General features: G+C 45.4%; 1 long non-coding RNA gene across 2 annotated transcripts; it reads right to left on the bottom strand.

Moving 5' to 3' along the window:
- Positions 1-53853: 53853 nt before the first annotated feature.
- LOC140456954 (uncharacterized) lies at positions 53854-128581 on the bottom strand. Of its 2 annotated transcripts, XR_011953279.1 has the most exons (7): positions 128414-128581; positions 127345-127448; positions 110693-110827; positions 94513-94712; positions 76530-77855; positions 74791-74902; positions 53854-54114 (listed from the first exon to the last, which is right to left on the bottom strand). It is a non-coding gene; the product is annotated as an uncharacterized lncRNA (long non-coding RNA). The 2 variants fall into 2 exon arrangements; XR_011953280.1 differs by lacking the exons at positions 74791-74902; positions 76530-77855.
- Positions 128582-144179: the final 15598 nt, after the last annotated feature.

The following is a 144179-nucleotide window of genomic DNA, read 5'->3' as shown; positions in this document are numbered from 1 at the left end:
ACCAGCAGTTTTCATCATTTGTGCGCCTTTGTTTTCATTGGGTACTCACCCTGACTATATTTGCTAATCATACAAAGTTTACCATCTCATCAATTCCTTTTTGATGTTTGCAACAATTGACCTTCCTAAATCAATTATCCCCAACTTTATTCGCTTTATGTCTTTCAGCTTGTGGGCTCTAAAAATATTGTCCCAAACCTCTGGTCTAGCAGCAGTTTTCATCATTTGTGCGCCTTTGTTTTCATTGGGTACTCACCCTAACAATATTTGCTAATCATACAAAGTATACCATCTCATCAATTCCTTTTTGATGTTTTTTAAATTTTTTCACGGAATTAGGGAATCATTGGCTAGGTCAGCATTAGTTGCCGATCCCTAATTGCACAGAGAGCAGTTATGAGTCAACCATATTGCAATGGGACTGGAGTCACATGTAGGCCAGACCAGATAAGGATGGCAGATTCCTTCGCTAAAGGGCTTTAGTGATCCAGAGAGGTTTGCTAAAAATTGACAATGGATTAATGGTCATCATGAGATTCTAAATTCTAGATTGTTTTTATTGAAATTAACTATCACCATCTGCCGTGTCAGGATTTGAACTCGGATCCCAGAACGTTATCAGGGTCTATGGATTAATGATCTAGCGATAACACTACAAGGCCATCGTCTCCCCATCATGTTTGATCATTGTGAAATGTTAATTAAATATCTGCCAACGTTATCAACTGAAATTCCTTTCAGTCTATTTTCCAGCTCATTGTTAGCAACAAGTGCTCACGCTATTGACTATAACATAAGAACTAGGAGCAGGAGTAGGCCGTCCAGCCCTTTGACCCTGCTCCATCATTCAATAAGATTATAGCTGATCTTTTTGTAGACTCAGCTCCACTTACTCAACCTCTCAATGTATCCGTTATTTTTTTTCCATTTTTAGAAAAACATATACCTTACTTTAAAACACTTTCCTGAATAGCGTCAATTACTTCACTGGGCAAAGAATTCCACAGATTAACAACCCTCTGGATGAAGACATTCTATCTCAATTCAGGCCTAAATCTGCTTCCTCTTGCAGCTGTGCCCTCTTATCCTAGCTTCACATGTCTGTGAAAACATGCTGTCTATTTCTATCTGATCCATTCCCTTCATTATTTTATATGTTTCTATAAGATCCACCCATTATTCTGAATTCTAACTAATATAATCCCAATCTACTCAGTCACTCCTCATAAATCAACCCTCCTCAACGCTGGAAACAACCTCCTCTGCACCTCCTCCAGTGTCTGTACATCCTTTCTTAAGTACGGAGACAAAAACTGCATTTAGTACTGCAGATGTGATCTCACCAGCACCTTGTACAGCTGCAGCATTACCTTTCTGCTTTTAAACTCAACCTCTTTAGCCATGAAGGAGTAAATTACATTTGCCTTCCTAACCACTTCTTGTACCTGCAGACCAAAAGTCTGTAAATCATGCCTGATTCTTCTCAAACCTCCAAGGGGTTTTCCTATGTGGATTCAATTATGATCAGCTGACAATGAATAACATTGAGATTCAATGGATTGACAAAGAATAATTGTGAAAGTAATGAGTCAAAGTTGAAGACATCCCTGTCTGACAGGGAGCTTCACGTGTGACGCATTGGGAAGTGAATGAAAATACAAGCAATGACACAGTACCATCAACTGTACAGGGGCTCAAATCATGGTCAAGGAGGGAAACAGAGAGAAACACATTCATTTCAAGCACAATTCTGGAAGGGAAAACAAATTTGAGGGATCTATGAGAAATGACTTGAGGAATGGTACTAATTGGAGACGTGATGCCAGAGAGAGACACTGATAAGAATGAGAACTTTAAAATGAGATATTATCATACCAGAAGCCACTGTAGGTCAACGATTATAGGGGTGATAAGTGAATTAGACTCCGTGTGAGTTGATGGACAAGCAGCAGAGTTGAGGATAAACTGAGGTTCATGGAGAGTATGAAGTGAGACGCCAATGAGACGATTATTAGAATAGTTGAGACTGGAGCAGACCGAGACATGGATGAAGTTTTCAGAAGCAAAGTGTCTAAGGCAGGGATGCATATCGAGGCTTCAATAGAGCTGGGAAATGGGGAAAATTTCGGTGACAGATAGGAAAATTAGGAAGAAACTCAATCCACTTTAAAATAGAATGCTGAGATTGTACACAAACTTGTTCAGGCTCAGGTAAAAGCTGGGAGAGGAATAAAGTCAGTACATGTGGGAGATCACAGCAGAGTTTGATGATATGGGCTCCTGTGTTATAACAGAACAGTCAGTATAGATTAATGCAGGAATGATCTATGGAGCAGAAAGCAAAAATAGAAATGAATTTATAAAAAATAGAGCATGTCACTAATTCTATCATTGATATGATACTTAGAATAAGTAGTTCGCAAATTAAACAATGTTACAGCCTCCAAAAGATTGATCACCAAAACAAAAGCATGGCCTGTGTAAGATGCAGAGCACAGCTCCCTCATTGTATGTGTGCAGAGATGGGGGTGGGGGTGAGTGGTATTGAACATTTCAGTAAGGATGCTGGACTACAGTTATGCAGAAATTCGTGAGTTTACATCTTGAATCCTATCTGCAGATTTGGTCAGTCGTTTTTGTAAGTATGCAAATATCTTGTATGCTGCCAGAGTTAGTTTACTCAGTTGAAACTTCAGATATTCAGGCTATCTTTTGTGAAAAGGTGATAAGCTGGCCTTGTTTACATGAGTGTGCTCAGGAGAGAGGAATGAATTTATAAAGTACTGTATAATATTCACAATGTGCATATGAAAATGAGGATGTAAATTATTGGTGGTTCCTCCTACAGTTTTAACATTCCTATTTATCTTTTGATATCATAGATGAGTTGTCTACAATTTTTTAAACACTATGTCAAAGAATGTGCAAACGGAGGCAGCCGAACTGGGAGCAAGCCATTCAGCTCCTTGTGCTTACCCTGATTGAATAAGGTCACGCTGAGCTGATTATAGCATTGAAACTGCATTCCCAACTAATCTGCAAATCTGTTCAACCCTTTCCTAACCTAGAACCTATCTACTTCTGCCTTAAAAGGTGTTTAGGGTCTCTGCTTCCACTAAATTTTCAGCTAGAGTAATCCAAAATACAACCACCTGCAGAAAGGAAAGTTAATTGCTGATTTGAATGGGTGATCCCTCATGTTTAACAAATGAACTATAAGTTTGCATGTTATACGCAAGTCGAAGTGTTCTATCCACAGCTAATCTGTCAGGATCCAACAGGATGTTTATCAGACCTTAAGCTAACATAGTCTATTCAACAAATCAAGTCTGCTCCACAATTCATTACCATCATGGCTGACTGATGATCCTCAAATCCGCCTTCTTGCCTTATCCCCATAGCTCTTGATTCCCTCGCTGCTTAGAAATCTGTCCACTACCTGCTTCGATTAGACTTAGCGACAGGGTTTCAACAGGCCTATCATTCAGTAACCCTCTGACAGAGAAGGCACTCCTCACCTCCCTCATAAATATATGCTCTCTTTGACTGAGGCTATACCCTTTGGTCCTGGACTCTCCCACAAATGGAGCCAACCTTGTTGGCAATGAGCCTTTCAAGCCTACTGACAATCTGTTTTTGTTTTCATTGAGATCTCCTCTCATTCTTCCAAACTCCAATGAGTTTTTGACGAAGCTACTCAAGCTCACTCCATAAGAAAATACCTCAATTCTCAGGATTAATTCTATGGAGCTTCTCCCATTTGCTACCAATATGTCTGTTATCTCCTCTACATATTTCCTTTGAAAATTAGACCAGAACCGTTCACATTTTTGTACGTTCAGTCTGCATAGAAACGTGTACATGTTTAGACTGATAATTATACACCACCACATTTGAAATAACTGCTATTAGTGCGTTCGAATTTCCTATAATTGCTGAATTGCATGCCAACTTTTTAACTGTCAAGCCGAGGGCCTGAAATTCCTGAATCTTTTCTCTTGTAAATTCTTCTATTTTACCTGACAAAGTTAACCAGTACAAGCTTTCCAACGCTATATGTCAGATGCCAACTTTTGGTGCAGTCACCTTATTTTTTTCTATCTCCTGATAAACTCCTTGCATCATCCTCACCATTTTCCTTCCCACTTCTGTTTGTGTTACTCATAAATATGGAGGTAGTACTTTCATATCTATCACCCAACTCATTGTGCGGTTAATAATTCCGGCCCCAGCTCTGATCCTTGTGGCACTGCACTGGTTAAAGCTCATTATCCCAAAAATAGTTCCTAGATGCTTCTCTTTCAGCTACTCTGCAGACATGTTATACTCAATTAAACTATCAAGTGAGAGCAGGAATTAAACCCATGCTATTAGTATCATTCTGTTTGATAGACTAGCTATCTCGGCAACTGAACTTGCCAACACCCAGTGCCTGATAAAGCTGAAACATTAACATCTACATTTATCTTCAATATTGCACACAATAACTGATACAATTCTGTGACGTTGCCTGCATAAAATGTTTTACAAATAAAGCAGAAGTGCACGCAGCAGATTGCATTGCTTTATATAACTCTGTCATCGCTAATTTTATTTTCTTTCTTCTATTGGGCGATTTTGCAATTCCTCATCTCAGACGTTTGCTTCATCTTGTTCATCTGACCTCCTCATTACGTTTGGCAAACCATAAAAATGTAATGGAGATGGATTATTTGCATAAATTTATGTGTGGGGGCATGTATTCATATTCCCGTTAATAAGGGGATCAAGCATTTTCGAGGGTAGAGGAGAATGTTGGATACAAATTGGAAAGGAGTCAGTCATGATCTTGTTGAATGTCAGAACGCGAGGGGCCAAATAGCCCACATCAGCTTCTAGTTTCTATGCATATTCCTGTACAATTACTTTCCAGATGACCTCCTTTTCATCAATATTACCTAGAACATGACACTACAGTATAGGCCCTTCGGCCTTCGATGATGTGTCGACCCACAGAGCCAACTTCAAAAAACCATCTAACCTATACAGATTAAAAATGAGATGTAAACAATACTCAGCCCAAACCTCATACTGTGATTTGTTTTTCTCCATGTGACAATACCAAGGCAGCAGGAAACTCTTACTAGTGCCAAAAAGGCATCAAACACCTGAATTCCTTTGTCTAAAGGGGGTGATGATCTCGACAGTGAAAACGTGACTCTGGCCAGATCTATGTAATGAAGGGAATTCTTATACCACACGGTAAGAATGCAGTTACTTTTAGCAGAGTGAAATGTAGACTGAGTATACTTTTTGAAATTTGGATCACAGTGTGAATTCAGAGCAAAGGGGGAGAGGTGTTTTCAATAAGGTTTACTCCAAGAAGGAAACTTTCCAGAGTGAGATGTGAGTGGAAGTTGTAAAACAGCGTGAATGGAGAGGCCGAGCCACACTGAGACCAGAGGAAAAGTGGCAGCACAAAATGCAGCTTGATGCTAGTGCAGGGAAGGTAGACTGGATCAAAGAGCTGAAGGTGATGTGGGTAGGGACAATAATGTGAGAGAATATGCTTTGTAATTGGAGAGGGAGAACCCGGAATCAGGAAGGGGAGACGAACAGGGAAGTAGATGGAACAGCAATGGCAGGGGTTTCTGGGATAATTCAGGAAGCACAGCTGAAATTCATGCCTAGCATCTGCCAATTGTCCCTGAAATAAACATCCTAAATCTGGCCCGATATCAATGCTCATCAATTTGTGATTGAATATTATCTTTGAGAGCTTTAGTCAACCATGGGTGGTTCATCTCCTTATCAAGTCCTTCTTTTTGAGCAGAAACAAATAATTGCTGAGCATAATGGGATATCTGCTTGAACGTCTGTCCATGTATACCTACTGAACTTCCTCTGGGTTTCTATTCACATCACGCTTCTGACCAGATGTGAGTCAGAACTCCTCCATTTAATGTCTGGTTCTTTTCAATCATTCAGAGGGAACTTCTGCATGTGGCTGAACATATGATCAGCGGAGGGTGACTTCTTTCTCCCAGTTTCTCCATCTCTTATGATTCTGATTGATGACGCCATATTCCAGTGAGATGCCTCTGACGTGAGCACTTTTCCTTCAAACCAGAAATCTCCTAACTATGATGGACAGGGCCTTATGCTGTGACTGACCTATCTCCCACATTGCCGCCCCCACTGCACTCTCATTCACTTGTACTGTTTCAAATCAGTCTCCACACAGTTGGAGGCCGGCACGGTGGCTCAGTGGTTAGCACTGCTGCCTCAGAGCACCAGGTACCCGGGTTCATTTAGAGTCTCGGGCAACTGTGTGGAGTTTGCACGTTCTCCCTGTGTCTGCGTGGGTTTCCTCCGGGTGCTCCATTTTCCTCCCACAGTCCAAAGATGTGCACGACAGGTGAATTGGCCGTGCTAAATTGCCCATAGTGTTCGATCCATTAGAGCGAAATGGGTCTGGGTGGGTAACTCTTCAGAGGGTCGGTATGGACTTGTTGGGCTGAATCTAATCTAATCTAAAAAATCCTGCCATTGCTGCTCACAATGCAGTATCCTTCACACCGGGGAGACAAAACAGAAACGGTTTTGAGGAACACTCCCACTCTGTCTGTAAGAATAACCCTGACCACCTCATTGCTTCCCATTTCAATAACCTACCTTGCTCTCATGCTAACGTTTCGGTCCTGAGCTGCTGCAATGTTCCAGTGAAGCACAACCCAAGCTCGAATAATACCTCACTTTACACTTTGGTACGTTACAGCCTGTAGAGGTTAATGTTCAATTCGATAACTTCACAGCCTGACCCCATTATGACTGTTCTCCATTTTCATACATTCTCTCTCCTAGTCTGGCTATGACGTTGTGTGTTTGTATCTTCTTTACCTTGCACTCAATAGAGAGAACCCCTTTCCCTCAATTCGCATCTTTCACACCATCCTCTCGTTCACCACTGTTAAAAGCCTATTTATCTTTTGCCACACTCTCCTTTACACATCACCCACTCCCCCACCTCTGTCAAGGGATTAAAAATCCCATTTTACAATAAATTTCAGTTCTGAAGAAGTGTCACACTGGACTTGAAACGCTAACTCGGTTTCTCTGTCTCTGCAGATTCTGCCAGACCTGCTGAGTTTCTCCAGGGTTGAATAGGCACAGCACAAATTTTCAAATAAACAAATAATTATGGATACTGAAAATAAAAACACAAATATTTCTGGAGAAACTGGACCTGAAAGATGAACTCTGCTTTCATTCCACAAGATGCTGCCAGACCTACTTAGTTTCTTCAGCTATGTCTGTTTTTGAACTCGTTCCACAGATGTCTGTCAAAGTTGCTCAAAAACCTTGTCCAATACTGAGCACTGGGTACCAGGGAAGTGAACAATAACACCAGGTGCACAGATTCATTGGCTCTGAACGTGCATAAGGCTGCATCACGGGCACTGCAGAGCTCTTAATAATGGTCAGGGAGAGAAACAGAGCGGAACACATTCACTTTAAATATAGAAGATGTCATTGCGGGAATGGAAAAGATTCACATGAATATGTTAAAGAATTTAAGTAATGTGACAAATTGGAAGCGTGACACCATGGAGAGATCCTAACAGAATGAAAATATGAAAATGGAAATGCCACCACATTAGAAACCAGGTTAGATCACTGAGTACAGTGCTGATGGGTGAATGGGTCGTGGTGTGAATTGGGGGACAGTCAGTAGAATTGAATTACAGATATTGCAGGTCAAACTGGGCTTTCAGGTGATGATGTGGATCACAGCAGCAGCAGCAGAATTGTGTTTAATCACAATCTGTAACTTTTTTCCCTGGGATAATCTGTCAATCTACCATTAACATCAAACTGATCCATGGTTCAGTAAGGCGCGTGGGTGAACATACCAGAATCAGAACCTAACCCTGATGACAAACCATTAAAGCTATGGTACTTGACCAGTTACGTTCCAAATAACAGGATTAACATCTGATAGAGAGGACAAAATTATCTAAAGACCAACAGATCAGATCTAAGTTTTGCAGTCCTGCAACATCCAATTATAAATGTCAATGGACTACGAAACAACTTACTGGAGGAGAGTACTCCACAAGTATCTCCATCCTAAATAATGGAACTGCTCTATACATCAGTGTAAAAGACAAGGATATAGTGTCTAAACCATCCTCAGCCAGGAGTTTTGAGTGGATGATCCAATGGCAATGGCCCCTGACACCATTCCTGCAATAGGACTGAAGACTTGGGCTGCACAACAAGCCGTGTCCCTGGGGAAGCTGTTTCATTGCAGCTCCAACTCTGACATCTCCCTGGCAATGTGAATAATTACTCTACTATATCCAGTCCGCTAAGAGGGAATAACTACAATCTGTCCAATTACCACCCCTTCAGTTCGATCATGATCGTCACATTAGTGGGAGTACTTTTTGAAAGAGTTGTCAAGCAGCACAGGAATAACCACCTCAGTGTGGTTTCTGATAGGTCCCCATGTGGCGATGGTGCTGTTGTGGAAATGTCACTGGATTACTAATCCAGATCAGGCTAATGCTCTGGCAGCTGGTGGAAGTTAAAAACAATTAATAAAATATCGAGCTCTAAAATCTGGTGTAAGGAATAGTGACTTTGAAGCCAATGTCAATTATGATTACCATTTTCCTTCCCAAGTGTAGTTTCAGGAAGTGAATCTCCCGTGCTTTCCTGGTCTGGCCGAAAAGTGACTCCAGAGACACAGACATGTGATAAACTCTTCAATGGTCTCTGAAACTTCCAAACAAGACACTCAATTGTATCAAACTGCTCATCATTCTTAAAGGATAAACCAGGTCAGAACACCCGGTCTCAGCCTTGTTATTGGAAATGGGAATGGGAAACACAGTCCTGACGTCCCCGCAGAGTCCTCCTTTCGAACGCCTGAGAGCTTGTGACATGACTTGCAGAGCTATCCCACAGACTGCACAGAAACATCGGGAAGGGAGGAGGTCATTCAACCCATTGAGCATCCCCCATTCTAGATAGTGGAGAAAATCTCCTTAGTGAGATTTGCCCCGTACAGTGTTCATATCATTTAACATGTTTAAACATCGGGATATATAAAATGGGAACTGCAGCAGTTGCTTTGGTCCATCAATTTATATCCTCCCTTCAATATACAGGCAGTACTCCGATAGCGCATGTTTATTGAACACAACTTGTCTGCATCACAATTCGTGAATTGTGCATTCTCTTTATAAAGAGATCTCCCATTCACTGTAACGCAATTCCATCCCCGGCACCAGCTGAATAGCAAAACCCAGCCTCAGGATCCTCTGTCTGTAAAATGCACACTCAGTGTGTTCACTAAAGCAGGAATGTAATCCTCTGCAAGCCTTGAAACTGAGACTGAAACTAGGAATTGTCGTCTACATTTGGATGGACGTTTATTTCAAACCAGAATTCCATGTCAGCATCATGTGGTCAGTCGGCTCACGCGCTTTCTGGCGAAGAGCTTGGTGAAAGGTACAGTGCTGTCGTCAGTGACATTAGGGTGAAAGTGCAACATTTACAGCATTGTTTCATTACAATATATGATTTAAAGATTTTCTTAGACTATGCTCGTGTGTGTTAGATTAACTTAAATTTTTGGTTTTTCCTGATTTATTTTTTGGGGGGAGTGTTTTGCCCCTTCCCCACTTTTTCCCATAGACCACATTATTAATACTGCATGATTTTCTACAACACGGTGTTCCACAGGAATACAACTACTGTGTTATTGGAGAAAAACATGGAATGATATCTGATTCTCTATCTTCACACGATACTCCTGCTCTCTGTCTATAACTTTAATTTCATGAAATCCTCATATATATTCAGTGTCTTGGCTTCCACAGCCTTATGTGTCAGAAAATTGACCAAGTTCAGCAGTCTCTGAGTGAAGATATTTATTCTCATCTCAATGCAGAGTGGCCTGTCTGTACTTAATGTTGTGGCTCCTTGTTCTTTGACGTCCCAGTCAGGGGAATTATTATCCCTGCTTCCAATCTGTCTCACCCTGTCAGAGTTTTGTGTATTTCACTGAGATCACCACTCATTTTCCTAAACCCCATGGAATACTGGCCCAGTCGCCTCAAACTCTGATCGCACACCAAGCCTGTCTTCCCAGAGATCAGTCCGGTCATCCTTCACTGCTCTCCCTCAATGTCAGATTTGTAAGGAGAGCAAAACCACACAAAATACTGCACAATGTTCGAGATGGGGTCTCACCAAGGGCCTGTACAGCTGCAGTAAGACACCATTGCTCCTATACTCAAATACTCCTGAAATGAAGGTCAATGGGCTATTTATCTTACAAACTGCTTTCTGTTCCTGCAATATTGCTTTCAGTGACTGGTGATCAAGAAGATCCAAATCCTTTTCAATGTTACAGCTACCCACTTGGTGGGACTGTGTACACTGGTCAGTGTGTCAGTGCCATTCCCAGTATTGACTTCTGATTTCAGAACTCACAGCCCTGCATGGCCTTCACAGGTCGGCGCAGAAGGAAACAAAAATGCAGCTTTAGTTCCTTTATAGATCAACATTTTTCAAACAATCCATTTTCAATTGATCGGCTGGCATTCTATTGTTCCCAACAAAGTGCACAACGTCACATCTCCCCCCATTGCTCTCCGTCTGCCACGTAGTTGCCCAGTCACTCCAGTTGTCTCAATCACGTTGGAGCTTTTTGACATCCTGCTCACCCACTCACAATCCAACATCGTTTAATGCCATCAGCAGACTTGGGAATATTGCATTTGAGCCCCTCAATCAAAGATATGATGTGTATTGGGAATATCTGGTCCCAAATCCCGATCCTTGCTATATCCTCCAAGCCTTCCACTCTAAAAAAAAGTTTTATTCCTCCTCACTGTCCCCGGCCAGCTCTCCCATTCTAAAACCATGACCATATATTAGCCCCAGTCCCATAGGATTCAAATTTGCACAACAGGCTTGGGGCTTTATTAAAAATCTTTCTGAAAATCCAATCGTAATGCATTGATAGCTTCTCCATAATTTTGCTAAAACTTCACTTTCTCAAATATGATTCCCTTTTCATAAATCTATGTTGACTTTGTCTATGCCCATTATGTTCTGTTAGAATACTTTCTCTTGAACTGTTTAGTTGCTAATTTCATTCTATTCTCTTTTTCTCACCAGACTAAAGTTTCATGGTATTGCTGGGAAGCTTGTTTTTTGCTGTGGTATCTTCTGCGAAGACAGAATGAAGTAGTTGCTTCATAGTTCTGCCATTTCCCTGTTCTCCATTCTCCATTCTCTGGTTCAGACTGTACTGAGCTGCAATTGCTTTATCTTACCTTTCACACTGGCATATCTTTCGAAGCTATTACAGTTCACTCGTATAACTCTCATTGATATTCTCTTTGGAAAAGCATCAATTTCTGTCTTAAACAGTTTAATGATGAGCATTCCATAATCATACAATCACAGAAACACAGTCCCACTTTCTGACAAGAGGCCCAGAACCAGGCATGTTATGCCACTGCAAAAACTCGTCCAAGTACTTTATATTTGTTGTGGAGTTACCCGTAACAACCATTCTGTCTCTTCTGGACCCCAACATCTTCTGGTTGACAAAATATCTTTAAATTCTCTCTAAACCTCAAGCACTTCACTTGTTCCTTTGTTCTTGACTAAAAGGAACAGTTGCTGTCTATCCATCTGTCCATGCCCCTCGTTACCTTATCCTTCTGAATCACGTCCCTCCAACCTCCTCTTCTCCAAAGGAAACAACACGAGCTTATCCAGCCTCTCTCCATAGCTGATACGCTCCAACCCAGGGAACATTCTGGTGAATCCCCACCAAACCCCACCCCCTCAGTGTAATGACATCCTTTCATGATGTGATATCCAGAACTTCACACTGCATACCATCTTGCCCGAAACAAGCCACTGTATAACTCTTATAATCTATGTCTACGACTCCTAAGCCTTTTTAGCTGGACTATTAACCTGTCCACTTACATTCAGGGATGTGAGGAAAAGCACCCTCTGAGATTCCTAGTGTGCTGCCATTCATTGAGTCCTCCCCTGTCTGGTTCCTGCTTCCAAAGTGCATCAACTCATATTTATCAGCGTTACATTCCATCTGCCATCGATCTGCACTTCTGACCATTTCGTCTGCATCTTCCTGCAACAAAAGGCCTTCCTCCTCACTGCCAACCACCCGGCCAACTCTTTCCTCCACACTCTCATCTCCACCATCTATGGTAACCATAAATGATAACGTTAAAAATCACACAAAACCAGCTTACAGTCCAAAAGGTTTATTCGCTAGTATTAGGTTTCGAAGTGCTGCTTCTTCATCAGGTGGTTGTGCACTTTGAAAGCTTGTGCTTCCAATTAAACCTGTTGGACTATAACCTTGAGTTGTGTGATTTTTAACTTTGTTGACCCCAATCCAACACCAGCTCCTCGGAATCACAAATATTTACTTGGATCCCTTCCATTCATCTAATGTGCTTGGAACATATTTAATACTTACATTGGTGCCTTATTTCTGACATTTTGATGCAAAGTAAGTCTGTTTTGTCAGACATTGCAATGCTCAATTTAGTTACATTGTCAAGTACTACCCTGTCACTGATATAAATTGACTTTATGTCTTTAGTTCCATAAGCTCCATCTGATCACTTGGTTTTCTGGGTGATTTTATGGATCTTCCTCCAAGAAGACAGATGCAAAGTTACTGGTTATTTTCTTGGCCATTTCCTTGTTCTCCACAATAAACTCTCCTCTCCCGATTACAAATTTCCACATTTGACATTGCTTTTATTTTGTTTCCTTTGAAATATAGATAGTAGATTGATGCAGTCTTTGTGTTCCTGTTTGTTAGCATGTATGTTTGCTTTTAGATTTCCTTATCAGTTTCATGGCCCTCCTTTTCTGGATCATCAATTTCTGAGAATTCTCAGGTTTCCACAATTTCTGGAATTCTTCTGAAGTCACTTCCTATGATTAATATAATCTTTCATTTGTTATTTTAACCATCATTAAGTCACTTGCTCACTCTGCGGTGTTTTTAAGTTCAAGAAAGAGACACATTTTCCGACTTTGCAGTACTTCTATAAATCTCCTCATCCTGTCCAGATATATTCAGGAACTCTGCAGGAGGACAGAGAAGAAATTACGGGAGCCCTGGTTGGTACTTTTCCAACTTTGCTGGCCAACTGGTGAGGTACCGGTGGACTGGAGGATAGCGAATGCTGTGCCCCTATTCAAGGAGGACGACAAAGTTAAACCTGGGAACTATAGACTGGTAGAATTAACATCTGTAGTAGGTAATGACTTGAGAAGATACTGAGATAAGATATACAAAGTAACCTCGATTGTCCAATTGAGATGGACGGAGCACTATTTCATTCAGATAATTGATTATTTGGTGAATTGATCTACTCTGGGACTTGAAGTTTACTGTGAAGTCTGCTCCCCATTCAGAAGACAAGGCAAAAGCAATCGGCGCGTGAGACCCCACGCCACGTCAGCTCCCACCCCGCTCCCACCTTGCCCCATATGTGCCCCGCCCACCCCAAACCCTTCCACGCCCACCCCACGTCCCTGTCTGCCGCCACGCACCCCCAAACCGCCTGATCTTACACCCCCACTTGCCCGCCAACATCCTAATCTGCTCCCACTCCGTGCCACCACCTGTCCACGCCCGCCCCAACCCTGACTGCTCCCACACCAATCCTGCCCCCCAACAGCCCAGAACCCTGTCCAACGCCACACCCGTCTGCCCATGCCCGTTCCTAACCCTGCAACACTAACATCGGTCCCCTAACCCCGCACAACCAAACATCCCCACCCATCGTCCAAACCCCATCCACACCCCCGCACACCTGTAACCCTGTGCCCCCAACCCCGCACTCCCAAACCCCACATCCCCAACCATCCTCACTCACCTTCGGACTCCCGTCCGCAACCCCAACCGCCTCCAATTGGGCAGGCGACTGTACACCAACAGAACTGCTGTTGCTGCTGTCTTTGTGGGGTAAGTCTTCAAATAGCACACACACACACACACACACACACACACACACATGCGCACGCGCGTTTTGGCAAGTTCCACCTTTGCTGTGTACAGGACAATGTTGGCGCAGTTATATGGAGAAGGGGGATTTAGGGTGAACCTCTGTGTAGAACTTCAGGGAAAGTGTGGGGTGAGAGAGAGAGAGAAGGTGGGAGATCAGTCTTTTGGAGACGGTGCCTGGACTGTTCTTGGCAGTATTTTAGTAAGACAATTTAAAAAAAAATCATTGTACCTACAAACAAAAGGGTTGAAAGACATAATGTTTCTATCGAGACCTTGAGGTCCTCTTTGGATAATCCAAATTTCGGATAATTGATATTTGGACAATCGTGGTTCCTCTGTACATGCACTTGAGAGACAGGGTTTGATTAGTAGCTGTCAGCAAGGCTTTTGTGCATGAGAGATCATGGCTCTCAAACTTGTTACAGTGCTTTGATGAAGTGACAAGGAACAGTGATGAGGGCAGAATGGTATACATAGCCTACATAGATTTCAGTAAAGCCTTTGACAAGGTTACAGAAGATCAGCTCCTCTGGAATGTTTGATCACCTGGAATCCAGGGGGAGCTGGTAGATTAGATACACAGTTGACTTGGTGGTAGGAAGCAGAGGGTAATATAGGAAAGATGCTTGTTGGACTGGAGGCCTGTGAATAGTGGAATACCTCAGGGGTTGGTGCTGGGGACATTGTTTGTTTCTATATATATGTGTGTATATTATATTTATATTCTCTCATCTAGATCATAGATGTATGTAATATGTTTTATATCTATATATATATAATTTACCTATGACATAGATCTATGATCTAGATGAGAATGCACAGGCATGATTTGCAAGTTTAATGATGACACTAAAATAGGCAGCATCATGGAGAGTGGGGAAGGTTATTCGGAATTTCAGAAATTTCAGCAGTACCTTGAACAGCTGGAGAAGTGGACTGAGAAATGGAAAATGCAGTTTAATACAGATCGGTGTAAGTACTTGCATTTTACAAAGTCGAGTCAAGGTTGGAGTTTCATGGTGAATGGTTGGGCCTTCAGGAGTGTAGTGAAGGAGAGGGACCTTGGTGTTCAGGTGCACGGTGCTCTGAAAGTTGATTCACAGGTAGACAGGGCAGTGAAGAAGGCTTTAATACACTGGCCTTCATCAGTCAGAGCACTGAGTATTGAGGTTGAGGAGTTACATTGCAGTTAAACAGGACGCTGGTAAGGCATTATTTGAAGCGTCATGATCAGTTTTGTTCACTTTGCTATAGGAAGGATGTTATTATACTGGAAAGAGTGCAGAAGAAATTACAAGAATGTTGCCAAGGTCTTAATGGTCTGCGTTATGGGGAGAGGTTGGACAAGCTAGAACTTTTTACTTTAGAGTATATGAGACTGAGCGGTATCTTATAGACGCTTAAAAGATCACAGGAGGCATGGATGGAGTGAATGCACCCAGTCTTTTCTACCCAGGACAGCAATCACGGACTCGAGGGCATCAGTCTAAGGTCAGAAGGTAAGAATAAAAGGGAAACTGACGAGCAATGATCTTAACACACATATGGAATGAGCTGCCAGGGGAAGTGGTTGAGGTGGATACATTAACAACACGTAAAAAGCATTTGTACAAATACATGGAGAGGAAAGGATTAGAAGGATAAAGGGCAACGGCAGGGAAATGGGTTGGCGTGAGAGGACATTTTGTTCAGAATGGTCCACTTTGAGCTGAAGGACCTGTGTCCGTGCTCGTGTGCTCTATGACTCGAACAACCATTGCTTGTCTCCCACTGAATGTTATATTGTACTTTCCCAATTTACTGGAGTGAGCTTGACCCTCTACCCTCCAGGCCTCCATGATATTTGACCAGAATGTTCACACATTTGATATTGTCTGCGGACGCCATATAAAATGCACCTCATTAACGTCACTATTCCTCAAAAGCTGCTTCAGACTAAGGTTAGTAATTAGTATTTCTTACCACACAACACCAACTCCGAAATAACCTGCTATCTAGTTTGGTTCACAACATACACTTCAACCCATCTGATATACACTTATGGTATTTATTTTTCACAGCATTAGCAATCATTTAGTTAACGCAGTTTAGATACAACTTGAGACCATCCAATAAGACTGCAGTATTCACAATACTTGCATGTGTAATTTCCAGAGCACATGATGTTCAGATTTTCTGCTACCGTTTTGGTTTAGATACATAAAACATCAGTGTTTGCTTCTCCTTGCTATTTGTACGCTCTACCTAAACTGATTCCGTGAAAGTTGAGGGACTTGGTCTGTGTCGTTATTGATAGACATGGACAAGACATTCGACGAGGCTCATCTAGACGCTGGGATGATCTGAATATCCAACAATAAAGCATAAGCATTAATAACCTACCCCGCTCTGCCAGGATAAGTGTCACTGTATTCTGTCTGCTCCCTCATACTCACTGTATACCTGTTATAGCACCTACCCCCGAACAAGGCTCTAGCTCTATCTCCAAATAAGCTCAGGCACTAACACTCTCGCTATTGAATTCAGCAACTTCCTTCACTCACTTTCTCCGTCACTTATGCAATAGCCTCCACACTAATAACACAACGTGGATATAACACTGTAAACTGACTCACTCACGACTTCTCACCATGGCACCCACCTGTACAAGCTCTAACAGCAGGGCCACCCTCACACCCTCCCTCCCCTTCTCCCAATCCAGGAGAATCAGCCTGGAATAGGACAGAAAAAGGCCATCCCAGGTGGTGGGGTGCCTGACATCTGTTCCCTCTCCCCTCCCCACGCCTTGTGGGGAAGATCTTGGTAGGAGCCAAAGAGGACCGGGATGACTTATGTGGAGATTCCGAAATATCTACGTCCCACCAACCGAGTAAGGAGCAAAGATCAGCGAACGGCAATTCTCACTTTAAACCCACTGGCAGTTCCAGTGTCAGCTCTCTCTCAAAGAAAAAGAGATACCTCACTGCACAGAGATGCAGGCATAGAATTACATGGAAATATTGATAAATACCCCAATATACTAACATGTACAATGTGTACAAGGAGAAAAGCATACACACCCATACAAGCACACAAAAACATATACAGTCACACACAATAGAAACAAACACGGAGTGAAATACACAGGCGGATACACAGACAGACGTAGGCAAACAAATACTCATCTAACAAGCAGATGGACACACACACAGACACTTGTCTCATTAAGACACAAATAGATCGTTTTTTTATTTATAAGGGGATCAACAATTCTCGGCAAAAGACAGAAGAATGATGTTGAGGAACAAATAAGAAATTAATGAACGGAATATCAGACATGATGGGTCTAATGGCCTAGTTCTGCTCCTTTTCTAATTCTCATGTGGTGTGATGCTATTAGGTATTCTCTTTCTGAGACAGCAGCAGAGGCTGGATTTGATAAGTATTTGATCGGAAAGAGACAGTGGGAATGTGGGACAGGTTGGGAGTGTGGAATGGCGTCTGTCTATTCCTAATTACTGTACCTTTTTAGCTGTAAAGTGGTGGTGATTTGATGTTGGGTTAACACAGTTTAAAATAACGGGTCTCGCAATGTAATTGTATTGTGCTCTCTGTGGTGTCCTCAGCCTCAGGGAGCAGTAACGACTTGGTTATTGAAGATATTCAAGGTTGAGCTGAACTGATCTTTGCCGGATCGGAGAGTCAATGATTACTGGGAAGAGACAGGAGATGGATGGTCAGACACAATCAGATCAGCCATGAGCATTCTGAATGGTGCAGCCGAATGACCATCTGCTGCCCCTACCCCATGTATTGTTCCCTCAATCCACCTCTCGAGGCTGTTACAGAGATATACCGCTGCCCCTATCCCATCTGTTGTTTTCTCAATCCACCCCTCGATGCTGTTACAGAGATATACCGCTGCCCCTAACCCATCTGTTGTTCTCTCAATCCACCCTCGGGTCTGTTACAGAGATTTACCGCTGTCCCTACCCCATCTGTTGTTCTCTCAATCCACCCTCGATGCTGTTACAGAGATATACTGCTGCCTCTACCCCATATGTTGTTCTCTCTATCCACCTTCAAGGCTGTTACAGAGATTTACAAGGATGTTGCCAGGGTTGGAGGATCTGAGCTGCAGAGTGAGGCTGAATAGGCTGGGGCAGTTTTCCCTGGGGAGTCGGAGGCTGAGAGGAGATCTTATAGAGGTTTACAAAATTATGAGAGGCATGGATAGGATAAATAGACAAAGACTTTTCCCTGGGGTTGGGGGGTCCAGAACTAGAGGGCATAGGTTTAGGGTGAGAGGGGAAAGATATAAAAGAGACCTAAGGGGCAACCTTTTCACGCAGAGGGTGGTACGTGTATGGAATGAGCTGCCAGAGGAAGTGGTGGAGGCTGGTATAATTGCAACATTTAAGAGGCATTTGGATGGGTATATGTATAGAAAGTGTATGGACGGGTATGGGCCGACTGCTGGCATTTGGGACTGGATTGGGTTGAAATATCTGGTCGGCATGGACGGGTTGGATCAAAGTGTTTGTGTCCATGCTGTACATCTCTATGACTCTATGACTCTATGAAATTGGCCTCTTTCCTCATCTCTGGTGTTCGGTATCGATATCTATTTGAGGTACTTCAGAGCGTGCCTGCACGATTTCTTTCCATAATATTGCAGACTACAGATAATCACCATTTAAGCTGAAAATCATAGCCAAGCAATTCAAGATGTTCATAGTTTATCTCGATAGCAGAGAGCATGAAATATCATCCTGTAGTTGAGTCTAATACCTTTTATTTGTTTAACAATGAGAACTGTTGCCTGTATCTTTCAGTCAAGTTAATCAGAACTTTAAAAATGCATGCAGAGCTGAAAGCTGACACTTAAAATATGATCCAAATTCTGGGCATGGTTTAAGTCTTGTGTGGTGGGAAATGCCCCTGGCCTTATGCCAGAGTTCTGGATTTGATTTCAGACCATGAACCTGTTTTAATGTCACAATCTCTGGATCAGATGATCTAGATTCATGTCCTACCTGTTGTGAAGGTGTGTCACAGCATGTCAGAACAGGCTGATGAACAAGCACGCAGGACAATCATGTTGCAGCTTTCGAGGCTATTGTTGAGTAGTGGTAGTGCCCCTACCTCTGAGGCTCTAGGTTCAAATCCGACAGAGATCTTTCATTATATGTCTGAACAAGTTGGATTAAAATGATTTTTGTATTGTGACTTGATGGATAAAGAAGAGGTGTCATTATTGAATTTCAGAATTTAGGCCCACGATGACTGAAAACACAATCATTCATGTTGATTGGAGTCGCATTTATACCTTCTAGAGGTTTATACAATCATGGGAAGGGTAAATAGTCTCGGTCTATCTGCCAGAGATAGGAAGACCAAAACTAATGGGCATAGCTTTAAGGTGGGAAGAGAAAGATTGAAGAGAGACCTAGAGTGAACTTTTTCACGCAAGTGTAGTGTATGTACGGAATGAGTTGCCAGAGGAAGTTGTGGAGGATGGTGCAATTACCACATTTAAAAGGCATGGGTATATGAATAGGAATGGTTCAGAGGGATGTGGGACAAATGTTGGAAAATGGGACAAGATTAATCCAGAATATCTGGCCGACTTGGATGAGTCAGAAGGACTGTTTCCCTGCTGTACAGGTCTACGATTCATATATTCAATTGATCAAGGTATCGTTATAATCACTGACTGTAAATCGTTAAGTCAACATTGTCCACGATACAACCAATCTTGATGTCAGCTGTAAATTTGCTAATCATGTCTTCTACAATTCTCATCCAAGTTATTGATATAAATGTCAAACAAAAGAGGATCCAACACTTTTTCTTGTGAATCACATCTGGTCCAAAGTTTCCAGTTTGAAAACAACCCTCCACCTCCACCATGTCTCCTGCCATAAGGCAGACATACACCGAAACACACACACACACAACCCTCCACCACTACCCTGTCTCCTACCATAAAGCAGACATACACCAAAACACACACACACACACAACCCTCCACCTCCACCATGTCTCCTACCATAAAGCAGACATACACCGAAACACACACACACACACAACCCTCCACCACTACCCTGTCTCCTGCCATAAAGCAGACATACACCGAAACACACACACACACAACCCTCCACCTCCACCATGTCTCCTACCATAAAGCAGACATACACCGAAACACACACACACACAACCCTCCACCTCCACCATGTCTCCTGCCATAAAGCAGACATACACCGAAACACACACACACACACAACCCTCCACCACTACCCTGTCTCCTACCATAAAGCAGACATACACCGAAACACACACACACACAACCCTCCACCTCCACCATGTCTCCTACCATAAAGCAGACATACACCGAAACACACACACACACACAACCCTCCACCTCCACCATGTCTCCTACCATAAAGCAGACATACACCGAAACACACACACACACACACAACCCTCCACCTCCACCATGTCTCCTGCCATAAAGCAGACATACACCGAAACACACACACACACAACACTCCACCACTACCCTGTCTCCTGCCATAAAGCAGACATACACCGAAACACACACACACACAACCCTCCACCACTACCCTGTCTCCTGCCATAAAGCAGACATACACCGAAACACACACACACACACAACCCTCCACCACTACCCTGTCTCCTGCCATTAAACTGATTTGCACAATAAAACACACACAAACCCTCCACCATAAACCTGTCACCAACAGTTATACACAGGAACACACACACACATAATCCTCCACCACCACCCCGTGTCCTGCATTAAACAGATATACACAAAACACGCACACATAACCCTCCTCCACCACCCTTTATCCCTCTATTAAACAGATATACACAGAAACAGACGCACACACAAACACACATCTATATTGAGACACAGGTACAGTCATGTCTTTAATACAGAGATATATAATTTTTGATGAAAACATGGGTCCAGAGTTACATTGACAATGCAGGGGAATTGTGTTGAGAAACATGTCAGGCAGGTCCGAACAGCAAAGTCGAGCTGATGGGCCAAATGATCTTATTTCAATTTCCTATGCTGTGTGGCCTTCAGATGAAAGGAATATTTTTTGGAGTGTGCAATGGAGGCTGAGCTTGATAAATACTTTACTGAACAGTCAAAGCGATTATGGAATATGTTTGAGGAGCTGATTGGTCTACGTCTGTTCACATTTGTTGTGCTGTTATTTCTCAGAATGGGGGCGACTTTCTGTGAGGTTAACACACTTTAAAATTAAAGAGTCTCCCATTAACTTTTGAGATAACGTTGTTCTGTTCTCCTTCAGACTGTGCAATCTGTGGCGCTGTCATACTCAGGGAACAGTGAAGACTGGGTCATTGAAAATACTCAAGGCTGATCTTGACTGATCTTTGAAGGGACGCAGAATCAATGTTTATTGAGAACAGACAGGAAAGGGGTGTTCAGCTACAGTCAGTCCAGCCATGACGTTTCTAAACTGAGCAGCAGGCTGGAGGGGTCGATTGGTCAAGTGCTGCTCTTATCCCACATGTGGTCCTCCCATTCTCCCCTCGAAGCTGTTACAGAGAGAGAGAGAGGTAGGCCCCTTTCAGCCAGTCAAATGCATTATAATCACAGAGGAGGAGACCATTCTGCCTCTCAATGGAGTTACACAGGAATAGAATATATTCATTCAACCCATTGACTAAGTTACATTGCACAGGAAGAGGCTATACAACCTTTCTGGGCAGCTACACAGGAACAGGGAAGCCCTGGCTAACTAGCTAGAAATACAGAGTAGAGATAAGTTTCAGCTTGGAAAGCTGTAACTAGTGGAATTCCTCAGGGATCAGTGTGAGTTTATCAACAGTTTATAATCTAGGTTTATGCCTTGGATGAAGAGGCTGAATGAACTGGAGCTCAGTTTGTTCATACACCAGGACAAACAGTCAATAAGGAGTCAAGTGGAAGCAGAGCTTCTGCAATGGGATACAGACAGGGGAGGGCAGTGAGTAAACCTGCAGCAAAAACAAAGCAGTACAATGTGGGTGACTGGAACTTTGTGTTTTGGGGAATTAACAAAACAGCATAAATAATTTAAATGGAGAGAGAATGCAGAACTTGGTGGTATACAGGGATTTGTGTGTCTTAGTAGGTGAATCACATCAAGTTACTGTGAAGATGCGTCAATTGATTTGGAAGGGAAACGGAATGATGCTGTTTCGTGCAATGGGTATCGGGTTTGAACTTAGCAATATTTCCCTGCATCTGTAAAAGGCATTGCGGAGACCACATCTGACGTAAAGTTTGAAGTTATGATCCCCAAAACTGAAAAATAAGCGAAGTTGTTTTCAAACATTACAAAGATACTTTTCTTTACTCCGCCTTGGGATGAAGGCATTATGTTATGAAGGATTACCAGTTTAGGCCTGAGAACGAGAGATGTTCTTATTGATCATATACAATCATGAGGTGCGTGCAGCTAGTGAATACCTGATAGATATTTCCTCTTGTGTGGGAGAATAAAAGTGGGAATGTAATTTAAGAATAAGACAGATTCTGAGGCAGGGTCACTGGACCAGAAAGGATAACTCTCATTTCGCTTCAGACATGCTGCCTGACGTGCTGAGCATTTCCAGCAATCTCTGTATTTCTTTAAGAATAAAACATATTCATTTTAATGCAGATATTGTGAAGATATTAAACATTTTATTTTTATATTACGCAGGCACATATAAACACATCTTCAGATCAAGTCGGGTAATTATTTGTTAATGAAATGATTCTGTGTATGACAGCACCATAGATGTACCTGCATGGAGCAGGGAATGTGATGGCGTCATATCATTCAAACAATGTTCAAGGAGAGCTCATATGGTCCAGTTTGCGTACTGACAACATCTCTGAATCAATTTAGAGCTGGAAAAATGCAACCCATCTGAGAAGAAACAGCTTGTTCCTCCCTTTCTCTTTCCCTGTCCCTCATCACAGCAATGTGTGCGAGCAAAAACAAAAACATAGTCGGTTTTATCACTCACAGAGGACTCCGGTTGAGGATTCATTGAAAACTCCCCACTGCTTGAAGGAAAGGGAATTCAGCCAATTTCATCTGCTCCGGGAAGGAATCACATTTTCAGAAGCTTGTGTGAGCAGAATAACTTCAGAAATAATTATTAAGATTCGATAGTTTGGTGGTGGTGGTGGTGGGGTTGGGGGATGGTGTCAGACAGACAGGAGATTATGTGGCTGCAAATGGGAACCCAGGATTGTGGGATTGTGTGTAACCTCACAAATGCCAGGGTCCAGGATGTCTCAGAGCAGCTGCAAATCGTTCTCAAGGGGGAGGGGCAGCAGCCAGAGGTCATTGTGCACGTTGGTACAAATGATAGAGGTAGAAATAGGGATGAGGTCCTGCAGAGTGATTGTGGAGAACTAGGAAAAATAGATAAAAACCATGCCCATGGCATTGGTAATATCCGGTTTACTTCCAGTGCTACATGCTAGTGACGGTAAGAACAGGAGGACATAGCAGATGAATGTGTGGCTAAAGAATTGGTGCAGCAGGCAGAAATTCAGATTTTTAGATCATTGGTGGGGCAGAGGTAACCTGTTCAAGAGGGACTGGTTATACCTGAACTAGAGGGTGTCCAATATGTTGCCAGGCAAGTTTGCTGGTGCTACAAGGGAGGGTTTAAACTTGATTGACTGGGGCTGGGGATGCTATTGAGAGTGGGATCCTCAACAGTAGGGAGAAAAGTGCGAGGATGGAAGGAGATACAGTAATCAGAAACAGTAAAGTGAAGAGACAGGTCAGGCTGGAACACGACAGAGGGCAAGAAATCTGTTGGATTAAGTTGCATCTGTTTCAATGCAAGATGGCTGACAGCTAAGGCTGATAAACTCAGGGCGGGGATAGGTACGTGGGACTGGGATATCGTAGCCATTACACAAACAGGGCAAAGGGAGTGACAGGACTGGCAGCTTAATGTACCAGGGTACAGCTACTTTAGGCAGGAGAGTGGTGATGTAAGGAGCAGAGGGAGAGTTGCATTTTTGATTAAGGTGAGTATCACAGCAGTGACCAGATATAAAATAACTGAAGGATCTTCCAGTGAAGCTTTGCGGGTGGAACTAAGAATTGAGAATGGAATGGTGACATTATTGGGGTTGTACTATAGGCCCCCAAATAGTCAATGGGAATTCGAGGAAGAAAAATATGTGGAGTGACTGGGGAGACTTGCAAGGTCAGTAGGATTGTCATTGCAGGAGATTTTAACTTTCCTAACATAGACTGGGACTTACATAGAATTAAGGTCTTCGATTGGGTGGACGTATGAAGTGTGTTCAGGGAAATTTCCCCCAGCAGTATGTAGAGGAGCCTACTTGGGGAGGGGCAAAACTCGACCTACTCTTGGGAAATAGAGCAGGACAGGTGACTGAGGTGACAGTGGGGGAGCACTTTGAGACCAGTTACCATTGTTCTATTAATTTTATAATAGTTATGGAGAGGGACAAACTGGTCCACAGCTGCAAGATCTAACTTGAGGCCAGGTGAATTTTGATAGAATTAGACAGAAACTTGCAGGGGCTAATTGGAGTAGTTTGTTTGCAGGCAAACAGACCTCCAGCAACTGGGGGGGGGGGGGCATTTAAAAATGAGATAACAAGAGTTCAAGGTCTATATGCTCCCGTGAGGGTGACGGGCAAAGTTGGCATGAAGAGGAAACACTGGATGACAAGAGATATTGAGGCTTTAACCAAAAGAAGGAGGCGTGGGTGAGGTGCAGGCAGATGGGATCAAAGGAATCCCTGGACATATACAGGGAATACAGGAGTTTACTGAAGAAGGAAATCAGGAGGGTGAGAAGGGGGCACGAGATAACCTTGGCTGAGAAGATCAGGATGAATCCAAAGAGGTTGTTTACATACATTAAAGAAAAGAGAATAACTACGGTGAGAATACGACCCCTCAAGGACCAAAGTGGATATGTATATGCAGAACTGCAGGAAATTCTGAAGGTTCTTAATTAATATTTCTCCTCTGTATTTATCATAGATAAATACATCAAGACTTGATGTGGGAGCTTATGGAAGTTAGTGGTGATATCTTTGGGGACAGTCATCATAGTAGTGGAGGTGTTGGATGTACAGGTATTAGAATGTAGAAAGGTGGAGAAATCTCCTGGTTCTGATCATATGCATCAAAGAACACAGCAGGAGGCTAAAGAAGAAACTACAGGGACTCTGGCTAATATTTTTGCATCATCGCTAGCTACAGGTGGGGTCCCAGAAGACTGGAGGGTAGCGAATGTTGTTCCCTTATTCAAGAAGGGAAGGAAAGGAATAACTGGGCACTATAGACCAGTAAATCTAACAGAATTTGCTGATGAAAGTGAGGGAAGTTTTCAGAAATTGTAGCAGGACCTTGATTAGCTGGGGAAGTGGGCCGAAAAATGGGAAAATGTAGTTTAATACAGACAAATGTGTGTTTTGCATTTTGTGAAGTCAAATCAAGGCAGGAATTTCGTGGTGAATTGCAGGGAGTTAAATGGTGTAGTGGAACAGAGGGACAGAGTACAGGTGCATGGTTCTCTGAAAGTAAAGTCACAGGCAGACAGTTGAGTGAAATTGTTTTTTGCACACTGGCATTCATCAGTCAGTGCATTGAGTGTGAAAGTTGGGAAGTTCTGTTGCAAGTTTCAGGATGTTGCTGAGGCTGCACTTGCATTGTTGTGTTCAGTTTTGGTCACATTGCTATCAGAAGGATGTTATTAAACTGGAAAGATTGCAGACGAAATTTACAAGGATGTTCACATAACCCAACAGTCTGATTTACAGGGAGAGGTTGGAGAAGCAATGACATTTTTCTTTAGAGCATAGGAGACTGAGGGGGACTGATGGTGCGGAAAGGTACAAGATAATGGGAGGAACGGATATGGTGAATGATCACAGTCTTTTTTCCCGGAGTTTTGGAATCGAGAACTAGAGTGCATCAGCTAAAGGTTAGAGGGGAAATAATAAAAGAGACCAAGAAGGGGATATGTTTCACAGAGGGTGATATGCATATGGAATGAGCTGTCAGTGGTTAAGACATTTACATTAACAATATTTAAAAGGCAATTGAACAAGAACATGGAGAGGAAAGGTTCAGAAACATATGGGCCAAGTGCAGGGGAATGGGTTTAGCGTGGATGGACATTAAGGTCAACATAGACTAATTTGGGGCAAAGCGCCTGTCTTCATGTTGTAGGACTCTCTGACGCTACAAGTAGAATAACATTTGGGCCAAACTCTCATTTTTCCTTTTGTCATGAGTTCCAATAATATTTGGACAACGTTCTTTCAAGTTAACATCGCAGAGATTTTGATTTCCAGGTTGTTTCTCCATCAAGTGTGTGTGTGTGTGTGTGTGTGTATGTGTGTGTGTGTGTGTGTGTGTGTGTGTATGTGTGTGTGTGTGTGTGTGTGTGTGTGTGTGTGTTCCTCAGTATTTTTCAAAGGGAAAACTAAATGTACATGTTTTCAATACCCACTCATCATTCTTCTTTCGATCATAGTTTGAGTAACATTGTTTTAGTCGTAAACATGTTGTTTTAGCAGATGAAAGAAATCTGCCTGACTTGTTCCTAACACTGACCCTGACACACTCTGAGATCTGTATCATTGGCCATTTCATTAACCTAGTAATAATTGAAAATTTTGGGACCAGTAGAAGAGTGGGACTAGAAAAGGAAACAGTGATCTAAAAACACAGTTAACTATCAACTCAGTGAGCCTAACGTCAGCATAGTGTAGGTTGTTGGAGGAGGTTTTGAGGGATATGTTTTACATGCATTTAGAAAGACAATGACTGGTTTGGGGTAGTCAACATGGCTTTGTGCCATGTAAATCAAGTATCATTAATGTGATTGAGTATTTTGAAGACGTGACAAAGAAGGTTGAAGAAGGTAGTCTGATGTACATTGTTTACACTGGCTACAGCTAGGCATTTAATGAGGTTCCTCATTCTAACAGATTACTAAGGTTAGGTCACATGGAATTCAGGGAACGTTAACCAATTAAATACAAAATTGTCTTGAAGGTAAAGGATTGTTTTCCAGACTGGAGGAATGTGGCCAGGGGTGTCCTGAAAGAATCACTGCTGAGCTCACTGCTTTTCAACATGCAGATAAATAATTTGGATGTGAATATCAGAGGCATTGTTAATAAGTTTGCAGATAACATCAACAGAGTGGTGTAGCGGACAGTGAAGAAGATTATCTTACAGTACAGCGGCATCCTTGACCATCAAAGGGCCAAGGACTGGCAGATAAGTTTAATTTAGATATTTGTGAGGTTTTACATTTTGGTAAATTAAAGCAGGGTCGTGCCCTCGGGAATGTTACTGAACAAAGAGACCTACAGGTGCAGGTTGACAGTTCCTTGAAAGTGGTGTCACAGGATGGTGAAGAACACGTTTGACATGCTTGCCCCAGACCTCACCTAGTGATTTCTCACAGAGTCCTCTGGTGTCCTTAACTGCAATATTCAACAACAGACGTACCAGGAAAATCACACCCACTAACTTTTCAATAACAGAATGGGAGAACATCAGAAACAGGAACAAATCGTTCAAACCCCAATCCTGCCTTGCTCTTCACTAAGGTCATTGTTGATCTGCTCTAGTTCTCAAATCCTCTTTAATGCCCGATTCCTCATAGCCCTCACGTCTCTGAGGGGTCAAACTCCATCTACCCCCCTTGAAATAGAAGATACAACATAGAACAGTACAGCACAGTACAGGCCCATCGGCCCTCGATGTTCCACCGATCTTTTATCCTACTCTCCGATCAGACTAGACTACATACACTACATTGTACTATCCTCCCATGTGCCTATGTAAGAGTCACTTACATGTCCCTAATATACCTGACTAAATCCCACTGCTGGCAGTGCATTTCATGCACCCACCACTCTCTGTGTAAGGATCTGACCTCTGAGATCTCCTCGAAACCTCACTTCAAATGATGCCCCATCGTGATAGCCATTTCTGGCTTGGAAAAAGCCTCTGGCTATCCAATATATATATATGCCTCTCACCATCTTGTTTATCTCTATCAAGTCACCTCTCATCCTTCTTCACACCAATGTTAAAAGCCCTAACTGTCAAACTTTCTTCATAAGACCTACCCTCCAGTCCAGGCAGCATTCTGGTAAATTTCCTCTACACCCTTTCTAAATTTTCCGTATCTTTCCTTTAATTGGATGACCAAAATTGGACCCAATATGTCAAGTGTGGTCTAACCAGGGCTCTATAGAGCTGCAGCATAACCTCACAGCTCTTAAAATCAATCACCCTGTTAATGAACGCGAACACCATTCGCCTTGTTAACAACCCGGTCAATTTAGGCCGCAACTTTGAAGGATGTAAGGATATGAACACCAAGATCCCTCTATTACTCCACACTGGAAAGAATTCTGCCTATAACCCTGCATTCAAATTCAAATTCAAACTTACAAAAATAATCACTTCACACTTTTCCAATTTGAACTTCATCTGCCGCTTCTTAGCCCAGCTCGGCATTATGTCAATATCCCGTTGCAATTTACAACAGCCCCCCACGCTATGTATCAATCTACAAACCTTCGTGTTATCAGCAAACTTACTAACCCACCCTTCCACTTCCTCATCTAAGTCATTTATAAAGGTTACAACGAGCAGAGGTCCCAGAATTGATCCCTGAAGAACACCATTGGTCCCTTTCAGTGATCTCGCTCCCTTAACTCTCTGTGCAAGAGAATTCCTGATATTCACTACCCTCTGTTTGAAGAAAACATTCTCTGCTTCTACACCATGACCTATTGATGTGAACAAAAGAGTAAACACGGGGGCTCAGGTAAGAGAGACTGGCCCTGAACTCAAGGCAGTATTAGACTGAGGATGACATCAAGGAGTCTGAGCAAAATCGCACTTAATGAGAATCGATTGTGACCTCTCCACTGTTTGGAATCAGTCACATGCACAACGGAAGATGGCTATCACCAGCGGACATCAATCATCTCAGCCATGGGACACATTTGTAGGAGATCCTCGGTGTAGCTCCCTCAGCCCAGGCATCTCCAGTTGGTCATTATAGAATCCCAACAGTGTCGGAGGAGGCCATTGAGTCCAAACTGAGAAAGAATGGGGATATTCACAGAAGTTTACATCATGTTCAAAACAAGTTGTCACTACTCAGCTCTTGAAGTAGAGAGTGTCCATGTGCAACTAGAACTGGACACCATTCAAGATTATGCTGTTAAAGCCTGGGTAACATTCATGTAACAGCAATGGCAGACACTGCACATTTCCACAGTAAACGGAGGTGCTCATTCTGCACCACAATCTGGGTTCACAAGAATATGGGGAAGTTACTTAGCCAATCAAACTACTGGACAGGACGTGTGGTAGCTCATTCAATCCCTCCTGCCTATTACACAGGAAAAGAAGGGATCTGCTAACTCCCACATGTCACTTACATGGGATCAGAAAGAGACCATTTCACGCCCGGAGTCACGTACATAAGGAACAGGAAGACGTCATTCAGCTTCACAAGTCACTAATACAGGAACGGGAAGGTGCCAGAGATGCTGCAAAATCACAAACAAATGGAGCAGTGACTGAACAGGTGGACTGTTCCAAACAGGTCCACACGGCGAATTACTCATACTGCCTATGTGCTACTTTCACATGGTTTTCTGGTAGTAGGAATGAAGCCAACTTTATTAACCATTTTCCAAGATGTCTTCCATCTTCAAGAAAGCAGACCCATGGTCTCTATGGAGGTCAGAAGCTTGTGCAGAATTGTTAACTCTTTCAAAACGAAGGTATTGTGACTGCTGACAGGCTTGTGTACAAAGTGACATTTAGTACAGTGTCACACAGTAACTGTGCATTCAAGTGCCCAGAGTTCATTCAGAGCCTGTACCTTTCTGTCAATCGACATGGAGGCTCTGCAGAGACATGCAAACTTTTGGGAATCAAACATCCAATGAATAGTGTGCAATTTTGACCCTATTCAGCTGTTTAGGATGTAATGAGTGTCTGTCCGTAACCATCAAGTATCAACTTCTTATTCTCTCACAGAGCTACAGGTTAAACTCATATTTCCTGCACTCTCTCCTTCTGATAACATCATGCCAGGGTTTAGTCTGGTAAAACTCCTTTGGACTCTCTCAGTAACAAAGAGATCATTATTTATAAAACAGACCAAATCTATACGCAATGCACCAAATACTCTCTCAAAAAAACACTACCATTAGGAAAGATATACCAACTCTGGGACTTCAATCATTTTGCATGAAAAGCCACATATTACTTACTTCCTGCAACGCAATAATTCTGTTACTGACTTATGACCAAGGTCATCCAGGTCCTTTTAAACAACAACACTTCCCAATTTCTCACCATTGAAAAAAAACATAAATGTGACTGAAGATGTTTGTTCACATCTGATTCAGTTTTTAAAACTCGTGAACAGCTATTGGGCAAACACTGATTATTCTGATACCCAACAAGCCTTCAGTCCAGAGAAAAATCCCACTCCCTTCATTGTCTCCAACATCCAATTTTTATACCATGTAGTATATATTTCACATCTACATACCCATGGAATTTAAATTTCCCCACTCAACTGTTTTCAACAATGTCAAATATCAGCTGAAAAAATAAATACTCCATTCCTATTGGTTCTCAATTTTCAATGTCACAGCGGACAATCTCCATAATTTCCAGCAAGTTAATCAAAGATAATTTCCCTTTCCAGAATCTAAGCGACTCTACCAAATCAGATCACTATTCTCCAAGTGTCTAGTTCTCAAATCCATTACAAAAGGTTACAATGTCTTTTTCTCACAGCTGATACAGAGCTACTTAGTTTTCTGTTTTCCCTCTCCGTTCTGTTGTAAATATTTACGTTTACAATAGCTGCTTTCCAGTCTGCAGGATCCTTTCCAGAATATAACAAGCTTTGAAGAATAATTAGTAGTTCTTTCACGAGCTTTTACAATATATTTTAATGATATAGAAGATGGTATTAGTAATAACATTACCAAATTTGCTGATGATATTAAACAGGGTGGCAGGGTGAACGGTGAGGAAGATGTGAGGAGATTACAGGGTGACCTGGACAGGTTAGGTGAGTGGTCAGATGCATGGCAGATGCAGTTTAATGTGGATAAATGCATGGTTATCCACTTTGGTGGCAAGAGCAGGAAGGCAGATTACTACCTAATTGGAATCAATTTAGGTAAAGGGGCAGTACAAAGAGATCTGGGTGTTCTTGTACACCAATCAACGAAGGTAAGCATGCAGGTACAGCAGGTAGTGAAGAAGGTTAATAGAATGCTGGTATTCATAACAAGAGGGATTGAGTATAGAAGAAAAGAGGTTCCTCTGCAGCTGTACATGGCACTGGTGAGACCACACCTGGAGTATTGTGTGCAGTTCTGGTCTCCAAATTTGAGGAAAGACATTCTGGCTATTGAGGGAGTGCAGAATGGCCTACTCCTGCACCTATTGTCTATTGTCTATTGAGCTCTAATACCACCTCCTGAATACTCTGGGATGCAGCTCTGCAGATTCAGCAACTTATGAAACTTCAATTCAATTAGATTTTCAAAAAACATAGTTTTCATTAATTCTAATTTCCAGCAGTTTCTTATTTTTACCAGTCCCCCTCTTCCCTATTTCTGGAAGTTAGTTTCTGCACCTTCCCCTGTGGAGATGGAACCAATGTATTCTTCTCAACAGGCAGATGGTTTCTGACAGCTCTTGGTACATCGGAGGACTGCACTTCAGAGATGGTGGATACATTATGCACTCCTGCCTGGAAAGTTCCAGAATTGTAACAGTTCACTTCATGGTGAGAGTCAGCACCCTGGTGCGAAGCGGCAGGTTATACTGAATGAGGGGACACAGCTCAGTGACCACCTCATTTTTGAAACAAACTGGTTTTGCACTTGACACTTGTCATGGGTCCATTTTAGACAAATGTTCCTGGAAATCCAAGGGAGGAATGTGCAGTGCCCAGCCCCACCCTGTTTACAGAGCTTCCCTTCTGTGGAGTCTCAGCTCCATTTGTTTCCCATGCACCCAGACACTCTGTAAATTCACTGTCCAGAGTGGGTTCACCAGAGCATCGGGTCTTCCTGAATGAACGCAGCAGCTGACGATACAAACCCGAGAATCCAATCCAAAAAAACTCCACTGAATTTCTAATGACAGCAGCAAGTCAATTCCCCCAACCCATTCAGGGTTGTAAATGCCTCCCTCTCCTCAGTTTCTCTTCCTAGCGAAGAAAGCTATTACGTCTCCACACAGTCTCCCGATACCAGTTCATCTGTCTACAGAAGCAGTTGACAATGTAACATTAGGTTTCTCTGTATCTGAGCAACTTGACGTGCAGCACCAGTATTGCTGATGGAGTTGATCACCCCACTCAGAGAAGAGAGATAGAAGGAAAATAACTAACTTTAAACAGGGACATACCGAAATGACATGATATTCAGGAATATCGGAAGGCGAAATGTTAGAATAACTTCCCATTCTATTTTCCTTCCAGTTCATCATCAGCAATCCTTCTGTTTGTTTTGCCTTTCTCTTGCTCTGTCTCTCTTTTTCTGAACGTTTATCAATTCATTCAACACAAACCTCCCACTCACCCTTCTAACCATCCCTGATATAAATAATATTATTTCCCAGTTACATTACGTTTTGATAGGATCACTGCATTCGAAACATTATCTGTGCTTCGCCCGACAGAGAGACATGACTACTGAGATTCTCCAACACTTCTAGATGCTGCAGAATTTTATGTCAAATCTTCAATATCCATTTGTTTATTTCATTTTTAATGTTGTTGTTTCCCAGGATGCCAGCATTACTGGTAAGGGCAGCATTTGTTATCCATCACTAATTGCTATTGACTGTGAGGCCATTTGTCAAGAAAATATGGAGCCAACCACAATGTTGTGGGTCTGAATTCACACTTAGTCCAGACTGGGCAAAAGTCTTAAGGTTCTTTACCAAAGGTTATCAGCAAAATGAGGAAAAATAAATCTGGTGGTTTACGGTTGCCATGAGTGAATTTAGGTTTCATTCCAATTTTTATCATTCGAATTTCTGTTCTGTCACCAGCTTTTAGAGTCATAGCCTGTGCCTCTGAAGTACACAGTCAGTGATATTCTTACTCTGATACAGTGTCCCTGGTGTAAAGTAACTGTAGAGACAAGAAAAAGTCTGTGGTCAAAATATTTGTAATGGGGAAGGAAGGTCAGAAGAGAAGTGAAGCCATAAAGTTTGAAGTTAACAAAGGGGTAGATGACAAGCTCATTCAGAAGTGGAGACTGGGGATATTATAGAGGTTGAATTTGACCGTTTTAATGACAGAGAGAATCCAGAATGGTAAAACAGTTTAGAGTAAAACGGGGACTCAAAGTTCTAATCAGTCTAGTTCCTTCTTATATATTCATAAAGATTTTGAAATGCATGAAAAGGAAGTGGAGTTTATGACTGAAAGTTTATATTTGCTAAATATCAATAACCGAAGTAACAATAACGTTCACCATCATTTATAGAATTGACAGAGGTAGGCTTACCAGGAACACCAACGATAGCGAGGATGGGGTAGTAATCTGCCTGAATAATCATCAGTACGGCTTCTATCTGCAACTATAACCATGCCCAATCCAGAGAAAACCAGTAAAGACCAAAGGATAAACTCCTGTCCATTGTTGGAACATTCCAGTCTAACGTTCTCAGATTCTGATCCATTGTTGGAACATTCCAGTCTAATGTTCTCAGATTCTGATCCATTGTTTGAACATTCCTGTCTAATGTTCTCAGATTCTGATCCATTGTTTGAACATTCCAGTCTAATGTTCTCAGATTCTGATCCATTGTTGGAACATTCCAGTCTAATGTTCTCAGATTCTGATCCATTGTTGGAACATTCCAGTCTAATGTTCTCAGATTCTGATCCATTGTTTGAACATTCCAGTCTAATGTTCTCAGATTCTGATCCATTGTTGGAATATTCCAGTCTATTGTTCTCAGATTCTGATCCATTGTTTGAACATTCCAGTCTAATGTTCTCAGATTCTGATCCATTGTTGGAACATTACAGTCTAATGCTCTCAGATTCTGATCTCTCCCTCTCTCTGCATCCGCTGATCCCAATCTTGTTGAGGTTGACTCTGCCCCAAATACTATAGCATAACAAGTAGAAAGAAGGCCATAATTATGGAAGAGGGAAAGCCTCCAGTGACCCAGTTAGATCCAGGAAGACTGATATTAATAACAGTCACTGAACAATCAGCTTCAGTTAACTCATTTCATGACAACCCTGACATACCCCAACAATACTTGAACTGGATGGAATATTGACATCGCTGACTGTTGGGTGAATGGTACATCTCTAATTTTGAGATGAGGGAGGGAGATGATGATTTCTCTCAAAAGCTCAATAATTGTACTTTGTTTTGGCCGGGTAGGAATTTCTGGGCACCTAACGACGTCTGTGTCTGATCATCAGGCCTGGGCATCCTTTCGGTTTATTTATTTATGTTTAACTTTGACATTTATTTGACCATCATTTAACGGCTTAAGTGGAGTTAGGCATTTTGAGAGGCTCCTACAGTGCCATATATTGTGTAGATACAGTCCATTCCTTGTGGTCCTTGCAGCCGTGGCCTGGTCCTGTGGAGTGATGGTCATTTTCTCCCAGAACCAGGATTATTAGTTTTCCCACTCGCCAGTTATTCTGGGGTTCTCAGCAGGGTTGGAAGGCAGGAAATCTCTCCAGGCTGCTACACACTCTCTCTCTGAGATTTCTCTTTTGATTGTTTCTTGATGTTCTTTCCGCCTGGGTTTGAGAACTGTATGTGAGACAATCTATTTCCTGGATTTGTTTTTAGACAAATTTGTGTTTCTGGGATGTTACCATATTGGTTGGTGAAAAATGTGTTGCTGGAAAAGAATTGACGTTTCAGGCAAGGGCTTATGCCCGAAACGTCGATTCTCCTGCTCCTTGGATGCTGCCTGACCTGCTGCGCTTTTCCAGCAACACGTTTTTCAGCTCTGATCTCCAGCATCTGCAGTCCTCACTTTTTCCCCCGTTACCATATTGGATCAGTTACTGTTAGTTAAATAACCTATTATTCTGTTTAAATTTCCAAAAGAATTAAGTTATTCCAAGATTCACTTATTAGATTAGATTAGATTACTTACAGTGTGGAAACAGGCCCTTCGGCCCAACAAGTCCACACCGCCCCGCCGAAGCGTAACCCACCCATACCCCTACATCTACATCTACCCCTTACCTAACACTACTGGCAATTTAGCATGGCCAATTCACCTGACCTGCACATCTTTGGACTGTGGGAGGAAACCGGAGCACCCGGAGGAAACCCACGCAGACACGGGGAGAATGTGCAAACTCCACACAGTCAGTCGCCTGAGGCGGGAATTGAACCCGGGTCTCTGGCGCTGTGAGGCAGCAGTGCTAACCACTGTGCCACCGTGCCACCCATTTGTTCGTTATATTTTGTGTACTGTGCTTGAATAGATTGTGTTTTGCTTAATGTTATATATTTTGACCAATTAAATTGTAGCTGAAACACAGCACCTGACATTTACCTTTACAATAAGAAAACATTCGGGCCGAGACTACCGTCTCCATGTACTTTGAGGGGTTCTGCTCTGCTCCATAACAGAGGGATAGATGTTCGCGTTTTGCTTGGGCAATTGCTTAATGGACAACATATTGCAGAAATATGGGGTTTGACAGCAGAATTGACCCAGCTAGAGGAGTGATAGTTATGTCAGGATTTATATCGGATACTCATTCCTTGTCACAGATCCAGCCCGGACACATATAAGGCAAGATGAGATATCTGTTGATCATGAAATACTGCGTAGACCAATATACTGCTAGGTTACAGCTCCACAATCCATCCAGGATTGAACAATGTTCAGAGCTTACCAAGTGAGCACTGGTGCCATTTTTAAAAGGCCAATGGGCACAGGTTTGACCTTTCTCAGTTCAGAGCTGCTTTGCACAATTTCCCCTGAGCATGGCATTTAAGGGGCAATTAAACCACGGTTTGTTGACAGGGACACGGAGATCCTAGTGGAGAAGAGGTACAGAAGATGACCATTCTATTCCCAGAGCAGGCCACACCACCAGACAAACCGAGCATGGTCTGAGCTCCCCACCAGCTCAGTGCAGTATCTGTTGTCTGAAGAAATTTCCAGCAATACAGGACAAACATCAATAACATAAGGATAAGGGTCACCATATTCTCTCTGCTCCCTCACACTCACTGTATATCTGTTATAGCACCTACTGCCGAACAAGGCTCACACTCCACCACTCTCACTACTGCATGCAGCACCTCCTCACCCTCTCACCTATGCAATACCCCTACATGGTGATAAATTCTTCTGGAAAATACTGTAACTAGAATTCTCTGGATAATGTAGTTTTTTACAATATTCCAGATAGTTTCCCAAATAATTCCCAGGTTCAGGCAAATGTTTGTCCCCCAGTTTGTAACACATCAGTAGAAGGAGATATTTTTAATCCCGCAGGATGAAAGTATATCATGAGACCATTCATCCTCTCAAAAATACTGCATCATTCAGACAAACATAGTATCTAAACACTTGAAGACTCACTCCATTCTTGAAGACAGGCGCCACATTGGAGGTTCGCCAGTTTCACTGGAACATTCCTGTAATCCAGAGAATTATGGAATATTTCGCACAGTGCCCCCAGTCACTTTGCAACCACTTTTAAAAGTCCAGCTATGAATTACTGACGACCTATCTACCCTTATTCTTACCTGTGTGTTAGAAAAATCCTTTTGTTAAAGACAGTTCAAGAACTTTCATCTGACTACGGTTTTGTTTATATTATTGAATTACTTTGTGGCTCCGTATGTGGCTGAACACATGATCAGCTGAGAGTGATGCCATTCTCCCAGTTTCTCTGGCTCTGTCATTTCTGTATGGGGATGTCACATTCCAGTGGGAAGCTTCCGACATGACCACCTTTTCTCTCAAATAAGAAATCCTCTCTGATGGACTGACCCTTGAGCTGTGACTGCCCCATCCCCCTCACTTCTGCCCTCATACCTTCCCCTCTTTCCCAGAACAATGATAGATCTCCCCTTGCCCTCAATTCCTACTGCACTAGAATCTACTTTCACAGAATCATCCTCCGCTACTTCCACCACCTCCAGTCGAACAGCACCTTCAACACATCTTCTCCTCCCATCCACTGCCAGCATTTCACAGTAACGATCCCCTTTCTGACACCTTCCATCACCTCGAACCCTTCCCCCACTTCCTCGTGGCACCTTCCCATGCAATTGCAGAAGCTGCAAAGCTTGCCCATTCACCTCTTCCCTCCTCACTGTCTAAGGCCCCAAACACACCTCCCAGGTGAAGCAACATTTCACTTGTACACTTTCAATCCAGTCTCCTGTCATTGCTGCTCAAAATGCAGTCTACCTTACACTTGGGAGACCAGAGACTGCTTTGAGGAACACTTCCACTTTACGAATAACCCTGATGTTGTGATTGCTCCCCATTTCAATAAATACCTTTCCCTCAAGTTAATGAGAATCCTTTGAAGAGGTAACAAGCAGTTTAGATCAAGGAGACACAATGGAGTTAGCAATGTAGACAATCAGTTTGCCTCTAATACGGTACCGCACAGGAGGCTGCAGAGTAAGATAAAGACCCATGGTGTTCGCGGCCAAGTACGAACATGGATAAGTATGGCTATCTGGCGGGAGGCACAGTGGGGATAAAATGGTCCTTCTCAGGATGGCAGCTGGTGACTAGTAGTGTTCCACAAGGGTCAGTGTTTGGAGCACAACATTTCACTTTGTAGGTTAATGAATTGTACGGCAGAACTGAGGGCATTCTGGCTACCTTTGCAGATGATGCAAAGATAGGTGGATGGGCAGGTAGTATTGAGGAGGCAGGGAGCCTGCAGGAAGACTTAGACAGTTTAGGAGAATGGGAAAAGGAGTATTAGATGGAGAGTGTGGGGTCATGCATTATGGTATGAAGAATACAGGCATGGACTATTTGCTAAATGGGAAGAAAATTCAGAAATCTGAATTCAAAGAGACTTGGGATTCCAAGTCCAGGATTCGCTGAAGATAAACTTGTAGATTGAGTCATTAGTTCAGAAGGCAAATACGATGTTATTATTCATCTCGAGAGGACTACAATGTAAAGGTGGGGATTTTGAGGCTTTCTCAGGTTCTGGACAGACCACATTTCCAGGATTTACACTTCCTGATGAAGAGCTCGAAACCGCGATTTTCGTGCACTTCAGATGCTGCCTGACCAGCTGTGCTTTTCCATTAACACACACCCATGTCTGTGAGTATCTAAATGTGGGTGCAGTTCTGACAGTCTCTGTGGTGCTTAAAATGACACAATCTCTCCCGCAGCTGGCCTCTGCATGCAACTGCAGTGACAGTCGCAGAGTGTGATAACATACAATGATTCGGTCTGGGTGGGAGAGAGGGCAGCAGCTCACAGCACCATCAACACACACACACACACACACACACAGACACAATGCTGGTAGATGGAGGGTTGCAAATATACTTGGGACTGTCAGAATGGAAATGCTCACCTCTGAGTGAACCATTTTGTACGGAAATAAGAATTTATTTCTCATTCTGTGTCTTGCAATGCTTAAAAAATGTGAGAAAATATTGAAAAATCCTGACAAAGGCCTAGCAGTAATATCGCTCAATATTGATGAAACTGTTCTGTGTGTTCAAAGATATCATTCGAAAAACTGAACAGCAATGCAGTTTCAGAGATCGACAGTAAAGGATTTGTTATCTTATCAGAGAGTTAAGATAACAAATGATGCAGTGGTGCAGGAAGGCCAGCAGAGGGTAGAATTGTATGAATCTAATCATAAAGCTCATTGGTTCTCACTGCTGCATCACAGCACCAGGTACCCAGGTTCAATTTCACCCTCGGGAACTGACTGTGTGGAGTTTGCCCATTATCCCTGTGTCTGCATGGGTTTTCTCTGGGTGCTCCAGTTTCCTCCCAAAGTCCAAAGATGTGAAGGTTAGGTGAATTGGCGAAGGGAAATTGCCCATAGTGTCCGGGGGTGTGTAGATTAGGGACATTAGTCATGCATAAAAGTAGGATAGTAGGGGGATGGGTCTGGGTGTGTTACTCTTCGAAGGATCAGTGTCGATGTGTTGGGCCGAAGGGCCTGCTTCCACACTGTAGGGATTCCATGAGCTCTATGAACAACAGGGTCAGACAGAGAGAGAGGAGGAAGGAGACTGATTCCAATTTCAATGTATTTTCGTCAAAAACATTGCATGAAGATGCAGACAGAGGTGCACACAAACGTAGATACTGACACTAACACACATAACACATGCACACAGAGATACGCACATGGATATAGACATTTACACACAAACACCACGAACACAACCCCACGTGCAGGCACACACAATGTCTTTAATACATATATATATTATTAATAAGCAATCAATGGTCAGTTGAAGACACAATAATGGGGTTGATAAACATTTCAGCCGTGATCAAATACCATGGCAGAGTAGTTGGGCTGAATGGCCTTATTATGCTCCAGTGTCTCATGCTGATATGATCTTGTGGTGCCTGGGATTGTCTTCCCACAAGTTCAGTGGAGACCCAAATTGGTAAGTATGTGATTTAGGAGAGTTAATGGGAATATGAGTAGGTTTGGGGATTGAATGGTCAATATTTGTTCCTAATTATAATCTCCCTGCATCTCAAAAGAGTGGTGATTGGTTTGAGGATAGCACATTTTGAGAATAAGCACCTTCCCATTTCAGACTGAGACAGGGATGCTCCTTTCTCTTTAGGGTTGTGTGATCTGTGGTGTTCTCATGCAAAAGTAGCAATGAAGACTGGGTTACTGAAAACACTCAAGGTTGATTTCCATAGGTCTTTGATGAACAACAGAATCCAAGTTTAGTGGAACAGACTGGAGAGGGAGATTTAGTTACAATCACATCAGCAATGCACATTCTGAACGGTGCAGCAGGCTCGAGGGGCTGAATGACCAGCTGCTGCTCCTAACCCATGTGTTGTTCTCTGAAGCACTCAGTAATATTACAGAGATAAAGGAAGTTCCCACTCAGCCAGTCAGCATCGTTGTAATGAGACCATTCTGCCCTCTAAGGATTTATGCAGGAATAGATTGATGTCATTCAGCCTGCTAAGTACATCTTACAATGACCTAAACCCGGACTTCAAACCCACCACAGCAGACGGTGGAACTTGAATTCAATAAAACATTTGGAATTAGCAATCTAATGAAATATTGTTGGTGGTCAAAACTAAAAAGCCCTGGCTCACTAGTGTCCTTCACAGAAGGAAATTTGCTATCTTCACTGGTCTGACTTACATGCGATTCCAGGCCGTCAGCAATGATAGACTCTCAAATGCCCATTTGCAATGCCCATGCCAGCTATTAAGGCATAATACTACAAGTTCTCAAAGAAGTGAAACCAGACAGACCTGAGTACTTGTAGCCGATAGTATGTCTAAGTGCATGGGTTTAGAAAGGCAGTTCCCCAACACCTTCTCAAGAGCAACTCGGAAAGGGAAATAAATGCTGGCCCATTAATGAATGGAAGATGTCCACACTCAGGAAAGAGAGGTGGAGAGGAGAGAACTCACGTGAAACATGGACTTGGAAACATACCTACATGTGCATGATACACAGGAATATGCGAAAAGGTGAAAATTCGTGAAAATACTCTCACATTTTAATTCCATCGCAGCTGATTATCAATAATCCATTTTTAATCCTTCTATTTCTCCATATACTCCAATCATTCCACCAACACACATTCCACAATTTCCCAGGTGCTTTCAGATCTGATACATGTTTAGTGGATTCAAATGCTAACTCTATTTTTCTCTCGACAGAGGCTGCCAAAACTACTGTTTCCCTAGCACTCTGTTTCTTTTTGTTTCTGATCACCAGTAACTTATTTTGTTTGATTTAACTTTTTTTTTATTTTGTGGGACATTGGCCCATTGAATCCACACTGACTGTCTGCACAGCATTTCACCCAGAACCACCTCATATCCTACTTCTGCACTTGCATTTGTTCACCCGTTTTCTAGCTTATACAAGCATTTTCCATAGCTAACACACCTAGCTGCACATGGTGGGTAATTTATCATGACCAATACACTGAATCAGTTTGGACTGTAGAAGGAACCATGAGGAAACACTAGCAGACCCGTGGAGAATGTCAAAACTCAATACAGTGTAAACTGTGTTCCTGGGACTGTGAGACAGCTGTCTTCATCACTGAGATACCGTGCTGCCCTCCCTCTCCCGCTCTCCCCCCCCCCCAAACTGGGTCCCTGGTACTGTGAGACAGCCGTGCTAACCACTGAGACACCATGCCCCCTCCCCCTCCTCCCCACAAACCGGGCCATTGGTACTGTGAAACAGCCGTTCTAAACACTGAGACACCATGGTGGCCTCCCCCTCTCCCCCAAACCGGATCCCTGGTACTGTGAAACAACCATGCTAACCACTGACACACCATACCCCCCCCCCCTCCCTCAAAACGGAGTCACTGTGCTTGGGAATACTGGGGAAAATGTAAATTTGAAATACAAAGAGTAAACAGTGACAAAACACCACAGATGAGTCAGGATCTGGAGGTAGAAACAGAGGCAGCATATTGAGTCTGATATGATCATCTTCTGAAAAAACTCATATTGGACTCAAGAAGTTAATTACGTATTCTCTCTTCTCAGAACCTGCACATGTTTTCCTGCACTTTCAACTTAGTTACTCTTTTGGACTGTGGATATTTGCCATTTCTGTTGACGCTCAAGTTACGGTTTTTGAATGAATAATTAAAAACTCTGTGCCTGACAACTCCCTAAATACCGATAGTTTATTGCCATTGTCATAATGCATCATGAAAATGTTGAACTCTGTGGTCATGACATCACATGAGCAATCCTCTGAATATAACTGATTGAAGTACTGATCCCAATTGTTATCAAATTCTTATCATGTTCCTGTTGTCACTGGCATCGTACTCATCCAGCAAGGTCTTACCTTTCTGATAGTTTGCATATAACTATGAAAACATAAAATATCTTTGTATTTTTAACAAGACATATTCTTCCGGGATTTGGAAGGCACCAGCAAGGGCAGACTTAATTTGTCATCCCCAATGGCTCTGGAATAAGCGACACAGAGTTGCCCTATTTTACCTCTTCAATCCGAACTGAAGCAGATTCAGATAGAGCTGTTTGTAGGGGCATTCCAAGATTTTTTAACAAATACTTGTGAAGGAACAGCAAATTAGTCCCTTGTCAGGATGACATGCAACTTGGAAGATACCTTTCAGAGACTGATTTTTCTCTTGTTCCCATTCCCACTGCAGAATGTTCTCCAATTCCCATTAATCATAGTTTTGCTCAGGGTCCTTGATTCCACCCTCAGTCAAGTCCTGCTTCGATTGAAAGCGAAGTCACTCTGATCTCACCTCGAATTACAGGGAAATATAAGTTGAAAGAATAAGGAGCAAAAGACAAGAACACTGTTTGTTTGAACAATGTCCTCGCAATATTCAAAAGAAAATTATTGCGTGGTCTTCTTTAATGCATTATATCTACATGACATCACTTTTCAAACAATATTCAGAATGTTGGGTATTTGTTCTTTGTATTTGCTTCCCATTCAACGTAGAAATGAGAACGTGAATTAACTTCTATAGTGTGTTTATAATCCAGAATTTAATTCAATCTTTATCATCATTGCTCTAGCTCTTTCAAACAAAATTAATGAATAAGCCTGTGTCCATCCTGCAGATGAAAGGGTTCTTTCAGCTCCGACTATTACAACGAATATTGTAAAGAATAAATTACAGGACCACGTAAAATGGAAATGCTGCAGGACAAGGTGCCAAAAGTTAGTCCAAGGTTAATGATGTCCAAGCATTATGAATAATACATGCAGAGGGGCAGAGTATAAAAGCAGAATTCAACTCCATGTCCAAAATACTGTTTGAGGCTCTCTCACAAAAGACCATAACTGATTCACGCTGTAAATTCACCAAAATTGGAAAAAACAAGAGACTGGAATTCCCAATTCTGAAACCACGTTGGTAGAACAGGAAGAAAATCAAGTTTTTTTTCTGAAATTCATAAATGGTGATGATAAGAATGTGGGAGATGGTGGGGGGTGGGTGATATTGGAGGATGATAAACAATGTTGTAGATGACACAATGATTAGCCAGTGGGTCATAATGAGGTAAAACTGAGATATGTGAGGTGTTGCATTTTGGAAGATGTAACAAGACAAGAGAGAACTCAAACCATGAAGATAGGTTACATTTGCTTTTGGAGCAGAGAAGGGTGAGGGGTGAACCTGACAGAGGTGTACTATAGCATGAGAGGTATGGGACGAGTGAACAGACAACAGCTATTCCCCTTAGTCAATGGGGAAATACGTTTGAAGTGAAAGAGAGGATACTAAGAGAGAGTTTGTGAAATCTGTTTTGAACCCAGAGCATAATATGTGTCAAAAATGCATTGTCTGGGAGGGTGGTTCAGGAAGGTAACCTCACAAACTTTATATAGCACTTTTATCAGCACTGAGTGATGGAGACACGATGGGCGTTGTCTTTATTAAATGATTCCATGTGTTGGCATCCATGAAAGCTCTGATATATACTGAAGCAGCAGACAGTTGGACTTGTTGGCTTGTTCCATCGAACTGTGCTTAGTAAGTGACGAGATTACTAACAAGCATCATCCCATGGAGTATCAGCACTTACTCAACTTCGGACAGCCCAGCCATCTCTGAAATCATCCAGGATAATTCACATGCACAGTGCAAGAATTGCCCAACGACAGCATCAGCATTACTTCAGCTGTTTAACACAGTTATTTTAAGTTCACCAATAACACAGAAACAGACTTCGTTTCATTATTATATAGACTTCTCGTGTAAGGTTGTTATTTCTCTGAAGACAAATGAATTCCTTCCCATATATTTGTATTGACAAAGAGTCTGTTATCTTGCGAGCTGTTCATCACAACGTGGCAGTTTGTTTAACACTCCATCCACCACCAGTAATATTTACTCCCAGTTAAACCGTCACATGAGATGCACTGCTGGTACTCCCTCTCAACAGCCACTTGGATGGACCAACATCAACTGGACTGGAAATTCTCAAGGGCAATTAATGCTGGTCTAGCGACGTTAAAATCTCAAATGAACTAAAAAGACAACCCGATTTTCTAATAATTATTAAACAATGAGGACATTTTATTGATCTGATGGGTTTGACGCTGTCATTGAAATTGTGTGATCTATTTCTGTGAAATCATTTCGTGCATATATTGAAAGAACAAAACAGCTCAGTACACAGATACACGGTAATGCAGCGTTTAAACGCAAAATGAAAGGGAATAGTAGGCTATAGGTCTTCAGGTAACTGGGAATAACATAGATTGGTGTTTTCTGGCTGATGTATTTGTTTTGGGCTGGAGGGTCGGTTTGTATGCTGTATGACTGTCACTTTAATTATTGGAAACAGAGAATGTGGTCTCACTATTTCCATAGCTTGTGAGCATCAAATAGTGAGGAATACAATCTCCAAGGACACACAGGATTTGAAGCTATATCATTCTCCCTTCACTATCAAATTGTTAAGAACCCTATTTCTCCCGTTGTAACATTCATAGAACATAGAACATAGAACATAGAACAATACAGCACAGAACAGGCCCTTCGGCCCACGATGTTGTGCCGAACTTCTATCCTAGATTAAGCACCCATCCATGTACCTATCCAAATGCCGCTTAAAGGTCGCCAATGAATCTGACTCTACCACTCCCTCGGGCAGCGCATTCCATGCCCCCACCACTCTCTGGGTAAAGAACCCACCCCTGACATCTCCCCTATACCTTCCACCCTTCACCTTAAATTTATGTCCCCTTGTAACACTCTGTTGTACCCGGGGAAAAAGTTTCTGACTGTCTACTCTATCTATTCCTCTGATCATCTTATAAACCTCTATCAAGTCACCCCTCATCCTTCGCCGTTCCAGCGAGAAAAGGCCGAGAACTCTCAACCTATCCTCGTACGACCTACTCTCCATTCCAGGCAACATCCTCGTAAATCTTCTCTGCACCCTCTCCAAAGCTTCCACATCTTTCCTAAAGTGAGGCGACCAGAACTGCACACAGTACTCCAAATGTGGCCTAACCAAAGTCCTGTACAGCTGCAACATCACCTCACGACTCTTGAATTCAATCCCTCTGCTAATGAACGATAATACTCCATAGGCCTTCTTACAAACTCTATCCACCTGAGTCGCAACCTTCAAAGATTTATGTACATAGACCCCAAGATCCCTCTGTTCCTCCACCTGTTAGTGTTCCTGTGCCACAAGAACCCCTGGGGTTGATCACCATATTCTGATCAGAAATTAAACACAGGCAACAGAATGCTGGCCTTGCTAATGAAACGCACCTCATAACAACAACTGAAAGGAATCTGCATTGTTAAAGTTATCCATTCGACCCAATCTGATTCCTAAAGCAGTTTCAAGCGAGGCTTTCCCTTTGTCCTATGCTCCTGATGTCTCTACAACATCATGAATCTTTCCTGAGTGCTTTTGAGTGCCGTTTAAAAGTCACATATGGAAAGCTGTGCCCAATAATCTGAAAAGAAAAATCTTCATGTTCATGAGAAACGTGTCATTTTTTTTCAGTATCTGAAGACAACAAAAATGTAGAAACTAGCGTCAGGAATAAGGAATCTAAACAGCTCCGTCATGTGATAAGGTCGTGGATGATCTGATTGTGACCTCAATCACACATCACTCCTTTGCCCTGACAACGTTAGTGCGTCATTCTTAGTCAACAATCTGTTTTAGGATTATTCAATGCCTTATCCCTCAGTGCTATCTGGGAAGAGAGTTCCACAAAGACACAACACTTTGAGAGGATTACATCAAATCACCATCTTCTTTACTGAGATATTCTTCCGTCCACTCGTGGTAATCGCTCACACAAGCTGAAATATTGTTTCAGAATTCAATTTGTAACAACTACTTGGAATATTCTGGAGTTAAACAAGATCACATGTTGTTTGCCTAAACCCCAGCAGATCCAGGGCCAGTCAGTTCAAGATTTCCTCCTGAAATAAACGATCCTCACAAGAGTCAGCTGAATGAATCTTCTCTGTACAGCATTTCATATCATTGTGGTCATAGCACTTTCGATGTGGTTAAACCATTACCTTGTAGATCTGTAGAAAATATTCCCTATTTTTAAATGTATTCTATTTCAGAAACTTTCAACATTTAACTTACCTCCCTAAAAAATGATGTGCACCGAAAGGTTTTATTTTGTAATTCAGGTTCCCAGTTCCTCGGTTCCTCTGTGCCTCAAGCCAATCTCTCCATTGAAATAATACCCTGCGTTTCCATTCAACCTTCAGACAACTTTGAGCATAGACATATTTTCCAACTGTGCTCTATACACCAATATTTGGCTGTTCACTTGACCCATCTTAATCTCTTTATAGACTCATGTCGTCGTCATATCTTCATTCTCTCACATTTTCAAAAGTTTGTATTCTTCCATAATACAGACAGAATATTTGGCCAAAGATATACACTCTGGCGACATTTCAAAGTAATTGACAATTAAATATTTTTTACTCAATGACTTAGCTCGAAATTTGTGGTAATGCTGGAGTATTTTGCAGTCCCATCACTCAGTTCCCATTACTCGAAGTAGAGTCAGATGGTATGGAATATGTGTGGGCAGAATTGAGGAACCACAAAGGTGCAAAACCATAGGTGGATTTATGTACAGGCCTAAGAATCGTAGGCAGGAGCTGGGACACAAGACAGAACAGGAGATGGCAAGAAAAAAAGCATGTGTAGGAAAGGCAAAGGTACACTGATTTGGGGGATTTCAATATGCAGGTAGACTGGGAAAATCACTGGCAGTCGTTTGCAAGAAAAGGAATTTGTGGAATGTCTACGAGATGGATATTTGGAGCACCTTATGTGCAGGCAACAAGGGAATGGGCAATACTGGAGTTAGTGTTGTGCAATGGGGCAGACTTGAGAAGGAAGCTTAAGGTGAAGGAACCCCTTGAAGGCAGTGATCATAACATGATTGAACCTACTCTTCAGTTTGAGAGGGAGAAGGTAGAACCAGAGTTAATATTACAGCTGAATAAAGGCACCTACCAAGACATGAGGGAGGAGCTAGGTAGAATTGACTGGGAGAGGAGCCGAGCAGGACAGACAGTGGAACAGTTATGGCAGAAGTTTCTCGGAGCAATTTAGGAGTCACAGCAGAGATTCATCCCGAGGTAATAGATGCATTGTACAGGGAGGATGAGGTATCCATGGATGACTGGGGAATGCATGGCTAGGGTAAAAGAAAAAGAGAAAGCAGATAACATGGCAAATGGCAGTGAGAAACCAGAGGATTGGGAAGCTTACAAAGATGAACAGAAGGCAACAAAATAATAAATAAGGACGGAGAAGATTAAATACGAAGTTAAGCTATCCAGTGATAGAAAGGACGATTGTAAGAGTCTCTTTAGATATATTAAGGGCAAAAAAGAGAAGCAGAAATGGATACTGGGGCAATGAAAAATGACGCTGGAGAGATAGTAGTGTGGAACAAATAATAGATGAGAAACTGAATAATTATTTCACGTCAGATTTCACGGCAGATGACATGAAACATATCCCAAATATTCAAGAGAGTGAGGAGGCAGAGCTGATTAGGAGAAATTGCTCGAATAACTAAATGGATAAATAAACTGGATGGAGACATTAATAGTGATCTTTCAGGAATCTCTAGAATCAGGGAGGGTCTCAGAAGACGAGAAAATTGCGAACGTGACACCCTGTCTTTTTAGTAGATATTTTTATTGAAAACAGAAGATTTTTGAAATATTTTACAAAATTACAAAAATAGTACAAACTCGTTTTTTCTGCTTTACAATATAATAACAACCCCAATATAGAATGTGTAAAAAACTACTAATCTATTCTACAAACTATCAAAACATGAAGTAGGATATCCTGCATTACTAACAATAGACAAAAGGAGTAAAGAAAATAAATAAGTAAATAAATAACTAGATACATATTCAAAGTAAATCTATATTAAGTCATAACAGAACCTATATTCGTACAGGATTCCTCCTCTCAGGGGCCCCCGAACCAGCCAGAACCGTCCCCACGGCTAAACAAAGGCTCTGAACAATGTGGCTGATATATCTGTGCAAATGTAGTTCAAAAATGCTCCCATATTCCATAAAATAATTAAATTTTTGGTGCACCATATTCATAAGTAAGTCAGGGGGATATATTCCATGACTATCCTGTGCCAATTTGAAACTCCTGCGGGACCTTCGGATACCAAATTCGATAAAATATTTTTCCTCAATCAAAAGGGAAGGATAGTGAATTATTTCCTCCCGTGTACTTCCAAAAAGGGGAAATTTGGGGAGCCCCAAAGTAGAGACATTGGGTCCAACCCAATCTCTGTATCCAAACTCTTTGCCAGGGCATTCGCTACTCTGCCCCACTACCTGCAGATCTTATGGCAGGTCCACAGACTATGCGTGAGATTACCAACGACTATTTTGCATATGGGACACATTGGAGATGCTCCTGCCTTGAACTTTGCAATCACTCAGGTGCCATCTGAGCCCGACGAAGTATCTTTAATTGGATAGCCTGAGTTCTGTTACAGATAGAGATCTTCCTGGCGTTTTCCCAGATACCGTCCCACACGTCGAAGGAGATTTCTATCCCCAATTCTTGTCTTTAGGTTTTATATAACCGTTCCATGTCCTTCGATACCTTATTAAATAGTTAGTGGTAGAGAGTACTGGGCACGGGCGGACGCATCAGCCGAAGCACTATACTTTCCCTCTCCGATTTATAAGGATTAATTATCAATTTGCAAAAAGTCGCCTATTTGAAAATATCGAAAAAGATCTTTGCTATGCAGCCCAAAATTCTGATGCAGTTGTTCGAAGGACGTCATGACCTCCCCATCGAACAGATCTCCCAAACAGAAGATACTTTTGCACTCCCAGGTTCTGAATACCGCATCACTCAGCCCTGGCTGGAATCACAACGTTCCCACTATAGGAGTATAAGGGAGGTTTTTTGTAGTTTACCCGCATCCTGTTGCATTATCTTCCAGGCTTTGATTGTATTTAATACAATAGATTTTTTACAATGATCAGTAATAACTCTCATCTTGTCCAAAAATTGTAGATTGATGAGGCGATACTTTCCGAGGGAGGCTTCAATATGTAACCAGATTGACTGTGGTTCACAAGAGACCCAATCAGTTATGAAGGATAATAGAGAGCTCAATTGGTACCTCCTGAAAACCAGAAAATCCAGCCAACCCCTTACTTGTGGAAGCTGCAGCTTTTCTAATTTAATAAGCGGCTGTCTATGAATCCAAATAAAGGAGTCGAGCCAACCATAAAGCTAACGCAGCGCCTGTCTCGGCAGCAGCAAGGGGAGCATTCTCATAGCGTATAAAAAGCGAGGTAGGATGGTCATGTTGACCAAAGCTATTCCAACTAGCCAGGATATCAGGAGATCTTCCCAGCGTTGAAGGTCCTATCTTATTTTCTCCATCAAATGTGTATAATTGGTTTTATATAGCTGAACAAATGCCGGAGTATTCAAAATACCAAAATTAAGAAAACCTCCCAGTGACCACGGAAAGGGGAAACGGGATTCATCCGGAAAATTGGATATACTGGCAAGACGTCCCAGCACCCTCTCCAGTCTTAATGCCAACATTTTTGTGAGAACTTTAAAATCCACATTAAACAAGGTATAGGTCTATACGAAGTACAGTCATCTGGGGCCTTTACCTTTTTTAATAATGAGAGAAATATTTGCTTCTCTCAGAGAAGACGAGAGGCAGCCCTGACTATGTGAATAATTATACATATTTATAAGTGGCCTGGCCAACTCCCCAATAAATTCTTGATAGAACTCAACCTGGAATCCATCTGGTCTGGGCGCTTTGCCACCCTGGAGCTGCCTTATCGCCTCCTGTATTTCCTGGGTTGCCGGGGGGCATTCAGGAACAAACCTGTTCCAAGGTTAGGCCTGGGAGGGCCATATTATTTTTTTAAAAAGATTATATTCGTCGTTCTATCCTCACAGCTCTTTGAACTGTACAATTTGAAACAGAACTTTCTAAAGGCTGCATTGCTCATTTCACGATCACAAGTCAGGGTACCAGCACTCTTTCGAATAGACGTAATGGCTTGGGGAGCCTTTTTCTTTCATGCAAGGTATGCTCGATACCTGCCAGGCTTGTCACCGTATTCAAATAATCTCTGCTTCGCAAATAATATATCCCTCTTTGCTGTCTGAGTCAGTGTGGCATTCAAAGTTGCCCTAAGGGCTGTGATCAGCTGTAGTCTAGTAATGGAGGGTCTACCCACATATGCTGTCTCACCTGCCTTCAGCCGAGTCTCGATCAGATGCTTTTGTTCTCCCTTGTGTCTTTTCCGGGTCACAGAATATGACATGACCAAGCCTCGCACATTTGCCTTACCAGTCTCTCACATCACCGAAGGGTTACCGGCCGTGTTTGAGCTGATATTCCAGAAGGTTTTAAATTCCTGAGAGAAATATGTTATGAACTTACTATCCTTCAATAGGAAAGGGTCTATACACCAATGTCGGGAAGCTATCTCGTCATCACTAGTCTTAGCCTCCATATGTAATGCATCATGTTCTAAAATAGTTATATTACCTAGTTTACAAAACAATATTGAGTTCAAAAGGGTCGAGGGGGCAGGCGAATATCAATTCTGGTATGGCACTTGCGTGGGTTAGAATAAAAAGTAAAGTCTCTACCCTGAAGGCGAAGACACGTCCACATGCTTACCAGCCTTACCTCCCTAATCAGATCCACCAACTGCCTAGATCTCAAAGATATGCCCACAGAGCTCTTAGGTATTCTGTCCACCTCGGGACGATGGTACAATTAAAACCTCCCCCTATAATTGTGTGGCGCACCCCAAGAGCAACCAACTTGTAGATCACTTCCATTACAAATTTAAATGGTGCACCAGCGGGCAATAGAGATTCATTTTCCCATATTCCTCTCCATATATTAGGGCTTTAATTAATATATACCATCCAGACTCATGTTTTATCTGGCTTCGCATTTGGAAGGGAAGATGCTTCCCAGTAAGACTGGCAACTCCCCTACTTTTTGAGCTGAAAGAGGAAAAGAACACCTGGCCAAATCCACCCTGTTGCAGCCTCGAATGCTCCTTATCAAGTAGATATGTCTCCTGTAGAAGGGCGACATCCACCTTTTCTTTTTTTAAGACTTGATAATATTTTTTTCCTTTTGATTAATGAGTGGCTCCCCTTGACTTTGCAGGTGTACCACCTAAACGAATGACTAGCCACGATAGTCTAAGCAAGCCCGAGACCCCACAGGAGGGAGAACCCCACCCAAAAGACATTGGTTAGAAACCAAAAATGAATCACACATAAAATACTCTTTAAAAAAGCTAAATCAAAACAACTAAGAACTATTCATAAAAACAAATAACACAAAACATATTTAAAAGGAGACTTTGCCCCTTGTTTACAAGGGGCATTACTACCTTCCAATAATCCCACCATAACATCTCCCAGCCAGAGGCATTCCCTCGGCACAGGCATTACAAAGTAGAGTAAATAAATTCCAACATCTTATAAGACAGATGTTAGAAGTGTGCGAGCTAAACCACCATCACCTCGATACACTTTGCAAAACAACACAAGATGAAAATGAATAAAATTACAAAATTACAATCCCAGCAAGTAATAAGCAACCAAATAAAAAAAAACACTCAGAAAAGTCCCCCTATCATCAAATAAATCGCACGATAGATAAGAGTCCATAGAAAGGAGAAGGAACTAGCACTCCCCCTCCCCCACCACCACGGAAAGATGGAGAAGAGAAAAAAATAAGAAAGGAGGAGAAAAATAAAAAGAAAAGGGGGGCAAAATTAGGTCATAACCATACAGTTCAAATCCTGCAGTTTATTTGAGAGCATTCAGGAATTCTTTTCCTTTTTTCGGTGATCTGATACAGATCCTCCATGACTGTAGCATAGCATTGCCGGATATCGCATAGAATATTGAATATTTAAATCCCTCAGACGCTTCTTCGCCTCATCAACTGCCTTCCTCTTGCGGACCACAGCCAGAGAATAACATTATCCTGGAGGCCTTGTATATCATGGCATGGCGATCCTTCCCCAACATTTGGTGGACTCAAGCAGCATCTGTTTTTCCCTCTAATGCTGAAGTAGAACTAGGACCGGGCAGAGGCGCTGGTCCAAGCCGGGCCGGCGCACAGCAACCCGGTGGGCCCGCTCAACCGGCAACCAGCCCAGCTCCAACTCCAGTTTCAGCAGCTGTGGGAGCCATGGCTCCAGGAAATCAACAAGCTGACGTTCCTCCTCCCATTCGGGAAGGCCTAGCAACCGAATATTTTTCCGATGACCTCGATTTTCGAGGTCATCAATATGATCATCTAAGGTCGGATCTCGATGTTCCAGAGCCCAGACCTGACCCATGGATGACTCATCAGTGGTCTCGGAGGCCGAGGCCCATTGCCCCGCCCCACCCCTCGCCCGACACGCTGCCCGAGTTTCTCGACCTCTCCGTCATGTTTCTGCATCATGACCGAGATCGACTCCCACCTGAACAGTGTCTCTTCAATGGACTCATCAATCTTCTCTCAGAGTTTAAGAAATTCCGAGATTAGGCTTGCCCTTGCAGGTCACGCCCCGGGGTGGACGCAGGCGTCTCTGTTGCTAAGGGGTAGTGGGGGAAAAGTCCCTGCCTGGGCTCTGCCCGTTGTGAACTGTGAGAGACTTTACCTCTGGTCATTTTAAAAAGCATCAGACTGCTAAAGTTTGATGTAGAATGGCTAGGGCTGCTGGGCAAAAGCTATTTTAGCAATTTAGCAGGTGAGATGAGGGTGGGTACTTCAATTTGCCTGAGTTTTGGGCAGAGCTCTGCAGACTGAGACCTACTGGGCCGCCGCCATCTTGGATCTCACTGGCTTCCTGTTTAAAAGGGGCATGAGGCAATAGACAGAAAATTAAAAACTGATTAGCCTAACCCCGGTCATGGGTACGTTCCTGGAATCCATTGTGATTGATGAGATTTCTGAATAATTGCCAGTGCCTGGTAAAGTACGGCAAAGTCAGTATGGTTTCATCAACGGGAGGTCATGCTAATGAATTTGTTAGAATGCTTTGAGGATGTAACAAGCAGGTTCGACTAAGGAGAGCTAATAGATACTGTGTGTCTGGACTTCAAGAAGGACGTTGACAAGGTGCTTCACAGGAGATGGCTGAGTAAGACAAGGGCCCATGGTGTCAGAGACTAGGTACTAGTGTGTACAGAAGCTTGACTGTCTGGCAGAAGGTCGAGAGTGGGAATAAAAGGATCCTTCAAGGATAGCAGCCAATGACAACTGGTATTTTGCAAGGGAACCATAACTTTTTACTTTGTACATGAAGAATCTAGATGAAGAAACTGAGGGAAATACTGTGTTTGAAATCTTATATTCAGCAAAAGAACTGAGACATCTCTTATAAACAATGATATTTGTTTATTGAACACAATTAATATTAGAACAATAAAACGTACAATACCGTAATGAAAAACACTACAATCTATCTTATTGTTTAACTGAACTTTGGATGATCACATATCACCCCACTAGAAGTTGACCAGATTCCACGTGGTGAAGTCTTCTTGTTCTTCTGATGGTCTTGTAGGTGTCTTGTCTTTCAGTGGTTTTTCTCGAGCTACCACTCGCTAAGCAGTTTTACGTTGATTCTTATCCTCCCAAGTCTTCACGCCTTTTGGGAGGGTGTGAAGAATCTGCCAATGAAATTCACAGGTTCATTTACCCTCATTAATCAGATCCAACCTGGGGTTGTCACATTGATGGCCCAAAGGTGACATTCCATGGTCCCATTCAGGTCCAATTTCAGGTGTGTATTACAGGGTCTGGAGCTGTCAGGTTTGTTTGCAACCATTTGTGGGTAGCTGCAGCCTGTCTGCATTCTGTAGCATGTGGAAGAGCACAGAGACTTTGGTCAAGGCTAGGTTCTTCTTCCCAGCATGTTTTAATCATTGTTCATTTTTGTAACTCCATGGTAAATATATTATTGTCCATCGTAAGATTATTATTTAAGGTGGCCTTAAATACAGTGATGGCATTTCTTTTGCAATGACTTGAATGGATGGACTTCTGTGGCTCTACAAGACTCTGGTCAGACAAAATTTGGTTTGTTGTGTACCGTTTTGGGCCCCATAACTCAGGAAGGATGTACCACCCCGGAGCATGTTCAGAGTAGCTTCATAAGAATGGTCCTAGTAATTACAAGCTCAACATATGAGGTCTCTGGGTCTATAGGTGCTGCAGTTTATAAGGGTGAAAGGGGATCTAATAGAAGCATACAGAATACTGGTTGCCTGGTCAGAGTAGACATTGGGAAGATGCTTTCACATTGAGGAGAGAAAAGATCAAGGACATAGCCTGAGAGTCAAGAGATAATCTTTAGAATGGAGATAAGGAGGAACGTCTTCAGTCTGAGAGTGGAGAATCTATGGTAGAACGGCAGTTTCCTTCCCTAAAGGACATCAGTGAACCAGGTATGTTTTTCTTGGCAATCGATTCATAACCACCATCAGTCTCTAAATTCCGGATTTGAATTCAAGCTCTGCCACTTGCTGTGGCAGGATTTGGACCCAGGTCACCAGAACATTATCTGGGTTTATCACATAAGAATTCAATGGTAATACCACGGGGCCACTGACTTGCCCAATCCTCCACAGTGTGACTAACATGTGCAGTATGACATGCACTGGGATGTGCCTTCATGTTATCCTTGACTTCCTTATCAAGGTATGGATGATTTTTCTCCGTTATGCAATTCCTCTTCAATCTTTAGTATCTCCCTAATTGTTTGCCAAATTTCTTCAGCTGTCCTGCCTTTGACTGTTCTTTGCTCCCCCCAGACCATACAGCCTTCCTTCCTTAGGTCAGTATAATTATCGTTGCCTAACACTAAAACTCTCATGTATGACTCAGTCTTCACTCTTTCAATCTGAACGTGAAACTTCAGCATGTTGTGGTAACTTCTTCCAAGATAAAGCTCATCCACCAATCCTTCCTTGCCAAATAATATCAAGTCTAAATTAGATTAGATGCCCTACAGTATGGAAACAGGCCCTTCGGCCCAACAAGTCCATACCGACCCTCCAAAGAGGAACCCACTCAGTCCCATTTCCCTCTGAGTAATATACCTAACTCTATGGGCAATTTAGCATGGCCAATTCACCTGACCTGCACATCTTTGGACGGTGAGAGGAAACCCACGCAGACAGCGGGAAAATGTGCAAACTACACGCAGACATTCCCCCGAGGCTGGAATCGAACCTAGGACCCTGGTGCTGTACTAACCACTGAGCCATCGTGCTGCCCCATTCTCTGGTTGTTTCCATATCGTCCTGCTCTCAGAAATACTCTCTCATACACTCTATATTCAAGGATATCACTGTCCAGTTGATTAATTGAGCCAATTTGCATGTTCAAGCCACCCATAGTTACTGTTGTGCCCTTTTTACAAACCCTCACTCTTTTCCACCTCAGAAGTACTTTGGGGGGACAGTGGCCGAAAATTACTCTTCCCAAGAGGTTTCTTCTCTTGCTTTTTATTTGCACTGAGACGGATTTCAAATATTGTTTTTGCACAAAATACTTTGAAAAGGTCTGAGTTCCCACTCACACGAACAAATGTTTATTTTCTTTTCACTAGCCACATTTCACAGTAAATAGCGAGGAATTAAGAGGGCTAAAAGTGGTCATGAGATATCGTTAGCAAACAGGGTTGAGGAAAATCCCAAAGAGTTCTTTTCATAGATATGGAGCAAGAGGGTAACTAGAGAAATGTTTGGCACACACAAGGACAAAGGAAGAAAGGATTAAGAGAAATTGGGCGAGATTCTTAGTGAGTACTTTGCATCTGTATTCACCAAGGAGAGGGACATGACGGATGTTGAGGTGAGGGATAGATCCCCGAATACTCTGGATGAAGTCGACATAAAGAGGGAGGAAGTTTTGGATACTCTAAAAGGTATTAAAGTAGACAAGCCTCCAAGTCTGGATGGGTTCAACCACAGGTTACTGAGGGATGTGAGTGTGGAAATAACTGGGGCTTTAACATATATCTTTGCAGGATGATAGACCATGGGTGAGGTCCCGTAGGACTGGAGAATTGCTAATATTGTCCCCTTATTTATAAAGGATAGCGGGATAATCCAGGTAATTGTAGACCAGCGAGCCTGACATCAGTGGTAGGGAAGTTGCTGGAGAAGGTACTGGGGGACTTGAGTAAAGCATTTTATTAGGTTCCCCATGGTCGGCTGATGGAGACGGTGAAGTCGCATGGGGTCCAGGGAGTTCTATCTAGATGGATAGAGAACTGGCTGGTCAACAGGAGACAGAGAGTAATAGTGAAAGGGGATTTCTCAAAATGGTGACCTATGACCAGTGTTGTGCAACAGCGATGCGTGCTGGGACCACTGTTGTTTGTGATATATATCAATGATTTGGAAGAAGGTATCGGCTGCCTGATTAGCAAGTTTGCAGATGACACCAAGATTGTTGGAGTAACAGACAGTGAAGGGGACTGTCAGAGAATACAGCAGAATATAGATTGATTGGAGAGGTGGGCACTGAAATGGCAGATGGAGTTCAATCTGTGCAAATGTGAGATGATGCATTTTGAAAGATCCAGTTCAAGAGTGAACAATACAGTAAACGGAAAAGTCCTGGGGAAAATTGACTTAGAGCGAGATCTGGGTATTCAGGTCCATTGTTTCCTGAAGATGCCAACATAAGTAAGTAAAGTGGTCAAGGCTGCATACGGCATGCTTTCCTTCATTGGATCAGGTGTTGAGTACAAGCGCTGGCAGGTCATGTTACAGTTGCATAGGACTGTGGTTTGGCCGCATTTGGAATACTGCATATAGTTCTGGTCACCACATTAACAAAAGGATGTGGATGTTTTGAATAGGGTACAGAGTAGGTTCACCAGGATGCTGCCTGGGATGGACGGTGCTGGTTATGAAGCAAGATTGAGTCGATTAGGACTATTTTCATGACAAAGTTGAAGGTTGAGGTCTACAAAATCAAGACAGATATACACAGGGTGGATAGCAAGAAGTTTTTCCCCCAGATTATGGAACTCAATTACTCGGGGTCATGAGTCCAAAGTGAGAGGAGAAAGGTTTGGGGCAGATATATGTGGGAAGTTTTTTACACAAAGGGCGGTAGCAGCCTGGAATGTGTGGCCAGCGGAGGTGGGTAGGGGCATGAACGAAAGCGTTATCTAAGATGTATTTAGATAGAAATATAAATGGGCAGGGAGCAGAGGGATACAGGACCTTAGAAAATAGGTGGCAGGTTTAGACAATTGGAGGATCTGGATCAGCACAGGTTTGGAGGGCTGAAGGATCTGTTCCTGTGTTGTAATGTTCTTTGTTCTTTATCATTCATTCTAAAAATAGCAAGTTTTCAACTTATTGTATGCTGCAATTTAATAATATAAACGATTTATTTATTTGATAATGCATGTCAAATTATTATCATTTCTAAATTACAGTCACAGGGTCAAAGAGATAGACAGCATGGAAACAGACTGTCCGGTCCAACTTGCCCATGCCAACCAGATATCCCAACCCAATCTATTCCCACCTGCTTGCACTCAGCACATATCCCTCGAAACACTTTCTATTCATATACCCATCCAGACACCATCTCAATATTATAATTGTACTAACCACCACCACTTCCTCGGGCAGTTCATTCCAAGCACGTACAATCCTCTGAGTGAGAAAAAAATGCCCCTTACATCTCTTTTACATTTTCTCCCTACCCAACCGAAACCTATGCCCTCTAGTTCTGGACTTCCCTATCTCAGAAGAAAAAAACCTTGTCTATTTACCCTATCCATACCCCTCATAATTTGATAAACCTCTATAAGGTCACCTCTCAGTATCCAACATTCCAGGGAAAACAGTCCCAGCCTGTTCAACCTCCAGCTATAGCTCACACCCCGCAACCTTGGCAACATGAATGTAAATCTTTTCTGAACCCTTTCAAGTTTCTCCTGATTAATCAGGTTCTGGGGATTTTTCCATCTTCATGCATTTCAAGACATCCAGCACTTCTTCCTCTGTAATATGGACATTTTTCAAGATATCACCATCTATTTCTCCATATATCTACATCTCCCATGTCCTTCTTCTGAGTAAACACTGATACAAAATACTCGTTTAGTATCTCTACCAACACCTGTGACTCCACGCAAAGGCACCTTGCTGATCTTTGAGGGCTCTATTCTCTCCCTGTTTATCCTTTTTATCTCATGTATTTGTAAAAACCTTTTGGATTCTCTTTACCTCTATTTGCCAAAGCTATCTCATGTTCCCCTTTTTGCCTTCCTGATTTCCCTCTTTAGTATACTCCTCCTGCCTTTATACTCTTCTAAGGATTCACTCAAACTGTCATATCTGTATCTGTCATATCATTCCTTCTTATTCTTAACCAGACCCTCAATTTCTTTAGTCATTCAGCACTCTCTATACCTACCAGGCTTTCCTTTCACTCTAACAAGAATATACTGTCTCTGGACTCCGGCTATCTAATTTCTGAAGACTTCCCATTTTCTAGCCGTCTGCTTACCTGGGAATATTTGCCGCCCTCAGCTTTTGAAAGATCTTGCCTAATACCGTCAAAATTGGCCTTTCTCCAATTTAAAACTTCAACTTTTAGATCTCGTCTATCCTTTTCCATCATTATTTTAAAACTAATAGAATTGTTGGCAAATAACTGAAGCTCACACATTTCAGATGAGAAATTAAAATCGATTGATTATATTTAAATGTGTCAGAGTTATAATTCTATTTGATTGTTCAATCATTTGCTCACTCTGAATATTAAATCATGGAGAGATCAACCATTTTGCAAATGATTGGGTGACAATGTATGCATTTGAATACTGAGATTCAATGTGTAATTGTGATCACCAGCACAGTCAGACAACATGTCCTTTTTCGATACAAATAAAAATGTGATTCCTTACTTTTGTATCATAAAAGATTGTTTGGTGTTTATATTTTAATTCTATCAATATAAAATCAACTTCATTGTTTTCAGAGATGATGCAGTTATTGTTCATTGAATAATTGTAGCTCATACTTTATTATGCCCAATTCATAAATATGGCAATCTCCTGATCATTGTTCAGGTCAGCAAACCCATCACTTTGCATCATGACCGACATTAAAAGTGGATTCTAAAAGGCCTGAATTCAGGTACAGTGCTACTGGACCTCACAGCTGCATGGAGCGCTGGCAGAGACCCTGCCCTGGTCCTGAATCTGTGAAGAGAGTTTCCAACCTGTGTCAGGGCAGTCATAGAAACATTCCCTCACAGAGAATCATTTGGAATCCACCTTGAGCAGGAGGAAACTAGCCAACAGTCTATCACTGCTCTCAGTGTAGGTACAAATGCTGTCTAAATTAGATACCAATGACTGACCAAGAACCAGGCCTTAGAAGTTCATCATCAGTCAGAGCCTGGCCCATGGAGCAGATGTATGGACATGAAGTGTCAGAATCACAACGCACACATTACTTATGGTGATGACATCTGTCATGTCCCCCAGACTCCCTACATCTGCACCCTGGGCCAGACACTGGGTGAAAACGTTCACATTTGACAGTCTATTGAAGAATTTTGTGTCTTACAGTGAACCCTCTGAAACTACATCCAATAAATGTACCTTCACATTCAACAGTATCAAAACAAAATTATACATGTCTGTGGATATTCAGATACTGATTCATGGGTCACCCAGCAGAATGTATCTGTAGAAACCAGGAGCAAACAGCAAGCCTAAATCGTTTTAATAACTGAACTTGTGGATTTTGTCTGGTCTTGATAACCACACATATTGTGCTGACACTAAGGTGAATGTAACAATTACATCAAAAATGGAAGTCTTGGTCTAACGTCCCTACCCACCTTCCTGACCTCACACACCTCACTCCGTCACACACTCCATTCCCTCACTCCCTCACACATTCACCAACTGACGAAAATCCACAAACTGAGTGAAATTTGCAACATAGAACAGTACAGCCCAGTGCAGGCACTTCATCCCTCAATGTTTTGCCAGCCTTTTTTCCCCACTCTAAGATCAGACTACCTATATAACCTTCAATGCACTAACTTTCGTGTGCCTATCCAAGAGTCTTCTTAAATATCCCTAATGGATCTGACTCTACTACTACTGCTGGAGGAAAGCCCTAGCAGCTCAAACTTTCGTTGTAAGATATGCCCTCCAGTCTAGGAAGCACCCTGGTAAGTCTCCTCTGCACACTCTCTGAGGCTTCCACGTGTGGTTGAACCACAGCTTTATAGAGCAAAGAAATAACTTCGCTGCTCATAATCTCTATCTCCCTGATAATGAAAGACAACACACCGTATTCCTTCTGAACAAGCCTATCAACTTGGTGGCAACTTTGAGAGATCGATGGACAATGACCCCAAGATCCCTCTGTCACTCCGCACAGCCAAGAATTCTGCCTTCAACCCTGTATGCTTTATGCAAATGCAACCTTTTAAAATAAATTGCTTCACATTTTTTAAAGTTGAACTCTATCTGCCACTTGTCAGCCCAGCTCTGCATCATGTCAATGTCCTGTTGCAAACTACAATAGCCCTCCACACTATCCACAACCCGACCAACCTTCGTGACATTGGCAAACTTACTAACCTACTTGTCCACTTCCTCATCAAAATCATTGATAAAAATCACAAAGGGAATAGGTCCCAGAGCCGATCCCTGTCGAACACCACTGGTCACTGAGCTCCAGGATGAATACTTTCCAACTGCTTCCATCTTCTGTCTTCTGTGGGCCAGCCAACCCTGTATCCAGACAGCCAAATGTCTCTGCGCCCCATGCTTCTGTACCTTCTGAATGAGCCGACAATGGGGAAGGCCTTGTTAACATTATTGTTCACCACATCTACTGGTCTCGCTTCATCAATGTGCTTTTTCCATCTTCAAAGATTTCAATAAGGTTTCTGAGGGATGACCTGCTCCTCACAAAGCCATGCGGACTATGTATAATCAAACTATTGTTTTCTAAGTAATTGTAAATCCGGCCTCTCAGAAACGTCTGCAATACTTTGCCCACACTGATGTAAGACTGACTGTTCAGTCAATCCCACAGTTATCCCTAATCCATTTGCTGAACAAGGGTGTATCATTTGTAACCTTTCAATCATCTGGCTGGCACTGCTCCAGTGGACTTTGAGGACGCAAAGATCATCACCAAAGGCACGCCAATCTCTCACGTCACTTCCTGGAGTAATCTAGGGTAACCCCATGTGGCCCAGGGGATTTACCTATCCTTATGTTTGTAATTCATTCAATCAGTGTATACTTCCCCTCAACTTTTCTGCACCCTGTCCAACCAACTGATTGACTGCTTTCCATTTCAGTGCAATACACAGTGCTGCCTCCCTGAGTAAGTACAGTTCACAACATTCTGTGAATCATGGAATGAAAAAATAAAGGAATGCACCAATGCCTTCCTGATGAAGAATTTATGACCGAAAGATCGACTCTCCTGCCCCTCGGATGCTGCCTGACGTGCTGTACTTTTCTAGCACCACACATTTTGACTCTGATCTCCATCAACTGCAGTCCTCACTTTCTCCAATACTGAGGGCTGTCCCCTCTGTACACTGAGTGGGGAATTAACCATCAGAAACTCATTGTATGTGCAGCTGACTGCTCAGTTCTGGAAAGTTGCATTTGATGAATATGTTTTTTTTTAAAAAAGAAATTACAATTCCGCATATATTCATTTAGTGCCAGAGTTAGAGTTGTGGTTCATGGTTTGAGCAGCTTGATAACAAACAGGAAATGACTGAAGAACTCCGAGGTACAGGGTATTCCAGGTATTATATTCCAGCTTAGATTAATGCTGGGAGTATTATAAGACAGGCTGACAGGTGCGATAAGGGAATGAGTTGACATGTGGAGGTGTGACAGTTTTACCATCACAGAGGCTCTTTTGAGGGAGGTTAGAGCAAACAACTCAATACTCTGTTGTACTGGAACTATAGACAGGACAAGGCAGGGTGTTAAAGATGAGGTGATGTTGCTTTATTAATTAACAAGTCAGTTACTGCTGAAAGGATGGACAATAGCTTAGAAGGGTCTTCAAATGTGACTTTGTGGGTTGAGGTTTGAATCAAAATGATGACACACACACTGCTTTTTTCAGCACATTTTTGCTTACATGTGGAACCAGTTCCTTAGGTCCAACAGGTCCACACAGACCCTCTGAAGAGCAATATTAAGACTGACAAGTTGCCAGGCCCGAATCAAATTTGTCCTCGGCTGCTTTGGAAACGAGAAATACAATTGCTACGGAAACAAGAAATGCAATTGCTTCGCCACTTGCGAAGTTCTTTGCATCCTCGAATTCCACTGGAGTCGTACCTGAGGACTGGAGGGAGGCAAATGTAATTCCTCTCTTCAAGAAAGGAAATAGGGAAATCCCCAACAATTACAGACCAGTAAGTCTCACGACTGTTGTCTGCAAGGTGTTAGAAAAGATTCTGAGGGATAGGATTTCTGACGGTCGGGAAAAGCAAGGCTTGATTAAATGCAGTCAACACTGCTTTGTGAGGGGCAGGTGATGATGAGGATCGAGCAGTGGATGTGGTGTGTATGGACTTCAGCAACGCATTTGATAAGGTTCCACATGGTAGGCTCATTCAGAAGGTCAGGAGGAATGGGACACCGGGGAACTTAGCTGTCTGGGTACAGAATTGGCTGGCCTACAGAAGACAACGAGTGGTTGTAGAAAGAAAATATTCTGCTTGAACGTCCGTGACGAGTGGTGTTCCACAGGGCTCTGTCCTTGGGCCTCTACTGTTTGCAATTTTTCCTAATGACTTGGATGAGGGGATTGAAGGATGGGTCAGCAAGTTTGCAGATGACACAAAGGTTGGAGGTGTCGTTGACAGTATAGAGGGCTGTTGAAGGCTGCAGCATGACATTGACAGGATGCAGAGATGGGCTGAGAGGTGGAAGATGGAGTTCAACCTGGATAAATGCGAAGTGATGCATTTTGGAAGTTCGAATTTGAAAGCTGCGTACAGGATTAAGGATAGGATTCTTGGCAGTGTGGAGGAACAGAGGGATCTTGGTGTGCAGGTACATAGATCCCTTAAAATGGCCACACAAGTGGACAGGGTTGTTCAGAAAGCACATGGTGTTTTGGCTTTCATTAACAGGGGGATTGAGTTTCAGAGTTGTGAGATCTTGTTGCAGCTCTATAAAACATTGGTGAGATCGCACTTGGAATACTGCATCCAGTTCTGGTCGTGCTATTATAGGAAAAATGTGGATTCTTTGGAGACGGTTCAGAGGAGGTTTACCAGGATGCTGCCTGGACTGGAGGGCTTATCTTATGAAGAGAGGTTGACTGAGATCGGACTTTTTTCATTGGAGAAAGGGAGGAGAGGGGACCTAATTGAGGTATGCAAGATAATGAGAGGCATAGATAGAGTCGAAAGCCAGAGACTATTTCCCAGGACAGAAATGGCTAACACGAGGGGTCATAGTTTTAAGCCGGTTGGAGGAAGGTACAGAGGGGATGTCAGAGGCGGGATATTTACACAGAGATTTGTGAGAGCATGGAATACGTTGCCAGCAGCAGTTGTGGAAGCAAGGTCATTGGGGACATTTTAGAGACTGCTGGACATGCATATGGTCACAGAAATTTGAGGGTGCAGACACAAGGATCAGTGGTCGGCACCACATCATGGGCTGAAGGGCCTGTTCTTTGCTGTACTGTTCTATGTTCTATGCTCTATTTCAAAGTCCTTGCACTTAATAATAAATTTCTCTTGGGTGTGGAACTGAGACCCATCATTTCAATGCTCCATACTGTGAGTTGTGCACTGTTTTCATCATATTGTTATAAAAATGAACTAAATAAAGTGGGGATTTTGTGTTTATTGGACAATCTAAAAGTTCGTATTACGAAAGGATGTCGGACCTTCAGTAATAAGACTTTACTGTTAATGGTTAGAACAATGCTGCAAACATTTACACAGAGATTTCCAGATCAAGTCACACACAAGTACGTTGGGCTGTACCGCTGCCGGCCATCAATGGAGCTGCACAAATCTGTTTGGATACTGACATTGTAGAGATAACATACACTGGATATGGTTTATGAGGGATTCAATGTAAGATGCCATGTGCTGCAGGAGTCCATCACCTTTATAACACTTTCATTCAGGATTGCGTCCAAGGTACAGAACTACAGAGTTTAGGTCCCACACTGGAAGGGATATACTTCCAAGACATGGCTGTTTACAGGTCATTGTTATAAATATTGAACTGTGTCTGGACCAGTGCCATGTGCTAGTCCATTGACCAGTCTGTCCCACACACATCTCCCTGTTGTTCAGGTATGTCTCTAACCAGTCTATTGTGAGGGATTGTGTGAGTAACTGTCCAGCTCCAGTTTGGAAGCTCTCTGGACAGATTTTGGAGATGGCCAGTGTTTTGGACGTCATGGTGAGGCCCAGTAACACTGTGTCTGAGTTCAGGTTTTTTCTCAATGTCATTTCCAACAGCTTTGCTGCCTGCAAGATGGTGTGTTCACTGAACTGAACATGAATTGGCTGTTTACTACATTCACTGAACTGTAATAGTTAGGTTTGCGCTCTGGTAAATCAATTATTGTTCATTTCAATTGCTTTCAACTGAAAAACAATGATGTTTGGTTTATTTAAAAATGTAAGAAATAAATTGAAATTTACTCTTCAATTATACAGAATGTAAAATTGACTTGTTGTATATTTCCCACAGACTAATCAAGCAACAATCAGATATTGTCTGTAAACCAGGATTCTGTGAACAGGACTATGTCCCAGGCATCACTATCCTCTCTGGTAGGTTCTGTCCCACTGAAAGGTACAGGCAGGTAGAAGAGGGCAGCTCCATGGCACATAGCCAATATAGAGTGGCATGGTGGCTCAGTGGTTAGCACTGCTGCCTCACAGCACCAGGGACCCAGGTTTGATTCCAGCCTTGGGCAACTACCTGTGTGGAGTTTGTACATTCTCCCCGTGTCTGCGTGGGTTTCCTCCCACAGTCCCAAGAAATGCAGCTCAGGTGAATTGGCCATGGTAGTGGGTTACTCTTCGGAGGGTGGGCGTGGACTGGTTGGGCAGAAGGGTCTGTTCCCACACTGTTCGGAATCTAATATAATCATAGTGCTCAGCATTGATGCTGGACCCTGTGGTGGCTGGACAGCTCTGCGGCAGGTGATGGGGAACCAATAAAAGGGAAACCTATAATTGACCACATCATCACCGATCTGCCTGCTGCAGATCACCCCTACATTTCATGTATCAGTAACAATGGTCACTGCACAGTCCTTATGGGGAGCAAGGGCTAACCTCACATTTTGCAGACCCTCCTCACCATGTTATGTACTGAATGGTACAGACTTTAAACAGGTCAAGCAACCAATCACGATCATCCATGAGGTACAATGGCCCATCAGCAGCAGCAGAATCATATTGTGTATAACTCATACAGTCTGCAGCTTCCTGGACCGACATACCTCCCACTGTACAGTAACCATCACGGCCTGACATACCTCCCACTGTACAGTAACCAACACACCCCGACATACCTCCCACTGTACAGTAACCATCACAGCCCGACATATCTCCCACTGTACAGTAACCATCACAGCCCGACATACCTCCCACTGTACAGTAACCATCACACCCCGACATACCTCCCACTGTACAGTAACCATCACAGCCCGACATACCTCCCACTGTACAGTAACCATCACAGCCCGACATACCTCCCACTGTACAGTAACCATCATGGTCTGACATACCTCCCACTGTACAGTAACCAACACACCCCGACATACCTCCCACTGTACAGTAACCATCACAGCCCGACATACCTCACACTGTACAGTAACCATCACACCCCAACATACCTCCCACTGTACTTTAATCGTCACACCCCGACATACGTCATACTGTACAGTAACCATCACACCCCGACATACCTCCCACTGTACAGTAACCATCACACCCCGACATACCTCCCACTGTACAGTAACCATCACACCCCGACATACCTCCCACTGTACAGTAACCGTCACAGCCCGACATACCTCTCACTGTACAGTAACCGTCACACCCCGACATACCTCCCACTGTACAGTCACCGTCACACCCCGACATACCTCCCACTGTACAGTAACCATCACTGCCTGACATACCTCCCACTGTACAGTAACCATCACACCCCGACATACCTCCCACTGTACAGAAACCATCACACCCCGACATACCTCCCACTGTACAGTAACCATCACGGCCTGACATACCTCCCACTGTACAGTAACCGTCACAGCCTGACATACCTCCCACTGTACAGTAACCATCACACCCCGACATACCTCCCACTGTACAGTAACCATCACGGCCTGACATACCTTCCACTGTACAGTAACCGTCACAGCCTGACATACCTCCCACTGTACAGTAACCAGTATGGCCCCCACTATATGTTAACCATCAAGAACGGCACGATGGCTCAGTGCTTAGCACTGCTGCCTCACAGCACCAAAGTCCGAGGTTCAATTCCGGCCTTGGGTGACTGTGTGGAGTTTGCACATTCCCCCCGTGTCTGCATGGTTTCCTCCCACAGTCCAAAGATGTGCAGGTCAGGTGAATTGGCAATTCTAAACTGCCCATAGTGATAGGTGCTTTCGTCAGAGGGAAATCAGTCTGGGTGGGTTACTCTTTGGAGAATTGGTATGGACTAGTTGGCCCGAAGGCCCTGTTTCTACACTGTAAGGAATGTAAGGCCCTGTTTCTACACTGTAAGGAATGTAAGGCCCTGTTTCCACACTGTAATGAATCTAATCTACTCTCCAAGGTTCAAGTCAGGAACATGATGGAATAATCACTTGTCTGAATGAGTACAGCTCCAACAGTACTCTAATCTGGATTTACGAGCAACCGGCAACACAGTTGTGTGGGGAGGATCATGTCTCACAAATATGACTGAATATTTTGAGGAAGTGACAAAATTGATTGATGAGGGAATGGGGCTGGATGTTGGCCGTTTGGATGTTAGCAAGGCCTTTAATATGCTTCCTTATGGCAGGCTCATACAGAAGGTGAAGTGAAAGGGGATCAGTTAGTAAGATGGATAGAGAACTGCTTGGTCTGAGAAGACAGAGTAGTGGTGGGTCAGTGCTTTTGTGATCTGTAAATAGATTGGCGGAGGTGCATATTGGGAGGATGATTGCCAGAGAATACAGCGGGATATAGGTCAGCTGCAGACTTGGACAGAGAAAACACAGATGTAACTTTATCTGGACAGTTGTGACGTGATGCGTTTTAGAAGGTCGAATGCAGGAGAGAAGTATAAATTGTATGGAAAAACTACTGATTGCATCAACACACGAAGGAATCTAGGTGTACAGCTCCACAGTTCCCTGAAAGGGGTAACACGGATGGATAGGGTGATCAAGAAAACTGACGGCAAACTTGCAGACATGCATCAGAGCATGCACTATGAAAACTAACAGGTCATATTGCAGCTGTAGAGAAACTTATTTCGAGGTACATTTAGAATATTGTGTACAGTACTCTTTGCCACACAATGTTGAAGTGTTGGAGAGGATATGGAAAAATTTTACCAGCATGTTGTCTGGTTTGGAGGGTATTAGTCAGAAGGAGAAATTGAACATATAGGGTTTGTGTGCACCTGGGCATCATTGGATATGGGGCTACCTGATAGATATTTATAGAATTATCAGAGGCATAGATAGAAGGACAGTTAGAGGCTTTTTCCCCCCAGAGTAGAAGTATCAATTACTCAGGACTGTAGGTATTAGGTAAAAGGGAGAAAGTTCAGGAGATGTGATAGGTAAGTTTCTTTTGCTGTTACAGATAGAATGTAAAGTGCCTGGAATGAAATGATAGAGGGGAAGAAGCCAATATAGCAAGGTTTAAGAGGGATCTTGGCACAAGTATAAGCAAGTAGGGAATAGAATGACATAGAGGGTGTTGGAGCAAAAACTTTTGTTTTAACTTTAGAACGGCATCATGCGTCAGTGCGGGCTTGCTGGGCTGAAAGGCCTGTTCCTGTACTGGACTGTTGTTAATGCCAAGATTTGAGCACGGGAGAGGCGAGATCCTCACTGAATGATTACTGATGATCAACAACCACATTATTATAGATCCACCCGCTCATCAACTTGCAGCTTCATATCCTCCCCCACTGTGGGGAAACTCAATATGGAGAATTTGACACGAAAGTCAGACCTGTTACCTGGTGACTCCATCTCGGCGCGTGCTCCTGCAGACTTCTATCCTGAACAGCAACGTCTCGGGGGACACTGCACAGAGAGAAGCTGCATGTACACACCCACCAATGATGGCATCTGACACATGCCAGCCTTACCATGCATTCCCAGCACATCCCGGACCCACTGACAGTACGCTTCAGTACTTCAATGCTGCAGCTCAGGCTGCACTGACAACTCTCATTGCAATGCTGCAACAAGGACACTGTGCTCAGGGACACACACCCAGCTCATGGACTGTCCCTCTGGGCTGATCACTCCATGTTTTTACACACTCACTTTGAACTGACTTGAATGCTCACAGAATTATTGCCTTGCTTTACCCTGCCTTTAGCAGCGTTTCCCCTCAGCTAGAGCTACCTGATTCACCCGTCTGCTGTGTTGTCTTGGTGTTTAGCAGGAACACAAACTCAGGAAGCTTGATATCATTGTCCACGGTCAGTAACGGTGCCCAGCACAGTGAGTCAGGGGGAGTCTCAGATCCCAGTCCGGGAGCTTGGACATGGTCAGTCACGGTGCCCAGCACAGTGAGTCAAGGGGAGTCTCAGATCCCAGCCCGGGAGCTTGGACACGGTCAGTCACGGTGCCCAGCACAGTGAGTCAGGGGGGAGTCTCAGATCCCAGTCCGGGAGCTTGGACACGGTCAGTCTCGGTGCCCAGTACAGTGAGTCAGGGGGAGTCTCAGATCCCAGTCTGGGAGCTTGGACACGGTCAGTCACGGTACCCAGCACAGTGAGTCAGTGGGAGTCTCAGATCCCAGTCTGGGAGCTTGGACACGGTCAGTCACGGTGCCCAGCACAGTGAGTCAGGGGGAGTCTCAGATCCCAGTCCGGGAGCTTGGACACGGTCAGTCACGGTGCCCAGCACAATGAGTCAGGGGGAGTCTCAGATCCCAGTCCGGGAGCTTGGACACGGTCAGTCACGGTGCCCAGCACAGTGAGTCAGGGGGAGTCTCAGATCCCATTGTGGGAGCTTGGACACGGTCAGTCACGGTGCCCAGCACAGTGAGTCAGGGGGGAGTCTCAGATCCCAGTCCGGGAGCTTGGACACGGTCAGTCACGGTGCCCAGCACAGTGAGTCAGGGGGAGTCTCAGATCCCAGTCCGGGAGCTTGGACACGGTCAGTCATGGTGCCCAGCACAGTGAGTCAGGGGGAGTCTCAGATCCCAGTCCGGGAGCTTGGACATGGTCAGTCACGGTGCCCAGCACAGTGAGTCAGGGGGAGTCTCAGATCCCAGTCCGGGAGCTTGGACATGGTCAGTCAGCCGCTCGTGGTTGTTAGGGTCAGGATCCTTCCCCTGTGAGGGTGTGAGGAGATGAATGTTAGGCTGCCCCATATCCCTCTTCGTTCTTTGTGCCCTAGTGTGGGATGGTTCCTTCCGGAATGTGAGAATTACCAAGGAGAATTAGTGAAATGGAAGTGGTTGGTACAGCTGTTAGTGCTGGGACAGTTGGGGGGAAGGTGTCGAGGTGTTCTGAGTGAGTGAGTGGGCAGCACAGACACCAGGCAGAGTTGGGCAGAGGGGCAGAGAAGAGATTAAAGAGACTGAGAGAAGATGCTGCATTCAGTGAGAGTGGGAGAACATGAGCCTTGGTGAGAGGCGGGTGCAGTAACAGAGAGAGTGAGAGTGAAGTCACAAAGTGCAGATGGTGGCAATTACCCTGGTGCATGGAGAAGGTCACTAACCTTCTTCCTATACTGCTAGATATTCACCCAGAAGGCTGGCACCTCACTGACCCAGGGATCAGCATCTGACCAAGCTGGCAGGGTCTGGTGTCATAGCTTCCCCTGCAATCCCTGGAGGAAGATAATGTCCCTAATCATGAACCATGTCATACACCAGGACCAGGGCCTTGCCCACAAAGTGGGGCCCCAGTTTACCCCTTCTGCCATGTCCAGGCCAATTTCGACTTCACAATCCAAGAGTAAAATGACTTTTTAAAGATGGCTCCTGGAAACAGGGAGGCTGGTAAATTCTTGGGTATCCAGGCAGAGGGCAATTCTTATGAAGAAGGGGAAAAATCATCACGTTAGTGTCAGATGAGAGGAAGACCACGCAGGCAGGTAGGGTATAAGGCAGATTGGGGATGGTATCATGAGAAAATGCAATTCACCTTGTGGAGAGAAACACTCCATAAAACCCGATTAAAATGAGACTTGACCAAATAATAAGATGGTTTTGGCCTCTGTCTGTCTGAATCAAAATAGGGATGAAATATTGGGAGCAACAAACTTGGAAAGGAGAAATATACAGGAGATTCAATTCCTTAAAAAGGGGTAACACAATGTTCCAGACTGTGAAAAGGTGCCGGGGAAAATCCCCTGCCTTATACTTACCTACATTATCAATTCCTCCCTGTATGCAGGGATGGTGCCGGAGGACTGGACAATGACTAACACCGCAACTTTGTTTAATGTGGAGCAAGGGACTAACTGAATAGGTCGAGGCTAGAATTCTGAGACAGTGGATAAACTGTCACTGAGGAAATCCCAGGGACTCCAGGACAGTCGGCCTTGATGTTTTCAATGAAGATCGTGTGTAATTAATCTGACAGTGTCGGTTTGAGGCAGTAACTTGTGACTGCATGTGACCTACTTGGATTTGACAAGAGATCCCATGGCAGACTGTTTAAAACCAGAAACTGTGGGGTCCAGGTGAATGGAGCAAACAACCCAGAGAAATGCAGGGCAAGGCATTTGGGGACATCAACAAGAGAGAGGAAGACACAATAAATGAGAGTATGGTCAGTGTGGGCAGATAAATGAAGGTAGCTGGACAGATCAATAATCTTTTTAATGCAGCAATTTGCATGATTTCCTCTGTCAGCCAAAATACAGAATTTCAGAGCAGGAAGCTTATGCAGGAACTGTATAAATAATGAGTTCAGTCACAGCTTGGGGAATGTATACAGTTCTGGTCACCCGATCACATGGAAGGATGGAATTGGACTGGAGAGGGTACAGAGGAGATCCGTTACCCTGTGACAGTGGAAGTGCAGTTATGGGGAAAGATAGGTGAATGGAGGATGCTGAGAGGAGATTTGATTGGGGTGCACATATTGTCAGGAGCCTGGGTAGAAAGGGAGAGAACATTTTGGTCTTGTTGTAGAATTGCATTACAAACGGTGAATATTAAATGTAATTAATTGAAATATTAGCGAAGTACTGAGTAAGGTTGTTATTTCACCCAGAGTATGGTCGAGATCTGGGAGTCACGCATGGAAGTGGAGTAGAGGTAGAAACTGTCAAACCATTTTAAAAAGGTGCCGCGAGCTGAACTGGAAGGCCTATCGTCTCTGGGGAGAGAGAACTAGGGCTTCAAAAATAACATTACATCTTGTCCAATGTAGACAGTGTGCAGAGTGATTTCCACTATACTGTACTATTTTATGAAGTTTTCAAGGGTTACCAATATCTGACAGGATCAATACACAGGAATGATGGGAAAAAACAGGGAGGAGCAGTGTGTGAATTGATTATCATCACAATAATACTGATCCCAATCTTTATACACAGTGTACTTCACTGAGTTAGCCTTTTTATCCTTCCTGTGTAAATGGTAAACCCCTTTGATATATCCAGTTCTCGGTCATTGTCACACTGGAGCCACATCTCCATTATGACAGCTCCATCTGACCTGGTTCATGCTATTTAAAACTACCATTTCATTGGCCTTGTTGAAACGTTAGGAAGGAATTCAGGGATGGCAGCAAGTGCAAAGTCCAGGATTGCTGTAGGGTCCAGAGGTGGTTAGAGAGATAGGAAGTTGTGTGGAAGTTATGGGATATTGCAGGGATATGGGTTGTTCTAGAGGGTGAAGATTACAAAGACAAGAATAGTTTTAGGTTTTTGTTGAAGTGAAAATGAAGCTGGAGCAGCCAGATCAATATTCTGGCTACGAGAGCCTTGTCGAGAGAAACCCTCCCCGACACCTGATGAAAATGTTACCTGGACAATTTATCACATGGTTTATTTATCTTTACCTCTCAGCTCCAGATATAAAAAAAATTCTGTCCACTGTGCCGACATACTGCCAGTCTCTGAAACATCCGACATGTTCCATCACCCTTCCCACTTCTGGAAACCCACTAGTTTCTACAAACATTCCTATTTGTGTAAAGGTCTCCATGCCCTATGAAGCTCCCTGTTTCGAAACCCCCTTCCTCCTTATGAAGAACGTCAGACACAAACGGCAGACCGAGTCTTTGGAACCAGTTAGTGATTCGGAAGAGACATTTTGGGTGGAGAACATTGAGACGGAGAGTTTGTAGAAAACAGAAAAAAAAGCTTGTATTGGTCCTGCAGGAGATTGATAACAGGAGGATGGACTGAAAGGGACAGGACTGCCATTGGGGAAATTTACAGAGACAGCATTGGTGAAACTGCAGGAGGTTTCAGAGACTAGGGGATTTGTAGGTGTTAATTAACCTTAGAGATACGTAGAGTGTTTTTACAGTGATTGGAACGAGGTCAGTCAGTTAAATCTCATTAATACGTGTTACCTGATTGGGACTGTTAACTGGCTCTAATCAGGGAATCCTGGCTTATAAATAAACAGAAGCATCAGGGGCTCTGTTAACTATAAGAGCCGGCTCTGAGCTAGCTTGGGTCAGTGCCATGGATCATGCATGAAGAAATAAAAGGTGATTTGCTAACAGGATACCAGCCTCGGTGGAGTTATTTCAGTTGTAACATCTGGTAGATATTACAGAGAGAGGGAGGGCTGGGGGAATTTCCACAGATCAGGACGGGTTTAGAATCTGGAGGTTGCTGTGTCGGGGCAGAAGGTGGTTACAGAATCAGGAGCATGGTTGGGACTAGAGGATGTTACACAGCTGGTTAGGCATTGGATTAGGGTACACAACAGGGAAAATTGTAGGAACTGGAGCAAAGAAAATAGATTGGCAGTGTTGTCAGTGCTAGAGAACGTTGGAGATATAATGAACACTGTAGTGGCTGGAGTCTATGGAGATATTGCAATCTGGAAGGGCAGGAGGAGGTTAGTAAGGCTGATTGTTGTGTGGATTGGAGGAGATTGCAAAGATTAGGTTTCTATGGATCAGACAGTTGCAGAGAAGGGGAGAGCTGTAAAGACTTGAGAAATATTTTATAGAGAGGAAAGGTTATTGGGGCTGGAGGAGATTCCAGAGAAAGGAGGTTTGTATGGGCTGTACGAGTTACAGAGATAAGGACGGCGACATTGGCTGATGGAGATTTAGAATGTATCATACAGGATCGACGAGGTTATAAAGACGGAATATTTATGGATTTGGAGGACTCTCAAGACATCTCACGGAATGACACAGACGCCTTTTGGCGCAGAAGGGTATCATTTGGTCGATCATGGCTACACCAGCTCTTCAACTGAACTCTTTGCTGAGTAATGATCTCCTCCTTCATTCACATCCTCACATTTGTTTTGTATCAAATATCATCTAATCGCCTCCTGAATGTTTCAGTCAAACATGCATCTACAACGCATCTAAGTACATCTTAACTACTTGCGAAGATCTTTTTCCAGGTATAAATCCTCTTTCTAATTTCGACGCAGCCTTACTCCATCTTTTGATACGCTTATTATGAGGGGCCACAGGAGGATTCCGGGACAGCTCTATGGTGGCTCTCAGTTTTCCCATAATTCCCCTCTGCTCTACAATCTCCACTCTGAACCTCCAGCATTCATCGTGGCTCTTAATTCGGTTCTCCATCTGACACATATTCTATTGTTATTCACACGAAGCATCATTGGGATTGTTTATCCTGCTGTTCCTATTTGAGGGACCTTTCCTCAACTGGACCCAAGCCATCTTGTCTTTGCAGGGAGCCCATGGTTCAGTTTGTCATTTTCTGACCAAATTGGTGTTCCAGTCAAACGTTCTCAGCTTCGTTCTTGCCCCATTGAAGGCTGCTCTCAGTCAACTAATGTTTCTCACTCTCAGTTACTTATATCATTCTCTACCGTCATCCTGAACTTTACAATAAAATGATCGCTGTGCCCCAAAATCTTCCCCTACTGACACTGGATCTACTTGCCCCATCTTTTTCCAAGGACCAGGTCCAACAGTACATGCTGTCTTGGGCTGGACACATACTCCTGCAGTAAGCTCTCCTCCATGTAATCTAGGAATACTCGAACCTCGTGACCCTGCAACACCAATAACACAGTTAATATCAGTTAATATTTATTCCCTCCGTCATTTTTTTTTTGGTTTCTGCCGACAGACTGTACCTCACAGTGTAATTGTATATTTTTTTGTTCTGTAGCTCCAGCCAAATTAATTGTTTCCTTGGATGGATCATCTTTGTCTTGGACTCCTAAACTAATGCTAATTTAAACCAGTACTTTTCCCTTCATCCTTTCCCTTCACTTCTATCATTTTGGAATTCTTTATCCCCAGCAATATTTGACACCCAGTCCTGTCATTCCTTGAGCCAGATTTAGACACACCAATCTGCATCTGTAACTCTACACACTCCGAGTATTCATGTCTATGCAGAGAACCTCAGATTAAGGCTTTCTTTCTTGCTCCATCTTCCACTGATAAACTTGTTGTTGTAAGTTAGTACCAAATGTATCTCCCAGTATTTTGAGATTCCTGGTAGTCTCCTCTAATATTCCTTTTTGGATCCTAAGCACACACCAAGTTATTTTCAATCCCTCCCAAAAAACCCCAAAAGAAATGCAGTCCCGGCTCTGTCACGTTAGCCCATCCACCTTGCACAGTTGCTGCCTTCTTCAGAACCAGTCCCAATGTCCCAGGAAACCGAAGCCCTTCCTGCTGCACCATCGTTCCAGTCACACTCTCATCTACCTAAAACTCCGAGTTCTGTTCTCACTTTGACACGGCACTGGCAGTAACCAAGGGATTGCTACATTTGAGGTCCTGCTTGCTAACTATCCACCTAGCTCCCTAAATTCTGATTCCCAGACCACGTCACCCTTCCTACCCAGATCATTCCTACCAGCATGGACTTGACCTTGGACTGCTCACTGTACCCCAGACGAATGTCCTGCAGACACAGTGACATTCTTAACCCCACTATCCTGGAATTACAGAAATACTGACACCTTCTTCAGTTTCCTGACTCCCCTGTGACTATTGATCCTCTTCCCCTGTGACTATTGATCCTCCTTCCTTCTCCCTCCGATCCTGTACAGTCAGGCTGCTTGTGGGTCCACAGACATGGCTCTGACTGCCCTCCCCTGAGCAGCTTACACCTTAATCAGCTTCCAAATTGGGAAACTGAATTGAGAGGGAGATATCACGGTATTCCTGGATTCCCTGACTGTTTCTCTTCGATTGCCTAGTCCCCCATTCCCTTCCTTATTCCAGGCTGTCATGTCTGCAGGGTGATCTGCTCTCTGTGTGTGCTATCCCCATAACTCTCAGCATCACAGAGTCTCTAGCACTGTCTGATCTCCGAGACCCCGTGTTCATCTAGGACACGAGCAGGGGCTATGAATTCCCAATGTAACAGAACACAATTTCCATCTGACAAATATGTCTTGCCATGTCGTAAAATGCAACAGTCTAGAATAACTTAAATAATTACTTAGAATGAAGTTAACATCCGGGAAATAACAATATGGTTAAGTCCCTTATTCCACTGTGGCTTACTGAGGGTAATTGACAATATTAGCTCAGAATTTCACAGTCTCTCTTATTTCTGAGTTCAAACCTTACTTCAGAATTGGAAAAATAACTTTGCTGACTTACAGCAATTAACTGATAGTCGTTAATAACGGTGTATTTATCAGCCAATGAACTTACAGCCTTTTCTGTGATGGCTCTTGCACTTCTTCCAAACTGGGTGCAGGCAGGTCCCAGCAGCAGAAAGTTATAACTGTGACTCCCAGATACGTGTAATCCTCCAACTCCCACTGCACTCTGCTCCCTCACAGGGTCACGGTCTCTGTGACTCCCAGGTCCGTGTAATCCTCCGGCTCCCACTCCACTCTGCTCCCGCACAGGGTCACCGTCTCTGTGACTCCCAGGTCCGTGTAATCCTCCAGCTCCCACTCCACTCTGCTCCCTCACAGGGTCACCGTCTCTGTGACTCCCAGGTCCGTGTAATCCTCCAGCTCCCACTCCACTCTGCTCCCTCACTGGGTCACCGTCTCTGTGACTCCCAGGTATGTGTAATCCTCCAGCTCCCACTCCACTCTGCTCCCTCACAGTGTCACTGTCTCTGTGACTCCCAGGGATGTGTAATCCTCCAGCTCCCACTACACTCTGTCCCTCACAGGGTCACCGTCTCTGTGACTGCCAGGGATGTGTAATTCTCGAGCTCCAACACCAATCTCCTCCCTCACAGGGTCACTGTCTATGTAACTCCTACTTACGTGTAATCCTCCAGCTCCCACTCCACCCTGCTCCCTCACAGTGTCACCGTCTCTGTGACTCCCAGGTCCGTGTAATCCTCCAGCTCCCACTCCACTCTGCTCCCTCACAATATCACCCTCTCTGTGACTCCCAGGTCCGTGTAATCCTCCAGCTCCCACTCCACTCTGCTCCCTCACAGGGTCACTGTCTCTGTGACTCCCAGGTCCGTGTAATCCTCCAGCTCCCACTCCACTCTGCTTCCTCACAGGGTCACTGTCTCTGTGACTCCCAGGGACGTGTAATCCTCCAGCTCCCACTCCACTCTGCCCCCTCACAGGGTCACTGTCTCTGTGACTCCCAGGTCCGTGTAATAGTCCAGCTCCCCCTCCACTCTGCTCCTTCACAGGGTCACTGTCTCTGTGACTACCAGGTGTGACTCGGCCTTGATCCTCAGTGCTGATTTATATCCTCCTGCTTTGCTGCCTCTGTAACTCCCAGGTATGTTAGACTCAAGCTCCTGCTCCAAGTTGCTCCCTCACATGGTCACTCCCTCTGTGCCTCAGTGCTGGTTTCAAGCCTCCTGCTCTGCTTTTTCTCCTACTCCAAGTCCCAGTCGGTCCCGACCCTCGCTACTGATTAATATTCTCCCGCTCTCTCTCAGGTTCTCTGTCCTTGTGACTCCCAGGTAATGGCAGGCCTCAAGCCTCAGCTGAGATTTATAACGTCCCATTCCGCACTGCTGTCTTACAGAATTACTGTTGTGCCTGGAAAACACTGGAAAAGAGGAGAATTAGACAGAGCAGAGGGTGTCACAGTGATTGAGCGAGCCAAATGGAATGGAACAGGTTATCTGGGGAGCTAGGCTGATCTGCAGCAACTGAAGAAGTTTGCTAGAAGATACACGAGAGTTGCATATACTGATGAAGGCAAAGGACATAGAGAGATAGTGGCTTATTCATGACGGAGCTTTGTACAGTCCATAGGGCTTTTTCTGAGTTGATTACAGAGATGTGTAGTCTTCAACAAATGCAAATTGATAGCCAGCAAGTGTCGTATGGTACTGGAGACTGTTGGATGTTACGGAGTTAGAAGACTTGCAGTAAATTGGGGGTAATATAAACTTCTGGAGCACTGGTGGTGTTCAAGGACCCTCAGGACATGAGGAGGTGCAGAGAATGGGAGCATTCCAAATAGTGGGGATTGTAGGGGCTGGAAGTTCTGGGATGGATAAGGAGGAAGAAAATTGCCAATTTAGCACATGCAACCATTGTAATGACGGAGATTTAGGAAGGGAACCTGTGCTATCATTGATTACAGTTATATGGAAAGTTACAGAAGCTGAAAGGGTTACACATTTTAAAAGGGAGAGATTTGGGGTGATCAGAAGTTTAAACAAGAATAAATGAATTTCAATGATCTCTAGCACAGATGGGAATGGAGGAGGTGAGATATTGTGAGGAACTGTCAGATTTATATGGCGGGGAGGATGTAGGATATGAAAGGGAGAGCTGCATTGTCTGTGTGCAGTTGCAGACATCAGGACAAGCTCCTGCTGAATGGGACACAGATAACAACAGTTCCAACGGCTGGTGCAGTGGCTCAAGAAGGCAGCTCACTACCACTTTCTCAGGGACAACTCCAAATCACCAATAAATGCTGGCTCAAACAAAAAAGCTCATGTTCATGAATGAATGAAGGAATAAAAGATCTATAAGTAGCATTGTGGTCACTCAGGCAGGCTCTTTCAACAGTACTTCACAAACCCGGAACCACTATTCCCTGGAAGGACAGGAGCTCCAGGTGCAGAGGAACACCAGCATTTCCAAGGTGCCCTCCAAGACATGCTTCATCCTCCCAGCACTGTGTCTGTCCCTACGCCCAAAGGACTGCAATGGGTCAGGAAGGCAGCTCCCCACCACCTTCTCCAGGGAATTACAAATGGGAAGGTAATGGTGAAACTCTGCTGTTTACAGCCAGACAGAAAAATAAATCCAGCAGTGGGTGTGAAATGAAATTTCCGTTTCAGAACAAAATGCAGAACATGGATAGAGGTTTTGTCTGATTGGCACAAGGCAGAGTGTGAAGAAAGGGCAATTTTTCACGATGGGAACTGGTGATGCGGGGAGTACCGCAGGGGTCAGTTTTGGGATGACACTCTGCTCATTATACATTAAGAGTCTGGACAAAGAATGTGAAGGGGTACGAGAAATGGGTTTCCAAGAAAGATCCCAGCGATGAATTTTGTGTCATATGAGGAGCAGGTGAAGTCTCTGGGTCTGCACTTGATGAAGTTTAGGCGGCGGCGGGGTAGAACCTTGTTCAAACTTACAGAATACTGAGGGTCCTGGATGGAGTGGACGGGGGCAAGATGTTTCCACGAGCAAGAGAGACTAGGGGCCAAGGGCACAGCTTCAGAGTGAAGGGACGGCCCTTCTGAATAGAGATGTGGAGGAATTTATTCACCAAGAGGGTGATGGATCTGTGGAACTCACTGCCTCATGGGGCTGTGGATACTAAGTGATTCAGTGTATCTACCTCAGGGATAAGCAGGTTCTTGATGAATAAAGAGATCAAGTGTTACCCGGGGTAAGTGAGAGATTGGGGTTGAGAAACAATTCAGCCACAATCAAATAGTGGAATAGACCCGATGGACCGAATGGCCTAATTCTGCTCCTATACATGAAGGTCTGATGGACTGCCCTTTTCCCGTAGGTTTCCAAGTGTGCAGTTATCATTTCTGGTATATTGTTTACCATACATTCCAGCACTTTCGTGATTATTGCTGTCACCTCTTGGTTTCAGATCAACTGCAGAAAGCTACATCACAGAGTAACTTGAGAATAATTGTGTATAAATCTCAGAAAGGTGGCATACAGGGCCAGCAGGACATAGAGAAGGCAAATGGAATGCTGGCATTGATTTCAAAGGGAATGGAGAATAAAAATACGGAAGGCTTGTAATAAATATAGAGGACTCCTGTCAGTCCGCACTCTGTTCACCTCTACCAAGTCACCCCACCCCTTTCTTCACTCCAATGAGAAAAAAATTAGCTCCCTCAACCTTTCTTCATATGAAATGCCCTCCATTCCAGGCAGCATCCTGGCAAATCTCCTGTGTACGCTCTCTAAAACTTGCACATCCTTCCCGTAAAAATGGGACCAGAATTGAACACAATATTCCAAGTGTGGTCTCACCAGGTCGCTATAAAGAAGCAGTAAAACCGCACGGCGCTTAAAATCAATCCCCTTGCTAAGGAAAGCCAACACAACATATGCCTTTTTAACAACCCTACCAACGTGCGTGGCAACGTTGAGGGATCTATGGACACGGACCCCATGACCTCTCTGTTCCTCCACACAGCCAAGTATTCTGCCTTTCGCCCTGTTTTCTGTATTCAAGTTCAACCTTCCAGAATGAATCATCTCACACTTTTCCAGAGTGGACTCCATCTGCCACTTCCAGCCCAGCTCTGCGTCCTGTCAATGTCCCATTGCAACTGACAACAGCCCTCCACATTCCTCACCACTCCACCAACCTTCATGTTATTGGCAAACTTACTAACCCACTCTCCAACATACTTGTCCAAGCCATTTATAAAAATCACAGAGAGCAGAGTCCTGGAGCTGATTGTTACAGAACACCACTGGTCACTCAGATCCAGGCTCAATACTGTCCATCTGCTGCCACCCTCTGTCTTCTCTCGGCCATCCGATCCTGTATCCAGACAGACAGATTTCCCTGTATCCCAATCATCCTTCTTTTCTGAATGAGCCATTAAGTATTCTGTCATATCCTCAAATAATTCAATAAGGTTTGTGAGGCATGACCCACCCCTCAAAAACCCATGCTGACCATATCTAATTCAACTGCGGTTTTCCAAGTAGTCGTAAATCCCGTCTTTGGTGTCCTCATCAATAATCTGCACACCACAGACATTAGACCAAATCTGTAATTCCCAGGATTCTGCCTCCATAATATGGTACAGACTCTACAAATCTTCTCTCCTCTGCCATGTTCCCCAGAAGGGCACTGGAGGGTGGTGGGGGTTACAGAGGTAGGGAGGGATATCAGGACACGAGGACATTTGGAGGGTTGCAATGCCAAAAGGAGGCTTCAGTAATTGTGAGGTTTAATGGTGATGAAGGCATTTGAGGAGGGAGGTAGGATTATAGGGAAATGAGAGGTTTCATAGTTTAGGTGTTTTGCTAGGGCTTCAAGAGGTTACTGAGTTGGGGAGTTTTAAGCACTTGTGGATATTACATAAACATGTGATTTTAGTTGCAGTGGCAGGAAGAGGATGCAGGAAGCTGGAGAGTATGGGGTCTGAAAGAGGTTATACAAATGGGAAGAGTTGTCAGGAGTGGAGGTGTTTACAGAGGTACCAATGGTCTGATCTGGAGCAGAGGACCCAGATTGGGAGGGACGTGGGGACTGGAGGTGGTTTCACAGAGAGGGAGGACCATAGACCCACAGGAGGTTACAGAAATGTGGAGAGCTGTAGGGCTGACAGGTTAATGGAGTTGGGAATGTTGGGAGGGATAGAGAAGTTTACAGGGATAAGGATGTTTGTAGGCCAGGGCTGGATTACACAGACAGGGACTGTTTTAGTGAGCTGAGCAGATTACAGAGATAAAGAGGTTTGTATCATCTGGCGGAACAAACAGAGATATGCAGGGTAGTCGTGACTGAAGATGTTTATAGATATAGGAAGGCTTAGGTTCTGGGGGTTATTTAGACATGGAGGTTGTGGAATCTGGATTCGATTTTGAGAGATTGAGGTAGCAAGTTTGGTTGGAGACAGTTTCACACATAAGGGAACATAGCACAAACAGAAGGAAGTTCCTGCGATACGGAGGGTTCGAGTGGAGAGTGATGTTTACACAGATAGGGGTGTAAGAGCTGGAGAAGGTTATGGAGATGGGTAGGTGGATGAAGATACAGGAGGAGCTTACATTGACAGGGTGGGTGATAGTGACGGGAGGATGGCACATAGTTAATGAGTCTTGTAGGAACAGGACCGAGAGAGGCACAGGCATTGGAGTGGGATGTACAGATCAGGAGTGTTGCAGGGACCTGAGAGGATAACACAGATAGGGATGGTGTTAGGGTCTCCACAGACTGATGGTGTTTTAGGGACTGGAAGAGGTTATGTAGACAGGGAGGGCTGTAAGAGCTGCAGGAGCTTATGGAGAGTTGAAGAGTTGGAGCAGTTCACAGAGGAAGGTTTCTCTGACAGGAGTAGATCACAGATAGTGAAGGTTGTGTGGCTTGAGAATGTTAAAGAGAGGGAGAGTTTTCCGGTCCGGAGGATATTACACTGACAGGAACAGTTGAAGAGACTGAAGCAAAAGTGCACGGAAAAGGTTACACAGATAAGGAGGTGAGTAGGGACTGAAGGTGAATACACAAACATGGAAGGTTGTATTATTAGACGGAGCTGAGAGGGATAGGGACTGGTGTAGGGATTTACACAGATAGGGAAGGTTGTGTTTTTGGAGAAGGTTACACTGATACAGACAGTGTTAAAGAGTGTTGAATGGACTACAGAAGAGCTCAGAGAGAATGAATTCTGGTGAGTGGAGCAGGTTACAGACACAGAGATGGCTGTCGGGTTGAACAGAGCTTCTACAGATCCGCAGTGCTGTAAGGCTGGAGGGAGGTTACAATAATAAGGGTTACCTACACTTCAGGACTTTTTTGATACAGAGAAATTCTCAGAACGGGATTGTCAAAAGGAAGTACAGAAAGTCCAGATGAGTTTACAGAGAGATAAAGGTTTTTGGGGTTTTCAGGATGGAACAGTGATTGGGAGTGATGTAACAAATGTCAACAGTTATAGGGAGGGTTCTAAAAGCAGGAAGAGGTGACAGTCATAGCGATCGTGGTAAGGACTGGAGAAGCTGACATCGCCAAGGAGTGTTTTAGAGTCTGTTGGAGATTACACATATAAGGAGAGTATTGGAGATAAGGCAAGGTTCAAGAGACAGGGATAGTTGACAGGACTGGACAATAACCTGAATAGAATCTCCACAGTGTGGAAAAAGGCCATTCGGCCCAACAAGTCCACACCAACCCCTCTAAAGAGCATCCTAACCAGACCCATCCCTCTCCCGTCCAATAAACCCTGCATTCCTCATGGTGAACTCACCTAAACCACACTTGCCTGAATACTACAGTCAATTTATGACGGCCTATCCACGTATCGTGCAAATATTGGACTATGGCAGGAAACCAGAACACCCGGAAGAAACCCACACATTCGGGGGGAGAACATGCAAAGTCCACACAGAGAGTCGGCCAAGGCTGGAATTGAAGCCAGGTTCCAGGCACAGTGAGGCTGATTATACAGAGCACTGCAGAGATTGGACTAGGTCACAAAGTTCACAAGGGTTTATTCGAACAGGAGGAAAATATAGTCAGGAACAGGAGAAGCTTACATAAATGGTGTCCATGAGAGGGACTGGAGGAGGTTAATGCAATAGGGAGGGTTGTGCATTCTCTCGACAATTAGAGGTAGGGACAGTTGGGGACACTGGATGAAGTTAGTCATACTCAGAGTTGTACACACTCTGAGTAAGGGCAGATGGAGTTTACTTCTGATCACTGTGAGGTAATGCACTGTGGGAAGTCTCATAAGCGAAGGATATACATCATTAAGAGTAGGTCCTGCTGGAGAACTGAGTAAAAACGGGACCTTGGTGGGGAAGTCCCTGGATGTTTGAAGGTGTCAGCACAGGTTGACAGGGTGGGGAAGGCACCTGAACTGGGAGCAGGAGGGGGACCCACATCCTGATGGGGCGAATTGTTAGAGCTGCTTGAGAGGATATAATCTAATCTGGCAGGGTGTTGGACCTTAAACAGTCATAAGGCCAGAAAGAAGATTGAGGTTGGTGCACAAGTTAAAGACAGCAAGTTCAGCAGACAAGGCAGGCAAGAACATAGCAGGGAATGGGGAACTGGGAACTGATGATTAAAGTGCATTTATTTCAATACAAGGGGCCTGACAGCTAAGGAAGATGAACTCACGGCATGGATTGGAACATGGGACTGGCATATTATAGTTATTACAGAAACAAAACTGATGGAGGGACAGGACTGGCAGCTCATTGTTTCAAGGTGGAGATGCTACAGGAAGCATCGAAGGGGAGGCAGGAGAGGACGCGTGGTGGGGGGTTTTCATTGCATGAATCATTACATCAGTACCTAGAGAGGATATTCCTGTGGGATCACCCAGTGAAGCTATGTTAGTGGAACTGAGAAATAAGAATGGGTCATCACTCTGACACGATTGTCTTACTGACCCCGAATAATCAGTGGCAGACTGAGGAACAAACATATCAGGAGATCTCAAATATCAATCATAATAATAGTGCTGTATATGGTTGGGGTTTTTAAACTTTCCAAACCTCGACTGGGACTGCCAATGTTCAGCGTTTGCAAGGGAGGAATTTGGTAATTGTGTTTCAGAAAACTCCCAATCAATATGTAAATGGCCTGAAAAGAGAAAGGGGCAAAACCTGACCTCCCCTTGGGAATTCAGGTAGGGAAAGGGACTGAGGTGTGAGTGGGAAAGCATTTTGCCAAAGTGACTCAAGTCTATTCGTTTGAAAATAGTGATGGAAAAGGACAGGGCTGGTCCACAGGTTCAAGTTATAAAATGGGGCCAGGAATATTAGCCAGGAACTCTCAAAAGGTGATTGGGGAGTCTATTTGCAGGGAAAGGGAAGTCTGGCAAGTGAGGAAAAATTTAAAAGTGAGATATACTGAGCAATCACCACCTGTTTGTGTGCAGGTCAATGCTGACAGCGTTCGGAAACACTGGCTGTCTACTGAGGGTCTGGTCAAGGAAAAGGGGGCACGTGTCAGGTATAGCCAACTGGACCAAGGGAATCCCTGAGGATCACAGGGGCTGTAGGAATACACTTTGGGTAGATATCAGGATTGCAGCAAGTGTCCATGCATTAGCCTTGGCAGAGAATGATAAGGAGAATCCAAAAGTGATTGTATAAATATATTGAGTAAAAGAGTAACTCGAGACAAAATAGTGTCCCTTAAAGATCAATGAGCCCATTGGTGTGTGGAACAGCAGGATATGGGTAAGACCTTAAACACATTTTTCCCTCCAGGACTTACTGTGGACAAAGACTGGGGAACTCAGGGAACAAGAGTAATACATTAGACCACATTTGGAGTTCTCTGCAATTCCAGTCTCCCTGCTATAGGAAGGATGTTGTGAAATTTTAAAGTGTTCAGAAAAGATTGACAAGATGTTGCCAGGGTTGTTGCTGAATAAGCTGGGGTTATTTTCCCTGGAGCATCGGAGACTGAGGGGTGACCTGACAGAGGTTTATATAAACATGAGGTGTCTGGATTTGGTCAACATTCAAGGTCTTTTACCAGGGGTTGGAGTGTCCAAAACTAGAGGGCATAGGTTTAAGGTTAAAGGGGAAAGGTTTAAACGGCACTGAATGGACAGCTTTTTTATGCACACAGAGCTGAGAGAAAGTAGCAGATACTGATACTATGACAACATTTAAGAGATATTTGGATGGGTATATGAATAATAAGGGTTTAGAAGTACATGGGCCAAATGCTGGTAAATGGGATGGATTTATTTACATCTCCTGGTCAGCATCGACGAGTTGGACCGAAGGGTCTGTTTCCATGCTGTACATCTCTATGACTTGAAAAGAGTGCATGTTATAAAAGGTTTTAAAACACAAAGCTACGGAAAAACCCAGGACCTGATTCAGTGTATCACAGAACATTGTGGAGCCCCGAGCAAAGATATTTGTGCCATTGATAGCCATGTGTGATGTGCTGGAAAGGCTGAAAGGTGGCATAGCGGACAGTGAAGACGTTGTAGTCGAGGATAAAGGGAATGGCCCTCAGGACAACTCCATACAAACCTGTCACGGTGGACGCTGCAAGACATGTCAGATTGTGGACATAGATACCACTATTACGTGTGGGAAAACTCCCACCTTGTACATACCAAAATGCTGTCTCTTAAAGATCAATGAGACCACTGATGTGTGGAACAGCAGGATATGTCTAAGGCCATGAACACATTTTTTACTCCAGAACTTACTGTGGACAAACACTGGGGAACTCAGGGAACAAGAGTAATATGTTAGACCACATTTGGAGTTATCTGCAATTCCAGTATCCCCGCTATAGGAAGGATGTTGTGAAAGTTGAAAGTGCTCAGAAAAGATTGAAAGTACTCATGTGACTCAGCCCACATTATCTATCTTATACGTTGCAGGCAAGGATGCCCGGAGGCATGGTACATTGGGGGAACCGAGCAAAGGCTACGACAACGGATGAATGGGCACTGCACAGCAATCAACAGACAGGAGATTTCCCTCCAGTTGGGGAACATTTCAGTGGTCCAGGACATTCAGCCTCAGACCTTCGGGTGACCATCCTCTAAGTTGGACTTCGGGACAGGCAGCAGAGAAAACTGGCCGAGCAGAGACTAATAGCTAAGTTCGGTACCCATAGGGAGGGCCTCAACCGGGACCTTGGGTTCATGTCACATTACAGGTGATCACCATTGTACTACACACACACAGATATTCCTACACACATGCTCTCTCACATACACACGGACACAGGTACACACAGACAGGCACACAGACACCCACACACACCTTTATAGACACACACACTCCCACACTCACACATGGACTCCCTCACAGACTTAAGACACTCTGCAACCACTACACACACACTTTCTCACACTCACAACCCCCACCCCAGATAGACACACACAGACAGACAAAGACCCACAGACACACATATATTTTGTGGGGTGAATTTGTACTTGCAGGATTATATTGTACTTTGCTCAAAAACTGCATGCATTCATGTAGAACTCTGAGCTCAAAAACTGCATGAATTTATGTCAAACTCTTATCTCACTTTTTAGATTAGAATCAATCTAAATATCAGGTCATAGACAGAGAACACAGGGGGCTAACACCTTCAACATAGTGTCCAGCTATCACCATTGTTAACAGCTAACCCGAGAATTCAACTTTAAAAAAAATGTTTTGTGATTTACACATGAAAGAAGTGAAACTATCACTGTATTCTAAACGATGAAAGGCTTAACAGACAATCAATTCTTCAATGTATAATGTCAGTTACATCACACTAAAGTTTTGCTATAAATTCTGTGTTACGATCGAGCCCTCCACTATCACCTGATGAAGGAGCGTTGTTCCGAAAGCTAGTGTGCTTCCAATTAAACCTGTTAGACTATAATCTGGTGTTGTGTGATTTTTAACTCTCTTCAATAAGGTAGATTGATTTGTGACACAGAGATAAATGAAATTTAGACATCAGAGAGACGTGGTTACAGGGCGAACAAAAGGTGAACATAAATATTCAATGGATCACAACCTTGTGGAAACTCACGAAAATGGGTAACGCTAACAATAATGGATATGAAAGGCATTACAGAGAAATCATTTGACCTCAGATCATGAAGTAGAGTCAGTCTGAATGTAAATTCTGGCTACTACTTGCCAAGGACACAAGCAGCAGAACAGTTTTAGCCACCGAACAGCATTCCATTGCTCATCACTGCATTACACAGGAACTCATTGGAATTTTTTAACAAACACTTTGTGATAATTTTGGGAAACTTCAATATTCCCATCATCTGGGACAGTCACAATAACAACAGTGATATTGGAAAAGTAGTTCAGAGAATTTTTTTCAGTGTTTCTTTGAATAACAAATTGTGCAACTGGCAAGGGATGTAACTATCTCAGAGCGACCGTTGTGTGATGAAACTTAGTGAATGAGTAATGTCACCTGGAGAGATCCTTCGGGAAATTATGATAAAGTGCAGTTTAAAGAAATATGAAGTTTTAAAGTGAATCACAGAAAGGACATGCTACAACTAGAAACAAAAACAGCCAATGACATGGGTTTGAGATGAGAACTGACCAAGGTAAAGAGGCAAAACAGACTGAAATATGTGCCTGTAAATGAACAGTGGAAAACATTTGAAAGAACAGTGTAAATCACTCAACAAAAGAACATTCCACTGAGACAGACAAAACCTCAGCAAGAAATTCCCACCGGCCTCTCAGTCAGGACAAAATGGATCATATTAGATTATGAGGCTTAGAAAATCACCAAAAAGTACTTAAAATCCTGAAGAGAGAGAGTTTTTTTAGGAGTAAGTGTTAAAGGGATTGCAAAGGGTCTGCTAGCAGAAGTTGGGCAGTGGGAAGGGGAATCAGTGTAAGGGTTCAATGTCACAAAAGGAACAGGGAGAGGTGAAAGTGCCAGAGGTGGTAAGAGTGTTGCTGAGAGTGGTCAGGGCCTGAACGGTGTTACAAAACCAGTACGGATTGCTGCAGCTGGAGGGGTTTGCAGAGGTAGAGAGGGACATATGTATTTTTATTTATTCATTCATGGGATATGGGTGTCACTGGTAATTACCCAGAGGACAGCTCAGAGTCAGCCATATTGCAGTGGGTGTGGAGTCACATGTTAGCCAGGTCAGGTTAAAATGTCAGATGGTCTACACAAAAGGAGGTCAGGGAACCAGATGAGTTCTTCCCTCTGATCAACAACGCTTTTATGGTGGCCTGACCAATGTCTTGTACAGGTACAACATGATATCCCAACTCCTCCTCTCAATACTCTCCCCAATGGAGGTAACCATCCCAAACGTCTACTTCACCAGCCTGTCTACCTGTGACACCACTTTCAAAGAACTGTGTACCTGCATCCCTGGGTCAATGACTGACAACACTACCCAGGGCCCGAACATTAACTGTACAAGTCCCACCCTGGTTTGTTTCACCAAAATGGAACACTTCACATTTATCTAATTAAACTTCATCTGCTATACTTCAGCCCACTATCCCAGCAGTACTGTTCATCCTATTGTATCACAGATAACCTTCATCACTGTCCAGTTTACCACCAATTTCAGTGTCACTCAAAAAACTTACTTAACTGACTTAACAATATTCCCATCCAAACCATTTATCCAAATAACAAACACCAGGGGACCCACTCCATCGCTGGTCACATGTCTCCAGTCAGAAAAACAACATGTCTCCCACCACCCTCTGCCTGCTACCATCAAGCCCAATTTTCTGTCCAGCTGACAAACTCCTCCTGAACGCCATAACCTTTTACACTGATCTGAGCTTATTACCCAGTTTACCATATGACACGTAGAACACAGAACAGTACAGAACAAGACCCTTCGGCCGTGATGATATGCCAATCTTTTCTCCGACCATAAGATCAAAAATAAAAGTGGCAGATAGAGTTTAATTCAGATAAATGCGAGGTGCTGCATTTTGGGAAAGCAAATCTTAGCAGGGCTTACACACTTAATGGTAAGGTCCTAGGGTGTGTTGCTGAACCAAGAGACCTTCAGGTGCAGGTTCATAGCTCCTTGAAAGTGGAGCCGCAGATAGATAGGATAGTGAAGAAGGCGTTTGTTATGCTTTCCTTTATTGGTCAGAGTATTGAGTACAGGAGTTGGGAGGTCATGTTGCGGCTGTACAGGACATTGGTTAGGCCACTGTTGGAATATTGCGAGCAATTTGGTTTCCTTACTATCGGAAAGATGTTGGGATACTTGAAAGGGTTCAGAAAAGATTTACAAGGATGTTGCCAGGGCTGGAGGATTTGAGCTATTGGAAGAGGCTGAACAGGCTGGGGCTGTTTTCTTTGGAGCGTAGGAGGCTGAGGAGTGACATTACAGAGGTTTACAAAATTATGAGGGGCATGGATAGGGTAAATAGACAAAGCCTTTTCCCTGGGGGTGGGGTATCCAGAACTAGAGGGCATAGGTTATCGATGATATAAAAGAGACCTAAGGCGCAACTTTTTCATGCAGAGGATAGTATGTGTATGGAATGAGCTGCCAGAGGAAGTGGTAGGGACTGGTACAATTACAACATTTAAGAGGTATTTGTTTGGGTATTTGAATAGCAGGGATTTGAAGGGATATGGACCGGGTGCTGGCAGGTGGGACTAGATTGGGTTGGGATGTCTGGTCGGCATGGACAGGTTGGACTGAAGTGTCTGTTTCCATTTTGTACATCTCTAGGACTCTAACTTCCATACCATTCATTTTATTATCATCCATGTGCCTATCCAGAAGTATATTAAATGTCCCCAATACATCTAATTTTACCGCCACCGCTGGCAGTGGATCCCACTCAGCCACCACTCTGTATGTAACAAACCTACCTCTGAAATCTCCCCTTCACCATCCACTAATCACCCCAAAATTATACCCCCTTGTAATAACTATTTATATGAGGGTAAAAAATATCTCTCTCTATTCAATCTATGACTCTCATCACCTTGTTCACCTCTGTCAAGTCACCCCTCACCCTTCTTCACTCCAATGAGAAAAGCCTTAGCTCCCTCAACCTTTCTTCATAGGACATGCCCTCCAGTACAGGTAGCAACCTGGTAAGTCTCCTCTTTACACTATCTAAAGCTTCCGCATCCTTTGTGCAATGAAGGGACCAAACCTGAACACAATATTCCAAGTGGGGTCGAACTAGATCTCTATAGAGCTGCAGCATAACCTCACGGCTTTAAAAATCAAACCCAAACAAATGAAATCCCACACAATATATTGTTTCTTAACAAGCCAATCAGCTTGGGTGGCTACTTTGAGGGATCTAGGGACTTGGTACCCAAGATCCCTCTGTTCCTCCACACTGCCAAAGATCGTACCTTTAACTCTGCATTCTGCATTCAAATTCAATCTTCAAAATGAATGACTTCACACTTTTCCAAGATTGAACTCCATCTGCCACTTCTCAGCCCAACTCTGCATCCTGTCAATGTTCCGTTGCAACCTACAACAGCCCTTCACACGATCAACCACTCCACCAACCTTCGTGTCATTGGGAAACTTACTAACCCCTCTTTCAATCACACATCCAAGTCATTCATAAACTCACAAAGAGCAGAGGTTCTGTAACCTCTCCCTGCAGAAAACCACTGGTCTCTGAGCTCCAGGATGAATGCTTTCCATCTATCATCACCCTCAGTCTTCTGTTTACAAGTAATCCTGTATCCCGACAGACAGGTTTCCCTGTATCTCATGCCTCCGTACTTTCTGAATGAGCCATAAAGGTGTTTCATCACATTCTCAAAAGATTCAACAAGACTTGTAAGGCATGACCTGCCCCTTACAAAACTATGCTGACTATCTCTAAACAAACTATGGTTTTCCAAGGAATAATAAATCCTGTCTCCCAGAGTCCTCTCCAATAATCTGCACACCACAGACATAAGACATAAGGTGTTCAATTCCCAGGATTATCCCTATTCCCTTTCCTGAACAAGGGAATAATATTTTACTGCCTCCAAACATCTGGTCCGACTCCAGTGGACAGTGAGGCTGCAAAGGTCATTACCAGGTGCTCAGTAATCCACTCCATTGGTTCCTGTTGTAACTTTGGACGCATCCAGTCTGGTTCAGTGACTTATGTATCCTGATCTTTTACAAAATTCTCAGCACATCCTCCTTCGTAACATCCACCTGTTCATGTACATCAGCCTGTTTCACGCTGTCCTCACAAATGACAAGACCCTTCTCAGCAGTGAATACTGAGGCATAGTATTCATTAAAGAACTCCCCTACCTCCTGTGACTCCAGGCACAAGTTCCTTTCACTATCCCAGATTGGCCTTTTCCTCACTCTGGCCATGCTCTTGTTCCTCCCATAAGTGGAGAATGCCTCACGGTTTTCCTTAATCCTTCCCAACAATGCTTTTTCATGCACCCTTCTAGTTGCCCTAAGTCCATCTCTTGGTTCTTTCCTGGTACCTTCAGAGAATCCCTACAGTGTGGAAACAGGCCATTTGGCCCAACACCTCCATATCAACCCTCCAAACAGTATCCAACCCAGCCCCATTCCCCACCCTATTACTCTCCATTCGCCCTGACTAATGCCCCAAACCTACCCATCCCTGAACACTATGGGTAATTTAGCATGGCTAAGGCACCAAACTGGCACATCTTTGGGCTGTGGGGGGGAAACCGGAGCACCTGGAGGAAACCCACAGGGAGAATGTGCAAACACCCCAGAGACAGTCGCCTGAGGCTGGAATCGAAATGGAGTCCGTGGTGCTATGAGGTAGCAGTGCTAACCACTGAGACACCGTGCCACCCAATGTTACTCTCTGGAGCCCTGTCTGATCCTTGCTTCCTCAACCTTAAGTCAGCTTCCTTCTTTCTCTTGATTAGATGCTAAAGTCCACGTAGACAATGTTGACTGCTCTGCTTTCATCTATCCTTGGCCACCTCCTCAAAGAGTCAATCCGGTTTGTGAAACGTGGTTTTCCACTCACAAAGCCATGCTGACCATCTCGAATCAGCCCTTGCCTTTATAAATGTAAGGATCTCTTTTCTCTCAGAATGTCCTCCAACAACTTCCCCATCACTGTTCTCATGGGGCTGTAATTTCCTGGCTTTTCCCTGCAGTCCTTCAGTGATGGAACAGCATTAGCCAACCTCCAGTCGTCCAACATCTCACTGTGCCTGTTGATAGTATACATAACTCTGTAAGGGATACTGCAATCTCTTCCCTAGCTTCCCAAAATATTCTAGGATTGACCTAATGAGCTACTGAGGATTGATCTACCTTTATTTGTTTTAAGATTCCAGCACTTTCTCTTCTCTGTTGAGGATTCTTTCCAAGACATCACTATTTATTTCCCCAAGTTCCCGAGCTTCCATGTCTTTCTCCACAGTAAATACTGACAAGATTATTTTGTCTAATATCTCACCCATCTCCTCTGGTTCCACACATAGGTGACCTTATTGATCTTTAAGGAGCCCTATTCTCTCCGAAGTTACTCTTTAGCCCTTATTGAAAATTGCATAATAGGCTTCTGATAATTCAAATACACCATATCCCCTAGACCAGTACACCCCTCCTACTCCCTTACAATTCTGCCATTTATATTCACACCAACAAATTCAATCCAACAGGCTCGTTGCTGGATCAGTCGGCATGGAGACCACTGTCACACACAGTTACTGTACTGCCCTTGCCATAAGTACATTCAGTGTCCTGACTGTAACCATATTGACATTCTCATCACTGTTTGGTGCCTACAAAAGAATTCCTGCTAACGGTTGCTGCTGCTTGCTTATTCTCAGCTCTACTTTTGATATTCAGATCCACATGACTGTCTCATTAATGCATTAACCTCAAGCTTCCTTCATAACTTGTTGGCTTTTTGCCCAGTCTGCATATCGGTACTAGATTGGGTTGGGATAGCTGCACAGCGGTTGGACTGAAGGGTTGGTTTCCATGCTGTACATCTCTCTGCTCTCTGGCTCTATCCAAACAACCCTTCAGTATTCACTTCCCAGTGATGGTCATTCTGCAGCTACATCTCCGGAATGACAGTTCCATCATATCTGTTCCCTGTCATTCCATCTTCCTTATGGCGAATACAGGGAGTCATTCCTCAGGAGTGGGGGGTTGAACAGATGCGTAGAGGTTACAGAGATAGGGAGGCTAAGAATTAAACAGAGTTACATCTGGTCAAGAATGTCAGAGGGACAAAGGTGTTTGGGGATTGGAGGAATTTACAGAGATAGAGGGAGGTGGATTAGATTCTGGAGATAGGGATAGGGATGGAGATAGGAAGAGGCAGGCAGACTGAGAGGCACAGACAGGGGGCTGTTTCATCTCGGAGATTACTGTGTATATTAACAGAGATATGGAAGGTTGTTGTGACTGAAGACATTTACAGATATAAGAAGGCTTCTAGGCTCTGGAGGCTACAGAGATAGGAAGGCAATGGAGAATGCCAGGTTACTGGGTTGGAGACAGTTACACAGATGGGGAGGGTTGCACAAACTGAAAGAGGTTCCTGTGGTCGGGAGGGGTATGGTGTCGGGAATGAGGGTGAAATTTAACAAGATAAAGATCAAAGAATTGGAGAAGGATAAGGAGATTACAAATTTTTCACAGCTAAGGAAGGGTTGTAGGAGCTGGAGAAGATTACATAGATAGGGACGGATGGAGAGGTTAAAGACAAATACATAGACATGGAGGGTGGTATTGGTGGGAGGAGCTTACAGGGATAGACAGGGCTGTCAGGATTTACAGGGATGAAGGAATTTAGTATCTACTGCATAAGGTTACGGATTAGGGTATTAGGGACTGGAGAACCTGACAGAGACAGAGACAGAGACACAGAGAATGATGTGGACTAGAGGAGATTTCAAACTGAGGAAGGATTATCGGGACTGGAGAATATTACAGAGATCACGAACACAGCATGGGTCAGGATTGATGCCTGCGATCCCCTGTGCTGTTGCATTGAGGACCAGTACAGAAGAGGTGAAAGCAGGACCCTCACAAGATGGTGGAAATGAAGTCTAGAATGTTGCTGTTCCTTACCCAGCTCTGTATCTATGTCCGGTCTTCCAGGTCTGAATATAGAAATCCCCTACCTCCACCCTGTGCTGTTCACTGTGAGCGATCTTAACAGCTGCAGGAATTACTGAAGGCTTCAGATCTCCCTCTCCATCTCTCTCTGGCTGACCAACCAGTTTCAATGAGGTGATGGATGAGACAGGAGTTAGGAACATCCTGATGATCTGCATGAGACAGAAATAGACAGAATGGGAAATTAGACTGATGCAATAACACATGCAGAGGGGCGCTGAGTTCAGCAGAGATCTCGATAATCCCATTCTCCATCCCTTGCCTGTGCTGCTGCATCTCTCTGGAGTGGACAATTCTGTTGACTCAGGATCTCAGACCATCTGTAAGAGGGAGAATTGCTGACAGAGGCAGTAAATAGACGGACACAGCGAGGGATACCAGAGAGAGAGATACTGAATGATATCACATTATTAGACACTGTATTAACAGGGAATTGTTTGAATTTGTAACAAACACACTGGGATAATTGTGAGGGGATTCAACCTTCCTATCTCGTCATCTCTTTGGCAGTGGCTCACAGATGAGGCTGACTGTCTCCCACTCTCAGTGGGGGTGGGGGAGTCTGGAGTTGGCTGTACAGACCGATGTGGCCTTCCACAGACTCTGTTACACTTGAGGCAGAAAGTGGACATGGAAAGGGGGTGGGTGGGGCGTTGATATGACAGCGCGCTCCTTGTGCTGTTTTCTCCTGGATTCCCGTTTTCCCCACAGTAAGTCTCGAGGTACTCGACACCTTCCCAATGCTCCTTCCCCACTTCAGATGGTCTTGGCCGATTTGATTAAGAGATGAAGAAGAACCGACCAATTCTGAAGTAACCAACATTTAGAAATGTGGAGGAGTGCAGTAGGAAGAGGAAATATTGTCAGTGTTTAATCAGAGTAGCGAAACAGGGAGAATTGAAGGTGCTGGAGGTGGTGAGAGTGTCACAGAGAGGGGCAAAGGCCTGAACAACATTACAAAGCCAGTATGGATTGCTGCAGCTAGAGCTGTTTGCAAAGGTAGGGGTAGACATATGTATTTTTCATTGATTCATTCATGGCCTGAGGATGTCACCACATGGACCAACATACATTACCCTCCTGCTAATTGCCCAGAGGCAGCTCAGAGTCAGCCATATTGCTGTGGGACTGGAGTCACATGTGAGCCAGACCAGGTAAGAATGTCATATATCCCTCCCTAAAGGACATACGTGAACAAGTTGATTTTTTTCCAGATAATCAACAATGTTTATACAGAGCCCTCACTCATGTCCTGTACAGATACACCATGACATCCCAACTCCTACTCTCAATGCTCTGCCCAATGAAGGGTAACCCTCCCAAACGCCTGCTTCACCAGCCTGTCTACCTGTGACGCTACTTTCAAAAAACTGTGTACCTGCATCTTGCAATTCTCCACCTGTTATTCCTAACCTCACTGGTCCAGCAGTACTGCTGATCCCATTGTACTCTTCGATAACCCTCTTCACTGTCCACATTATCACCAATTTCAGTCTCACTCACAAACTTGCTAACCATGACTCCTGTTTATCATTTATTATATAAATGATGCACAACAGTGACCCAGCACTGAACCCATGGCACACTGTTTGTACAGGCCTGTAGTTTGAGCAGCAACCCTCTATGAACACGCTCTGTCTCCTACCGTCAATCCTGTTTTGTATCCAGTTGGTGAGTGCTCCCTGGTTATGTCTGATCTAAACTTACGATCCGGTCTGCCATGCAGAACCTTGTCAAAGGTCTTGATAAAGTTCATGTGGACATCGTGTACTGCTCTGCTTTGACCTCTCACTTGTCTACCTCCACACTCAGGTTTGAGGCATTATTTCCCGTGCACAAAGCCATGCTGATGATCGTTAATCTGTCCTTACCTTTCCAAATGCACGATGATCGTTTCTCTCAGAATCTCCTCCAACAACTTACCACCTCTACCATCAGTCTCAAAGGTCCGTAGAAGCTGTTGATGATGCAAATATCTCTGGTCCTGTAATTTCCTCCCTCGCTTCTCACATTGCGCTGGGATACATCTGACCATGTCCCAAGGTTTTATCTAACTTATTGCATTTTGAGACATCCAGCACCTCCTGTTCTCCAATGTGCACTCTTTTCAAGACATCCCTATGTATTTTCCCAAGTTCCCGAGCTTCCATGTCTTTCACCACAGTAAATCCTAACACAAAATATTTGTTCAATATCTCACCCATCAGCAGTGATTCCACACAGACAGCCTCATTGACCTTTCAGGGGCCCTATTCTCTCACGAGCTAAGTTTTAGCCCTGGTTGAAACTTGTCTAAATGCTTCTAAAATTTCAAATATTCCTCTACCGCAATTTGCCTCCCCACCCTTATCTATTCTGCATTTATGGTCACACCAAAATATAGAATCCAACAGATTTAAAAATATTCCCCTTTTATAAAATCATACACCTCCCATTGTTTCTAAGTATCCAGTTATTATTTATTGTCATATCCTTCATAACACATTCCAGCACATTCCCCACTTACTGTCAAGCTAACACCGTTTGGTTCAGACTGACTGCACAAAGGTTTTGGAAATCCTTGTGTATCAATCTGAAAAAGGTAGCTTACAGGATCAGCAGGTCATAGAGAAGGCAAAGGGAATGGAGTCTAAAAATAAGGAGGTCTTGCTAAAACGGTGTCAGACCACACCTAGATTATAATGAACAGTATGCGTGCCCTAAGCAAAGACATTCTTGTGTTGGAGGCAGGCCAGGGAAGGTTCACTCAGCTGATCCTGGAGATGGCGGGATTTTCCAATGAGAAGAGGTGGAGTAGATTGCCCTTGAACCTATTGGGGTTTTGAAGAATGGGAGAGAAATTGAATGAAACATCCAGGATTTGGAGGGGCTTTGACATGTTAGATGTCGTTAAGTTAGAAAATCGAACAGTACAGCAGAGTAATAGGCCCTTCGGCCCACCATGGCTGTGCTGACCATGATGCTATTCTAAACTAATCCCATCTGCCTGCACATCGGCGATATCCCTCTATTCTCTGCCTGTTCATGTTTCTGTCTAAATGCCACTTCAAAACTTTGCTCTCATTGCCACCTCTCCCACCTTCTGAGCAGCTTCTACCCTCTCGGTAAAGACAACTGGCCTCATTCATCTCACTTAAAACTTCTCACTCTCACCTTAAACCGATGCACCCTAGAATTTGATATTTCTACATTGGTAGGAGGATTCCAACTATCCACACTATTCACACCTCTCCTAATGCGATATACCTGCACTAGGTCACCCCTCAGTCTCCGATACTCACGCAAAACAATCCAACTTCATCCAACCTCCTTACAGTAGACACATTCCCATCCAGGCAACATTCTGCCAACCCTCTGTTACACCCTCCACATCCTTCCTATAGTGTGGCAACGAGAATGACACGCAATCTTTCAAACATGGCTGACTGAAGTTTCATTCAGTCACAACATGACATGCAAACGTCTGTACTCAATACTGTGCCCAATAAAGGTAAGCATACCATACTCCCCCCTCGACCACCACATCCTACTGTGTTGTTATTTTGAGGGAGCTACGGACTTGCTTCCAATGTCTCTCTGTTTATCAATGTTTCCAACTAGTCAATTAGTGTACTTCTCTCTTCCATTTGGCTTCATAAATGCATCACTTCACACCTGTCCCGATGAAATTCAATTTGCCACATCTCTGCCCAGTGTTCCAGCTGATCTACACACTGCTGCAACCTTGAACACTCTTCCTCACTATCCACAATTCCCCTAACTATCCCTAATCATTACATGCCTTTCCGAATGTCGTCTGTAAAATTACCACTCAAACTGCTGACCTTTTCATCTGAATCCCAGATATAAATTACACACAGACGTCACAGCACTGATCCTTGTGAAACAGCATTGGCCACAGATGTCCAATCAGAAATTCACCACTCCAAATGCCTCTGTCAACTATCACCAAGAAAACATTGCATCCAACTTACCAACGAGCATGGATTGTGATTTGATCTTCCAGATCTCCCTTGCTATTTGGAAGCTGTCCATTCAAAACGACTCTATATTTTGATTCCCAGATTAAATTCGCTGTCTCACCAATGCACTGACTGCGTCCTTTCTTCACAACAAAACGGGACCTTGTTTGGTTTTTTTGCTGATTCTGCCTAAATCCCCACAATCCCTCAATAATCACATTGCTGTCATGATCATTCTGCAGCCACACCTTCACAATAAAAGTTCGATCATATCTGTTCTCTTCAGTTAATGCTGTCATTCCATCTGCCTTGTTGCAAATGCATGGCGTGTGTCACCAAGTGAGGGCCTTTGAGGGATGGTTAGAGGTCATAGAGTGGGAGAGATGTCTGGGGGCGTGACAGTGTTGCAGGGTTAAACATAGTTACATTTGCTACAGAATGTCCGCAGCAGAAAATATTTTATTGTTTGGAGGAAGTCAGAGAGATAAAGCGTCTTTGATTAGATTCCAGAGATAGGGATGTGTATAGGGTTGTGGATCGTTAAACGGTCTATGTTGATCAGGGTGTAGAAACAGTCACAGGATTCCAGGATGTCGTACATTTAACAACAGTTGTGGGACCTGGAGAATATCACAGTGATAGGGAGGATGGTATGGACTGGAGAATATTACAGGGAAAGGGTGGGTAGTATGGACTGGAGAATATTACAGGGAAAGGGAGGGTGGTATGGACTGGAGAATGTTGCAAGCACATGGAAGATGATATAAGGTGGAGAATGTTGCAGCAATAGAGAGGATTATAGGGACTGGAGGATGTTGCACGGACAGGGATGAAGTTGTAGACTGGATACAGTTAGAAGGAGAGATGAATTTATGCACTGGAAGGGATGTCAGAGAGAGTGAGTGGTCTGCAAGCTGCAAGATACAAGAGGGATAGGGAAGCTTGGAGAGACTGGAAGAGAGAGTGATAGAGATCTTGTGAGAGACCAGGTTCACTTATGAGCATAGGATGTGCTACAATGAGCAGAGCCTTTTGCAGATATAAATGAGGATACAATGGCCACAAAGCAGTCACACCTATACATCGGTATATAGGAATTGAAGAGATTACACAGGCTAGGAGTGTTGTATGCAGTGGAGGAGATTAACCTGATAGGGAAGCTTTTAGAGACTCAACAATGTTAGGAAATAATGGGAGTTGCAATGGTGAGAGCAGGTTTCAACAATTCGGAGGATGTAGACCTGAAGGAGCTTTGACAGATAGCGATGGTACAGTAAAGGGAATTGTCGTGGCTTCCATTTCATAAGCAATCCATAAGCCCTTAAAACAGCCTGTTTAACATGTGCATTATCTCTCGACCATTCATCAGACAGCGCTGCAAATATTTCACTGGCTCTGCCTCCCAGCTCAGACTGAACTAGCATTACCCAGAAGACCTCGGGCCACTCTACCTGTCTATGCAATTTTTCAAATAAAATCCAGAGTTCCTTGACAGTAGAGTCACAGGTAGTTCGGATAGCGAAGAAGGTGCTTGGTATGCATTCCTTTATTGGTCAGAGTATTGAGTACAGGAGTTGGGAGGTCATGTTGCGGGTGTACAGGACAGTGGTTAGGCCACTTTTAGAATGCTGCATGCAACTCTGTTCTACTTCCAATCGGAAGGATTTTGTGAAACTTGAAAGGGTCCAAGAAAAGATTTACAACAACGTTGCCAGGGCTGAGCTGTAGGGAGAGTTTGAACAGGTGGTGGTTGTTTTTCCTGGAGAGTCAGAGGCTGAGGGTGACTTGATAGAGGTTTATAAAATCAAGAGGGGCATGGACAGGGTAAATAGACAAAGGCTTTCTCCTGGGGTGTGCGAGTCCAGAATTATAGGGCGAGGTTTAGGGTGAGAGTAGAAAGATATAAAAGATAAAATGGGGCAACTGTTTCACGCAGAGGATAGTATATGTATGGATTGAGCTGCCAGAGGAAGTGGTGGAGGCTAGTACAACTGCAACAGTTAAAAGGCATCTGGATGGGTATCTGAATAGGAAGGGTTTAGAGGGAGATGGGCCGGGTGCTAGCAGGTGGGACTACATTGGGTTGGGGCATCTGATCTGCAGGATGGGACCATGAATGGGTTGTGGAAACTGGAGGGTATTATGATTTGAACCACAGGTAATGTTTGATTGGATCTTTCAGCCAATCTTACAGGTGGTACAACTACAACATTTAAGAAGCATTTGGATGGATATATGAATAGAAAGGGTTTGGAGGGAGATAGGCCAGGTCCTGGCAGGTGGGACTAGATTGGGTTGGAATATCCTGTCGCCATGGCTGGGTTGGAATGAAGGGTCTGTTTCCATGCTGTACATCTCTATGACTATAAGATCGGCTGAATGTTCCAATCAAAAATTACCTGTGGTTCAAATCATAATATCCTCCAGGTTCCACAAGCCATCCCTTGTCCCATCCTGCAGGTTCAATGAATCCCAGAACACCTAACATTCTTCAAGACCCACGTCCCTTCCGACATTTGTACCATCCTCCAGGTTCTGCAGCCCTTCATACCTTGTAACATGGCCCAGACTCTCCAACTCCTCCTTCCTCTGCAATGTTCCCCAGAAGGGCACTGGAGGATGGTAGGGGTTACAGAGATATGGAGGGACATCAGGACGGGAGGTTTTTGCAGACATTAGGAATATATGGACTTGAGGAGGTTTCACAGTTTATGAGTGTTGTAGGGACTGGAGGAACTTGCAAAGATAGGGATAGTTTTCGATTGGAGGATTCTGCAAAAAACTTTACGTGGTTAAAGGCAGGATTCTTAGCAGTGTGCAGGAAAAAAGGGATCCTGTGTCCCTCAGGTTCCCACCCAAGTTGACAGGCTGTTAAGAAGGCGGATGGTGTGTTGGCTTTCATTAGCAGGGGGATTGAGTTTAAGAGACGTGAGATTTTGCTGCAGCTCTACAGAACCCCAGTTAGACCACACTTCGAATATTGTGAACAGTTCTGTTCGCTTCATTATAGGAAGGATGTGGAAGCTTTAAAGACAGTGCAGAGGAGATTGAGCAGGATGCTGCCTGGACTGGAGGGCATGTCCATAGAAGGTAGGCTGTGGAAGCTAGGGCTTTTCTGATCACAGCGAAGGAGGAAGAATGGTGACTTGATAGAGGTGTACAAGGGAATGAGAGGCATAGATAGAGTGGATAACCAGAGACTACTTCCCTTGGCGAAATGGCTATCACAAGGGGACATACGTTTAAGGTAATTGGCAGAAGGTTTAGCTTAGATATCAGAGGGATATGGGCCAGGTGCTGGCAGGTAGGACTAGATTGGGTTGGGATATCCTGTCGGCATGGAAGGGAATGGTACGTTATTTACACAAAGTGTGGTGGGTGCGTGGAATGGACTGCCAGCCATGGTAGTAGATTCAGACACATTACAGACATCTGAGCAACTCTTGGATAGGCACATCAATGATAGTAATATGTAAGGTATGTAGGCTCGTTTCATCTTCAGAGTAGGATAAAAGGTCAGCACAATATTGAGGGCAGAAGGGCTTGTACTGGAATGGGCTATTCCATGTTCTAAATAGCAAGGGTTATGATGGCAGCAAGAGGTTTCGGGAAGCGGGAGAGGATACGATCTGAATGAAGAGATACAAATAGGAGGCGTTGCTCAAGTTGTATGAGGTAACAGAGACAGCAATGCTCTGATCTGGAGCAGATGACCAGACTGGGAGAATTGTGGGGACTGGAGGTGCTTTCACAGGGAGGGAGGGAGCATAGAGCTGCAGGAGGTTACAGAAATGTGGAGAGCTGTCGGGCCTACAGGATTTCATGGAGATGGGGAGGTTGGGAGGAATGGAGCAGTTTACAGGGATAAGGATGTTGGTAGGATGGGGTGTTTTACACAGACAGGAATGTTTCAGGTGAATGGAGCTGAGTACAGAGATAAAGTGGGTTGTACAGATTGGAAAAACAAATAGACGTATGGAGGGTAGTCGTGACTGAAGATGTTTATAGACACAGGAAGGCTTAGGTTCTGCAGGTTATTTAGATAAAGGGGGTGTGGAATCAGACAGATTCTCCAAATGATAAAGACAGCAATTTTGGTTGGAGACAGTTCACAGTTTAGGGAGCGTTAGTAACCTCCTCCAGTTTGGTCAGAGTGGGAAGGGTTGTAAGGGGAGGGTGATGTTTACACATGTAAGAGTTGGAGAAGATTGTGGAGATGGAGATGGATGGAGACACTGGAGGAGCTTACATTGACAGGGTGGGTGCTGACAATGAAAATATATCACATAGATCGTGGGTCTTGTCGGAACTGTATTGAAAGAGTCACAGGCATTGGAATGACTTCTGCAGATTGGGAGTGTTACAGGGACTGAGAGGATTGTAGGGTCTCCACAGATTGATCGTGTCTTTAAGAATATGTAGATACGGAAATCTTAAACCCAATGCATGCAGTCTTCATTTCAAGACCAGAGCCTTATTATCCCTCATCAGCCAAGGATCCCTAACCCTGCCAGCTTTTCCCTTTACCCCAATGGGGCATACTGGTCCTGGATTCTTGAGATCACACTTTGAAAAGCCTCCCATTTGCCAGTTGTTCCTTTTCCTTCAAACAGACTCACCCAATCGATTAGAATCATAATGTGGAGGTGCCGGTGTCGGACTGCGGGTGTACAAAGTTAAAAATCACCCGACACTCGGTTCCAGTCCAACCGGTTTTATTTGAAAGCACTAGCTTTCAGAGCACTGCTTCTTCATCAGGTGGTTGGGGAGCACAATCCTAAGGTACAGAATTTATAGTAACAGGATGGCAGTGTCATGGAATATAATATCAAACAAATTTAGTTTAAGCCTTTCATCTGTTACAGTGATCACCAGCGCTTCCAAAGCGAGTTGGATTATAACTGGGCGTTGTGCAATTTTAATTTCACAGCATTGACGCTGGCCAGATCCTGCAGAATGGCCCCAAACCTGGCCCTGTTCCAGTATTCCTCTTCAATCTGTGGAGCTGCTGATCTTTTTCCATAACTATGTTAAAACGAAGACAGTTGTGGGCACTGGACCCAAAGTGCTCTCTGAATGACACTTCAGTCACTTGCCCGACCTCGTTTTCTGAGGGGAGGTCCACTGTTGCACCTGCCTGAGTAGAGTAGGGCCCTCTGCATATTGATTTAGGAACCTTCCTTGGACACCTTTGAAAAATTGCTCTCCGTCCAGGTCTTTTTATACTCTAGGTGGCCCAGTCAATACAGGGAATATTAAAATCTCCAGCCTGCACTCCTCTATTATTCCTATAGTTATCTGCAATCTCTCTATACATCTGCTCCTTTGGTATCTGTTGGGTCTACAACAGTCTACACTACAGTCCCAAAAAAGTGACCACCCCCCTTCTTCTTTCTAACTTCTAACTATGTGGAATTTTAAATGAATATATGTTTTAATAATTGGAATTAACAATCCATAAATAAGTATTGATAAAAATCCAAACACAGAGAAAGACAACAGTTCACTCTCATGTGGTCTGCAGGACATCCCCACAGCAAAGTGTTTGCTTCTCAATGACCCTGTGAAATGGGCGAGCCAGCTGCTTCGCTCAAGGGCAGCAAGGGATGGGCAATAAAGGCTAGTCAGACAGAGACACCCACTTCCCATACCTGATTTTTTTAAAAATCCATTCAGATTGGTCCCAGCACAGTTCCAGTGGAACAATGTCCTGGCCAATCACATTGGTAGATTTATGGACAGGGCTTTAAACTGACAGAGAGGATGCAGGGACATGCTTCAGGTGAAAGGAGCTTTCCAAATCCAAAGAGAAAACATGAAGCATCAGAGCAGCGTGGGAATGTGACTGAAGACAACAGAAAGGAACAGGATGGGACAAAGTTTAACTAAAACTGTAGATCAGCAAATCCATTTGTGACAGGAAATTGTGGGAACGAGTAACTTATGTTTTTTATTAATGGACAAAGTCTCTGCAACAAGGTAGATTGATTTGTGACACAGAGATAAAAGAGATTTAGGCACCAGAGAGATGTGGTTATAGGGCGAACAAAAGGTGGAACAGAAATATTCAATGGGTCACAACCTTGTGCAAATTCAGGCAAAATGGACGATGCTAACAATAATGGGTAAGAAAGGCATTACAGAGAAAGCATTTGGCATCAGATCATGAAGTAGAGTCAGTCTGAATGTTAATTCTGGTTCCTACTTGCCAAGGACACAAGCAGCAGAACAGTTTTCGACCACCCACCGAACAGCATTTCATGGCTCATCACTGCAATAAATAGGAATTCATTGGAATGTTTAATACAGGCATGGGGAACAATTAGTGAAACCTCAATATTCACAAAGTCTGGGACAATCACACTGACAACAGTGATATTGGAAGAGGAGTTCAGAGAATGTTTTTCAGTGTTTCTTAGAATAACACATTGTGCAACTGGCGAGGGACGTAACTGTCTCAGAGCGACTGTTGTGTGATAAAACTTAGTGAATGAGTAATGTCACCTGGAGAGATCCTCTGGGAAATTGTGATAAAGTGCAGTTCAAAGAAATGTAAAGTTTTAAAGTGAATCACAGAAAGGACAAGCTACAACTAGAAACAAAAATAGCCAATTACATGAGTTTGAGAGGAGAACTGACCAAGATAAACAGGCTAAACAGACTGAAATATGTGCCTGTAAATGAACAGTGGAAAACATCTGAAGGAACAGTGTAAAATACTCAACAAAAGGACATTCCACTGAAACAGACAAAAACTCAGCAAGAAATCCCCACCGGTCCCTCACTCAGGACAAAATGGATCATATTAGATTATGAGGCTGAGAAGATCACCACAAAGTTCTTAAAATCCTGAAGTGAGAGAGAGTTTTAGAGTAAGTTTTAAAGGGATTGCAATGGGTCTGCTAGCAGGAGGAGGGCAATGGGAAGGGGAATCGTTGTCAGGGTTTATTGACACGATACGAACATGGAGAGGTGAAGGTGCTGGAGGTGGTGAGAGTGTTACAGAGAGTGGTCAGGGCCTGAACGGTGTTACAAAGCCAGGACGGATTGCTGCAGCTGGAGGGGTTTGCAGAGGTAGGGAGGGATATATGTATTTTTATTTATTCATTCATGGGATGTGGGTGTCACTGCCTAGACCAGCATTCTTTGACCCCATGCTAATTACCCAGAGATTTTTGGGGACCTGGTGGATAAATATAATACTTTGCTGGCCACAGGTGAAGTGCTGAATGACTGGAGGATCACTAATGTGGTTCCTTTGTTCAAGAAGGGCAGCAGTGATAGGCCAGGTAATTACAGAGCAGATAGTCTGACAGCAGGGGGAGGGAAATTATTGCAAACAATTGTGAGGATGAATCAACACTTGCAAAGGTAAGGATCAACTCGGTTTAGTCATCACGGATTTGGCAGAGGAAGATACTGTCTGAGTAATTCAGTTCAGTTTTTTTTAAAATGTTGCTTTAGTATATTGATGAAGGCAGTGCTGATGATGTGGTTTACATGGACTTGAATAAGTCCTTAAACAAGATCCAACATGGAAGGCTGGTCCAAAAGGACTGGGTTCCAAGGCAAGTTGGCAAATTGGATGCAAAATTGGTGGATAGAATACTTTCACCGGGTGTACCACGGAGATCTGTGCAGGAACCATTGAACATTAATAACTCGAATGTGAAAGCAGAAGGTATCATTAGTCGGTGTGCAGATAACCTGAAAGGTGAGGGTGTTGTTCACAGTGAGGAGGATGGTCTCTGTCTGCAGTCCGATGTCGATCGGATGATAATCTAAGCAGAGTTTAGTTCTGATTGAAGTGAGGTAATACTCTGTGCGAGGTACGATAAGAGAAGAACAGACATAATGAACGGTAGGTCATTGCGGAGTACTGAGGAATACAGGGACCTTGAAGGACAAGTCCATAGATCCCTAAAGGTGTCAGCACAGGGAGACAGGGTGGGAAAGGCACCTCAACTGGGAGCAGGAGATGGATCCTTATCCTGGTGGGGTGAATTGCTCGAGCTGCTTGAGAGGGTATAACCTTGTTCTGGCAGGGTGTTGGACCTTAAATAAACGTAAGGCCAGAAAGAAGATTGAGGCTGGTGCACGAGTTAAAGACAGCAATTTCAGTAGACAAGGCAGGCAAGAACATAGCAGGGAATGGGGGGAAACTGATGACTAAACTGCATTTATTTCAATGTAAGGGGTCAGACAGCTAAGGAAGATGAACTCAAAAGCAAGGATTGGAACATGGGACTGGGATATTATAGTTATTACAGAAACACAGCTGAGGGAGGGGCAAGACTGGCAGTTCATTTTTTCTAGGTAGAGATGCTACAGGAAGGGGAGGCAAGAGAGGACGTGTGGTGGTGGGTTTTGATTGCATGATTCATCACAGCAGTACTTAGAGAGGATATTCCTGTGGGATCGTCCAGTGAAACTATGTTAGTGGAACAGAGAAATAAGAACGGGTCATCATTCTGAAACGATTGGACTGCTGACCCCGAAAATCTGTGGCAGACTGTGGAACAAATATGTCGGAAAATCTTAAATATCAACCATAATAATAGGGCTGTTATGGCGCGGTTTTTGAACTTTCCAAACCTAGACTGGGACTGCCAGTGTTCAGTGTTTGCAAGGGAGGAATTTGGTAATTGTGTTCCAGAAAACTCCCAATCAATATGTAAATAGCCTGAAAAGAGAAAGGGGCAAAACCTGACCTCCCCTTGGGAATTAAGGTAGGGAAAGGGACTGAGATGTGAGTGGGAAAGCATTTTGCCAAAGTGACCACAGTTCTAGTAGTTTGAAAACAGCTTTGGAAAAGGACAGGCCTGGTCCACAAGTGCAAGTTATAAAATGGACCCTGACCAATCTTGATCGTATTAGCCAGGAACTTTCAAAATGTGACTGGGGAAGGGAATTATTTACAGGGAAAGGGAAGTTTGGCAAGTGAGAATATTTTAAAAGTGAGATAAACTGATCGATCAGCACCAGTATTTTCCTGTTTGTGTGGAGGTCAATGCTGACAGCATTCGAAAACACTGGCTGTATATTGAGGGTCTGGTCAAGGAAAAGGGGGCAATATGTCAGGCATAGCCAGCTGGATCAAGGGGATCCCTGAGGATATACAGGGGCTGCAGGAATACACTTTGGGTAGAAAACAGGAATGGAGAAAGACTAAATGAAATAGCCTCAGCAGAGAAGGGAAGGGGAATCCAAAAGTGATTGTATCAGTATATTAAGAGTGTATAAGTAACTCAGGACAAAATAGTGTCCATTAAAAATCAATGAGGCCATCGATGTGTGGAACTGCAGGATATTTGCTAAGATCCTAAACATTTTTTTCATTCCAGAACTTACTGTGGAGAAAGACTGGGGAACTCAGGGAACAGGAGTAATACATAAGACCACAATTGGAGTTCTCTGCAATTCCAGTCTCTCTGCTACAGGAAGGATGTTGTCAAACTTGAAAGGGCTCAGAAAAGATTAACAAGGTATTGCCCGGGTTGTTGGTGAATAATCTGGGGTTACTGTCACTGGAGAATCGGAGACTGAGGGGTGACCTTACAGAGGTTTAATAAACATGGGGGCCATGGATAGGGTAAGCATTCAAGGCCTTTTCCCAGAAGTTGGGGAGTCCAAAACTAGAGGGCATAAGTTTAAGGTTAGAGGTGAATGATTTACAGAGGGACTGAAGGGACAGCTTCTTCACACACATGGTGATGGGTGTATGGAATGAGCTGAAAGAGAAAGTAATGGAGACTGACACAATTACAACATTTAAAAGGTATCTGGATGGGCATCTGAATTGTGAGGGTGTAGACGTATATGGGCCAAATGCTGGAAAAGGGAATGGATTTATTCAGATCTTCTGGTAAGCCTGGACGAGTTGGGGACTGAAGGGTCTGTTTCTATGCTGTATATCTCTATGACTTGAAAAGAGTGCATGTTATAAAAGAGGTGGTGCTGGAGGTTTTAAAACACAAAGCTATGGCAAGTTCCAGAACCCGATTAAATGCATCACAAGGGTAGAGCTTATACAATTAATGTTAAGGCTTCGGTTAGTGTTTTAGTGCAGAGGGACCTCCGGGTTCAGGTAGATAATCCTTGAAGTTTGCATCACAGGATGGATAAGACAGTGCTTGGCATGCCTGACTATTGCTCAGTCCATTGAGTGGAGGATTTGGGACGTCATGTTGAGATTGCACAGACATTTGTGAGGCCTGTTCTGCAATACTCTGTCCAGCTCTGGTCGCCCCAGTTATAGGGAGGATATTATTAAGCTGCAGGGCATTCAGAAGAGATTTACCAGGATATTGCTGGGTATGGAAGGCCTGAGTTCTGAAAAATAGCTGGATAGGCTGAGTCTTTTTTCACTGGAGCCTGGAGGTTGAGACATGATGCTATAAAGGTTTATGAAAAAAAATGAGGTATATAGATCAATTTAATGGTAGTTGCCTTTTCCTCAGGATGGGGGAGTCTCAAGAGAAGGGGCCACATTTTTAAGGTGAGAGGGGAGAGGTGTTCAAAAAAACAGATATGGGGCAATTTGCTACACAGAGGGTGGTTTGAGTGTGGAATGAACTTCCTGAGAAAAGGGTTGATGTGGGTACAATTACAACGTTTAAAAGATATTTGGATAAACAGGTGAATAGGGAAGGGTTGGAGTGATATGGGCCAGCAACAGGCAGCTGGGAAGAGTTTAGTTTTAGATTATGGTGAGTATCAACTGAAGGGTCAGTTTCCATGCTGTGTGGCGTTATGACAAGAATATGATTTGATTCCATTATTGAAGAAAGGATCAGGGCTGGGTCCACTGATGTGCATCATCGACATAAACAATTTGGTTGAAAATATCGGAGTGATTGTGCGAAAGTTTGTTGATGATCAATTGAATGGTGTCGTGGGCAGTAAATACGGTTATCAAAGGGGATACTGACCAACTGGGCCAGTGGACCAAGGAATGAAAGATGGAGTTTAATTCAGCTGTTGGATTTTGTTAAGACAAACCAGGGAGGACTAATACAGTTAATGGAAGGGCTCTGGCCAGGGTTGTTGACCAGAGAGAGAAAGAGAGAGAGAGAGAGAGAGAGAGAGAGAGAGAGAGAGAGAGAGAGAGAGAGAGAGAGAGAGAGAGAAAGACCAGGGGGTGCCAGTTACATTGTTCCTCGGAAATGGCATCACAGGTGGACAGGGTGGGGAAAGCGACATTTGGCACATTTGCCGACATTGGCCAGCACTTTGTTACATACGTTGGAGATATTTGTAACATTGTCCTAAATATTTCACTTGGGCAGAGGAGGCCAAGGGGTGACTCTAAGAATGGTGAATAACCAAGGGTAGGTGAATCTAAAACTAGAGGGTATAAATGGGAGGTGAGAGAGCAATGATTTAAAGAGGGAGCTGAGGGGGGAACATTATCCACAGAGGATGGTGCATAGACGGAACAGACTGCCTCAGGCACATGGGAGAAACAAGAACAATTACAGCATGGAAAAGACATTTGAGCAGGTACATGGAGATGAGAAGGTTTGAAGAGCTAAGGGCCAAAGGCAGGCAAATGAGACTCATTCAGTTTAGGTAACATGGGCAGCATTGAGGAGTTGGACCACAGGTTCTGTTTCCGTGCTGTATCACTCTGTATCCAGTTAAAGAGGATTAGTGTACCAAAATAAGGCATGTTGTAGACACTGAAGCAAGTTACAGCGATGGGGATGGTAGTCTGGAATGCAGTACATTTCAAATATGTGGAGGGACTATCGGGGAAGGGAGAGGTTACAGGGATAACTACTGTTATAGGAGTTAAAAATGACTGAAGACACTGGTGCACAAGCCATGCCACAGATACAGTGTTGCAGAGTAATGAGTTTGAGTACAGTGTTGGAGGGAGAACGCAGAACAGAAAGATCCCAGGCAGCATTCACAAACTCTCGTCGCAGACCTACTCTCCCGTCTGTTGTACTGATGCTCACTAAGACAGCACAGGACTGAATTGATAACTATGAACTCCCGATGCTGTCTCAGTGCAACATAAGTTAAAGTAGACATGGTGATTGAACATGGGGTGTAACTGTACTGTACTGTGCTCCCCCTCCAGCACTGTATCTATGTCATGTCTTGTAAGTGATGTTTGGAGCCCTCTCATTGCTGTCTGCTCTGTGCACTATGAGTGATCTTACCTCACTGCAGGATTTATTGAAGGCTCCAGATCTCCCTTCCCTTTGTCTCTCTGGCTGACCAACCATCTTCAATGAGGTGATGGATGAGACACACAGCAGTTGGGAAGTCTACTGAGTCAGTAACTTCTTGAGTACCTACAGGAGACAGAGAGATAGACAGAATGGGAAATTAGACTGATGCAGTGAGGGTTACACAAGGAGAATGGAAATGAGCCCCACAGATATCTGGAAAATCCCAAACTCCATCCCAGGCCGGTGCTGTTGCGTCTCTCTGGAGTGGAGAATTCTGTTAGCTCAGGATCTAGAGTAGCTGCAAGAGTGAGAGACGCTGACAGAGGCAGCAATTAGACCCACACAGTGAGGGATACCACATGGAGAGAGACTAAGTGATATCACTGGAGTGCTGGAAGACTTCAGGATCACACAATCATTTTTGAGGGACACACGCACACAGCGAGGGAGGGACACGCACACACACAGCGAGGGAGGGACACGCGCACAAAGCGAGGGAGGGACACGCACACACACAGCGAGGGAGGGACACGCGCACACACAGCGAGGGTGGGACACGTGCACACGCAGCAAGGGAGGGACACGCGCACACACAGCGAGGGAGGGACAGGCACACACACAGCGAGGGAGAGACACGCGCACACACAGCGAGGGGGTACACACGCACACAGCGAGGAGGGACACACGCACACAGCGAGGGGGTACACACGCACACAGCGAGGGGGGGACACACGCACACAGCGAGGGGGGGACACACGAACACACACAGCGAGGGAGGGACACACACGCACACAGCGAGGGAGGAACACACACGCACACAGCGAGGGGGGGACACACGAACACACACAGAACGAGGGAGGGACATGCTCACACACAGCGAAGGGGTACACATGCACACAGCGAGGGAGGGACACGCACACACACAGCGAGGGAGGGACACGCTCACACACAGCGAGGGGGGGACACGCTCACACACAGCGAGGGGGACACACACGCACACAGCGAGGGGGGGACACATGCACACAGCGAGGGGGGACACACGCACACAGCCAGGGGGGGACACACGCACACAGTGAGGGAGGGACACGCACACACACAGCGAGGGGGGGACACACGCACACAGCGAGGGAGGGACACACGCACACAGCGAAGGAGGGACACGCTCACAGACATCGAGGGAGGGACACACACGCACACAGCGAGGGGGGACAACGCACACACACAGTGAAGGAGGGACACTCTCACACACAGCGAGGGGACACACACGCACACAGCGAGGGGGTACACACGCACACAGCGGGGGGGCCACACGCGCACAGCGAGGGGGGACACACGCACACAGCGAGGAGGGGACACACGCACACAGCAGGGGGGACACACGCACACAGCGAGAGGGGGACACACGCACACAGCAAGGGGGGGACACCGCACACAGCACGGGGGGGAAACACGCACACAGCGAAGAAGGGACACGCTCACAGACAGCGGAGGGACACGCGCACACAGCGAAGGAGGGACACACGCTCACAGACAGCGGAGGGACACGCGCACACAGCGAGGGAGGGACACGCACACACACAGCGAGGGAGGGACACGCTCACACACAGCGTGGGAGGGACATGCACACACACAGCGTGGGAGGGACACGCACACACAGAGCGAGGGAGGGACACGCTCACAGACAGCGAGGGAGGGACACGCGCACACAGCGAGGGAGGGACACGCACACAGCGAGGGAGGGACACGCGCACACAGCGAGGGAGGGACACGCACACAGCGAGGGAGGGACACGCACACAGCGAGGGAGGGACACGCTCATGCACAGCGAGGGAGGGACACGCTCACACACAGCGAGGGAGGGACACACGCACACACAGCGAGGGAGGGACACGCGCACACACAGCGAGGGAGGGACACACGCACACACAGCGTGGGAGGGACATGCACACACACAGCGTGGGAGGGACACGCACACACAGAGCGAGGGAGGGACACGCTCACAGACAGCGAGGGAGGGACACGCGCACACAGCGAGGGAGGGACACGCACACAGCGAGGGAGGGACACGCGCACACAGCGAGGGGGGTCACACGCACACAGCGAGGGGGTGACACACGCACAGAGCAAGGGGCGGACACACGCACACAGCTAAGGTGGGGACACGCACACAGCGAAGGTGGGGACATGCACACAGCGAGAGGGGAACACACGCACATTGTTAGGGGGGGACACACGCACAGTGAGGTGGGGGACACTCGCACACACAGCGAGGGGGGGACACGCGCACACACAGCGAGGGGGACACACACGCACACAGCGAGGGGGGGACACACGCACACAGCGAGGGGGGGTCACGCACACACACAGCGAGGGAGGGACACGCTCACAAACAGTGAGGGAGGGACACGCTCACACACAGCGAGGGGGGGACACACGCACACAGCGAGGGGGGATACACCCACAGAGCGAGGGGGACACACACGCACACAGCGAGGTGGGGGACACACGCAGACAGCGAGGGGGCGACACGCACACACACAGCGAGGGAGGGACACGCTCACACACAGCGAGGGAGGGACACGCACACACAGCGAGAGAGGGACACACGCAGACAGCGAGGGGGCGACACGCACACACACAGCGAGGGAGGGACACGCTCACACACAGCGAGGGAGGGACACGCACACACAGCGAGAGAGGGACACATGCACACAGCGGGGGGGGGACACCCTACACACAGCGAGGGAGGGACACGCTCACACACAGCGAGGGAGGGACACACGCACACACAAAGCGAGGGAGGGACACGCACACACAGAGTGAGGGAGGGACACGCTCACAGACAGCGAGGGAGGGACACGCGCACACAGCGAGGGAGGGACACGCACACACACAGCGAGGGAGGGACACGCGCACACAGCGAGGGAGGGACACGCACACACACAGCGAGGGAGGGACACGCTCACACACAGCGTGGGAGGGACATGCACACACAGAGCGAGGGAGGGACACGCTCACAGACAGCGAGGGAGGGACACGCTCACAGACAGCGAGGGAGGGACACGCTCACAGACAGCGAGGGAGGGACACGCTCACACACAGCGATGGGGGGGGCACACGCTCACACACAGCGAGGGAGGGACACGCACACACAGCGAGGGAGGGACACGCATACACACAGCGAGGGAGGGACACGCGCACACAGCGAGGGAGGGACACGCACACACACAGCGAGGGAGGGACACGCGCACACAGCGAGGGAGGGACACCAACACACACCGAGGGAGGGACACGCACACACACAGTGAGGGAGGGACACACGCACACACAGCGAGGGAGGGACATGCACACACACAGCGAGGGAGGGACACGCTCACACACAGCGTGGGAGGGACATGCACACACAGAGCGAGGGAGGGACACGCTCACAGACAGCGAGGGAGGGACACGCTCACAGACAGCGAGGGAGGGACACGCTCACAGACAGCGAGGGAGGGACACGCTCACACACAGCGATGGGGGGGGCACACGCTCACACACAGCGAGGGAGGGACACGCACACACAGAGCGAGGGAGGGACACGCGCACACAGCGAGGGAGGGACACGCATACACACAGCGAGGGAGGGACACGCGCACACAGCGAGGGAGGGACACGCACACACACAGCGAGGGAGGGACACGCGCACACAGCGAGGGAGGGACACCAACACACACCGAGGGAGGGACACGCACACACACAGTGAGGGAGGGACACACGCACACACAGCGAGGGAGGGACATGCACACACACAGCGAGGGGGGGACACACGCACACAGCAAGGGCGGACACACGCACACGGCGAGGGGGTACACACGCACACAGCGAGGGGGGTACACATGCACACAGCGAGGGGGGGACACACGAACACACACAGCGAGGGAGGGACACACACGCACACAGCGAGGGAGGGACACGCTCACACACAGCGAGGGAGGGACAGGCACACACAGAACGAGGGAGGGACATGCTCACACACAGCGAAGGGGTACACACACGCACACTGCGTGTGGGGGACACATGCACACAACGAGGGGGGGACACACGCACACAGCCAGGGGGACACACACGCACACAGCGAGGGAGGGAAACGCACACACACAGCGAGGGGGGGACACACGCACACAGCGAGGGAGGGACACGCACACACACAGCGAGGGACGGACACGCGCACACAGAGCGAGGGAGGGACATGCTCACACACAGCGAAGGAGGGACACGCTCACAGACATCGAGGGAGGGACACACGCGCACACAGCGAGGGGGGACAACACACACACACAGCGAGGGGGTACACACGCACACAGCGAGGGGGACACACGCACACAGCGGGGTGGGACACACGCACACAGCGAGGGGGGACACACGCACACAGCGGGGGGGACACACGCAAACAACGAGGGGGGGACACACGCACACAGCGAGGGGGGGACACACGCACACAGCGGGGGGGACACTCGCACACAGCACGGGGGGGAAACACGCACACAGCGAGGGAGGGACACGCTCACAGACAGCGGAGGGACACGCGCACACACAGCGAGGGAGGGACACGCTCACACACAGTGAGGGGAACACACGCACACAGCGAAGTGGGGAACACGCACACATCAAGGGGGGGTAAACACGCACACATCGAGGGGGGGTAAACACGCACACAGCGAGGGGAGGACACCCGCACACAGCGAGGGGGGGACATGCTCACACACAGCAAGGGGGAACACACGCACACAGCGAGGGGGGACACACGCACACAGCGAGCGGGGGGACACACGCACACAGCAAGGGGGGGGACACACGCACACAGTAAGGGGGGGGACACACGCACACAGCGAGGGAGGGACATGCACACACACAGCGAGGGAGGGACACGCTCACACACAGCGAGGGGGAGACACACGCACACAGCGAGGGAGGACACGCACACACACAGCGAGGGGGGGGACACACGCACACAGCGAGGGGTGGGGACACACGCACACAGCGAGGGGTGGACACACGCACACAGCGAGGGGGACACAGACACACACAGCGAGGGAGTGACACGCTCACACACAGCGAGGGGACACACATACACACAGTGAGGGGGGGACACACGCACACATCGAGGGGGGGAAACACGCACACTTCGAGGGGGGGACACCCACACACAGAGAGGGGGGGACACCCACACACAGCGAGGGAGGGACACACGCACACACAGCGAGGGAGGGACACACGCACACACAGCGAGGGAGGGACACACGCACACAGCGAGGGAGGGAAACGCTCACACACAGCAAGGGGGGACACACGCACACAGCGAGGGGGGACACACGCACACAGCGAGGGGGGGACACACGCACACAGCGAGGGGGGGACACACGCACACAGCGAGGGGGGGACACACGCACACAGCGAGGGGCGGACACACGCACACAGCGAAGGTGGGGACACACACACAGCGAAGGTGGGGACACACACACAGCGAGAGGGGAACACACGCACATTTTTAGGGGGGACACGCGCGCACACAGTGAGGTGGGGGACACACGCACACAGCGAGGGGGGGACACACGCACTCAGCGAGGGGGGGTCACGCACACACACAGCGAGGGAGGGACACGCTCACAAACAGCGAGGGAGGGACACGCTCACACACAGCGAGAGAGGGACACGCACACACAGCGAGAGAGGGACACGCACACACAGCGAGAGAGGGACGCATGCACACAGCGAGGGGGGACACCCTACACACAGCGAGGGAGGGACACGCTCACACACAGCGAGGGAGGGACACACGCACACACACAGCGAGGGAGGGACACGCACACACAGAGCGAGGGAGGGACACGCTCACAGACAGCGAGGGAGGGACACGCGCACACAGCGAGGGAGGGACACGCACACACACAGCGAGGGAGGGACACGCGCACACAGCGAGGGAGGGACACGCACACACAGAGCGAGGGAGGGACACGCGCACACAGCGAGGGAGGGACATGCACACACACAGCGAGGGAGGGACACGCTCACACACAGCGAGGGAGGGACACGCACACACACAGCGAGGGAGGGACACGCACACACACAGCGAGGGAGGGACACACACACACACAGCGAGGGAGGGACACGCTCACAGACAGCGAGGGAGGGACACGCTCACAGACAGCGAGGGAGGGACAGGCGCACACAGCGAGGGATGGACACGCACACACACAGCGAGGGAGGGACACGCGCACACAGCGAGGGAGGGACACGCACACACACAGTGAGGGAGGGACACGCACACACACAGTGAGGGAGGGACACCAACACACACCGAGGGAGGGACACGCACACACACAGCGAGGGAGGGACACGCGCACACACAGCGAGGGAGGGACATGCACACACACAGCGAGGGGGGGACAGGCACACACAGAACGAGGGAGGGACATGCTCACACACAGCGAAGGGGTACACACACGCACACTGCGAGTGGGGGACACATGCACACAGCGAGGGGGGGACACACGCACACAGCCAGGGGGGGACACACGCACACAGCGAGGGAGGGACACGCACACACACAGCGAGGGGGGGACACACGCACACAGCGAGGGAGGGACATGCTCACACACAGCGAGGGAGGGACAGGCACACACAGAGCGAGGGAGGGACATGCTCACACACAGCGAAGGAGGGACACGCTCACAGACATCGAGGGAGGGACACACGCGCACACAGCGAGGGGGGACAACGCACACACACAGCGAAGGAGGGACACTCTCACACACAGCAAGGGGACACACACGCACACAGCGAGGGGGTACACACGCACACAGCGAGGGGGACACACGCACACAGCGGGGTGGGACACACGCACACAGCGAGGGGGGACACACGCACACAGCGAGGGGGGACACACGCACACAGTGAGAGGGGGACACATGCACACAGCAAGGGGGGCACACACGCACACAGCACGGGGGGGAAACACGCACACAGCGAGGGAGGGACACGCTCACAGACAGCGGAGGGACACGCGCACACACAGCGAGGGAGGGACACGCTCACACACAGCGAGGGGAACACACGCACACAGCGAAGGGGGGGAACACGCACACATCGATGGGGGGTAAACACGCACACATCGAGGGGGGGTAAACACGCACACAGCGAGGGGAGGATACCCGCACACTGCGAGGGGGGGACATGCTCACACACAGCAAGGGGGAACACACGCACACAGCGAGGGGGGACACACGCACACAGCGAGGGGGGGACACACGCACACAGCGAGGGGGGGACACACGCACACAGCAAGGGGGCGGACACACGCACACAGCAAGGGGGCAGACACACGCACACAGCAAGGGGGGGACACACGCACACAGCAAGGGGTGGGGACACACGCACACAGCGAGGGAGGGACACGCTCACACACAGCGAGGGAGACACACACGCACACAGCGAGGGAGGGACACGCACACACACAGCGAGGGGGGGGACACACGCACACAGCGAGGGGTGGGGACACACGCACACAGCGAGGGGGGGACACACGCAAACAGCGATGGGGACACAGACACACACAGCGAGGGAGTGACACGCTCACACACAGCAAGGGGACACACATACACACAGTGAGGGGGGACACACGCACACATCGAGGGGGGTAAACACGCACACATCGAGGGGGGGAAACACGCACACTTTGAGGGGGGAACACCCGCACACAGAGAGGGGGGGACACACGCACACAGCGAGGGGGACACACACACACACTGCGAGGGGGGGTACACACGCACACAGCGAGGGGGGGGACACGCTCACACAGCGAGGGGGGGACACGCGCACACAGCGAGGGGGGGACACGCGCACACAGCGAGGGGGGGACACATGCACACAGCGAGGGGGGGACACACGCACACAGCGAGGGGTGGGGACACACGCACACAGCGAGGGGTGGGGACACACGCACACAGCGAGGGGGAAAACACGCACACAGCGAGGGGGGGACACACGCACAGAGCGAGGGGGGGACACGCACACAGCGAGGGGGGACACACGCACACAGCGAGGGGGGGACACACGCACACAGCGAGGGGGGGACACACGCACACAGCGAGGGGGGGACACACGCACACAGCGAGGGGGGACACACGCACACAGCGAGGGGGGGACACAGGCACACAGCGAGGGCGGGACACACGCACGCACACAGCGAGGGAGGGGGACACGCTCACAGACAGCGAAGGAGGGACACGCTCACACACAGGGAAGGAGGGACACACGCACACGGCGAGGGAGGGACACGCACATATACAGTGAGGGGGGACACACGCACACAGCGAGGGACGGACACGCTCACACAGAGCGAAGGAGGGACACACGCACACAGCGAAGGGGGGAACACGCGCACACACAGCGAGGGAGGGGGACACACACACAGACAGCGAAGGAGGGACACGCTCACAGACAGCGAGGGGGGGACACGCTCACACACAGCGAGGGGGGACACACTCACAGACAGCGAAGGAGGGACACGCTCACAGACAGCGAGGGGGAGGACACGCACGCACACAGCGAGGGAGGGGGACACGCTCACACACAGCGAGGGGGGACACACTCACAGACAGCGAAGGAGGGACACGCTCACAGACAGCGAGGGGGGACACGCTCACACACAGCGAGGGGGGACACACGCACACACAGCGAGGGGACACACACGCACACGGCGAGGGGGACACACGCACACAGCGAGGGGGGACACACGCACACAGCGAGGGGGGACACACGCACACAGCGAGGGGGTACACACGCACACAGCGAGGGGGTACACACGCACACAGCGAGGTGGACACTCACACACAGCGAAGGAGGGACACTCTCACACACAGCGAGGGGACACACACGCACACACTACTGGACTTGTGCCTCACAACACACTTCACATTCAACAACCAAATATATGAACAAATCAACGGAACACCCATGGGCTCACCCATCTCTGGACTCATAGCACAAGCAGTAATGCAAAGGTTAGAACAAACAGTCTAACTGCAAATTCAAACCAAACTCTGGGTCAGATATGTAGATGACACTTTTGTAATCGTTAAAAACACAGAAATAGAGAACACACACCGGATCATCAACGCCACACTCACAGGAATCTGATTCACAAGAGAGAAAGAAAAGGACAACCAACTCCCATTCCTAGACGGGACGGTACAGAGAACACCGAATGAAAAATTCACCACAAAGCGAGGGGGGACACACGCACACAGCGGGGGGGAAACACGCACACAGCGAGGGGGGGACACACGCACACAGCGTGGGGGGGACACACGCACACAGCGTGGGGGGGACACACGCACACGGTGAGAGGGGGACACACGCACACAGCAAGGGGGGGACATACGCACACAGCACGGGGGGGAAACACGCACACAGCGAGGGAGGGACACGCTCACAGACAGCGGAGGGACACGCGCACACACAGCGAGGGAGGGACACGCTCACTCACAGCGAGGGGAACACACGCACACAGCGAAGGGGGGGAACACGCACACATCAAGGGGGCGTAAACACGCACACAGCGAGGGGAAGACACCCGCACACAGCGAGGGGGGGACATGCTCACACACAGCAAGGGGGAACACACGCACACAGCGAGGGGGGACACACGCACACAGCGAGGGGGGGGACACACGCACACAGCAAGGGGGGGACACACGCACACAGCAAGGGGGGGACACACGCACACAGCAAGGGGTGGGGACACACGCACACAGCGAGGGGGGGACACACGCACACAGCGAGGGGGGGACACACGCACACAGCGAGGGAGGGACACGCTCACACACAGCGAGGGGGACACACACGCACACAACGAGGGAGGGACACGCACACACACAGCGAGGGGGGGGACACACGCACACAGCGAGGGGTGGGGACACACGCACACAGCGAGGGGGGGACACACGCACACAGCGAGGGGGACACAGACACACACAGCGAGGGAGTGGCACGCTCACACACAGCGAGGGGACACACATACACACAGCGAGGGAGGGACACTCACGCACACAGCAAGGGAGGGACACGCTCACACACAGCGAGGGAGGGACAGGCACACACAGAACGAGGGAGGGACATGCTCACACACAGCGAAGGGGTACACACACGCACACTGCGAGTGGGGGACACATGCACACAGCGAGGGGGGGACACACGCACACAGCCAGGGGGGGACACATGCACACAGCGAGGGAGTGACACGCTCACACACAGCGAGGGGACACACATACACACAGCGAGGGGGGGACACACGCACACAGCGAGGGAGGGACACGCTCACACACAGCGAGGGAGGGACAGGCACACACAGAGCGAGGGAGGGACATGCTCACACACAGCGAAGGAGGGACACGCTCACAGACATCGAGGGAGGGACACACGCGCACACAGCGAGGGGGGACAACGCACACACACAGCGAAGGAGGGACACTCTCACACACAGCGAGGGGACACACACGCACACACTACTGGACTTGTGCCTCACAACACACTTCACATTCAACAACCAAATATATGAACAAATCAACGGAACACCCATGGGCTCACCCATCTCTGGACTCATAGCACAAGCAGTAATGCAAAGGTTAGAACAAACAGTCTAACTGCAAATTCAAACCAAACTCTGGGTCAGATATGTAGATGACACTTTTGTAATCGTTAAAAACACAGAAATAGAGAACACACACCGGATCATCAACGCCACACTCACAGGAATCTGATTCACAAGAGAGAAAGAAAAGGACAACCAACTCCCATTCCTAGACGGGACGGTACAGAGAACACCGAATGAAAAATTCACCACAAAGGTATACAGGAAAGCCACACACACAGACCAAGTCCTGAACTATGAAAGAAACCACCCCAACACACATAAAATAAGTTGCATCAAGACACTGTTCAAAAGGACCACAACACTCTGCAGTACACCAGAACTGCAAAAAGAGGAAGAAGAACACCTATACAATGTATTCGCCAAAAACGGATACCCCCACAATTTCATTAGGGATTGTCTGTATGGATTTGCTCGACGACTGTCCTCTGATATTGATCAGGGCAGTGCAGATGATGTGGTTTATATGGAGTTCATTAAGGTCTTTGTCAAGGTCCCACACGGAAGGCTAGTCCAAAAGGGAAGATCCCATTGGATTTAAGGTAAGTTGGCAAATTGGCTCCACAATTGGTGGAGGGTTGTTTTTGTGATTGAAAGCCTTTGCCCAGCGGGTGTACCACAGGGATCTGTGCAGGAGCCATTGCTGGCTGTTACATACATTAATAACTTGGATATCAAAGCAGAAGGTAACATGAGTAGGTTTGCAGATAACATGAAAGGTGAGGGTGCTGTCCACAGTGAGGGGGATGGACTCAGGCTGCAGTCTGATATCGATCAGATGATAATCTGAGCAGAGTAATGACAGACAGAGTTTACTTCTGATCACTGTGAGGTCATGCACTGTGGGAAGTCTAATAAACAAATGATATACATCATGAATGGTAGGTCCTCCTGGAGTACTGAGGAATACAGGGACTTTGGTGGCTAAGTCCCTGGATGTCTGAAAGGTGTCAGCACAGGTAGACAGGGTGGGGAATACACCTGAACTGGGAGCAGGAGGGGGACCCACATCCTGGTGGGGAATGTTGCTGGAGCTGCTCGAGAGGATTTAAACTCGTCTGGCAGGGCTGTGTGACCCCAAAGAGTCGTAAGGCCAGAAAGAAAGTTGAGGCTGGTACAAATGTTCAAGAGAAGGTAAATAGTGCAGTGAAGAAGGCATATGGCGTACTGGCTTTTATTGGTAGAGGAATTGAGTTCCGGAGTCCTGAGGTCATGCTGCAGTTGTATAAGACTCTGGTGCGGCCGCATCTGGAATATTGTGTGCAGTTTTGGTCGCCATACTATAGGAAGGATATGGAGGCACTGGAAAGGGTGCAGAGGACGTTTACCAGGATGTTGCCTGGTATGGTAGGAAAATCCTATGAGGAAAGGCTGAGGCACTTGGGGTTGTTTTAATTGGAGAAAAGAAGGTTTAGGGGTGATTTGATAGAGGTGTACAAGATGATTAGGGGGTTAGATAGGGTTGACAGTGAGAACCTTTTTCCACGTATGGAGTCAGCTATTACAAGGGGGCATAGCTTTAAATTAAGGGGGGTAGGTATAGGACTGATGTTAGGGGTAGGTTCTTCACTCAGCGAGTCGTAAGTTCATGGAATGCCCTGCCAGTAGCAGTGGTGGACTCTCCCTCTTTATGGGTGTTTAAGCGGGCATTGGATAGGTATATGGAGGACAGTGGGTTAGTGTAGGTTAGGTGGGCTTTGATCGGCGCAACATCGAGGGCCGAAGGGCCTGTACTGCGCTGTATTCTTCTATGTTCTATGTTCTATGTTCTAATATAAGTAGACAAGGCAGGCAAGAACATAGCAGACAATTAGGGCAAACTAGTGGATTAAACTGCAGTTATTTCAATACAAAAGGCCCAGACAGATAAGGCAGATGAACCCAGAGCATGGATGGGAACATGGGATTGGGATCCCATAGATATTACAGAAACACAGCTGAGGGAGCAACAGCAGCAGCTCAATGTTCTGGAGACAGATACTACAGGAAGGATAGAACAGGAGGGAAAATAGGAGGAGAGCTGGTGGGTTTGATTGGGGGGAAACATCCCAGCAGTACCTCGAGGGAGGATTCATGTAGGATCGCCCAGTTAAACGATATTAGTGGAACTGCGAAATAAAAATTGGTCATTAGTTTTCTATGGTCGGACTACAGCGATAGGCAATGGGAGATGGAGGAGCAAATATGTCAGGAGATTTCAGATATCTCTTAGAATAATAGGGTTGTAATGATAGGGGATCTTAACCGTTCCAAACCTGGACTGGGATTGCTACTAAGTTAAGCATTTGGATGGAAGGAATTTGTTAAGTGTGTTCTGAAAACTCCCAGTCATTATGTAAGTGGCCCAACTGGAGAATGGGGCTAAACCTGACCTCCCCTTGGGAAACAAGGTCGGGAACAGGACTGAGGTGTTAGTGGGGGAGCAGTTTGGAAAGTTACCACAATTGTATTAGATTGAAAATAGCGATGGAAAAGGACAGGCCTGGTCCACAAGTTAAAGTTATTCAATGGAGCAAAATAGTATTAGACAGGAATTTTTAAAGTAGATCTGGGGAGGCTATTTGCAGATAAAGGGAAGTCTGGCAAGTAGGAATATTTTAAAACCGAGATAAAAGGAGCGGTCAGCGCCAGCGTGTTCCTGTTAGTGTGCAGCTCAATGCTGACTGAATTAGGAAACACTGGCTGAGATTCGAGGCTGTGGTCAAGGAAAAAAAAGGGGTCACATGTCAGATATAACTGGCTGACTCAAGGGAATCCCTTCAGGAGCATCGGGGCTGTAGAAATACACTTAGCATGGAAATCAGGAATGAAAAAGGGGACATGAGATCGCTTTGGCAGAGACAGTTAAGGAGAATCCAAAGAGACTCTACAAGTGTATTAAGAGCAAAAGAAGAGCTCGGGACAAACCCGGTCTCCTTAATGATCAATGAAGGCAACGATGTGTGAAACTACAAGATCCAAAACAAATATTTCACTTTGGAACTTACTGTGGATAAAGACTGGGGCGCTCAGGGAACTAAACAGTATTTGGCCTGACCACTATTGGAATACTGTGTGCAATTCTGGTCTCAATGCCATCGGAAGGATGTTGTGGAACATGAAAGGGTGCAGAAGAAATGACCAAAGATGGTGCCAGGGTTGGAGGGTTTGTACTTCAGGGAAAAGCCTGAATAGGCTGGGACTGTTTTCACTTGAACATGGGAGGCTGAGGAGTTAACCGATAAAAGGTGTTTAAAATCATGGTGGTCATCGATAGGGTCAATAGACAAGGTCATTTCCCCAGGCGAGGGAAACTTTTCAAAGGGGTCTAAAGGACAACTGGCTCCCGCAGAGTAGATGGAATAAGCTGCCAGAGCAAATAGTGGAGGCTGATAGAAATACATTTAAAAGGCATGTGGATGGGTGTATGAATAGCAAAGGTTTATGGGGATATTGGCAAAATTGTGACAAATGTGACCAGAAACGTCATGCAGGAGTTGGTCCGAAGGGCCTGTTTCTGTGCTGAACATCTCTATGACTCAATGTCTTGAAATGAGTCCACATTATAGAAAAGGAGGTGCTGGAGGTTTTAAAACACAAAGGTAGATAAATCCCCAGGACCTGATCAAATGGATCTCAAGACATTGTGGGAAGCTGGTGAAGAAATTGGAGGGCCCCTAGCAGAGATATTTGTACCATAGAGAGCTATGTGTGATAGGCTGTTAGACTGGAGGGTGGCATTGTGGAGCGTGAAGAAGGTTTTCTGAGATTACAAAGAGATCCTGATAAAATGTGTGAATGGCTGAAAAACTGTAGATGGAGTTCAATCTGAATAAATGTGAGGTAATGCATTTGGTACAACAAATACGGGCAGGACTTATACAATTAATGGCAAGACCTTCAGTAGTGTTGTAGAACAGGGAGACGTCAGGGTTCAGCTACATAATTCTTTGAAGTTTGCAACATGGAGAGACAGGATAGTTTAAAAAAAGGTGCTGGCCTCACTTGCTTTCATTGCTCAGTCCTTTGGATATAGGAGTTGGGAAGTCGCATTGAGATTATACAGGCCATTGGTGAGTCCTCTTCTGGAATACTGTGTCCAGTTCAGGTCGCCCAGTTATAGGAAGGAGATTATTCAGCTGGAAAGGGTTGGGAGGAGATTTACTGGGATGTGGCTGGGTACGAAAGGCTTCAGTATAAAAAAAGGCTGAATAGGTTGGTATTTTTCACTGAAACCTGAATGTTGACAGATGACCTCATCGAAGTTTATAAAATCATGAGGGGGATCGATAGAGTTAATGGGAGTTGTCTTTTCCCATGGACAGGGGAGTTTCAAGACAAGGCACTACATTTTTAAGTTTAGAGGAGAGGCATTTAAAAAAAAGACTTGAGAGGCACATTGTTACACAGAGGGTGGGTTGTGTGTGAAATGAACTTCCCAAGAACATGGGGACAATTACAATGTTTAACAGACATTTAGATTAGTCCAGGAATAGGAACGATGTGAAGGGAAATGATCCAGAAACAGGCAGGTGGGATGAGATCTGTTTTAGAGTATGGTTAGCGTTAACTGAACAGTGCGGTCTGATTCTCTGACTATGATTATAATGTTGTGTCATTAATTAAGAAAGGCTGCAAGAGAAAGCCAGGGAACTACAGACTGATGAGCAAGACATCAGGGTGGGTCAGTTGTTGGAGGTCTTTCTGAGAGGTAGGACTTACATGCATTTGGACAGATAAGGCCTGATTACGGACAGCCAGCATGGCTTTGTGCATGGGAAAACCTGTCCCACAAACTTGACTGGAGTTTGCTCAAGATGTGACCAAAATGATAGACGAAGGGGCCAAGGAATGAAAGATTGAGTTTAATTCAGTTGTTGGATTTAGTTCAGACAAACTAAGGAGGACTAACACGGGTAATGGTTGGGCCCTGGACAGTGTTGTAGAAAAGGGAGAGACCAAGGGGTGCAGTTACATTATTCCTTGGACTGGCATCACAGGGCGACAGGGTGTTGAAAGCGGCAATTGGCACACTTGTCTTCATTGGTCAGAGCATTGAGTACATGAGTTGGAGATATTGGTAACATTGTCGTCAATATTTCTCCTGGGCAGAGGAGGCCACGGGGTGACCTTATACAAGTTTATGAAACCATGTATGGTCTAAGTAAGGTGAATTGCCAAGGGTAGGTGAGTCCAAAGCGAGAGGCATAAACGTGAGGTGTGAGAGCAACGATTTAAAAAAGGGAGCTGAGGGACAACATTATCCACAGAGGATGGTGCATAGACGGAATGGACTGCCAGAGGAAATGGTAAAAACAAGTACAATTACAACATGGAAAAGACACTTCGGCAGGTACATGGAGAGGAGAAGGTTTGAAGGGATATGAGCCAAACACAGGCAATTCCGTCTCATTCCATTCAGGAAACCTTGGCCGAAGAGTCATGCCGCACAGAAACAGACCCAATGTCTCCAGTTATTAGAGGAGGGACTATTGAGACAAGGCATGTTGTCGAGACTGAAGCAAGTTACAGCGATACGGATGGTCATCTGGATTGGAGGTTTCAAATATGTGAAATAATTGGTGAGAGGGGAGGAGATGACAGAGATAGGAACTGTTATAGGAGTTAGAATGATTGAAGACACTGGTCCTCAATACAAGCCATAGATAAAGTGTTGGAAAGGGAATAGGGAACAGAAAGATCCCAGGCAGCATTACCACCCTCTCGTGGGAGGCCTGCTTTCCCCTCAGTTGTTCTGATGCTCTCTAAGAAAGCACAGGCCTGGACTGATAACTGGGAACTCCCGATGCTGTCTCATTACAACAAAACTTGCAGCAGGCGTGGAGATTGAGCCTGGGGCGTGTCTGTACTGTGCTACCCCTCCAGCACTTTCTCTATGTCATGTCTTGTTAGCTGATGTGTGGATCCCCCTTATTACTTTCTGCTCTGTGCACTGGAATGATCTTACCTGGCAGCAGGATTTATTGAAGACTCCCGACCTCCCTGACTTTGTCTTTCTGGCTGACCAACCATCATCCCAACCAGCAGTTGGCAAGTCTATTGAGTCTGGAACTTCATGAGTACATGTAGAAGACACAGAAATAGGCAGAATGGGCAATTAGACTAATGCTTTGAGGGTTACACATATAGAATGGCACTGAGCCCACAGAGATCTGGAAAATCCCAGTCTCCATTCCTGGCCTGTGCTGCCTCATCTCTCTGGAGTGGAGAATTCTGTTGGCTCATGATCTGGAGTAGCTTCAAAATTGAGAGACGCTGACAAAGGCAGCAATTAGACCCACACAGTGAGGGATACCACATGGAGAGGTACTGAGTCATATCACCAGAGTGTCGGGTCAAACAATTGTGCAGGAAGAAAGAGTTTTGATTCATGTTGCACTGTGATATACAAACTGTAAGCAGGCGAAGTGATGGCCTAGAGGCATTATTGTGTGACAATTTATCCAGAAACTCAGCAAGTGTTCTCTGGACACAGGTTCAAATCCCACCATTGCAAATGATTGAATGTGAAGTAAATGCTTCAAAAACAATGTAATTAAAACCTATAAATGAGTATTAAACAATTGCTGATGTTAAGAAACATCCATCGGATGCATTCCTGTCTTTAGTGAAGTAATCTAAGATGGGACTGGGATATCACAGGTATTACAGAAACAACAGCTGAGGGAGGGACAGGACAGGCAGCTCAATGTTCCAGGGGCCAGATGCTGCAGGAAGGACAGAAGGGGAGCTGAGAGAGGAGGAGAGCTGCTGGTTCTGATTGGGTGAAACATCCCAGCAGGACTGAGAGAGGATATTCCTGCAGGATCGCCCAGTGAAGCTGTGTTCGTGGAATTAATCAATAACAATGGGTCTGCCCTTTCCTCTGATTGTTCTACAGACCCCGAGAGCCCCGCCCTCCTGCACCTTGACCTTCTCAAGATGGCGGCCCTCGGGCCCGCGCTCCCTCTTCCCTCAAACAAATGGCGGCCGTGACTCTGGGCCGCTTCCTTGATCAAAGACCGCCACCTCCTTACCCGGGCCTAGACGGTCTTCTACGAGTTTTTTTAACCTTTATGCGGGACTTGTGAAATCTCTCCGCTCCTTTCTCCCAGCGAGGCTCCCACACACCGGCTAATATCGCCGCTCTCTGGAGCCGATCGCAGCCGCTGCCGGAGAAAGCAACTCCATGTCTTTCTCGCTCTCTGTCCTGACCAATGTGACACTGCGCATGCTCTGCATAGAAACCAAACTGCGCGTGCGTCTGAGGTTACCGGTGAATTTGTAGAGAATATTCATATCTGCACAGACTGATGGGTAAAATATTAGTCATTAACAATTGCTTTGTCAAGTATAGTCATAGAGATTTCTAGGATGTGAACAGGTTCATCGGTCTAACTCAACCATACCGGCTAGGTATGTAAATTAGCAATCGTTCTGGACGTTTGAAAAGAAGCTTCTTACTCGAGTTGTGCAAATCCATTGAAAATATGTACGTTATCAGATTTACATCTCAACTATTTCTTAAAATCTCACATTGATTTGTGAGAGAGGTTTAATACTCCACTATGTGGTGGGAACAATCAATCCTGCAGAACAGTTAGTTTTCTGACCAATCCTGAAGTGTTCACTCCTGGGGAATGCTTTGGCCCCGCTCCTCACTCACTCTGGTTGGAGGACCAAGCCACTGCTCGGTCCTCCAGTTCCGCCCCTTCCTCCCAATTGCAGAGTTGATTCAGGCGTGACTCAGCAGGCTGAGGGACAAGGGAAGTTCGAGTCGATGCCTTGTGATGCGGTGAAAATATCCCAAATCTTGGACCGAGAGGCATGAATTCAATTCATAGCTTGTGCAGGTGGGTGTAATAAAAACTTTGAACAGGTTCATTCGGAAAAATAAGGGAAGTCCGGAACAGAGTTAAAAACATAGAAAGTGCATGCAATGTGGTGGGGCTGTCAATGCCCAGAAGATTTTCACCTTTACCAAGTGTTTCAGGACCCCAGTGGGTCCTAGTACAGACTGTTGCACTCCTAGTCCACAGCCAGATACCATGGTTTGGGGAAAAATGTCGTGGTGGGAGATAGAGATGCTTTTCCGGAACGTGCTCGGTTTTGGAGGTGAAATAGGCGAGAAGGAGTAGGGATTTTTATGGAGGCACTAGTTCCCCTCCTGTCGCAGCATCTTATTATTGCCCTGGCTTTGCCTCGTACATGTTTGGTGACGTTTGAGTTCTGGAGCCACAATTTCATGCTGCAACTATACAAATTGTTGGTGCGACCATACTTGGAATATTGTGTGCAGTTCTGGTGCCCATAATTCGGGAAGGATGTGGAAGCATTGGAAAAGGTGCAGAAGAGATTTACCAGGATGTTGCAATCGTTAGTGACGTTTCGTAAGCCCACAATACAACATTCATCACTGTTTAAGACAGTAGAAATCTCTTGTAGCACTTTCGTCACAGAACAATACAGTGCAGAACAGGCCCTTTGGCCCTTCATGTTGCACCGACCTGTGAACTATTCTCAGCTCGTCACCCGACACTATCCCAAAATCACCCATGTGCTTATCTAAAGGATTGTTTAAACCTCTCATGTGGCTGAGTTAACTACATTAGCAGGTAGCACATTCCACGCCCTAACCACTCTGAGTGAAGAATCTGCCTCTGACATCTGTTTTGAATCCATCACACCTCAATTTGTAGTTATACCCCCTCGAACACGCTAATGTCATCATCCTAGGGAAAAGACTTTCACTGTCGAACCTATCTAATCCTCTGATCATCTTGTAAGTCTCTGTCAAATCCCCTCTTAGCTGCCTTCTTGCCCATGAGAACAGGTTCAAGTCTCTTAACCTTTCCTCAAAAGAACTTCCCTCCAGACTAGGCAACATCCTGGTAAATCTCTTCTGCACCTTTTCCAATGCTTCCACATCCTTCCCGAATTATGGGCACCAGAACTGCACACAATATTCCAAGTATGATCGCACCAACATTTTGTATAGTTGCAGCATGAAATTGTGGCTCCAGAACTCAATCCCTCAACGAATGAACCCTAATACACTGCATGCTGCCTTAACAGTAATATCCACCTGGGTGACAACTTTCAGGAACCTATGTACATGGACTCCAACATCCCTCTTCACACCCACACCACCAAGAATCTTTCCATTGACCCAGTACTCTGCCATCCTGTTATTCTTCCTAAAGTGCGTCACCTCACATTTTGCTGCATTGAACTCCATTTGCCACCTCTCAGCCCAATTCTGCAGTTTATCCAAGTCCGCCTGAGTACCTGTAAAATTATTCCACACTGTCCACTACTCCACCGACTTTAGTGTCGCCTGCAAATTTACTGATCAATCCACCAATGCCTATGTCTAAGTAATTTATAAAAATGACAAACAGCAGTGGTCCCAAAACAGGTCCTTGTAGCGCACCACTAGTAACCAGACTCCAGGTTGAATATTTTCCATCAACCACCATTCGCTGTCTTCTTTCAGAAAGCCAGTTTCTAATCCAAACTGCTAAATCACCCTCAATTCCATGTCTCTGGATTTTCTCCAACAGCCTACCACGTGGAACCTTATGAAAGGCTTTATTGAAGTCCATGTATACCACGTCAACTGCCTTACCCTTATCTACATGCTTGGCTGCCTTCTCAAAAAACTCAGGTTTGTGAGACATGTCCTGCCCTTGACGAAACCATGTTGACTATCTGAAATCAAATTGGTATTCGCTAGATGATTATAAATCTTATCTCTTGTAATCCTTTCCAAAACCTTTCCAACAACAGAAGTAAGGTACGCTGGTCTATAATTACCTGGATCCTCTCCACTGCCCTTCTTGATCAAGGGCACAACATTTGCAATCCTCCAGTCCTCTGGTACCAAACCCAGAGACAGTGATGACTCAAGTATCAAAGCCAAAGGCTTTGCTATTTCCTCCTTAGCTTCCCAGAGAATCCTTGGATAAATCCCATCCAGACCAGGGGACTTGTCTACTTTCACTCCTTCTGGAATTGATAACACCTGTTCGTAACTAACCTCGATCCTTTCTAGTCTAATATCTCGTACCACATTCTTTCCTCTATAATATTCTCCTTTTCCTGAGTGAAAACCAATGAGAAATGTTCGTTTAGCACCTCTCCGATCTCCACAGGGTCCACACTCAACTTCCCACTTCTGACTTTGACTGGCTCTCTTCCTACCCTATGCTTTTGTTAGTTAGTTGTTGTTATTGCTGTACATTAGGAGAAACAGGAATGATGCATTCAAAATTCTAAGAAGAAAGTCACTGACAGGTTAGTGTGCAGGCCACCAAATAATAACATCACATTGGGATGGGCAATAAACAAAGAAATAACTATTGCCTGTAAAAATGGCATGTCTATTACCATGGGTGATTTTAATCTACATGTCGATTGGTTGAAACAACTCAGTCAGGGTAGCCTTGAGTTTATTATGTTTATTCATGATAGTTTTTTTGAACAGTATGACATGGAACTGACAAGGGAGCAATCTATCCAAGATCTGGCCCCTGTGCAATGAGACAGGAATAATTAATGACCTCAGAGTTAGGGATCCTCTTGGAAGAAGTGATCACTGTATGGTTGAATTTAGAATACATATAGAGAGTGTGAAAATAAAATCTAATATATGGGTCCTTTGTTTCAATACAGGGAACTACAATAGAATGAGGGAGAACCTGGATAAAGTAGACTGGAAAGAAAGATTTTATGGGACAGTTGATGAGCAGTGGAAGATTTTCAAAGACACTTTACAAAGTGCTCAGCAAAGGTATATTCCAGTGAAAAGGATGGACTGTCAGAAGAGGCATATTCTGCAATGGATATCTGAGGAAGACGATCAAATTGAAAGAGAAGGCATGCAAAGTGGCCAAAAACAGTATGAAACGAGAACTGGGAAAACTTTAAAGGTCAACAGAAAGCAACAGAAGAGCTATAAAGAAAGGTAAGATAGAACATGAGAAAAATAAATGAGCACAGACTATAAAGACAGATAGCAAAATTTTATATTGAACAAGAAAAGAATGGCTAAAGTAAGTGTTGGTCCTTTGGAAAATGAGAAGGAGCATTAAGTTATGAGATATCACAGTGGAGAATACTAATATCTTGCCAATAGTTAGCAAAGAGACAAAGGTAGATGAGGATTTGGAAACTATCATTATTACGGAACAGCTAGTGTTGGACTGTTGGAGGTAATTGAGCTAATGACAGCAAAGTCTTCTGACCCTGATGGAATGCATCCCAGGGTACGAAAAGAGATGCCAGGAGAAATAGCAAATGCACTGGCAGTAATTTTCAAAAATTCACTGGACACTGTGGCAGTCCCAGCAGATTGTAAAGCAGCAAAAGTGATGCTACTGTTTTAAAATGGAGGTGGAAAAAAGATGGGGAATTACCCAACAGTTACCTTATTCTCTGTAGTGGGAAAGATGCTTGGGTCTATAATCAAGGAAGAAATAGCAGGGAATCTTGATAGAAATTGTCCCATTGGGCAGACACAGCATGGGTTCATGAAGGATTTTGAGTGGGAGCAGCGGCTGAGTAAAAACGAACCCGGAAGACTACAGCTAAGATAAGACAGTTTGTTTTAAAATTACTTACCTGTAGCGGGCAGCAGTGTTTTTTTTTCTCTTTCTTCACAGAAAGAGCGGGAGCAGCAGGGGAAGTGACGTTTACCAGAAGGGCAGCCGGAAAGGAAATCAGTGAGGATATAAATCAGGAAGGCGACCAAACCCGAGATTCTACACTGGGTTTTTTTAAAGGTAAGCATTTCCTATTTCTTTACCAGTGACTGGTTAAACATTTACTTTGTTTTAGGTATCAGAAAGTATTCTAACTCAAACTTGTACAAAGTAACTAAGTAATTAATTAACTAAGCAGTGATGGCTGGGCAGGTGATGTGCTGGAGCTGTATGATGTGGGAGCTGGCTGATCCCATTGGGAATGGCAGTGACCACATCTGCAGCAAGTGTTGGTTGCTGGAAGAACTACGGATCAGAGTTGATGATCTGGAATCTGAGCTTCAAACACTGCGGCACATCCGGGAGGGGGAGAGTTACCTGGACGCTTTGTTTCAGGAGGCAGTCACACCTGGGAGATTAAGTAATTCACATTCAGCTAGTGATCAGGCTCATCAGAGTGTGACTGTAAGTGAGGCAGGTAGGGGGAGCCTGAGTTCAGGAGTGGAGGAGCCTCAGCCCTTAACCTTGTCCAACAGGTATGAGATTCTTGCTCCCTGTTCAGATGAGGAAAAGGGCTCTGGACAGGATGAACCAACTGACCAAGGCACCATGGTGCAGAAGGCCATTCAAGAGGGGGGAGTTAATAGACAAGTAGTGGTTATAGGGGATTCTATAATTAGGGGGACAGATAGTATCCTTTGCAAGCCGGATCAGGAGTCTCGCATGGTGTGTTGCCTGGTCGGTGCCAGGGTGCGGGACATCTCTGACCGGCTTGAAAGGATATTGGAGCGGGAGGGGGAGGATCCAGTTGTTGTGGTCCACGTTAGTACTAACAACATAGGCAAGACTAGGGTGGAGGACCTGTTTGGGGATTACGAGGCACTAGGCAGGAAATTGAAGCACAGGTCCTCAAGGGTCATAATCTCCGGATTACTGCCCGAGCCACGTGCCAATTGGCATAGTGACAAGAAAATTCGGCAAGTAAACACGTGGCTAAGGGATTAGTGTGGGAAAGAGGGATTCCACTTCATGGGACATTGGCATCAGTTTTGGAACAGGGGGCATCTGTACAATTGGGACGGTCAGTAGGACTTGAAACTTCTGAGTTGGGGGAAGGGAAAGTGAAAGCAACAGGGAGTTTGGCGTTAAATGGAAAGACAAGCATCAGGATAGCATGTGTCCAGGCGGATTTAAAATTGAGGCAGACTGGGAATGCAGAAAAAAGCAAGGATAACTTAGGACATCATATGACTTCCAATATCTCTAATGATAAGAAAGTTAGCATTAAGGCGCTTTGCCTGAATGTGCGTAGCATTCATAACAAAGCAGATGAACTAATGGCACAGATCATAGTGAATGATTATGATGTGGTAGGCATCACAGAGACTTGGTTACGGGGGGGGGCACGACTAGCAGTTAAACCTCCAAGGATTTTCAACTTATCGAAAAGACAGGGAGGTCAGCAGAGGGGGTGGGGTTGCCTTGTTAGTTAAGAACAATATTAAATCTATGGCACTGAATGACATAGCGTCAGATGATGTGGAATCTGTGTGGGTGGTATTGAGGAACCACAAAGGCAAAAAAAAACATAATTGCAGTTGTGTACAGACCTCCTAACAGTGGTCAGGAGCAGGGACGCAACATGTACCGGGAAATAGAGAAGGCATGTCAGAAAGGCAAGGTCACGGTGATCATGGGAGACTTCAATATGCAGGTGGACTGGGTAAATAATGTTGCCAGTGGATCCAAAGAAAGGGAATTCATGGAATGCTTACAGGATGGCTTTTTGGAACAGCTTGTCATGGAGCCCACAAGGGAGCAGGCTATTCTGGACCTAGTGCTTTGCAATGAACCAGACTTTATAAAAGATCTTAAAGTAAAGGAACCCTTAGGAAGCAGCGATCATAATATGGTAGAGTTCAGTCTGGAGTTTGAAAGAGAGAAGGCAAAATCGGATATAATGGTGTTACAGTTAAATAAAGGTAATTATGAGGGCATGAGAGAGGAACTGATAAAAATAGACTGGAAGAAGAGGCTTGCGGGGAAGACAGTAGAGCAACAATGGCAGGAGTTTGTGGGTATAATTAAGGACACTGTACAGAGGTTCATCCCCAAGAAAAGAAAGATTATCCAGGGAGGGATTAGACAGCCATGGCTGACAAAGGAAGACAGGAAATGTATTAAAGAAAGAGAGAGATCCTATAAAGTGGCCAAGAGCAGTGGGAAATCGGACGATTGGGAAGGCTACAAGAACAAACAGAGGATAACAAAGAGAGGAATAAGAAAGGAGAGGATCAAATATGAAGGTAGGCTAGCCAGTAATATTAGAAACGACAGTAAAAGTTTCTTTCAATACATAAGAAAAAAACGACAGACAAAAGTAGACAATCGGCCACTTCAAACTGATGCTGGAAGCCTAGTGATGGGAGATAAGGAAATAGCAGGAGAACTTAACAAGTACTTTGTGTCAGTTTTCACAGTGTAAGACAGGAGTAGTATCCCAACAATTAAAGGGAGTCAGGAGGCTGAGTTGAGTATGGTTGTCTTTACAAAAGAGATAGTGCTAGAAAATCTAAAAAGTCTTAAAATTCATAAATATCCTGGCCCCGATGGTATACATCCTACAGTTCTGAGAGAGGTGGCTGAGGAAATAGCGGAGGCATTGGTTGAGATCTTTCAAGAGTCACTGGAGTCACGGAAAGTCCCGGATGATTGGAAGATCGCGGTTGTAACCCAATTGTTCAAGAAAGGAACAAGACAAAAGATGGAAAATTATAGGCCAATTAGCCTAACCTCGGTTGTTGGTAAAATTCTAGAATCCATCATTAAGGATGAGGTTTCTAAATTCTTAGAAGAGCAGAGTCTGATTAGAACAAGTCAACATGGATTTAGTAAAGGGAGGTCATGTCTGACAAACCTGTTGTATTCTGTGAAGAGGTGACAAGCAGGTTAGACCAGGGAAACCCAGTGGATGTGTTCTATCTAGACTTCCAAAAGGCCTTTGATAAGGTGCCACACGGGAGGCTGCTGAGCAAGGTGAGGGCCCATGGTGTTCGAGGTGAGTTACTGGGATGGATTGAGGATTGGCTGGCTAACAGAGGGCAGAGAGTTGCGATAAAAGGTTCTTTTTCAGAATGGCAGCCGGTGACGATCGGCATCCCGCAGGGTTCAGTGTTGGGGCCACAGCTGTTTGCACTATATATTAATGATCTGAATGAAGGGACTGGGGGCATTCTAGCGAAGTTTGCCGAAGATAGGTGGACAGGCAGGGAGTACTGAGGAAGTGGCGAGGCTGCAGATGGATCCAGACAGTTTGGGAGAGTGGTCCAGGAAATGGCTGATGGAATTCAACGTGAACAAATGCGAGGTCTTGCACTTTGGCAAAAAGAATAAAAGCACAGACTACTTTCTAAACGGTGAGAAAATTCGTAAAGCCAAAGTACAAAGGGATCTGGGAGTGCTAGTCGAGGATTCCCTAAAGGTAAACATGCAGGTTGAGTCTGTGATTAAGAAAGCGAATGCAATGTTGTCTTTTATCTCAAGAGGGTTGGAATATAAAAACACCATTGTGCTACTGAGACTTTATAAAGATCTGGTAAGGCCCCTTTTGGAGTACTGTGTCCAGGTTTGGTCCCCACACCTCAGGAAAGACATAGAACATAGAACATAGAACATAGAACAATACAGCACAGAACAGGCCCTTCGGCCCACGATGTCGTGCCGAACCTCTAACCTAGATTAAGCACCCACCCATGTACCCATCCAAATGCCGCTTAAAGGTCACCAATGATTCTGACTCTACCACTCCCACGGGCAGCGCATTCCATGCCCCCACCACTATCTGGGTAAAGAACCGACCCCTGACATCTCTCCTATACCTTCCACCCTGGAACGTGTCCAGCGGAGATTCACACGGATGATCCCTGGAATGGTAGGTCTAACATATGAGGAACGGCTGAGGATACTGGGATTGTATTCATTGGAGTTTAGAAGTTTAAGGGGAGACTTAACAGAGATGTACAAGATAATACATGGCTTGGAAAGGGTGGATGCTCGGAAATAGTTTCCGTCAGGTGAGCAGACTAGGACCCGTGGACACAGCCTTAGAATTAGAGGGGGTAAATTCAGAACAGAAATGCGGAGACATTTCTTCAGTCAGACAGTGGTGGGCCTGTGGAATTCATTGCCGCAGAGTGCAGTGGAGGCCGGGACGCTAAATGTCTTCAAGGCAGAGATTGATAAATTCTTGATGTCACAAGGAATTAAGGGCTATGGGGAGAATGCGGGTAAGTGGAGTTGAAGTGCCCAGCAGCCATGATTGAAGGCGGAGTGGACTCGAAGGGCCGAATGGCCTTACTTCCACTCCTATGTCTTATGGTCTTATGGTCTCAGTACTTTTGCAGTCTCATTCAGATTTGAAATATTCGCCCACGGACAGAATGCACACCTTTCCTTCCAGATGAAAAGGCCAATGATATTCAGCTCGTAACTATCAGATCGGAACATGAAACTCCATTTGAATTTCTCATCCGCAAATCCACCCTTTCAGTACCATACAACAGAGCACACAAGTTACCACTGTTAATACAGGATGGAAATTCATAAGACAATTGTTGTATTAAACTGTAGTTTCCTTGTTCCCCCAAAGCTTTAAACCTCAGTCTCACAATTTCTCTCTTCTGTTAACTGAAATCCAAACCAATCCCCCCACTCCTTTCCTCCACACCCAGTTCTCACACACTCTCTCTTCGAATTCAGTTTCCTCGCTCCTGATGAGAACCATCCTGCATACACTGCTTCCTGCACACTCTGGCCAAGACCCATCTGACTAAAATGAGCCAAATTAGAATTCTAATTGCAGGCCCATCCTTGTCTCTTTCCATAACAACCCTGAATCTTCACAAAAGAGTTCTTATAACTTTCTGCAAAACGCTGCACCACTGATAGTCTGATCACATGTCAGGGGAGCAAGAAAGGGGCCATTCCTCTGAGTCCTGCTCCCAGAGGGATGAAGCAGCTAATAATAGATTAATCCCTCACACCCACAGCCTCCTTCCCAGGTACTGACCTATACTGCACACAGTCCCACAATTGGCCAGCACTGTGCTCGTGCATTTGTCTCCCCTCCTACAGCACTTGCTCCCAATCATACAGGAGTCCAGGTGATTGACAGCAGCTACTGCCCAATATATTAGAATCCCTACAGTATGGAAACAGGCCCTTCAGCCAAACAAGTCCTTACTGACCCTCCAAACAGTAACTTACACAGACCCATTCCCCCTAGCTAATACTATGGGCATTTTAGAATGGCCAATTCACCTGCGCAAACTCCACAGAGACAGTCGCCCGTGGCCGGAATCGAACCTGGGTACCTCGTGCTGTGAGGCAACAGTGCTAACCACTGAGCCGTCTCTATTTTTTTTCTTTAAACCAAACAGACACAGGGAGATCTCTACACTGCCAATCGCCCGAGGCTAGAATCGAAGCCTGATTCCTGTTGCTGTGAGGCAGCAGTGCTAACCACTGAGCCGTCTTTATCGACGGGATGGGGCGGGGCTGGAGGACTAGGTTAATGGGATTGTAAACAATGAATGAATGGGGTGAACACTGGGGGATGGACAGGTCAGTGAGGGACAGGATCAGTGCAGCAACAGGAGGGGATCCTGAACAAACTGAGTAATGTGAGAGTATGACAGGAAAGAAACTACAGGAAGGTTCTGTTTGGAGGCTCAGGCAGGGAAAGCTGGGAGACAGTATGGCCTGGTGGCTTGGGCAGGTTTACTAATCAGCCTCTTCAAAGATGCTGTCCCACAACTCTAAACCCGATCCTCCTGGTCCAGACGTAAGGACACTTACACATTTCCTGGTGGGCAAGGGATAAAGGGACTGACTTTCAAAAGGAACTCACCTGTGTTGGTGACATTAACAAGACTCAATACAGACTCACTGACAAAATGCTGGTGTAATTGAACTTCATCCAGAATATTAACACCTATAACTGGGCAACGCAGACCCCAATGTACAGAGTTAAATCCTGGATACTAATAACAGCTTTGTGCATGGGAAATCATCGTTCATGAATTTGACTCAGTTTTTTTGAAGAAGTAACAAAGAGGATTGCTGAGGTCAGAGCATGGACATGATCTACATGGACTTCAGTAATGTGTTTGAAAAGGTTCCTCATGGGAGACTGGTCAGCAAGGTTAGATCGCATGGAGTACAGAACTGGCCCGAAGGTAGAAGGCAGAGGGGGCTTTTCAGGCTAGAGGCCTGTGACCAGTGGAGTCTCACAAGGATCGGTGCTGGATCCACTACTTTTCATCATTTATATCCATGATTTGGATGTGAACATAAGAGGTATTGTTAGTAAGTTTGCAGATGACACCAAAATTGGAGGTGTAGTAGACAGTGAAAAAGATTACCTCAGAGTACAAGAGGATCTGGATCAGATGGGTGATGTGCTGAGGAGTTCAGTTTATAAAAGTGCGAGCTGCTGCATTTTGGAAAAGCAAACTTCAGCAGGACTTATACAGTTAATAGTAAGTTCCTGGGGAGTGCTGCTAAACAAAGAGTCCTTGGAGTGCAGGTTCATAGTTCCTTGACAGTAGAGTAGCAAGTGGATAGGATCGTGAAGGCCACAGTTGGTCTGCTTGTCTTTATTGGCCAAAGCATTGAGTATAGGGGTTGGGAAGTAATATTGAAGCGGTACAGGACATTGCAAAAGTTGCCAAATCAATATTCCATAGAATTCTGTTCTCATTCCTATCAGATGGATGTTCTTAAACTTTAAAGAGATCAGAAAAGATTGGGAGAAGATTTGTAGCTCGGGTGCTCGTTGTTGTGGTTCTGTTCGCTGAGCTGGGAATTTGTCTTGCAAACGTTTCGTCCCCTGTCTAGGTGACATCCTCAGTGCTTGGGAGTCTCCTGTGAAGCGCTTCTGTACTGTTTCCTCCGGCATTTATAGTGGCCTGTCTCTGCCGCTTCCGGTTGTCAATTCGATCTGTACGCTATAGTGGCTGGTATATTGGGTCCAGGTCGATGTGTTTGTTGATAGAGTCTGTGGATGAGTGCCATGCCTCTCGGAATTCCCCGGCTGTTCTCTGTTTGGCTTGCCCTATAATGGTAGTGATGTCCCAGTCGAATTCATGTTGCTTGTCGTCTGTGTGTGTGGCTACTAAGGATAGCTGGTCGGGTCGTTTCGTGGCTAGTTGGTGTTCGTGTATACGGATCGTTAACTGTCTTCCTGTTTGTCCGATGTAGTGTTTTGTGCAGTCCTTGCATGGGGTTTTGTACACGACATTGGTTTTGCTCATGCTGGGTATCGGGTCCTTTGTTCTGGTGAGTTGTTGTCTGAGAGTGGCTGTTGGTTTGTGTGCTGTTATGAGTCCTAGTGGTCGCAGTCGTCTGGCTGTCAGTTCGGAAATGCTCCTGATGTATGGTAGTGTGGCTAGTCCTTTGGGTTGCGGCATGTCCTCGTTCTGTTGTCTCTTCCTTAGGCATCTGTTGATGAAATTGCGAGGGTATCTGTTTTTGGCGAATACATTGTATAGGTGATCCACTTCCTCTTTTTGTAGTTCTGGTGTACTGCAGTGTGTTGTGGCCCTTTTGAATAGTATCCTGATGCAACTTCGTTTTTGTGTGTGGGGTGGTTGCTTTCATAGTTTAGGACTTGGTCTGTGTGTGTGGCTTCCCTGTAAACCTTTGTGGTGAATTCTCCATTCGGTGTTCTCTGTACCGTCACGTCTAGCAATGGGAGTTGGTTGTCCTTTTCTTCCTCTCTAGTGAATCGGATTCCTGTGAGTGTGGCGTTGATGGTCTGGGGTGTGTTCTCTATTTCTGTGTTATTAATTATCACAAAGGTGTTATCCACGTATCTGACCCAGAGTTTGTGTTGAATTTGTGGTAAGACTGTTTGTTCTAACCTTTGCATGACGTCTTCTGCGATGAGTCCAGAGATGGGTGAGCCCATGGGTGTGCCGTTGATTTGTTCGTATATTTGGTTGTTGAATGTGAAGTGTGTTGTGAGGCACAAGTCCAGTAGTTTGAGTATGCCGTCTTTGTTGATAGGTTCAACGTCCTGTTGTCTGTTATGTCTGTCCAGCAAGTTGGCTATTGTTTCTTTGGCTCGGGTTTGTCGATGGAGGTGAACAGTGCCGTTACATCGAATGAGACCGTAGTTTCTTCCTTGTGTATGTGTATATTTCTGATGATGTCCAAGAATTCCTGTGTCGATTGTATAGATTGTCTGGATCCGCTGATTAGGTGTTTCAGTTTCTGCTGTAGTTCTTTGGCCAGTTTGTGTGATGGTGTCCCTGGTAGTGATACTATGGGTCTGAGTGGGATGTCTGGTTTGTGCACTTTGGGTAGTCCATAGAATCTGGGGGTATTGTTGCTTTCAGGTTTCATTCTTTGTAGGTCAGATCTGGTTATCTGTCCATCTTTTTTATCGATTCCTCAGTGTGTTGTTTATCCTCTTGGTGAGCTGTGGGGTGAGGTCGAACTCCCTCTTTTGGTAGGTGTTGGTATCTGCAAGTAGTTGTGCTTTTTGCATGTCATCTGCTTTGTCCAGGACGACCGTCATTCTGCCTTTGTCTGCTGGTAGTATAATTATGTTCTTATCGTTTTTTTTAGTGATTTTAGTGCTTCCCTCTCCTTGGTGTTGAGGTTATGTGTTTGTCTTTTTCTTGTTATCAGCGTTACGATACTTTGTCTCACTGTTTGTTGTGTCTCTTCTGTCAGTCCATTGTTCCTGAGTGTGCATTCAAGTGCTGCTAGGAAGTCTGCTGTCTTGGCGTCCCTGTGGTTGTCGTTGAGTCCCTTGGCCAGTATTGTTCTTTCCGTGTCTGTGAGCTGCCTGTGGGAGAGGTTTTTAACCCAGGTGTGTGTTGTGGTGTCCTCTCTGTTGTGTGTTAGTTAGGCCATTTTTTCTTTTAGTGCCGTTTTTTTGCGGTGTGTGGTCCTGTTCTGTCCTATGGTGACGGCCTGTTCTATGGTCTGGGTCGATTCCAGATTGGTGGTTTTTGAAATTAACGATTTTTGGCGCGCAATTTCTTGTCTGTATTCGTGTAGTCTGGTGTGAGCGTCTGTAATCATGATCTGGATCATCCTGAATCCGTTCTGCCTGGCTGTGTCCCTGGCTTGTGGATTGTTGACTGGTGGTCTGTATGTGACACATGGTGGAAGGATTCAATTCTTTCAGCATTCATGCAGGAACCGGAGTTGTTCGTATGTGGCGCTTAGGCGGTTGGCACAGGATTCCCATTTCCTGGCTTGTCTTAGCATCTCTCGCCCGTAGGTGTTCAAAGTTTGTGTGAAGATTTGTAGCTCGGGTGCTCGTTGTTGTGGTTCTGTTCGCCGAGCTGGGAATTTGTCTTCCAAACGTTTCGTCCCCTGTCTAGGTGACATCCTCAGTGCTTGGGTGCCTCCTGTGAAGCGCTTCTGTGCTGTTTCCTCCGGCATTTATAGTGGCCTGTCTCTGCCGCTTCCGGTTGTCAGTTTGAGCTGTCCACTATAGTGGCCGGTATATTGGCATACGAAGACGGCATACTTAAACTACTGGACTTGTGCCTCACAACAACTTCACATTCAACAACCAAATATACGAACAAATCAACGGAACACCCATGCGCTCACCGATCTCTGGATTCATAGCAGAAGAAGTAATGCAAAGGTTAGAACAAACAGTCTTACCACAAATCCAACCCTGGGTCAGATACGTGGATGACACCTTTGTAATAATTAAAAACACATAAATAGGGATCACACACCAGATCATCAACGCTACACTCACAGGAATCCGATTCACTAGAGAGGAAGAAAAGGACAACCAACTCCCATTCCTAGACGTGATGGTATAGAGAACACCGAACGGAGAATTCACCCCAAAGATTTACAGGAAAGCCACACACACAGACCAAGTCCTAAACTATGAAAGCAACCACCCCAACACACACAAACGAAGTTGCATTAGAACACTATTCAAAAGGGCCACAACACACTGCAGTACACCAGAACTACAAAAAGAGGAAGAGGAACACCTATACAAAGTATTCGCCAAAAAGGAATGCCCTCGCAATTTCATCAACAGATGCCTATGGGAGGGACAACGGAACGAGGACATGTCGCAACCCAAAGGACTAGCCACACTACCATACATCAGGAGCATTTCCGAACTGACAGCCAGACTACTGCGGCCACTAGGACTCATAACAGCACCCAAACCAACAGCCACGCTCAGACCCCAACGCACCAGAACAAAGGACCCGATACCCAACATGAGCAAAACTAATGTAGTGTACAAATCCCATGCAAGGACTGCACAAAACACTACATCGGACAAACAGGAAGACAGTTAACGATCCGTATACACGAACACCAACTAGACACGAAACGACATGACCGGCTATCCTTAGTAGCCACACACACAGACGACAAGCAACATGAATTCGACTGGGACAACACTACCATTATAGGACAAGCCAAACAGAGAACAGCCAGGGAATTCCTAGAGGCATGGCACTTATCCAAAGACTCTATCAACAAACACATCGACCTGGACCCAATATACCAGCCACTACAGCGGACAGCTCGAACTGACAACCGGAAGCGGCAGAGACAGGCCACTATAAATGCCGGAGGAAACAGCACAGAAGCGCTTCACAGGAGGCTCTCAAGCACTGAGGATGTCACCCAGACAGGGGACGAAACGTTTGCAAGACAAATTCCCAGCTCGGCGAACAGAACCACAACAGTTTGTCCTTGGGTCTTTTCTATCTTTCCTGGTATTTTTCGACATCATCAGATCAGATATACGATGTACTGATGATTATCCAGGTTGGTTACTATCCCATGCTCGCTATTGTTGGTTTTCCTGGTTAGTATCTGCATCTCTATCCATTTACTAATCTCATAAACCCTGGCGAACTTCCTTGCTATTTCCGTTACCTATATTTGGCAAAGATGGAAAATGTTGTCTTCAGTTTCAAATGCAAATTCCATTCATTATCCACAAATTTCGGAACCGCCCACACTCCCGCCCTCCCAAACGCCTGAGAGCAAGATTGTTCATAATCCTGAAGTACATTTTTACCCGGAATTTACT

Source organism: Chiloscyllium punctatum, chromosome 31 (assembly GCF_047496795.1).
Source record: "Chiloscyllium punctatum isolate Juve2018m chromosome 31, sChiPun1.3, whole genome shotgun sequence".
NCBI lineage: Eukaryota > Metazoa > Chordata > Chondrichthyes > Orectolobiformes > Hemiscylliidae > Chiloscyllium > Chiloscyllium punctatum.
This window is presented reverse-complemented; position numbering and strand designations above follow the sequence as displayed.